Source organism: Ciconia boyciana, chromosome 4 (assembly GCF_034638445.1).
Source record: "Ciconia boyciana chromosome 4, ASM3463844v1, whole genome shotgun sequence".
Lineage (NCBI taxonomy): Eukaryota > Metazoa > Chordata > Aves > Ciconiiformes > Ciconiidae > Ciconia > Ciconia boyciana.
The window spans coordinates 80,849,092-80,993,270 of NC_132937.1; the positions used below are offsets into that span (position 1 = coordinate 80,849,092).

The 144,179-nt window shown below is 39.4% G+C and overlaps 1 protein-coding gene across 2 annotated transcripts; it reads left to right on the forward strand.

Annotated features, from left to right (window-relative positions):
* Positions 1-28,181: 28,181 nt before the first annotated feature.
* Positions 28,182-104,854, forward strand: KCNN2 (potassium calcium-activated channel subfamily N member 2). 2 transcript variants are annotated; one of them, XM_072859146.1, is made up of 9 exons: positions 28,182-28,401; positions 28,700-29,823; positions 30,103-30,198; positions 50,884-51,302; positions 80,407-80,548; positions 94,802-94,912; positions 97,502-97,629; positions 102,332-102,401; positions 104,307-104,854. In XM_072859146.1, exons 1-9 carry the CDS (start codon positions 28,380-28,382, stop codon positions 104,592-104,594), a joined length of 2,400 nt encoding a protein of 799 aa, XP_072715247.1. In that variant the 5' UTR covers positions 28,182-28,379; the 3' UTR covers positions 104,595-104,854. The 2 variants fall into 2 exon arrangements, with proteins under 2 accessions (XP_072715247.1, XP_072715248.1); XM_072859147.1 differs by lacking the exons at positions 28,182-28,401; positions 50,884-51,302 and having other exon boundaries at positions 29,690-29,823.
* Positions 104,855-144,179: the final 39,325 nt, after the last annotated feature.

The window sequence follows — 144,179 nt, forward strand, 5'->3', positions numbered from 1 at the left end:
TGGTTGCCCAGAGTGTTAATCTGCATTAGGAAATTTCTAAAAGAACTGTCACCTAGGCAATACTCTAGCAAACTGGATTTGCAGGTCAGGAATGTCTGATGGATTGCAAGGAGCTTTAGCCTTTTCTTCCTTGCTTGTACAGAAGAATCTACCTGAGGGAGACGGCATAGTGCATGTCTTTTTCTTTTCCCCTCCCATTGTTATGGTCAGGAGAACTTCTACAGGGAAAATTCTGCAATGTGGCAAGGGTCAACTGACCTCTTCCAGAAATTCTGTCCATGAGGGCCTCAAAGACAAGTGTTTTTCTCTCTGCTTTTCGCTTGCTTCACCTGTGGCCTTTGCCTTGCTTCAGAAGAATGCAGTGATCTTAGAGGACTCCTGGAGAGGGATGCACCTCTGGAGTAACCACGTCTTTGGAAATCTGCAGTGAAAACGAACTAGAGACTCACATGGACAAACTGAGACAGATTTGGCATGTGACATGATAACCAAACTATTTCTACATTTTTATTCATTCTTAGATCTGTATGCTTTTCACATATAAGGTTTACCACAGTCCTGGATGGAGAAGATATGTAGCAAGATTGCTGCAACCAGGTTCTCCTCTTTGAGGAGTAGCAGTTTTGCGTGAGGTAGAGATACAGAGGGGCACTTGTGCCATTAGTATCACCCCATCATCTTGATTTAGTGACCTGTTAAGTTTCATTCCTCTTTGGTAAATTAAGACAATTTGGGATGCGCATGTAAGATCACGTTCCAGTTAGCTTTTTGAGGTAATCTGTCCTCTGATATCTATTACTCCAGACTTGCCTGGCATCTCCATGCTGAAGCCTGATTTCAGATGTCTGAATTTTGTTTTTATTACTTTTTTAATGCTTTTCTGAAACAGTGAGGTTGAAGATTCAGCAGTAACTGGAGAAATTTCTGTATCTAGTAGTGCTATGAAAATCGGAGAGGATGACAAGCCTGAGATTTGAGAGAAGTTTGCCAGTAGTGGACACTGTCATTCCCTCAGCCAAAGTATAGATCATTCTTGTAAATTAGGACCAGAACTTGTCCTTAGCAATGTCATGCAATTTCCGGGGGGGGGGGGGGGAGTTTTATTGGAGATAATTCTGTGCTGATTTAAAAGACATAGCAGGGAGAGAGGAGAATTTAATTTTTTTTTCATCAGTTATATTACCTACACCATATTTAAAGTATTTGTACCTTAAATCTGTTTTTCTGCAGCAATAACAGAGAAGAAAGGGTGAACACCCAGCTTTGTTTTCTGTGGATATCAGTCCAACTCTATTACCAGAACTAACTATAGTTGAAATAAAGAAAAACCATTTGTTACTCTAAATTAGAAACAGCAAAAAAAGAAAGCTATTGTTGTTCTGATACATTGATGCATTTGGCTCAAGGGGTTATTGCCATCAGCAGACAAAAGCTGACACATGGCATTGTGCTGCACTGCATATGGTGCTCTAATAGGCATGCGAACACAATGTTGCTCACGTTTGCATCATATGGCATTGGCATAACACCAGAGTCCTGAAATGCTGAGTCAGGGGAACTATTTTTCTTTGTGTCCCAGTAAATGGAACTTTAAATTGTGTCACCGCCGCAGAGCTGCTGATGAAAAAAGCCACGGCTGGAGCATTACTGGAAGTTTTTAAAATAAATCCTAATGAAAAGCCAAACAGTTATGGGTTTGGAAAATGAATCTGTCCTCTGGTAATGTGTCAGGGAGACAAACACAAGGTAGGTCAGAAAACAGGCTTTCGGTGATGGTGCTGGACAGGTCAGTTAGAGACAGCAGTATTGACTGTGGTATGGCATACATTGTGTAGATGAGGTCCACAGCAGGAAATTAACGATCTAAACTGGTGAGCCATTCTATATGTTGGGCCAAGAATATGTCATGAGCTTTTCTAAAACTAGCTGAGAGCAGGAGCTGGATGCTCAGCTCTTATAGATAGAACAACAGAGAATATGGCTAGACGGGACCTTTTAAGATTAAGTTCATTCCCAACCTCCGGAACTCTGCCTGAAAGTTTCCTAACAAAAGTTCTTTTCTAGGAGATGTTGTGGTCTTTCCTAGATAATCCATTCTTGCCCTTAATGATCCACACAATCAAAAACATCTAATCTGTATGTAATTCAGGACTATTGCTTCTCCTCCTACATCCAGGAGACAGAGGGAAATATTTATGAATTTTCTCATTGCAGTGTAGTCCCTAGACTAAATAAATATCCCTGTCATATCCCACCACCACCATTCCCTGCCCCATGTGCTTCCCATTGTTGTTAATCTCCTCTGGAAGCTTTCCACTGATTCAATAGTTTCTAAACTGTGGTACTTGGAGCAGAGTATTCCCATTAGTAAGGTTTTTACTCATGTGGGTTCCTTAGTGAGTCTTGACCATTGGCAGTCCTATTAATACCTCTGATAATGCCTTATTGCAAAAGTATGAGTTGGTAAAGCCTCTTTGGTCTGTGAGTCATTCCATCCCCAGCTCCTTTCCTGAAAAGCTGAAGCATAGATGTTCTTCACATTGAACTTCTGTAGTTGATTATTCCCACAGAAACATAATATTGTGCACAGATTATTTCCTTGAGTTGTCAAGATCATTTTGAATGCTCTTTATCCGCCAAAGTGAGTGCAATCTTTTCCACTTCATACACACACAAACTTATTAAGGATTTGGATCATTAATGTGAAAACCCATTTGCTATATTTTTACAGTTTCATGGTGAACCGTTAAGAACTACTCTGACTATGATTTTTCTAATCACTTCTATATTTGGTTCATGGTAGCTCCCACCTGGGCTGTATTTCTTCAGTACGCTTATGGAAAGGTCATGAGAGACAGTCAACACCCTCCCTAAAGTAAGCGTTATTGCATTTACTGTCTTTTGCCTATCTAAAAAGCTTGCTAAGATTTCTTTCAGCCTTTGAGGAGATTTTCTTGGAGAGCAATGTATTTTCCCTTACTTGTGGTTTTTAGTTTAGACAAACTGGTGTCGGGAATGCCAGAAGGCAATTGGCTAATGGAACTGACTGGAAGACATCTTGAGGTCTATTTTATCCCTGTTTTCTGTGATAGAAAGCTAATGCTGGCTAGATCGCTCTTTGGCACTCTGCTAGCTTTATATAAGCCTGATGAATCCAGCCTACAGAGATTTATCACATAAAACTCAATTATATGTGCTCCAGGAAAGAGCTGAAACAAAGAGATATACTGGGTTATTAGTGCAAAAAGTCTTTTGGGAAATGGAAAGAGGTTATTCAGGAATACATCTCATCCTTGGGAAAGGACTGATCCCATAGTGGAGTCTCTGCTTTCATATCTTCTTGGTAGTTGTATATTTTATGCTCTGCCAATATAAATAACATCAGTTTGCACTGGACTCCCTTAGTTCCCTTCTGCTCTGCTGTCGTTTTTCTAGTTGTAAATCCACCAACAAGTTTCAAGGGCTTTGACACTGAAGTTTTGACACCAATACAGCTTAAAGTGGCCTCCATGGAGTTACAGGAGTCACTTGCACGTCCTTGGTTCAGGCCCAGGCTTGTGTCCACCTCTCTCTTTGCAGAGCTGAGGTGTGATGTATTTCTGTGTGCTGTTTCAGAATGAACAATGGTTTGAAACGGAAAGCCGTGAGCCATGTTTTAAAGACAAGTGCTTCGAGATGCATTGAAAATAGATGCAATAGATGTTTCTGTTCATGGCTGTCAGAGTAAAGAAATCCTGGAAAGGAGTATAGAGTGGATAAACAGCTTTTGTTTTCCATTTCACTTGCATATGATAACTTTCTGTTGATAGCAGAGTTGCCCCCAGCCTCAGCCATAGTTTGCACCCATCTAGCCCTACCGTGATTACTATCCTGGCAGTAGAAGAGCTTAGTAATACTTAATACATGCAGTTTAGAAGCTGGACTTTTGTCTCTACCAAAATTAGGTTTTTCATCAAGCAAGAGTTATTAACAATGCATTTTTTTAATCCGGCCCTTCCTTAATAACTTTTTTTATAATTGGTACTTAAAACAGAATAGTACAGGTAGTGATGCTTAACACTACCTGTACTATTCCATGTTTCCCATTGCACAAACACATTAAACAAGTGCATATGAAAACTACATGACAGTTATTTTAATATATCCATAAGGCTTAGACAGAAAGACTGGATGGCACAGAAGGTGAGCAGAGGCAAAAACTGATATTCTGGGTATGCCATTTCTGAAGCTGAGTATTCTCTTAACCATGTACTTGCCAACCCTGATTTCTTCTTCCAGTAAGAAACATAATTGGTATCACTCTTTTAGGGGGAAAATGGCAATAATTATGTTTCTGTAAATATAGATTGTAGAATTTGTTATGTTATTTCTTGTTGTAATCAACAAACAAAACAGTAAGCCACTTTGTTTTGACTTAGTGGATATTCTGGAATAATCTTAAGAAGCTGGCTTTTTTGTTGTTTCTAACGTTTCTTTGTTGCCCAAACAGTCGTTAAGTTTGTCTAGCTTCCTCAAAAATTTTGGTGTTGTCAAGAGAAAGGCATTCTGGATTCTATCTGGAGCATTAAAATAGGCTGAGATTTGATTTGTAAAACAATTTGGAAGCTCCCATCCCTTATTCTGTAGATTTGAACACACGTACTGAAAACATTGGGGCTACAGATATGAGCATTTGAATACTTGTGATTAACAATGCAAGTACTGGCAAATAAGTAAACCCATTGTGGATAACCTTATACTGATTTTTGATAAAAAGCTGCATATTTCTGCCCTTTTCTCCCTTTTCTTCTTCTTTTACCCACTCTTCCCAAATACAAAAATGTGTCAAATTCTTGTAGCACCTAAATGAAAATGGGTTTTTTTTATCATGTAAGGAATAACATGACCTTATTATTATTTTTTCAATAAATCTATTAGGGTCTTCACCACTCTTATGCAGACAGTCAGCTACCCTGGAGCTATGCAGCTGGCTTGTTTGACTGCTGGGAAGACATCAGGGCAGTTCACCCCAAGAGTGGGTTATGCCTTTCTTGCTACTATTGCCAGGTCTGGGCTATTATGCTTCTAGTCTGACCTGTGGCCACAAGGAATACAACTTGTGAGAACAGCATGAAATATTGTACTGATAAAAATATTTAGTGTTACACCTTGACCTGAATCTTTTTCTACCTATGGCCTTAGTCAAATCACAATATAATAAGAACTGCTTAAATCCAGGTGACTGAAACTCCTGCTCACTGAAATATTTTCACTGTGTTCCATACTTGAGATAAAGGCACAGTCTGTTTTCCAGTCTTTTGCTCAGTTTAGTTAATATAGTGCATCTCTTATAAGGGTACTAGAGAATGCCATGCACCTTTTTTTCATTGAGTTACAGGGGTCCTGGTAGCAGAAGCCCTTATGTGAAGGCTAGACTCTGCTCTGAGTTATCACATCTGGAATGATTGCATTACCTGCATAAAACAACCCCTTTAACAATGAACAGAACCTGTTCCAGGCTTTTACTTGGTTTCTAAAATATTTGGCAGCCACTGCAAAATTCTTAAAACTGAATAATCATCTTTAGGAATGTTGTGTGAGAACAACACTCCTAAATGTTGAATGTTGAAGTGAGAACCTTTATCTGTTCTTCAACTTGTATTAAGTGAGGTAATTTCACAGAAGATGCAGAAATATTTTTGAGTAAAAGCATCATAGTATTTTCTTTAGCTTACAGTTTTGTGAATGCAAAAACTCTCAAGGAATATATCAGAGCCATTCTAGAAAATAATGCAAGTCTAACAGTGTCAGAGTGAGCTTCAGGTGCCACATCCCTCTCAAATGTAGTGCCAGCTGGGGTTATCCTGTTTAAAAGGGGTGGAGGATAAAGGTGAGTGTGTGTGTGTGTGTGTGTGTGTGTGTGTGTGTGTGTGTACATAAATACTCAGTCTGGCCCAATATTAAATGCAAACCCCAATCCACTTCTATAGTCATGCAGCAGAAGATGTGACTATCCCCCAGGACCTTACAGGGGCAAGTGTGTAGTGGGCTGTCCTGTCTGCATGAGGGCTTCCAATACAATGTATTATGACAAGCTTGACTTTGATGTATAACAGTTATGGGGTTTCTTTTTAAATTTTTTTTTAAGTTAAAGAGTCAAGCTTAGTACCTACATGTTGTATCAGTGACTGTTTTAGTGTTTACCTACTTGAGAAATTTCTCAGAGTATCATTAAAGGGCAGTGCATGTGTAATGATTTGAATCTTCCTACTAGGATGACTACCAATTATTTTAATACTTCCATTCTATGTTAATACTTATGTCACTTATTTATCAACAGATAATATGAAGAATTCCCTAGCTTCATGTGTGCCTGCATTTAATGCTTTATATGGCTGAATACAAGGTGGCAGGGTGAGATAATAGAGTAATAAATAATGGAAGTCTGGGACCCATACAGGAGCCACAGACGTCTTGAATGCTGAGAAAACAGAACACTGCCTCTTAAAAATGAAGTCTTTAATTGTAAAAAATGCACCTCAGGCAGCTCAGGGATGTTCTGGAAGCTTGGTATGATGCTACCTGCTTTCAGAAGGGGGCTTGCTATGTGAAGAAGTTTTGACTTTTTGCTTCTGCAAAGGCACGGCCTGATTACGTTGAATGGCACAGGAATGACAGTTGTGGAGCCCTGTGTTTGTCTATTTGGAAATATTTATTCTTTTCACTATATTATCAAATATAATTCCAAAACATTTTAGTTTCCTTTTCAGTTTAGAAGGATGCCAAAAATTAACTGAGAGGCAAAAGTGTTTCATTTGTATCACTTCAGAATGGTTTAGAGGAACGGTAGACCACAATTACAAATGACATCTTTAAATATTTATCTATCCTGGGGACTACAGCTTGGATGATACTGAATTTAATCTGTTTACAATTGATTTTATTTTTAGAGGCAAATATTTAGGGTGAAAACCAGTCTTATTCACGAAAGGTACTGAACTCAATAGCTTAAATCAATGAGAACTATGAATACTTATTATATCAAGGTGTAATGAATTATGCTTTCAAGTGTTTAGCCATTCTCAAGGTTTAACTCATAATGTCATTAATCACATAGATATGACAGGCAGGATTTCAACCAGAACATTCTTGCTAATGTACCTAAGTATGTGCAAAAAGTGATGAAAAAAGAAACAGGATCTTTTCAGGCAGAAAAGTGGCTTCCTGACCCTCAATAATTTTGTTAGTCTAGTGAGTTTACTGTAGAGGGAGAGGAGGGAGTGGACCTCGTACTGGTGTAGCCACGCTCTGCTTTCTGATGTGCTAAGGCTGTATCTTGCACTAGGAACAAGTCACCCAAGTCTTGAGATGTGAGCAATGTAACTGCACTGCTTTTGCGGCTTACAGACTTACCATGTTGCTGGAAGGCAGGATAGGAACTGGTCCACGTACAGAAAGATGCCTGGCTATGCTAAGGTAGCTAAAGGGAAAATGGAAATTACAACACTTACAGCATGATGTAAAAACACTTCAGTTTTCATGAACCAAGGAGGAACACGGCTGAGAAGAAAGGAGTACTTCTGTGTGAATACCAGGTGAAGGTCCGTGGTGAAGACACACACAGCACACATCTCTCTTGTTCTGGCTGTGTGCTGGGGCCAAAGTTTCTCTAAGAGACTTGGCACAGAGAGGAGCACTGAGAAATCACAGGATAAGAAGCACAGGAGAGCATAAGTGAAGAACGACATTTGTTGTTCTTAATAAATGTGATTCTTCCCTTTGAGCTTGTCTAGGGCATGCCAGAAAATGCAGAAGATATAAACAGAAAGGTACAAAGTTTCCCTTGGTCAGTCAGACATATACAGAAGAGAAATTTCACCTCATCAGTGCCAGTTTTAATGTCTAGCAAAATTTCTTTTGCTGAATTGCTTCACTGACATGCAAGTCTCTGCTGTAACAACTGCTACACTAACAACTTCCATGCATTGTAAATGCCTGCATTTCTAGCCTTTGTTATGCAGCTGTATTAAGCTGCATCACTGTTGTTTCTTGCAAAGAACCACACAAATAAAATATCCAGGATGCTCCAACATTTTACATACTTCTATCTGTTCATAAAACTTTATTAAGTAAACATTTTCTTTGGCTTCCACATATTTATAGTTACACATATCTGCCTGTGGTAGTGGCACCCCTGTGACTACACAGCAGAAGTCACAAAAACTATCTAGAAAAGGAATCAGGAAACATACTTCATCAGTTTGGTGATTATGATAAGGAATTCTTTTATCAACAGGAAAACTACAGCTGATAATATATGGTATATGCATAGTCAATTTCAGTAATTGCTAATATGTATATTTGAGCTGGTATTCTTAATTTACTGAAAACTTAAAATGCATTTGCTGTAATTGCCTATGAAAGAAAAAACCAGCAAATTTTAACTCATTCTGGTCCAGTGAATTTTGCTTTCTTTACAAATTGTGGCCTGGCTTCACCCGAAAGCGTGAGGATGCCATCTGTCCCCAGGCCCAGCCTTGATCAGGGTGACCTGAGCTCTCCCACATAATTACCTTAAGCAAAAGTGGCATTGAATCCAAGTCCTGGAAACAAATGTTCTAAAGTGCATTTTATGTCTATTTTTGTCAGCTCTTTTTTTTTCAAAAGGAGAGAGGTTCCTACCTCAGAAAGGCAACTCCAGACCATGAATCACAAGTGACTGTAAGAGGATGCTTGATTAAGACAGAAGGCTTGGAGAGTAGTGAGACTTAAGCCATTTTTACACTAATGGGGTCAGACAGACTTGGGTTTGCTTCCTTCTGCTGCTCACCTTGAGACCACAAGTGCAGGGAACAAGGCTGTGGGACATACTTGAGCTGGCAGGACAAGCAATTTCTGCTTCCTAGCTTAAGGTAATGTTCCTTCAACAATTTTGCTTATTCAATTTATATCTATTGCACTAACAGATCTACAGCTCTCATGGGAAAAAAAAAAAAAGCAGTTAGAAGGATGAATATAGTCAAATACATATAATTACTTAAAATTCAACTCTGGGGATATTACACCAGCAGAGACAGAATCATTGTTGCTGTTAGCCATCTCGCTTGAGCTCGATAAACATATTTTTACAAAACCCTAAAGCTTTTGCTGCTGAATCACAAATAAGAGACCTCAAATGAACCATGGCTATTTTGTCTTTTCTTTATTAGGGACCAGTCACATGGGAAGTGTAGGAAGACTGAATCATTGGAGCAATGTAGGCATGCCAAGAAATGTCAACATGAGGGACCTCAAGACTGCAGCTGTGCTTTGCTGCTGTGTTGACATACAGATGCACAAGACAGGAGGGCTTTTTATACCCTTTCTTCTCCTTGTCCAACTGACAGCAACTAGCAAAATATAATAAGTATTCACAAAGACTAACTTTCACCTGGGAGCTCTTCAGGGGTCTGTTAAGAGCTAATCTGCATGACTTAATCCACAATCACCTTAGCTTCTGCCTCTAAATGTTTCCTACACCAGGAAGCATTGTCTTATCTTTGCTGAACAGTTAACATATGATCTCACTTGGATGCAGAAATTAGATGTTACTCCATCAGTCTCTTTGACGTAGTGGTCTGGTAGGCTTTCGTACAGCACACATTGTGCAAAATCTAGAAGACTGCACTTTCCATGAAATATAACCGCAGACATTGCTTTCTTCAAAACACAGCTGGAAAAGGAGATGGAGGTGATGCTCTGGACTGGGATAGGACAAATATCAGAGCCTTGGACATGAGGAATCCCTGCCTCACTGAATGCTGGAACCCATAGGCTGTACAGTCATGCTCCTTTTCTTTTTCTTCCTCAAAGACTTCATTTGATTCTTTGGCAGGGGAGAGATACAGACAGTAAAATATTAGTCTGTGAGGTTTTCCAAAAGGCAGGAGAGGAGCTTCTCATCCCAGGATGATGATGTCAGAGGGAAGATGCTGTTCCTGTTTCTGTCTGTCTTTTATACTGATGTGTGTTCAGGAGAGGTTTCAGGCTCTGAATTCAAAGTGGAGAGAGGTGCTCACCTCTGATGCTTACTAACCTGGGGAACAGGCCACAAATAAAGTACATTTTTACACTTGTGTTTACCTGTTAGCTAGCTCTTGTGAATCCTCTTTGGAAATATGTCTTCCTCCTGCACAGGGTGCCTAGGTGCTTACGGCTGGGTTCCACTACCTGAAAGTTAGGTTTTTGCAATGCTCAGCACTGTGACACCAGAGTGGCTTCAGGCCATAGTGTGCTAAATGTGACAGATACAGAGAGGGTAGAGTAGCTGATATTACTGTACAGAAAGGTTTGACCCAGCATCTATTGAAATTAATATCTTTTCACTTACTCTCGTAGGCATTTGATCCTACTGAATATTTGATTTTGAGGTGAGGAATTTGGCTTACATACTTCAGAAAACAGAGGACTAAAAGGTAGGCTCAAACACAATTCTGATAGGGATTTTATATAAGGATTGATATTTCTCCTTGCATCAGCTGCAGTTATATAGGACAGGTAGTAAGACCAAGACTTTCACAGGCCCGCAATGACTGTCTTCGGTGCTGAACCTCATGCATTTGCAAGGCCTGGTGCTTGACACTGGGTTCTCAGCACCTTCTGAAGCTCAGGCCTTTTTAAAGTGGCAAGTATATCTATCAAAAAATAAGACAGACAAATTTTAATGCCATTTCTGAAAAAAATTGGTTTAAAAGATACAGAAAGATTAGGTTCTTTAGCAAAGCCCTTATCAGGAAGCAGACCTTAATTAAGCAAAAGTTATGGTTATACATACTATGTGATAAAAAAACATCCTGTGTCATCCAGCTCTCAACTCAATTTATGGAGAAGAGATCTAGAAGGATTATCCACTTCTCTGATACCTCAGTAATTTTCCATTCCTCTCCCTCAAATTAAAGTCACAGCTTTTGTAAGTAATCTGCGAAGTACAAATATTATGGGAAGCAGTACTGAAGTAGAAAGCTGTCTTTTCCACAATACTGTGTGCTGCAAAAGCTGTAGCTAAATCTCAAATAGATCCTTTTTTGTCTTTGGCTTAGCCATGTGAGGGAGTACAATAAAACGAGGGGAGTACAAAACAATGTCCTATGTATTTATAGATTGGATATAAATAGTCCAGCTGCAAATGTTGAAGTTCAATTTCTTCATTTCTCCTTTATTTTTCTTACATTTACAAGGTTACAATATAAGCAAGATTATTTTTGTGTTGAGTGCTAATGCTACTCCCGTTAGATGAAAGAGAGAGAATTCAAAGGAGAAATTAATATACGAAGTGGATTTGGCTTATCTTTCATTAACTGAATATCTCCTCTACAGTCGTGCTTCTCTTTTGGTAAAATCAGCATTTCTCAACACCATTCCTCTTTTCCTCTTTCTCTTTCAATAATCCTTCTATGTCTTTCCTCTTTGTATAATTGAATTCAATATTGTCAGTTAAAACTGCTTACCAAATCCAGTTTACTGAAGGAGATACAGTGTAATGGAAAAGGAATAAAATCCTAAAATCTGAAACTTCTTTTTTTTGCCCATGACAAGCAAATGTTAGGCACAAGATTCCTTTTGGGAAGGTGAAGAAAAATGTTGCATGAAAAGTATTGACCAGCTGTCAGTCAAAAAGTGACTCAAGGACCCTATTCCTACCCCGCCTTTTTTTTTTTAATTAAATCAGCCTGCAGTTGCATATAGTTATGTATAAAACTCAAGCTACTGCTACTATATGCATATAAGGTGACAGGGAGAGGGAGAAAAAAATACACTGTACAAAAGAGGAGGAGAAACCTTTCTGTGTATCATCCTTGATGAAACTATCACTTTTGATAAAAGGCTATTTATTGTTCACTTTAAAATCTAATTGCTCTGATTATCCAGCTAACTCAGTCATGTGAATAGTCTTCCTCTAAAATCAGAGCAAAAAAGTTTTTTCAGGATTTAGTTCCCTGAATGGTTTGTGGGAGGAGTCTCTCTCTTTGTCCACTGACTAGTCACATAGCCATCTTAGCAGGGGTATTCCTGCCACGTGACTCACACCCCCACAACAGGCAGAATAAAGGTATGCTGTATTTTAATGCAAAGTTTGTTCATATTCAGCTGCTGGTTTCCTTTTTTACAGTAGGGCCTTGGTGGAAGAGCAGTAAGATTATCAGGGCTGCTATGCATCCTCTTAGTACTTACAAATATAATCTTAAAGTGTATATGCAGAGAGAAAGAAAAACAGTTAGAATTAATGAGTTTGAAATGTTTGGATGAAGTGACTTGCTATTCTGCCTCAGTAAACAAAATGATTTAGTAAATTTTAGTGTTGTGGTCTTGCCACATAACAGTCTAATTTAATGCTTAAGAAAAATTATACAAAAAATTATACAGGAAAAAAAAAGTAATGATTATTTACTGCAAAGACAACTTGATTTCAGGGTCCCACTAAACTGCCTTTTGAAAATCTAAGTGCATTAAATGGTTCTCCCTTGTTAACACAACTGTGTTTATTTCTTCAAGGATATCCAGTGGATTTTTAGATAAGGCCCCTCCGTAAGGGAAAGGAAAAAAAGTTTATTCTTTCCCAAAATCGTATCGATCTATGTGTGTATTACTTCTATCTCTTATTAAGGTTTTTACTCAGTTTTGAGTCCTGACATCAGGTTTACTGGTCTGTATATCACTTATTTTCCCAGGAGCCTTGGCATCATATTAGCCATTTGCCAGCTGTCTGGTACTGATGCAGTCTTCAGCAATAGGGTTTATATTCTGCAGTTAGTAATTCAGCTATTTCATCTCAAATCACCAAATGCAAGGGTAAATACTGGCTGATACTCCTTCCTTTATTTGTTTTTCCCATATCATCTTTTATTAAGAAATCAATATGGGATAGGTATTCAAAATGTCTTTCTGGATCCCTTCTTCATGGGGTACTTGTTGAAAGATGTAAGATCAGGTCTCAAGGCTTCAAGGCCTCCATCATATCTGCTACTTATTTATACAGATGATTTCCCTTCTAATAGTTAAATTCTCGAGTCACTTGGTTTTGAGGATGCTCAGGACTAAAATCTTGCATGTAATGATCAGCTAAGCTCCCAGCTCAGGTCTATGTCTGCCCAGAACAAACTGATCTTCAGTATTTCTTCTACCTCATCACCATGGCCAACTCCAGTAAGCAGTTTTGCAACTTGCTATATAGTTTCTCTCCTCCATTCACTGCCACTTGCAAAACAGAGGTGCTGCTACCTGCTCCCACAAATTCACTTCTTAAACACTCCTAGGGGCTAGGACTGTCCCCTAGCATGTGAGAGACCATGCTGTAGGTTTCTCCTGTGTGATAAAATCTTAAATCCCTCTAAGCTGAACTCTCTAATTGCCAGAATATAGGGTAAGGCTTTCTCAATTACTCTTACTGTTGAACAGAATAATTAAATAGCCACTGCAAAGCTCTACAGACTAATGGCTGAGGAAGTCATCTGGGACTTGGAAGCCTGGATTCCAGTCCCTGCACTAATGAGTGTTTAAAGTGTATTCTGTTAAGAGTCCCATTTCAGAAAACCCTCTGGGTTAGTGGCTAAAGCATTGAACTAAGACATGCACATTAAAGCTCATCAGGCAGAAGAAGATATTGACCCTATTTGTTGTGCAACTTGGGCATGTGCTGAGCAGGTGAAACATGGCACAGGCACTGCTGCATCCTCTTGTCTTTTCCACCAGTCCTCCATTCTGCAGGGAGTGGAGACAAATACTCTGCCTCAGGAAACAGTTTGGATCTGGGAGTCTATCCTGTGTACTGTATGATGGCATCTTATTTCATGCAGTGCCATCATCCCTCAGATCGCAGTTGTCTACTGGCTAGATCAGGTTCACGTGTTGCTTCTCAATTTCACAGTTAAATGACTAATTCTTCAAGTGTATTGTGTAAAGTTTCTAGTTGTAACCAGCAAGTAAAGGTTCTGGATTATATTAGTGGCTAGATACCCGCCAACTGTTACAGTCCTAAGAAATACAGCATTTATTTCTGTTGCTGATGTGGTGCAGTTTTTGAACCTCTAGTTCTTGTCACAGAGATTAAGTGCTCTGTGGAGCTGAGGGGGTGTATTCAGTAGTGAGGAGTTTCACTGGTTAAACGCTTAAGAGTTACATTGTTTATGTTCTAGTATAATAGAGTTCATCATTTTACACAAGTATTGTAAAGATGTACTCAGGTGAGAGATTATTAATGTAAATCATTATTAAGAAATCCAAATTACCTGGAACCCAGAATTTACAATATGCAAGCTACTGAGCAGCTATTCAAAACAGGCAAATCTTGAAATGAGAGAGGGTGTTCTAGGATACACAACATGTCTTTGTCTAACACCTTTCCAAATTAATTTCTAAAACTAAGTAAATACAGTTTCAAAAATAAGATTGTGAGCAATTGTTGAGCTCCTAATCTGGATTCTCTTCTAATATTTTCTTCTTTTGCCAATCATAGAATCATAGAACCACAGAATGGTTTGTCTTGGAAGGGACCTTAGATATCATCTAGTGCCAACCGTCATGCCATGGGCAGGGATGTCCTTCACTAAATCAGGTTGCTCAAAGCCCCATCCAACCTGGCCTTGAACACATCCAGGGATGGGGCATCCACAACTTCTCTGGACAACCTGTTCCAGTGTCTCACCACCCTCACAGTAAAAAATTTCTTCCTAATATCTAATCTAAATCTACCCTTTTTCAGTTTAAAACCATTACCCCTTGTCCTATCGCTACACTGCCTGATAAAGAATCCCTCCCCATCTTTCCCGTAGGCCTCCTTTAAGTACAGGAAGGCTGCTATAACGTTTCCTCGGAGCCTTCTCTTCTCCAGGCTGAACAACCCCAACTCTCTCAGCCTGTTCTCACAGGGGAGGTGTTCCAGCCCCAATCATCTTCGTGGCCTTCCTCTGGACCTGCTCAAACAGGTCCATGTCTTTCTTGCACCAGGGACCCCTGTGCACCAGGGACCCAGTACTGAGCTGGACGCAGTACTCCTGCTGGGGTCTCACCAGAGCAGAGTAGAGGGGAAGAATCACCTCCCTTGACCTGCTGGCCACGCTTCTTTTGATGTAGCCCAGGATGGTCTTCTGTTCTTCACTGATCCTTTATCATTTCTCAAGTATCAGGATTATGACACATCTTCATCCCAGTTTGGTCATGTACTTAGTGCTAAACTGGATCACTGAAAAAAGCTGATTGGAGATGGGCAATTTAGTGGCCAAAAATTACTCCTAAAAAGTTCACGCTGAGATACTCAGGGAATGCAGGTATTCAGAGAAAATTAGGCCAATGAAAAAGGATTTTTTAACAGAAGTTATAAAAATGCTGATATTCTCCTTTCCAAAGGAGAATAATTTTACTTAGTTTATTGTAAAAAGTGGATGTTTACATCCATGATGGACTGGAAACAGTATTGCAATAAATATTATTCCTATATGCAGGAGTTGCGGGGAAAAAATGCTAGCAGTCAATTCATGATTATTCATTACCATTAACTATTTATTCAGAGTTTAATGCCTATTGTTGTTAAACATCTTAAAATTCATCAGTGACCTTATCCTTTCATTTTTCTTCAGTTAGCCAAAATGAGAGGGATTGTCTTTAGTAAAATGCATGTAAAGGGATGACTCCTTAGCATAGGAAATTTCTAGAATTACACAAAATTGTGATCAGGTAATTTTATTTTAGGAGATTCCTAAGAGGCTATATTGTGCCAGACAACTATAGTAAATCTAAACTAAGGATTTGCTTTCTATAAGAAGTAGAGATAGTCTTCTGCTTTGAATCTCCTTGCCTGTTTCATTCATTCATATATAATCAAGAACATATACAGCATGTTCATGCAGTAAACATATTTATGCAATCTCTTTACACACAAATGGAAGAGCACTACAGCAGGTGGACAAACCAAATAATATTGTGCACAGTTCTTCAAATTTTAGATGCAAATTTCTCAGGCTTCTCCTTGAAAGTTCTTCTCACCTAGCATGTCTTATTTGTGTCCACTGTCATATGTTACTGAGAAAGTACTTTCCAGTTTTCCAGTGTGTCTGATTTCAGTATTTATCACCTCTGTTCATATATTTCCCTCCTCCCAGAATTAGCATAATTCCAGTAATCTATTTTTAATATGATGTCTATACCTATTTAATACCCTTACTTTAATGCTACAAGAGAATGAATGACACCATGAAAAATAGCCATCCTAAATCAAAACTACTGATTAACGTAATACTTTATTCTCAGATGGTTCACTAAGCACATATTCGGTATCCATTTTCTCCATAACCTTATGAGAGAAACTGTTTATATTATATATAAACTGTATATATTATAGATACCATATATATTATTTATATTATTTTAGAAAAAGACTTTATATCCAGGGAAATCACCTGTGTTTGCTTGCACTGCCACCGTGCCATTATTTTCTTTAGGCTTGGAATACTTGCACCCTTCTTCTGCCTACTACCAAAAAATAAACATTTGTACTAGAATTAAGAAAGAGTACTAAATCTGTCAGTATCATAATAATTGGCTTAATTTTCAGAATTGCTCAGCACCTGATCTAATTGTCAGTTTGGCAAAATACATCAGCTAAGAAGTTCCAAAAGATTTGGCACACTGCCTCCAAGACTTTGACATAATTTGCTGAGTGCCTGAGCCATATTCTTCACAGGTATAGAATGAAACAAATTTGCCCCTTTGACTGCACTGCTCTGTTACACATACATTTAGAAAAACCCAAACATTTGTAAGTGTCCTGAAAAGTAAACCGGGTTGATCTTTGCACATGCCTTCACAGGATAAATGATTTTGGGGTGGGCTGGTCTTTACTAATTGTGAGTTCTTTGCTTGAACATTGGAGATAAACTTGGCTTCAACAAATAATATAAAGTTGGAAACCTTAGGAAACTACTTTAATATAGCAATAAATTAACAATTTTTAAACTTCTTTTACAAAGCCACCTGAGGAAGGACTATTACCCATCACTGCAGGTAGGTCAGTGAACAGCTTCAGTATGCAGTCACAGCCAAAGATGCATAAGTAATAGGACAAAGAATAACAAGGAGAATAGCTTAATAACTTTGAAGGCAATGCAGTAGCCTTCTTCTCTGAAGTGCTGCACTGGGCATTTCCTTTCAAGAAGGGCACTTCAGTGCTAAAGGAGGCTGAGAAGGGGTAATTTCCATTGGCAAGGCATAGAAAACACTTGTGAAAAAATAATACTACATGCCCTCTTCACTTAGCTTTTTTGAGTGGTCTTCTAGATACCTGCACTCCACAGTGTTATATGAAAAAATGTTTTAAAATATGTTTTAAATAAAAGGGCCTAAAAATAAAATACATTTTACAGAAAACCAGAACAGGACCTATGTCTTCTCTCTCTTACCAGAAAAGTTAGTGGCAAGTAAATGAAATTTTAGAAATGGGAATATTCAAAATTTACAGTGGGATTCCTTTTTCATAAAATGTCTTTGCAAATTACTGTCTTGGTAAGTCTGAGCTTTTAGCTCAGGGAGACTAAAAGGCAGCTGGGGTATCAATGTAGATTTATACCTAGCATTGCAAATTAGAGACCTTGGAAGAGAGACCAACCTATTATCTCATAGCCATCGCTGCCAAAACTACTATGGGGCAGAGCTGAGATCAGACAGGCATGCCCTCCCCGACAGGGAGATGGGCTCCTACCAGCAGCAGAGCTCTGGTTGTCCCTCCCTCCACATGGACTGATCTTTCCGCACTGGTCACCAGACTTCTGCCACCCAAGTAATTTGAAGTCAGCCTGAATGCATCACCGTTCTCCTGCTCTTGTAAGCACTAGCAATAGGATAGATTATCCCTGTATCTACTGCCAAGTCCTTTGCACTCTCTGTCTACTGAATCTCTGATTAGCTCCCGTCAGGGACAGGGTACTTGTCTAAACTTGGAGCCTGGGCGCTGCCTTCTCCCCACAGATTACAAAGAGGGACAGTCCTGGTGCTTGTGGGCCTTATCTGCCTTCTAAAGCTGAGCACAAAAGGAGGGACATGTCAGCTATCTCCTCCATCTGCTGAGGACATAGATCAAGTTTGTAAAGATGACAAGACCTTCTCACTGGTAGAACTGTTCTTAAAAGAGCATGTATCTTACATCAGCAAGCCAACTTTTGTTGTTCAGGGCTTAGGTGAAAATGATATTTGTATACTACCTAGATAAAATCTGTTCCCAGAATTTATCATTGGCATTCAATTACTGACATTCTTGCACTTTAAGAAATTCAGTGCTGGTGGCACATCAAATTTAGACTATTTCTTTTGTATGTACATTGTATTTCTGGCCAAAATATCACCTCTCATTCTTGTAATTACACTTTTCGATTGCCATGTCTCAGATTTTTTTTTAAACATCTGCTGTCACATCTATTTTGGAATTGCAGCTTTTTTTATCCTTCATTACCATTCTTTCCATCTCACATAGTTCATCTCTATAGTTCCAGTATTCCTTCATAGTGACTGCTGTCTTATTTTCATTTCTAGCTCCGCTGTCATGAGTTACTTTTGTATTACAGATCACAGACCAATAAGCAAGACTGATCCCCTTGAATGGCTTTTAGCTGCTTACAAAGAAATTGTTTATGAGCAGACTAGGGGGCATTTTCATACAGGTTTGCCACATAATAGGCAGAAGTGCCACTCTTCCCTCCAGTGTGGGAACTGTGCATACATTTCCAGTGCTTTAGCACCTAACTTCCCGGTCTGCTTGCAGCCCTGAAGTTACAGGTGCATGTGTAGATGCAAATATATTGGCAGAGTTTGTGCCTACCATACAGCAGCCACCTTTCTGCAAATGTAAGCCATTACATTTCATTAGAAAGTGACACCTATAATTGTATGGCTTTTTATTAATGCTTCCTATATTTCACTTGCTGTAGATTTATCATCCTGACCTAGATTCTGCAATTACATCTGCCACTGTCTTCTAGGACAGTTTTCAAAAGCAAACATCAGACTATGTCTACAAAACGTATGTTTACATCTGCAAAGAGATACTTTTGTAGAAAGACATGAACAAACATTCTCTGGCACATACATTTGGTCTGTGTAAATACTTGCCTGTAGAAATGAAAGCGTTACACTTGAAACAGAGTTGAACAAAGTTGGAAGGAGTAAAACTGTGAATAATTTACTTTTCAGCAGGAAAATTAGGAAGTTTATGTTCACATCAAACCAGATTTAGGAGTTCTTTTTCATCCCTGACAAAACCAGAAACTCTCAACATGCAATATCATGTAATTGAAAAAAAAAAAAGTGGTTGCAATAAAAGGAAAATCGATGAATACATAATTTGATAGTAGGTGGTGTTATTCTCTCCCTTATTCAGTATTCCTATTGTTAGACTAAGTCACCCAGGGCATTGCAAACTTTCAGTCCCCTTCTGGCTTTGCCTGGGGGATCCAGCCTCACAGGACAGCACAAGGTGCTCTGAGCAGAGACATTCTTGTGCTACCCTTTTGGTATTTTTCTGTATTTGGATAGATAGCTATTCATTGGCGCAGGAGCAGAAATTATGGTGTTCACCTTCAAGTCTTAGCTGCCAGATTCAAAGGCATGACCACATTCTGGGACTTTTTTGTTTAACATTAAGTGCAACAGCCTCAGAAGGAGAAATACAGAAACTTCTGTTCTAATACCCTCATGCACAGAAAGCAGCATGAAAAGGGTGTGAACTGGGATCACTGAATAATAGCTGATTATTTGAGAAAGCAGAGCTGGGCTTTATTGATTTATTTTTACCAACACAATTTCAGATGATTTACTTCTGTCATGTAACAGCTTGAGAACAGACACAATTTTTTTTGTGGAAAATGTTGTATCTGTCAGGGGAAAAAAAATCCCAAACTATCATCCAGCTTTGGGGGAACTGCAGTTTCAACCAGGTATGTGAAAAGGTGACAGTTTATTCTAACTTGCATTGCAAACGTATTTAGCGCTATGTTATTTTTATTCCTCATCATAACTACTTCTAGCCTTATGGAATTGCCACAGCATGTAGTTCTGCAATCTTACCTAGTTTTGTTGATACTGCTTTTTTTTGCGTGGTAGCACTGACTAATCTAAGAGGCAAATACAACCTGGAGTGTACTTTCTGCAAAGGCATACCATTTAATAGTAAATTAGATATTCTGTTGACATTCATGGCAGTCAAAAAAATAAAACAAAGTAGAACCAAACCACTAACTTTTGTAAAACTGGCCACCAGGTCTAGAAGATAGGAAAATTTAAGATGGACAGTTGTGGTATTCCCTTTTAGCTACCATTGTATACTGATTTGGTAAGTTTTCTTCAGGAGTTTAAAGAGTAAATTTCTGATAGATCAGAGTAAAAATAGTGCAGGCAGTTTTTGTGAATAAATGCAGCCAAACCTTTTATAATGTGGCTTTTTTTTCATCAGTGCCACACTTCCCATGTTATAAATAATAATATTGATACTTTACATCAAAAATAAAGTCTTTTTTCATTTTTCTGTTATGCAAAACATGCTCATAAAGCATAAATCATAAAAAAGCTTGATGAAGTTGAAAAAGAAATTGCCAAAGCTGAAGTGGCTCTCCAGAGTTAGTAAAGAGCATATGCAGATACTTAAAATTGCTTTAAACTAGCAGTCATGTAGCAGCTTCACCTCTTGGAAAGACAGTCCTGTCACTTATATAGCATGTGCATGGGAAGGGCAGCAGGACAAAAACTTATCCAAACTGACAACTGAATGTTAAATGAATAACAACTGAATATGATGACATTAGCTTGCAGTGAAGCCGCCTTTTCCTAGATACTTAAGAGATGAAATGCTAAATTTTCACACACAATACTAAGAGTGACAACTGTTTGGGTATTGTAAAGTATAAGCGATTCTTGAAGGTCAAAATAAACACAGATTGGTAGAAATTTCTAGCAAAATGCCATTTGAGCCTCAAGACTTCAGGCCAATTCTGAAAGTAGCTCTAAGATCTAGGGTTCAAAGTGCTGCGTATGCCCCCGAGTGCTCAAACGCTGTTACCATGCCCAAACAGCTGTAGAAGCCTGAACATGAGAAAGTCTGGAGATGGACAACCAGCTCCTGTGGCTCCTCCAGAGGGGACGGCGGTAGATGCTGCAGGGGTTCAGTGGGTATTTGCACACTGCTCTTGGAGAGGGGTCTGTGCAAGGGTCTCTCTTCATTCCTAAAGGGGATTCCTGCTCCTACTCCGATGAGAGCGACTGTTTTTTGGCTACATCCATGTGTCTTGTGTACTTTCATTCTGTCTGACCCAATGAATCATCTCATATTTCATGGCTAGACAATTGTAAGGGGAGGCACTGGTTGTCCCTCCCCCCAGCTACAATACAGCTTGATTTTTAGGACCTGCTCTCTGAGATGGAGTGTGCGTGTGAGTCCATCCAGGCTGGCAGAAAGGAAAAAATCACATTTTCTTCCTTACCATGTTTATGTGGTGTAGAAATTAGCTTACCTTTAAGAGGAGAACACAATGACTAATGGTGTTTAAAAGAAAATGTTTAGGCTCCTACCATCAGAAGAGAGTTCTCCTGAACAGGAGAGTCATCGCTTAAGTGTTGGTTTTGAGGTTGCTTCCCTGTCCTCAGTTCATACCCCTGACTAGCTCAAGCTCTGCATGCTGGGTTGCTAACTCCTCTAATCCATGTGCTTGAGCTCTGCAGTGGGTGTCAGGTGCCTACAAACGAGGTGCATGGAGGTGCAGGTGGATGTTGCATCTCCACCCTCAGAGAACATGGCTGGTGAATACTGGAATTCTGTCCTTAAAAAGAAACTGCATTACCAAGTAGTATGTGGCAAATCAGTAATTTGATGACTTGTTGCTCTCAACACTGTCTGACATCTGCATTGCTGTTTCCTGAGATGGTACAGGAAGATCTCTCACCTATGTGCCTTTTTTGTTCTGCAGTAATGATCACAAAGGGGAAAATGGATTCCTACCATGCCTACTTTCTTCTCTAGAGGAGAAGCTTTCTTCTCCAGAGGATAGGCTTCTGTGAGACAGAAAAACTAGTTTTATTCGGACTAGCTTGAACACTGATACATTTTTAATATTAGGAAAATTAGTCTGAGAAAGAACTTCTAGGACATACTTTATAATAGTTACAGCAGAGATTTCATAATTAAAGCTAGAAGATCTTTTCCATTTCAAACTTGGGTTTGACCTTCCAAAAAGATAAAGAATCTGAAATCCTGGTCAGGAGTGAAAAAAATATACTGTCCATATATTTCCCATTTCTGCATCAGACTAATGTAGAATATATTTTGAATGTGTGAAGTTGTAGACAGAATGAAAAAAAAATGTAGTTTTTCCTTTGAGAAATGGTCTGGTTATCCTAACTTTTTAAAGCAGCCTACAGTGTTATACGTATTTTCAAATGTCACTCTGCTAATACAAGAGCTACTAATCTGATATATTGGGTTGCAGAGATGGCTTTTACCCAGCTGGAAGGAAGTTCAATTCTATAGAAATGTTTTCTGAATGGGATAAGATTTTATGGGCTATGTGAAAAGGCTTAAGCCCTTTCTCCTTAAACTCAGTTTTTATAATTAAAGCTGCCTAGTCCTTTCCTCAAAAACACAGTTAATTTTTGGTTGAGTAGTATGGAAATATAAGGGATAAAGGAGAGAAGTGAGAACAATTATATTTCAGGGAATGAAAATTTCATAAAACTTCCTGGCACTTTCTGGAATATCACTTGAAAGAGTTGCTCAGCCACTGACCTTATCAAGCCAGAGCCAGCTTGAAGCACAGATCACTTGAATAACTCCCTACTTTGACAAAAGCTGAGCTGCAGAACTCTTCCCTGTCTTCCACCACCTGACCCAGAGGTGCTGTCAAGTACCATAAGAGTAAGCATCCCATCTCCTCTGCAGTAGGGACAGGCGAGAAGGAGGGGTAATGTGAAGGGGAGGGGAGAGGAGAAAAGAAGGTGCTGCAGACAAACCTAGCTAGGAAGGAAGGAGTGAGATGCTCTTCCCTCCACGACTGCCCCATTCCTCTAACCCAAACTCGTTCCTCAAGTCAGCCATCTCCTAAATTAGAAAAACAACCACAAAAATACAATTAAGTGTATATCGAGTAGAAAGTAGGACTGTGGGTAACATAAAATTGGACATTGCCTTTCATCTTTTCCCTCCTTCCATTTCTTCTGCAAGTGTATAAATTTTCCAAACTTATTAGAGATGTGATTTCTGCAAACAGGACCACAACATACATTGACATTTGTGTATGTTATGAATGTGTCCAAAAGGCTTTAGGTATGACGATGACAACAATGAGCAAAGGGACTCTCATGGCATGGGATGTGAATGTGCTGTGGAAGTCGTAGAGTCCTTCAGGGAATCAGGACTGCAGAAACAAATAAAAAAGCCACCAGTAAACACAACCAAGGAAGCAACCTTACACTTTATACATGTTTTGAATTGGGAGGACTACTGACTGGAAGAACCTACAGTGCATTTAAGATTTGAAAGCTATCATACATACCACACATCTGTCACCTGATAAAAGCAAAGTCCATCTCTCACATTTTACAGCCTAATAAGGGATCATGTTATTAAGTAACCTAGAACGAATTTTCCAAATACAACACCAGTGCAAATCCATAGTAACTATGTTCTGATGATAAAATGGAAGCTGTGATGGTAAAGTACCAATGGAAAAAATATTTATTTTTCAAATATGGGCAAATAAAATGTAATTATTCAGAATCAATTGCTACATGAATCAGAAATTACTTATTTTATGGAGAGGAAAAGTGCTGCTAATATCTTCAATTTGCGCACTACCAACTTTGCAAGGTATGATCTTATATTTAAACATTGCCTCACTGGACTCAATGGGTCAAAATTCTTCAAATACTGGATTCTGCAAGGTTAAAAGTAAGCTCAAACACTTGATAACCCTGCCCACACTCAAAGTCACTCTGTGCTTTTGCATAGGCTGAAATAGAAATGCTGCATGATTTTATCATTTCAGTAATTGAACTGAGTTAAAGTTCTGTGAGAATAATAAAAGGTAGTCAGATTAAACATAATATAATAGTCACCTGCTGAGCACCTGTAATGGCTGTGCCAAATAGTATTAATGCTGATGCAATTAGCTAGCTAAGAAATTTCTTGTAGGTGGCAGTATCCCCTGATAATGAGAAAAAAGCAGGGGCAAGAAAAGAAGTAATTAGTTTTGTGTGATCTCCAAGTACTATAAAAATATCCAAAAAGGATAGAAAAGTGAATTACGGGAAGAAATACTTTTCCCAGCTGTTTTGTGGACCCCATCCAATATTTTCAACATGTAAAAAAATTATTAGCCAAAAAATTGAAAAAACTCCATCCCTTGAGGAAGGCCCCTTGACGGGAGGAAAGGTGTGCAGCAATTCTAGGTATTTCTTAAGCTGCACCCCCATGAATTAAGGCATCCCCATGTCTGAAAATGTTGGTTAGCATTTTAGAGCTGTCAATCCAGTGTCCTTATCTTTTGTATCCTATATGTCCCAGATAATAGATTAAGGTTTTGAACTGGAGTGAATCTGCATTTTCATTGGTGATATGCTGGAGAAGCAGAATAAAGTGTAGATTAGTGGAACGGTATAAAATCAAAAGTAGAAACAGTAAAGCATGCCTCCTTCTAATACATAGCTTTACTATCTGCATGGAGTCATTACTTGGTATTTCTTCTCCTTGCCCCACTACTGTGGAACATTATCAAAAGGTCTTTGAAATGAGCACAGGTCCAGCAGGGGTGGGATTCCAGTTAGGGCATGTAACTACCTGACAACAGAAGTTGCTGAGATGAATGTCAGAGACATCTGGTGAGTAAAAGCCCTGCCAGATGGTATGCAAAAGGTAATTTACACATGTGGCTCATATGGTTAGTTTCCACGCCATTGTCTTGGCAGCTGTACTGCAGTCCTTTTGGTGTTGTCTCACAAAGCATTTTTATTGCTGCATGGATACCCCTGAATGATGTAGTGATACCCTACTGCTGTCGGTGTTACCTCTGTTTTTATTAATGTGACTCTGCTTTCACTGAATGGCATCCTTCTGTGTATACACTAGTTATGTACCCGCTTGATTCTTCTGAAGTGGACAAAGCTGTTTCCTTTCTAGAAACTCCTAGGTCTTCTGCAGAATATGCTTTGAGTTCAAAACACTGTTACAGAATGGCATTTCCTAGGCTTTTTTTTTTCCCATTCCCGTTGTTTCCTTTTTGTTACTATCTTTCTATATTTTTTTGACATTTTTATGAGTGCAGATTCTCAGTGATTTTAACACGGGTCTAGCATGTGTAGGGGCAATAGGATAACAGCCAAAATAGCTTTCTAATACCTCTTATTGTAGCCTGTAGGTGTTGCATCTCCATTGGATGTTGTTATGTGAGCTTTTCAAATGACTAGCCATTAGCTCTCACTTCAAATATTTCATAATGTTTTTTTCCCCTCAGAAATCTAATTTTTCCTGTGTCTGTTGAGCTTCCTGTCCTGCTATTGATACAGTTTTGCTCAACAGTATTTATCTTGTTCTTGCAATTAGTGCGTTCAGAAAAAAATTATGTTTTCCAAACATCTCCAATAATCATCATTATCAAATGAGATCTGCTGTAATTGTCTCTCTCTTACTTTATACACAGGTGCACACGCATGCGTGTACACACACACAATGTGTGAAAAAACAGTCTCTTTGACAAAGCAGCAGCAGGACCTATGATAATCAGTAAGAGCAATTCCATCCAGTATATAATGAAAAGGTAGAAAAAACCCAAAGCCCCCAATCCCAAACAGATAATGTTTGTTTCATAGGGGTTCACTGTTACTAGTTTAGTATGATTTAGTAGTTCCGAGCTGCCCACACTAATTTATTTGTGATACAAAAGAACATAACAATTCAATTCATGTGAAGAATGTATTTTATTTCTGAAAAGAAACACACTCATTTTTAAAAGTAAACTTTAACATTATTTTACAAGGGGATATGTTAGATTAAATAGCATCTTTCTGTCCCAGCTCATTAATCAGTGTCATGGAGAGGAAGGTCTACCTCTTTAGCTATGAAAATGCAAACTCTCAACAATTCTTATTTTAGACCTTGAAACTGTGATGAGATATCCCAGGTTGCACAACGGAACTGAAATAAAACCTCGAGTTGATTAGTTTTATAAAATACTGTGTGATTAGTATGACCTCTTGTGTTAAACACGGGAATATTCATTTCTTTATTCGCATAATGAAACAATCAAGCAAGTAGATGAAATATCCAAAACTGAGTAACAACACTGTCCTTCCCATTTCCACAAATAAATAGGATAGCAGCAGTAGGTGTAGTAAAATTGGGACTTGTCACTTTTCTATATGGATTAGAAAAATAAATGCAATCACTTCCCCATATAGAACACAGCTATCATATATTTTAGTCTAGCAAGACTTTAAAAAGATCAATTTTTTCTTCACAATTCTAATAAAACCTTGCATGACCAGAGTAGATGAAATTACAGGACAGAGCCTTGGTGACTTCTAAATAAAACATGAAGATTTACCAATTTCTTAAAAAGCTTTTCATGGTAAACTAGGTCCTTTTTAATCTTTAACAGAAGAATACTTAAAAGAAAGTATCTTTAAGCAAACTTTAAGGACGTGGCATGCACAGAAAAGGAAAGATGAAACCTAGGCCTATCTAAATCTTTAACTGGTTCACAAAATATATATTCTTACAGCACATTTGTGCGGGACTTTTATTTACAGAGTGACAAAAGCCTGGGTTCCCTAAGATTTTCATTTTCTAAGATACATGTAATTCATCTGTGTGTTTGAGAACACAGGCAAAATAGGACCAGTGAGGCGGAATCACAGCACCATGTTTTTTCAAACAAACAATGAAGATCTGAAGCTGTGTTAAACAGACTGTTCATTCTTAAAAAAAAAAAGCATTTCTTTTTGTTTTGGTCTTTGGTGTTCAGGAGAACTGAGTGCAATGGAGAGCATCCAACTACACTTTAGTATAATTTAAAAACACACAGTGATGTATTTGGAAAGTGCTTTATCATTCATGCAAGAATGTGTGTGTGTATTTTTATTCAAAATTTGGATGTTAAACAAATTGTGAATTATCACAAGGCATTATGATGATCACACATACTCTTATTTATGGGTGCTTTTTCCAAAATAGCCTATGCTATGGAAACATACTCAGAGATTTTTAATTTTTGGTCACTCCTTGAGTAATCTACCTATATTGTACAACCATTATATTTAAAACATTAGTGAGGGTTGTTTGATTGTGTGTGTGCAATACGTGCTTGCTTTAAAATGTACATCTTGGTTAGGAATTAAGTAATTGAAATTTTATAGCAAAGCATATTTTAAAACTTTGTTATTGATGGTGCCTCACTCAAATTTCTAAAATGCAAGCCATTCAAGGGTGTAGAGTTTCAAAGGAAATTGAATGTCGTGTGAGATGCAGAAATCATATGGATGTAGGCTATTATCCTATAAATGCTTAGTGAATTTTGTCTTTGACATTAGAGAGAAGTTAAAGGTGTAAGGAAAGCTTCCACGCTATTAAATTTTGCAGCTCATTTTTCAAGCAGCACAGACAGTGCTGCCTGACTGGAAAAAAAAAAAAGAAACCCCTCTTCTAATCTCACCTAGGTGACAAGAATGGCACAGCTGTAACAAGGTAGATCACTTACCGTTTTCATGGTTCTTCCCTTAAAGAATCTTCCCTTACATAAATGCAGAAAAGAGACTTTACCTGGTGCAGACATTACTGTGCCTAAGGGAGCTGCGGGAATGAATTATTCAGTGAGAGTTTAGGAGGGAAAGGAAGGGGAAGAGGCAAAATGGTAGCAGGCGACCAACTTAAGGGACGCACTGGCACCGCATGCCAGGAAAACGGAGCCGAGGGGAACGCAGCTAGTCAGTGACACCCATCCCGTTTCACGGCAAAGCTCCCGCCGACCCACCGGCGCCGGTCTCCAGCCCCGAAACCACCCCCTGCGGTGTCCCGGGTGGCGTCCTCGCACGCCGGCGGCCGGCTCTCCCTCCTCCAGCTGAAGGAAGGAGCGGCCGAGAGAAATCCGCCCCCCGCCGCCCCTTCGTGGCAGGCCCGAGACGCGCCGGGGAGGGCTCCCCGCAACGCGGCCCGACGGGAGCCCGCGGGGGTCGCGGCCTCTCCCCGTTCCCTCCGGCGGCCCGCGGCGGGCAGGGCGGGCGGCCGCAGGAGGCGCGGGCCCGCCGGGGCGGCGGAGGGGAGCCAGCGCGACGCTGTGTTTTGCAGGGCGGCGGCGGCGGGCGGGAGGCGCCGCTGGACAGCTCCGAAGCGCGGCGCGGCGCCCATGTTCCGGAGACGGCGCAGATGTGAGCGGCGGCGGGGAGCCGGGGAGCCCCGCCGCGGAGGCCCCTTCCTAGCGGGGGCGATCCCGGCAGCGAGCGCGCTCCCCGCCCCCGGGAACCCCCGTGTTTCCGCGGCGCGGGGCTCCCCGCGGCGGGCGGGGCGGGGGCGGGGCGGGGAGGGGCGGGGGGCGAGGGCAGCCCTTACCTGCGGGCGGGAGGCGGGCGGCGGGCGGCGGGATCCCCGCGCGGGGCGGGGCGGGGCGGGGCGGCGGGGGACCCTGCGCCGCCCCCGCCGTCTCACGCCGCGGCCGGTCCCCCCCAGGTGACGTGATGCCCGTTGTTTTGGTCCGCCCGACCAATCGGACGCGGCGGCTGGATTCTACGGGAGCCGGGATGGGCCCTTCGTGGCGGCAGCAGGACTCTCCCCTGCCGACCATAACGCATTGCGCAGGGTGCACCACCGCCCGGTCCTCCTGCGGCTTTAACGGCCCCGGCATGGACGCGCCGCGGCAGTTCCCGGCGGGCTTCGGCCCCGAGCAGCAGCAACAGCAACAGCAGCAGCGCCCGCCGCCGCCGCACTGTCAGCAGCAGCACGGCCAGGACAAGCAGAGCCTCCTCCAGCAGCAGCAGCAGCAGCAGCAGAGCCCATGCCTCCAGTGCAACAACTGCGTCTACTACGGGGCTGCTGCGGCAGCCGCGGGGGATAACCTGCCCCTGCTGCTCCGCGCCTCCTCGCCCCTCTCGGGCGCCTTCCGGACTCACTCCTCGCCGCTGTCCTCCGCCGCCTCCTCCCGGCAGGGCAGCCAGCTGAACGTCAGCGAGCTCACCCCCTCCAGCCATGCCGGCGCGTCCAGGCAGCCTCACCAGTACCCCCAGTACCACCAGTGCCATAACCTGCAGCAGCAGCAGGCAGCCAGCCCCAGCAGCAGTGTCAGCAGCGGCAGCACCCACCACCACCACCACCACCATCACCACCAGCAGCAGCAGCAACAGCGCCGGGAGAGCAACCCCTTCACCGAAATAGCCATGAGCAGCTGCAGGTACAACGGCGGCGTCATGCGGCCGCTCAGCAACCTGAGCTCGTCCCGCAGGAACCTACACGAGCTGGACTCCGAGTCGCAGCCGCTCCAGCCGCCGCTTGCCAGCCCCGCCGCCCCCGGCACCCCCGCCGCCCCGGAGATCGTGGTCTCCAAGCCCGAGCACAACAACTCCAACAACCTGGCGCTCTACGGCCCCGCCGGCCCCGGCCCCGGCCCGGGCGGCGCCAACAACGGCGGGGGCAAGCCCAGCAAGAAGAAGAACCAGAACATCGGCTACAAGCTGGGGCACCGCCGGGCGCTCTTCGAGAAGCGGAAGCGCCTCAGCGACTACGCGCTCATCTTCGGCATGTTTGGCATCGTCGTCATGGTCATCGAGACCGAGCTCTCCTGGGGCGCCTACACCAAGGTACCCGCCGCCTCACGCCCGGCCCGGCTCGGCAGCCGGTCCCACCGCCCCGCGGCCCCGCGGAGGGGCGGCCCCGGCGCCTCAGGGAGCCCGGCGCGGCGGGACTGCTCGTCCCCGGCCCCGGCCCGTCCCCGTCCCGGGGCGCCCCCGCCGCCGGCGCCCGCTCCGTCCCCGGCACCGTGAGGCGGGGCGGCCCTCCCCGGGGCCGGGGGTGGCGGTGGGGCGGGAGCGGCCCCAGCGCCTGGGTCTCTGAGGGACGGCGGTGTCTTTCTCTTGCAGGAGTCGCTGTATTCCCTCGCTCTGAAATGCCTTATTAGCCTGTCCACGATTATCCTGCTCGGGCTCATCATCGTGTACCATGCACGGGAAATCCAGGTAACTTTTCCTTCTGTGGGTCCGTGAGCGTTGTGGCATAGCTGGGGTGGGAGGCCGTTTGTCCGAGCGCGCAGTGGTGGTAAGTACTTGGCACTTCCCGCGCGTTCAGAAAGCAAAAGTGGTCACCGCGCGCCTGCCGAAGTTCGGTGAATGGACCTCAGCCCTGGAGAGAAACACGGCGGCCGTGTACGTGCCAGGAGGCTCTGCCTCCTAGGGACTCTTGCCTGCGGTTATGCTATGGGATCGCTTAGCCTTGAGGTTATAACCCATTTTCTCGGTGACATGCCTGCGGTCATCTGTAGCAGATGTACAGCAACAGTCTCTTATTTCCCAATGACTAAATTTCATGCTGTGCATTTTCTTTTGACGGCAAGGTTAATTATCTTCGCTGTGTAAGGTATGTAATCTTCACTGCGCTGTCTTGGATACGAACATACTCTAGGAGAATGTTTAAGAGGAGGGGGAAGGCTTATATTCGACTTGTTTTATTTAATGCCATACAGCCACGAGGAATGTGACAGAGGAAAACTGTCAAGAAAGGTAGGGCTAAAGGTGGGAGGAATGTAATGATCAAAGCTGTAGAGTAAGACTTACAAATACTGCCACAGGTTCTGTCCGAGGGAGTTAGTTCTCATTTCAGTTGTAATTTTTTTGACCAAGAAATTAAAATTTGGCATTTCCACTCAACTGAAACATACAACAAATAGATTTCAAAGTTTTGAAGGGAAAAATACCTTACTGACAGGTACACCGGTGCTTTTGCTTTTTCAGATTAATTAGAGATACCTTGAGCTACAAGCTGAAATGACAACTTTCAAGGGCAGAGAAGACTTTTCCACTGGTACCAATCAGTAAAACAAAAATAATTAAGAATTGTATAGTACCTTGCTTCTGTGCAAATGAATGCTGTAGTTTCAATGTGAAATGGTACCGTAGTCTCCTACTTAAGGCAATGTTAGAGAAGTATTATGTTACTGAAGACTCTTTGCCGAATTGGATCCTGTTGTGCAGTCCTTGCACATGCAAAACTTCTATTCCTGGCTCAGAACCCTGTTTCTCTGCATTAGAATCAAAGATATTGAAAGCTGTTTAATGATAGTGTACTCAATAAACAAGTGTTCTGGTGAAAGAACATCCTTATAAACTACTGGAGTACTAATTAAGAGGTTTCTTTATCTGTATAAAAATAAGTAAGTGGCACTGCAGTAATGTGGGAGCCTTCTCTGGTGTATCTTCCCACAAGTGGTGCTTGAGGCATGAAGAGCAAAGCTGAAAAAAAGTCTCTGTAAACATTTGAATTACTCTATGCATTTTCCAGAAACTTTAAATAGAAAATTTTATGCAAGATAACCAAATAGTTGTAGGTCCCTCTATACGTTGGCTTATACTAAGTAGTTACTCCAAGACTGGTTTTTTTTCAGGTAAATAGTTACAGATTTTCATTCCATTAGGAGTGTGTTATGGATCAGAAAAAACAATCTTAAAAAAATAAAGTTGTCATTATCTTTTTTGGGTTTTTTTTTTTTGATAGTTTTAAAGAACTTCCTCATGTATACGACTACATGGAAGGAGTATAAAATCGTGTGACTTAATCAAGGTTAATGTAGTTTTCAGTGCTGCCTGACAGTACAGAACACAAGTATACCTGCCTGTAAAACAGCAATACCCTATGTTTTTGTCTGAGAGACACCGAAAATGCCAGTAGTCATGGCAGGGCCTGAAGTGAGCTGCAGCTTCAAGGGGCTCTGTCATTCATCTTGAAAATGAAAAGGAAGTTCTCTTTTTCAAGGACCCTCTTAGAAGGAAAGGGCATAGTACCACCCTTAGCTATTAGGTATCTGGTAGTTTTTTAATTTAGGCACAGTCTGTTTTTGTACACACGCTTGACTTCTAAAAAAATAAGGTGAAGAACACGCAGAGCAAAATTTACGTCCATCTACAGTTGTAAATTTATGTTACACTTGACATCTGAAAACAGGAAGTACCTTTAAAATACTTGGCTTAGGAATGTAAGGAATCTTCTCCAGGCAAAAGAAATTACTGTGTAACTGTGATAATGTAATGGTTTTTAAATAGTCTTTAAAGCTGACTGTTTTCCGAAGGCACACTTGCCTTTAATTCAAGCAAATATGCAGCTATGTGCAAAAGAATGAATCACGTCTGTAGAATCATGCCCACAGATTGTGAGTTGTGTCCTGGAGGACTGTTTCGCACCAGCTATTTGTCAAGCCTGTTCAAGTTTGAACATTCCTTTCTAATTCTTCTCTGAAGTGTAGATAGACTTTACCAGTGGGTATAGTGTAGATAAGCAGGAATTCATTGAGAGAATAAAAATTGTTCTATAGAACAGAAGAAGGACAATGTATTCTGCTTGCGGTGTGGTATGTTTCGTACTCTGGTGGAAGCAAACCAACCTAAACATAAGTAGATTTTATTTCAAAGCATGAGACAAAACATGTTGGGAAATAAAAAGATGACAGTTTAGTAATTATTACTGATGGCAGATTTAGTATTTAGAAATTCCTGGTGACCTAAAATGCCAACAAACAGAAAGCAGCTTTTTTGTTCTTTTCGGTAGTCTGTGACCTTGATTTATTGCTAGGAAGTCTGAACAACCGTGCTGCAAGCAAGGGTGTGGCTGTGCCTAGCAGCATAGCAGGTGACTCTAGTCTTTCCATTAGAATGACCTTGCCCGCATGTTTTGCTTCTAAAACAGTCAGCCAGTCAGTCAAACCAAACTCTAGAGCTTGCCTGTCCCAGACCTGCTGAACATTTTAAGGGAGTTGGAAGTTTATGAAGACTTGTAGGGATTCTTCCCGAGAGCCGAGAGTAATGTGTCGACGTGAGACACGTGAGTTTCCTTTTTCATCGTTTCCCGCGGTTAGACCGCGGTTGATGCGCGGTGGAGGAGCTGGAGCACCTTCAGCCTCTCGGGGGTGGGGGGGTAGGGGCGTTTTCTGCCGCCGCCTGTTCAGCACCGCAGACAGCTCCGCACGGTGCGCACGGTGCGGGGCGGCCCGGCCCGGCCCGGCCCGGCCCGGTGCACCCGCAGCGGCGGGGGAGGCCGCCCGCTGCCGCCCGCTGCCGGCCGCCCCGCCGCCAGGTGAGCTGCCCATTCATGCCGCTGGGCATGTGTCTAGCCTCGCGTTCAACACCTGTTAGCAAAACGGCTTTGTTTCTGAATTCCCTGGAACTTGCTCAGAGCTCTGCGTCTGACAGACCGAAGTCTCCAGAAGGGTGTAGCTGCAGTATTTAGACAAGAATAACTGTATGGGTGCTGTGTAGTCTTGTGAAATACTGGAAATGTTAAGATATTTTCATCAAATAGTTTTTCAGTGATTGCACTGTATCAGTTATTCTGTATAACTTTGAGAATAAAGCAGGAGCTGTTATTAAATTTAATGATGTGAGTTAGTGTTAAGAGTATAAGAAAAGTCAAATGAAACCAGGTGTATTTAAATGACAGTTCATAGCTTACATCATCATTTCCAGAAAGAGGATAGAAATTATAAGCAAGTTTCCTTCATATCCTTCCTCCTCCTCCTAGAAAATAACCCAAAATGAACAACAGTAATGACGTTGAGGATAGTGACAACCCCAAATCTGTGTGTTCTCCTTTCGGTCCATTGTTGTCATGCCTATAATGCTGTTAGAAAGGTCACACTTGGGAGATTATGAAACATGCATTGCTCTCTCTCCAAGCTTGTGTGGTTGTTGATTCAGTTCTTCAGAGCAAGTACCCTGTGCTTGGAAGATCAATGGGAAAAATGTAATTCATTGTTATCCCAGCCTAGAACAGGTATTTCTCTGACTATTACTCCACTTGAGAGTTTGAAGAGGTGGAGGAGGGAAAAGCTAAGAAGATAGCATGATACAGGTATCATAATAATTTTTGATGTATCGGTTATCCACTTCATGTATAAACACTTTGTTACTTAGTACTATTTTACATCATTAAAGCAGCAGCACAGAACATAGTTAAAATTCTAGTTCCTAGGCAACTTATTGTTCCATTCCACATTTCTCTAGCAGAATTTGCTGTTAGATCAATAAATAAAGTGGAATTTAAGAAAGTTTTGGGTGGCAGTTCACATGGTAAAGCTGCAGTTTCTCTACTTTTATTGAAAAATAGACCTCTCTGTCTCTCTCTAGTACTGCTGGAGATAGAAATGCTTTTTAAGTGTGCACTCCTGAAGTACTGCTGGCACTTTCTTATATTACTCAGAGCAAAGAATTAAAATCAAAATTCTCTGAGCTTGCCAGTAAGAGCTCTTTAATGTCTTTTTTTGGGCATTCCGCCATAGCCTGGTATTTCTTGAGAGATGATGGTCACTGGAGGAATATATCCACTGGAGCACTTTTCCTTTGATGCTGGACTGCTTAGTGTATCCCTTCTGTAAATAAACGTTGCCCTACTATTGCCTGTCCTGAATAATAGTAACTTGAGTAATGCTAACCTGTGCTCTACTGGACAGAATCAGAATCTCTTTTCCTTCTCCCTGATACAGATGCTCTCACTCATGCAGAAACATGCAAGTTGTTGGTATTTGGTAGAAGTGAATAGAAATATTCATTTTTTTGTATGTCAGTTGAGATTTTTAACCACTTCTAAAATGTATTGCTAGTTCATACTTAGGTAGAATGCCTGTGGAAAGTCTTGCAAACTCCAAGGTTAAGGTTAAGCCATTGCTTTCACAGCAGAACTTCCCAGGGCTCCAGGGAGAAAGCACCTTCAGTCCCTAGCTGGTTCTGAAGTGGTAGGAGAATAATGTGCTGCTGATGGATTTGGAATGAAACACTTTCAGTCTTCCTTAACTTCACAGAAAGCTATCACAGCTGAGAGCCCACATATCTTGCTGAAGTATCAAGAATCTTTTATTCTTTTCCCTGTTTCTGAAAGCTTGAAGAAATGGAACAGGCAGTATTAGGAAACATCAAAGGATGGTAATAAATACATATCTTGACCTGTTTATTGTGTAAATAAATTCCATAGTGCATGATAGTAATAAACACTGTTTACAGGAGTTTCATTATCTTACTGGCATCAGCGGAAAGTTCTGCAGTAAAAATTTTGCACTCATAAAAAAATGTGAAGTTAAACTCTCTTACAGTTTCCTGTCATAAGAAGTAATGGGTATTCTGCAGGCTAAATTATTTATTCGTTTTTATATATATTATTGTTTTGCCTTCACTGGGGTGGTACAAGTGCATCTCATTAGCTATCTTGTTGGCAATGTGTTGACTGTGTGCTGAGTCTAACTTGCCTTTGCTTAGGTATACTGAAACACCAGGAACTGCACACACAGGCTGTAAAACTTCTGCTGCAGACACAAATGAGTTAGATTAACAGCACAGAGAGCAAGTCTGTTTAATAACAGGTGCAAATCAAGAAATAACCTTTGAGTGATAATTTAAGTCTGATCTAAAGCCCATTGAGAATTAGTGATTATTTTTTTTATATTTATTTTAATAGGCCTTGGATTGAGCAACAACAAAACTCATTGTGTAGCAGTTTTGATCCAGGATACAGTAACTTCATGTGCAAACTCGAAAATTCCCTTCTACTAATCAGGTTTAATGCACATTCCATATGTGTATTAAACGGAAGAAAATAATGTAGGAATCTAAGGACACTGTATCTCTTAAATTAACACTTTAGAGTATTTTTGTGAAAATACTTAGTTTTCGTTCCATTCAGTACGTTTGATAGATTATATCTGTGGAATCTGTTGACCCAGGAGAAGTTACAGATGCCCAGTGTCTACAAAACGCAGCACTGTAATGCATATGGCACAGAAGGCAGCCTAGAAAATCCTTTGATGATGGTCAGCATCCAAAAGGATCTGAGGCCTTTTGCATTGGAGTTACACGTAGAAAATGCCTCTATTTCCAACTGACTCCATTAGAATGTAGGAGGAGGTTGTACCTGATGGTCAGAACACTGAATGGTTGGCCTGGCCATACCTAGGATTCTCTATTCATATGCACCAGTGTTCTGAGCATTTTTTAATGAGGCTGTTAGAAGTTTATCAAGACATAGGAGTGCATAATGAAGTGTGAGAAGGTATGTTATTGCCCCTGTTGGAGGAGAACACTTGTAACTGGAGGTCAGATTCTGAATTTGCATAAATTGTGTAGCTTAGCTGAAATCTACAGAGACGCTGTTGTCTACGATCTCAAAGGCATTCTGCCAGCACATCTTAATGTGAAAGTATTGTACATGTCAGATCCTTCGACTGTGGGGACTTCAGGTCAGAAAATTCTGTCAGGTACTTGACTGCAGCTCTGGTTTGCCTGAGTTTAAGTGAGTGTGCCAAGACTGACAAGTGTAGATGAATGCTCTTGTGGTTCTGGTTTGTATGTGATCTACTAAATGTAGTATTCTGGGCTTTGAGTTTGATTTGAGACATGTTTATGGTCCGTTTTGAGCAGAGATCAGAACAGGTATGGCTGCTGTGTAGGACTTGGGAGAATTAAAAAGCTGTATGGAAACTTGTATGCAACTTCAATCAGCTGTTTTCACCCTTGATTTTCACGATGAAAGTTGTTGTCACACTCCCTTACTAGTGGATGAATTATTGCTCTGAGCCTGTGAAGCTCCTTTTAAGACATAAATTACCCCTAAGAGAAGAGGCTGTAATTGATCTTGTAATTAGCTTTCAGGTAAGCTGGATATATTGGTCATTGTACAAAGTTTCTTTTATTAACTGAAAATAAACTGTAAAGTACGCAGAAAAACAAGTAATTTTGTGGGGAAGTTTCCACAGCTCTGTTCTGTGGAAAAGAAAAAAGTTACACATCATGACAACACAAAAAAAATTAGAACTTAATAACACTTTTTTCATGCCTTTTTTTTAATAACATAAACTATATTACATTGAAAAATGTGAATGGAAAAAGTTCCATTCAAAAAATGTGGTACATGAAATACCTATGTATCACAGTGTATTTTTAATGAGGTTGTGTAAATTGACTTTGTCCCATTATTTTAATGAAAGCTATGTTAAGTAATTTCTTTTCACAGCTGTCAGAATACCAGAAGAGATTGTCATGAGAACATGTTTTACAGCTTAGAAAGAATTCAAGTGTAAAGAGAGTGGTAAAACATGAACATTTTATACTTTAAACTGGTGTATCTGAACCCAGGCCTTTGCAACCAAAAATGTTCAGTTAATATCATACATAAATATTTTATATAATACTGTCTTAATGTAGTTGCTGGGAATCACACATTTGTAACTTACAGATTCATTCAGCTTTTCCCTCTTGAACAGTCCCTGCAATTGTGCTCCTTCATCTGTGTGAAAAGAGTCCTTAATAAACATAGTTTTATACTGACATTTTAAAAACAAAAGGGTGTGAATGTTAGATACTCCATGAAGGAGTGAAGAGGGATGAATTCTGAAGAGGGATGTGTGCATCTTGTAAAGTGCTTCCTTATCTCATTCATTTTGGTGGAGACTGACGAACCTTTCAGAATTAAAACCCTTTTGAGGAAATACTAAACCTTTTCATGACAGATGGAAATACCCCTGTGAATTCCATATAAAGTAAAACCAAAGGGTAGGCCTTAATTGCTACTCCTAGTCTTTTTAAGAGTAATTTGCTCTGGGTTGTTTTTTCTGTAAAGAAACATATTTCTTAAAAGAAAAACTTGCTCTGTTGAAGTGGCACCTTATAAACTTTTATGCCTATTAATACTGTAGAGCTATTCTGATGAATAGTTGTGTTGCTGTGAAAAGCCGAAATCAGAACTCAGTAGTCGGGATGACTATTAAGCAGGTAGTCTTTGTTGCAGCGCTGGGCAGCACTGGGGATCGCTCTGCCACAAGTGCTCCGCCAGGTTAGCACAACACATCAGTTCATATACAGAAAAATCATACATATTCATCAGATTTCCTGAAAAGGGCAGTTTTATGGTGATGAGTTCCCGGAATTCATTTACATAGTCCAAGCATGCGCAGTAAAATTAGGGTTAGGGTCTTTTCACCCTCCCGGTGGTCTTCCATAGTCTTCCTCACGTTGTCCACTAGTTGAACTTTGGGCTTCCTTTGTCCATATGTAGTCATTGAGTTAGCTCCTCAGTCCTTCGGCCTTGGAGTGTTACAAGGGGCTCGATTTAAGCTAGTTCTTCGGTGCTTATCTTTGGCACAATCGTTCTGAGTTCCCGTTATCAGTGATTTAATTAGGAAGCCTAACGAGCTTGCTCAAGGCCTGCTTAGTCCCATCAGGTAAGAAGTCACAGGAAATGTCCCACCATCAACTCTGCTCAGCAGGTAACCAAAACTATCTTTGCAGGGGAAGAGAACAAAAGAGAACAAGGATGCGAGTGAAACTAAAAAAATGCAAGTCTATGTCTTAGTCAGGGATTGTCAGGGATTTAACCCTTTCAGTTGTATGATTGACCAACAGAATTGTTTATTGAATTCTAATTGAATACATACCACGAAGTTACTGAAGACTGCAGGAGCCACGAGGGTCATAAATAGAGAGTTAAAAGGTTGTACAGGTGTAACTCTTAAGTATAGTTTGTCTTGCAAAAGCACTGCTTTCTGGTAAGGATGTGTCTGTGGGAAGGGACCTAGCTTGATAACTGAGTCTGGGTATTCAGAAGAAGGTATCAGGGGCAAAGGAAGAGTTTTTGCTTGTAAAAGAGCATATTTGAAATAAAAAATAATTGAGAAATAAATATGTATGGGCTCATGTCCATAGATTTTATTGTCACCTGTGGGTAAAGAGGTTCCTGAGCTTTCTTACCCGTAGTCTACAATAAATATTGTTGCTTGTAGGATTTTAGAGTGTAGCTGTGTGTCTTCCATAAACAGTTATACATCAGTTTTGTGGCTTGATGGGTAGGTGTAAGTTAGCCTGTAAAGAAGGAAACATATGTATAACAAGCATTTATATTGTAGTTTTCATTGTCAAAGCGGATTACTTGGATGAATCCTCACATTTTCTTCTGTCACTTAAATGATGTTTTTACAAAAGGGAATGCTGAGACCAAGAGTTCAAGTGCTGTGGAAGTAATCTGGGGAAGGCTTCGTAACTACATTTGAAGCTCAGGCTTGCCTATCTGGAAGTCTTATGCTCAGATCAGTCATTTGTCACGAAAATAAGACACTGTTGTTGCCACCCAGCTATGCCTATAATTTTCAAGAACAGCCTGCTTTAGCGGATGTCCCAAACACTGCAGTGTAAAATGAATGCAGTGCTCCACAGTATGTCCTTATGAGATACTGTTGGGAATCTTTATGAAGCATTTTATTCCTATTACAATTGTTTATTCCAACTTTTATAGCACTGCAACTTTTGTAGCATTACTGCAGGTGTATGCAGACATTCACACCTGCCCTGCCCCTGGCTTCTGACACTCATGTCTTTCACTAGAATAATGCATTATGAAGCAATGCTTCATCTTCAGTCTCTTAACAAAACAAAGATTCATCCCAGGTGGTGAATGGTATTTCTTGTTTTGTGATGGTTGTTATGCTTTTAAGAATAAGATCTGTTGCAGCCAGGGAATGAGGCATGTCTTTAACTAAAAGTAAAAATTGCACAGTAGCTTTGATTCAGTCTACCAATGCATCCATAAAATATGAATGCATAGGACTCTGATTTCAGTTTGGGAAACTGGAGGAAGACTGGATGTTTAGGTGTGGCTAGGCAGTACAAAATAAATTGTTTCCTACCTGAAACAAATAATAAATATGACTAGCAATAACGGTCACTCAGCATTCGCTGATAGCACCTAGGTTTAATGAAGTTTTCGTCAAAAGTATTCTCACTGCATTTCTGATACAACATTAGTTACCATTTTTACACCAGTCATGCACATTTAAGGTGTGTTTTGACTTGAGAGGAGAATCTGTATTTGTGAGTATCTAAATTAGTGGGATCTTTAGAGCCTTTCAATTTAGAGCATCCTCATTATATGCTAAGGATTTGATCCTTAACACCTTTGTCATTGTTAAAATATCTTTTCCAGAAGACTTGAAAACTCTTGAACAGACGTGGATTTATGAATAAGATAAGGATGCTCTTTACCCACTTCTTTGCCCATGGAGCTGCTCTCTGCTGTAGCTGTAAAATTCAGTTTTGACTGTGCAGCTACTACACCTGGATTGTAGTGGGTTCCTTTGATTGTAGATTCCTTTGTAGGATACTGCCCAAGAGTTGGTTTTGGGCTCTGCATAAGGAATGGGCTGATACAGGGGAAATTCTCGTCCATCCAAATTCCAGTATAGCTGAAAAGGTACCCCAGAACAGCTACTACTGAACACAGTCCTCATCTGAATGGTGTCATGGGTAACGTAGCTTCACACTAAGCCCACCCTCTCCTTTTGTTCTGATTCAGGTTTGGGCTTCATGGTAAAAGCCAATAAATTGCATTCTGTTGTGACTTCTGCAGTGTGACAGTTTAGAATAACTAAATCCTTATGTGGTGGGATAGACCAGTGCTGGACCTGATGTATTGCCAGTTCAGCTTCCATATAGTTTTAAGATAGTTTAATGGCAAAATGTGTGAAAAACAAAATTGGTAGAAGACCACCCATGGCCAGTCTGCTTTCCAGATTTGGTTGTCAGATAGGAAAATGTTTGGTTCTCCATCTTTATGTGCAGCCATATATGAATAGACATTTTTCTACCTCCCAACAACAGAATGGGATGCAGCAGAGCCAGATGAGAAATTTAGCAGTGTGGCTGTAAGCTGGCAGACCATTCTTTTCGCCTGCCATTTGGCACTTGGAATGAAAATAAAAAAGATGAACAGTTTTTTTATATCCAGCCTGTGATCAGAGATGTCAGCTCATCCAAAATTAATAATTCTTACATTTCGCCTGTGACTTTTGTATGTATGTTGTGGCTGGTGTCATCCTGTGTTAACTGCTGGACATGAGACCTTGCTGCCATGGACTGTCCTGTTGAGCATAATGGTTGTGAAAATAAACCTTTCTGAAACATTTTGAATAGCAGTTTTATGTTTAAACTGTGGAAGATAATGGGGTTGGCAGCATTCAGTGCAAACTTGTTTCATGTATTTGGTTTGCAGACTTCCTGAAAAAACAGTAGCTTTGAAGACAGAGCATCTTTTACCTGAGAGAGCTGCTGTAAACTAGACAAATTTGATGAAGCTGTAACATTCAAATAATTAATGGGGCAGTAACAAGAACTGTGTATGCTAAGAGGTGTTTGACAGAATATGCTGGGATTTGAGTTTTTTGGGAGTTTTTCTGGGGTTTTTTTGAGGAAGCAGCTGCAGTCGTAGTTAGTAGTGATCAAGTAAAACAGTATTTTACCGATAAAGAAATACAGGTAAATACCTGTAAAGAAACTTGTGTCTGTGTTTTGCCTGATGTTGAAAGTTGCCACCCTTAAAGATATTTTAACTTAATCTTTGAAGCAGTTTGAAGACTGCATCTGCTATATGATTTAGCCAGAAGCCCACTTTAGGCCTTCAGGAGTAACAGGTACTAACTAAATAGCTGCTCTATTGCTGCTCCCTCCCAGTTTTACTTGCCAGGGTGAACTACAGAGGCAGTTCTTCCAGGAATGCCTCTATACACATAGGATTAGTGCTTGACTATGTTTGTTAGGCTTTTTAAATACACAAGTACAGCTAACTCCATTCTGCTTTTCCTGATGCCCAATTCTTAGTTTCTCTTATTTAAGAGGTCATTCTTTTAGGTCATATGCTTAAATACTTAGATTTTGCATTTCTGTATTTGGAGTTATTTTAAATATATACTTAAATGAAGTTCCCAGTTTAACTGTGTTTCTGAGACAGTAGAACACTACAGGGACTTTATAATTCCTGTGGTGCTGATGTGTATTCACCCATTGTCAGTTAAATAAAAATTTACCCAGTTTAAAAACAAACATGCAAACTTTCCCAAATGCCTGAAGCATTTGTGTCATAAGTAAACGCTAAAGGAGGAACTGAGAAGACAGATTCTTGTGTATATGATGTGTTGGTACCAGTTATTCCTTAAAAACAAGTTCCTAAGTTTAGAGTCACTGGTGTACTCCTTTGGCAGAATGAATGAGTTAGCTCATTTTATCAAGCTTCAGATTCGGTGTTTCTTTCTTTAACTTCTGTCTCCCCTATTCACTGGCAAAAATACTGCCAATTTCTTCAGAAAATACATCCTTTTTTTAATTGGTTCCATTTCTCCTAGGAGTAATGAAGCTGATCATCCCTGAAGAGAGTGAGGCTTCTCTCGCATTGGGAACAGTGGCAGATGGCAGCTGTTTTGGGAGGTGGCATTTTTTCATGCAGTGATCTGTAGAACAAATTATTTTTAGTACTGAATGAAGAAAGAAAAATCGTAAATGAAGAATCGTAAAATAATAATTTTAAATTAACAACATAAAAATATTGAAATGTAGATGGTTCTCCCCAGTGAGTTTTGCTTCTGCAAGAAGATTGTAGAATCAGAGTTACTCTATTTCTGAGGTACTGGAAATGGGGAAAAGTATAACACAGACCACTAGGTTTCTTAAAAAATGCGTTCTAAAAATTAGTTACGTAAAATAGCACAGTTATTTTGTGGGGAGGTGTGCTGTGTTCTTCTTATATGAAGTTTTGGAATTACTCCTTCAGTGCAAAACTAAATTCATCCCTAACTTTGAAATCAGTATTTCCATCCCTGTACTGCCAAGATCAGTGTAGTAGTTGTAGCAGACCTAAAAGACCAGATGAAGTTTTTAAAGAGATTTGTTGTTGTTGTTGTTTTGGGATTATTTTATTAGCATGGTAGTTTGTTCAGTGTGGTCATTTGCTTATATTTGTGAAAGTGCAAAGGGAAACTAAGCAATTCATTCACTATTTCTCTGCAGCTTTCCCTTTTAGGTGTAGTAAAGCTGCCATAGCTCATGTCCTGCTGCACTCTCTTAGCAGGGAGAGTGAGCCGGAGCAGGCCAGCAAAAGCAGGGGGTAGTGTGGAGTGGTGGCTGATGGAAGCTGAGTTCTGAACAAGTTGTGGTGTGCTTAGGTTAGGTTAGGCTAGGCTAGGTTAGGTTAGGTGCTGAAATGTTTTCTAAGGGCTGTCTACATCTGAATAACCTTGCTGAGTCCTTAAGTTCTTGGGGAAGAAAGCTGTGGTTGAAAACTATGTATTCTCTTTCCAAACTTTTTCACTCCATCTGTCAATTGTAGGAAGCTGCTATTCCGGATTGCTCTGGGTCACCCAGTGTATTCTCTAGTTAATACATCTGTTATGTAGTAACATATATATTAATTTTATTGTCTTCGTTATTTCTTCCCTGCTTTTTAAATAACAGAATAATCAATAGTATAAAACAAGATTCATGCTGTTTTAGTGAACTGGTCCCATTTTCCCGTTTTGCACGTTTATGCAGGAGACCTATCTCAACTGTTCCTTCTGTGTTACTCTTCTTGTGCCTAAGCAATATTCGGAGCTTTAAGTCATGCTCCTTCTGTATCTGCTTGGAGAACATTTTTGACTGTCAGCCACAGTCACAAGAGCTTTTGGGAACTGCCAGTGCTGGATGGAAGCCTTCTACATGTGGTAACTTAAGGAGCTTATTCTCATTGTATTTTCAGCAGCTGGAGAGGGTGGGATCTGAAACTTTGGTGTAACAAAATAGCTGTTAAAATAAGAATATTGTTAAAATTAAGAAATACCTGTCATGGACATTGACTTTGTAGAAACTCCTCATTCAGTCAGTTTAAGTCAGTCACTTACTGGTGGGTCTACTGTGTATCTGAAATGAATATGGTAACCCTGAGTGGTGGACTTTTATTTCTGGACCTCTGATTTGGTTCAAAGGTTCATAAAAATTCATATAACTAAATATCTTCCTGTTGGCTGTAGATCGGAGGAAGCTGAACTGTGATTGTTCCAGCAAGAGTCCAAACTAAATTAAATTAGGAGATTGCTTTGTGAAATATCTTTTTAATAAAGAAAGTGAAAAAATATTTTGTTTTGATAATAATATTTTTTTTAAATCAGCCCTTTCTATTAATAAGAAGTTCATTATCTAATTCTTTTCATTTTCTTATATATTTATAAGCTTGTGATGATTTCTTAGTTCAGTGCATAATCATGCTTTTCTCACAGAGTTCTTCATAGCATTAGGAAAGAAATCTTGGTATCTTGGAATGTCCTTTTTTTCCCTTTGTAGTCCTTGGATTTCAATTCTTAACACTATTACCTGCATAGAAAGTTACTGGGTAGAAGAAATGTCATTTTTAGGAGCATCTCACCTTCTTTGGGTCCTTGGAGCACATACATGTATATGGAGAGACCTATATGAAAAGAAATTATGTATGTCCCAGCAATTGCTGAGTGGTATAATGGTGTTTTGGTAGGCAGACAGGGGGTTAAGCTATTTCACAGTTGTTTGAGATGAACGATAGAGCTGAAAGTCTGGCCAGTACCATTTAAAAATATTGAGCAATGCCTCTGAGTATCCTTGGAGAGAGAAAGCTGAAAAGAATACTGTCAGTATGTGATTTAAAACAGAAGAGAGATATAGGTAGGTGGAATTTAACTTTGTGTGCTTAGGCAGAATTTAACCCTGTGTTAGTTTATGTAATCATAAATGTCCTTTCTTTGTAAAAAATCTCATGGAGTATTTGGAGTAGGGTTTTTATAGTGATCTGAGGGACAGAGGTTAAACAATGCTCTTATGAGGTTTGTCTATGTCTTTTTTTAACACATCTGGTTTTGAAATGGCTGTGGTTATGTGTGGCCTGTCAGAGTAACTAAGTTGTATTATTCAGATGCATTTTAATGTGAAGTTTTTGATGCTGCACTTCTGAAAATATGGTTCACAAAGACTATAAACGGTCTGAGCCTCTTTTACGCATCCCTTCTTGAGATGGCAAGGTTAAGCACAGTTTTTGAGAGAAGTATTTGAGCCTGCTTAGCCACTGGCAGACGATAACATGAAGTTTTCTTTACATGCGTTGATGTACACAGTGTTTATAGCAAAATATCAATAACTATGAAAATCTTATTTTGCACAGAGATGCAAAATTTAAATAAATATACTATGCAAATAATAGTTTTTGTGCTGAAGCTAAGTACCAGACTTTTACAATCCTCTGTTTAAACTGACGTTTTTATAATTGGTGGGGTGGGGGTGTATGCATGTATACATGTATAAGTGATAGAGCAGTCCAGCTTCCCCATTTGAATGACTTAAGCATGTTTCATTCAGTAGATAGCTACACACAAGACCTTGTAGATCAATTTCTAATGACCTACTAGAAAGTTTGGTTTTAACTCTGGATGTGGGAAACATTCTGGAAAATAAAAGATGGTCAAGGCCTCATGTACTTTTGTGAAAAACATATTCTTTGCCTTCTGTGCTTTGCATGCAGAAGGTGTTTGATGCCTCATGACTTTATGTACAACTTGAACCCACTAATGTCTCTGCTCTGTGGCGTTGTATTTAGGATGAGGAATACAGCAGCCTTCAGGAACTCCTGCAGGCTCTCCAAGGTCAAGGACAGGCCTTTAGATAGCTTACAGACCATTTGATTATAAGTCTTCTATTGATGGAAGAAGGTCTTTTTCATCCCCTAGTTAGGGGGAACTGTGATAAAGGCTTGAGATGTCTATCTCCCAGCACCATATGGTTTTAAATAATTTGTACTTAATGGGGTGCTCTGGAGCAATAACTGGGCTGTTTGGAGTAGTGAGACAAAAGCAGTATCTTCTATTTCCTTCTTCTCGAAGTACCATAATGGTCTTTTTGGTTGTATAAATGATGTTTTGGGGACTACAAACTATAGAAAAATGTCTGATCAAAAACTTTGGTAAATCAGCAGCCCCAGAGGCTATATTTTGCTACTCTGAATCATAGTCCCATCATTTTTTCTTATAAGGTTTAAGTGACTCCAGTATTTAACCATTTTAAATTCGGATTTTTAAATTAAATAGTTGCAATAATGTGTTTGTGAGTACAGTTGATTCCCCTTCTGCAAGGAATACTTGCAGGCGTACAGCTGATGCTACTTTATCACTGTTTATTGCTTCCTTTTTACTCCTGTGTTAACATATCTCCACAGTATTACAGCAGGGTAATGATACAGTTTTCAGATTTGTTCTTATACCTGGATTGTAAAGGCATTTTTAGAAAATGGCTAGTTTCCTTGTTCTTTGCGTTCACCAACATCTTCTGATAGTCTGCTATGAATCTGTTTTGATATACTAATGATTTACAAAATTAACTTCTGTCCTTTTGTTTTAAGTAGCTTCAGGGAGTCTCTGATCTAAGTTGTCATTATGTGCAATCTGTCTACTTTGAATGTCTTTCTCTTTTTCTCATCTGGTGTTACATGAATTTAACAAAGTGTTATGTAAATATATACATACTTATATAAATATCTATCGTATGATATTTATTATGTTTTTACTGTGTGGCATTACAATTATCAAGTTTATTTGAAGTTAAAGATTGATTTATGTCTTACTTTTACATACAACATGCTGGAAATACATTACATAATTTCAGGTGAAAATAACTTTATAATTTTTCTTATAGAGTGCAGACTTAGTAAAGATATATGAGAGTTCTGCATTTGAAGAACCTTGCAGAACACTGATGAAGTACTTGCGTTAGATTTCAACACTGAATAATTAGAAGAAATCTGAAAGCTATAAACAGGCATAACATCTTTGACCTTGACTGGAGTTTGGCCTTCTCTGTGGAGTGCAGGACTGAATTCTATAGGAAGAGTTTGCTCACTCTTTTATTATGTTCTCTTTTTATTGCTAGCATCATTCTTCATTCAAATGGGGTGTAATATCTTGAAATTAATGCATGGTTATTATAACAAGATTGACTGAAAGCAGCTGAGAGGGTGTATATGTACCCTTTAAATTGTGCTGTTCAGCTGTTCTTTCTCTTCTTCATTCATTTACCTTCCTCGCTTTCTGGGTAGGAAATGTACCCAGCCAAGCACGCAGACACGCACAAATACCTCTGTATCTTCCAAATTAAAAGTGAAAGTTGCATTTAGTAGATTGCATAATTGCAAGTATATAAAGTGTACATGAAATCCTATACTGATTTCTGTGTCATTTCGGTATGTCCCAATTTAATTGTTATTCACAGCCTGTTTTAGAAGCCCATATTTGTTCCAGAGTGTTTGATATCCATCATAGTTAGAGACACAGAATTGTAAGGACATTTTCCTCATAAATATTATTTTGAAATATTAATATTTTTATGAAGTAGGAGTGTTTGTACTGGATCTGTGGTCCTTTGTGGCGTCTGGTGTGTTCTATGTTCCGTGTTTTCAGCTCCTAAATCTCATTATATGAGAGCTGAAGATATTATCATTGTAAAATATTATTTTCCTTAGAAGAAATAGGCACAGCTGAGGTCAAGGGAAGTTGATAGGGATCTTCTGTGTCTGCAAACATAACCTGTTCCACTGAGCACTATGGAGAAACTTTTTTTTCTTTGTAGCATGTTAAGATTTCTTCTGCTGAAGAAATAGGTGAATATGTTATCAGGTATGTATTCCATAACAGCATCTTAAAGTTTTTTAAAAACTCAGTGATTAAATAACATTTTCTTCTATGAAAATTGTAAGATCAAATTTTAATGCCTAAGTTTAACTCAACATTCTTCTAGTCTCACCTTTTAAATTGAAAATCAGCTCTTAAGGTATCATTTTTCTTGAATTGCCTTTCTGCATATAGAATTCTTTTTGAAATCTGTGAAGATGATAGGTAAAAAGGGAGAACAAAAGACCATTGCTTTTTTCAGCAGATTTTGCAACTTTAAAAGAAATTTTAAAACACTGCCAGTATGTATTTGATATGTATTTGGGAATTGAAATAACTCTGTTGTTAATTTATTCCTTTATTCGGAAACCCACACAGCATTTGAAAGATTTGATATTATCTATCTCTCTTTCAGTCAAGCTGGTTACTACTATTCATCTGTATTCTGGGTGTTCTAAATACCTGGACCTCTTCATAACTGATATACCTCTTCTGTGATCTGGCTGACAGCACTTACAGGCTAATCATAAGAATCAAATGCACTTGATCCTTACTGTACTTTGAAAGTTTGGCCCTTCATACCAAATAGGGCATTTGCAAAGTGCAGACCAGCACTCATTTGGTAATACATGCATGCATACATACATAAATTGGCCTTTGAGTATTAATTCGCATATCTAGTATGTGAAGCTTGCAGAATGACCACAGGTAAAAGAAAATGTATGTGCTCATGTTGCATAAATTGAATTCACTAGGTATGTTTCTTAATTCAACACTATTTGTGTTTCTTTGTCTTTAATAGTATTGCAGTGGAAGTAAGAACTATACGTAAGTGTAGTTGGCCAGCTTGACCTTGGCCAGCTGCCAGACGCCCACACAGCTGCTCTCTCACTCTCCTTCCTCAACAGGACAAGGAGAGAAAATGAGATGAAAAAGTTTGTGGGTTCAGATAAGATGGGGAGATCCCTTACCAGTTACTGGGGAAAAAATAATTTAATTTATTGCCAGTTAAAAGTTGAGTAGGATGGTGAGAAACAAAGACAAAACTAAGACACCTTGCCCTTCCCCCCTCTTTCCAGGCTCAACATCTCGCCTTCATTCCCAGCTCCTCTGTCTGTCTTCTCCCACATGAGTGGCGTAGAGGATATGGGGAATGGGAGTCTGTCCATGACAGTCCCTCTCTGCTGCTCCTTCCTCCTCACACTTTTCCACTGCTCCAGTGTGAGTCCTCTCCATGGTCTGCAGCCCTTTAGGCTACACCTGCTCCAGCGTGGGTCCTCCATGGGCATTAGTTCTTATAAGGAGAATCTGCTCCAGCGTGGGCTCTCTGCAGGTGGCAGTTCCTTCAGGAAATATCCACCTTGCTCTGGTACAGGGTCCTCTATGGGCTGCAGTGTAGGTATGTGCTCCAGCATGGTCCTCTCCGTGGGCTTCAGGGAAATACCTGCTTCACCATGGTCCTCTCCATGGGCTGCCAGGAAATCTCTGTTCCAGTGCCTGGAGCACCTCCTCCCCCTTCTTATTCTCTGACCTTAGCATTTCCAGGGTTGTTTCTCACACTTTTTTCCCTCACTCCTCACTGCCTGGGCAGCATTTTGCCCTTTCTTAAATACGCTTTCAAAGAAGCACCACCAGCTTCACTGATAAGTTCAGCTAGCTATGTCCTGCAGTGGGTCCATGGCAGAGCAGCTCTTGACCTACCTCTTCTTGCAGACACCACCACTGCAGCCCCCCCGGTACCAAAGCCTTGTCACTGACACCCAATACAATAAGATGGAGGGAAAGAACATAAAAGGATGAAAAACAGGTCCATGAATACAGAAATTTGTTCGTTTTGTTTCTTACTATGGTTAACTTCTTTGTTTCTTTTAGTATCAGTTCAACTACAATAAAGTTAATTTGTGGTTATCACTTTCCTAAACAAATGACTGGAGCAATTTTCTGAAAGACAAACTGAATGTATTGGGAGGAGGATATAGAGTGTGTTTTTGATCTCTAAAAACATATACAGAGAGATCAGGCTTGTGTTTCTGAACTCTTGAAAGATGGAAAGGGGCAAAGAGCAGTGCAGATGAGTAATTGTTTTTTTGGCTGTGTATGTGGTCTGTAGCGTGCTGAAAATACACTTCTTACATTAAGGAGGGCATTCTTTGTATACTTTTCCTTCTCACCTATTGAATTACTTACACAGTTTTGTATAATCTAATTTTTAAAATCCTGCAAAAGTATTTTTATTTCCTCTTACCTATTTACTGAACAGCCTTGTTTAGATTTGGACTATAGTTGAAGTGATAAGAAGATCTTCTCCTGTCACTGAGATTGTATCATCTTTGTCATGGGTTATGTTCCTTTTTGAAAAGTTGCCTATTTGCAACTACTTGCACACCGCTGCTCTCTACTAGTGACAAATGCTGTTTGATTAAGTATTTATTTAGTAAATCATCAGGAACAACATTTACTAAACAGTGTGAGATATTTCAGTATCTTTGTTCTTGGGTGGCAAATTAAAGGCCTTGATTGTGCAAGAACCAACATGTGCATTTAATTTTCAGCTACTAGTAGACATCACCTCACTGCTTGGGCTACTCTAATATTTTCTGGCTTTTTCTTTTCAGATTTCCACCATGAGATGTCTTATTGAGTCTTTGTGCAGTTTTTCATGTAGTTTTGCATCCTACATTGTCTGTATTGGGGCCTGAAGCTTGAAGAAAGCTTGGATAGTTCTACAGAAGCTATAATATCACCCTGCCTGAAGCATGGATCTGCTCTAGGGCAGGTTTAGAAAGTATTTTTAATATGTAATTTAGGTATCCATTCTGAAAACACTGTCTTAAATTTTTCTCAATTTTATGAAGTTAGAGTAAGCAATTGATTTTGAAGGGACAAGGCTTAATTGTCCCAGAGTTTTGTTTTATCAGAAATGACAATTAAAGAAAATATGAGGAATTCTTAGTAAATAATATGTGAAAATTCAGTTTCATGTACAGTTTTAAAAATAGCGCAGGAGAAAATTCTTTTTGTCTTAACCAGAGTTATGTTTCACTTCATAGTGATGTAATAATGTCACTTTCTGAAATGGCATATTTATTTTCTTTTTAGTGGTCATTGGCAGCTCTGAAAACTATGGTATTTTAAAATGGAATTATAACAAGGTTTGTTAATGATGTACTAAAGTTAACCTTATATTTTATTATTTCAGTTGTTCATGGTGGACAATGGAGCAGATGACTGGAGAATAGCCATGACTTATGAGCGTATTTTCTTTATCTGCTTGGAAATACTGGTGTGTGCTATACATCCCATACCTGGGAACTATACATTCACATGGACAGCCCGGCTCGCCTTTTCTTACGCTCCATCCACAACAACAGCTGATGTGGATATTATTTTATCTATACCAATGTTCTTAAGACTATATCTCATTGCCAGAGTTATGCTTTTGCATAGCAAACTTTTCACTGATGCCTCATCTAGAAGCATTGGAGCATTAAATAAGATAAACTTCAATACCCGTTTTGTTATGAAGACTCTAATGACAATATGTCCAGGAACTGTACTGTTGGTTTTTAGTATCTCATTATGGATAATTGCTGCATGGACTGTCCGAGCTTGTGAAAGGTAAGGTTGTTCTGTTTGTTTAGTTCTTTCTGTCTGTCTTTCTATTTTTCTCTCTTGTTTTGCCTCTTCAGTTTTGGATTCAGGGGACCTAAACATTTAATGGAACGAAGCTTCCAGGTCCTTGATATTTTGAGTGTTGATTGGGTTGTATTCTGTGTCACAGATTATCAGGAATGCTTTGCCCTTTAATCTGAAGGAATTCTGCAGAGGGGTTTGTGGCACGCTGTTTAGTGTAGCGTTGCCATTTGATTTCAATGTCTTGATATAACTTTAGGTATGTTTGCTAAAACACAGTGGACAGATACCGTAAAATGTCTTTAAGAGTAGTTGTTGATATTCTGCATTTATATCAGCTTTCATTTATTTTGTCTGTAAGTTAAATTTATTGAGGATAAGGTAGATAAAAAGGCCATGTAAAATTCCAGTGGAAAATGTTTGGGTTTTTTAATTTGAGTTTTGTTGTCCTGTAAAAAAAAAAGGAAGTGCAAAATACTGTTGGGGAGTTGGCAAGATCAAAAAAGGGGAACAGGCAGGACAATTACAGTAATAACTCTTTTTTCTTCCCCTAAAAATCAGAAAAACTGCATTTGAGAGGCAGACTTTCATTCATTTCAGCTAGTTTTCCAACCTCCCCATCCCACAGACTTCACTGTAAGTGCAGAATAAATGGCTATCAGTGCTGACAGCATGAAACAGAATTTCTCAAATATAGCTTTAACAAAAAAGAAATGAGCTTCTGATTGGATAGGATTGCTTAGGAATATAAGATAGGTTAACTCTAAGGAGACAATTAGGATGATTCTCTAGGAAAGATTTAATGCCTGGCACAGCTCTTAGATCCTGGAATGAATTTCTCCTTACTTAATTAAGCTGGAAGAGCTTCAAGATATTTAAGGCATTTCTGCTGCTGTTTGTTGACCATTTTGTTTTTCCTCTTCCTTTCCATGTCTGCCCATTTTAGAAGCAGTTTAGGGGAGTTATTTGTGACAGCTAGCTGATTTAAATCAGCAGTTAAATTGCACACCAACTGTTACGGTTATATTACTTTTGGAAGTTACTCCTTGCATTACTTCTGAATTCGTTACAAAGAAAAATAGCTGATCTTGTAAACTGAGTGTAGAGATCACGTTGACGTTGTAGTTTTTATTGTTAAAATTGCCAGAATTGTGGAATGTAGTTTGTAACAGTAGATGCTTGGTGTCAATGTTGTTTTCTCGTGTTATGGCAAGACTAATCATTTAAGAATGTTCTGAAAATGCCATGTTAACAGTGACATATTATAGTTTCAAAATATTCCCTATAGTGGGAGTAGATGGAGCACTCTAGATATCGACTGAATCTGTAATAGTTGTATTTTAGTAAGCGTGTTCTCGTTTCAGATGTAACTGACTTCTGCAAAACCTCCCCTCTTTGTCTCACATTCTTCACCTCTGTTCCCACCAGTTTTCTTTCAACAGAATTACTGCTCAGGAATTCCGAGTGTCTACTCAGGCATTTCCCAAATTGTCACATGTGAAGTGGCTCTGAATAACTTCAGCATCCATTGCTATCACTGTTTTACATATCAGTGGTTAATAATCTGTATTATTATTATTAAAAGGTAGCATTAAATAGTCATCGTGTTATTAACTTTTTAATAGGTGCGCATTCAACATAAGCTTATAAAACTTGTGCCTCTCACAGCGAAAATCACTGAAAAAGAACTGAGGCACTTCTGCATCACCGTGATCCTGGGAAGACGCTTATTTGTTTGGTCAGGTACACTGAACTCAGGGTTGTGAACAAGGCTGAATTTTCCTCAGCGCTCTGCTAAACTAGTGATGGATTTTCCACATCTTAATTTGCAGTTGCTGTCCTTGAAGTGACTGTAATGGTTTGGACAGTAAGCTGGATAGCCACTGACTCCTCTAAAACTGAATCAAAACACAACAAAAAGCAAGTTAAATGTAGAAGTGAGTATTAGATTAATATGTCTCTACCAGAATTACCTTCTGTCAGTGTAGTCCACTCCAAGATTATGTTCCTTCACATTTAACAAAATTGTTAATTTTGTGTTTCAAAAATGCTAAAAGGGATATATTTTGGCTTTGGGAATTAGATACTTTTGTCATTCATGCTAGTTGCACAGCCAGTTCTACGTGTTTTGCATCAGATTTTCCCTTGAGGGAATATGTAAGTATTTCACTGAATGAATGATACTGGCTCTGGATTCCAGTTACTAATTAGTCCACCAAAAACCTGTAGATCCATAGCCCATAGAGAAGTACATTTTTTAAACAAAGCTCTCAGAAGAAAGCCCCAAAACCCCACACATCAGAATGCCCTTAACACTCTGCCATCTGAAGCTAAACATCCGTTTTTGTGTACCTGGAGACAGATATAATAGCCATTTGTCATGGGAAAGGACAAATACGGCCACTGAATCAATTCTGTGCTGTGTAGAGGTCATAGTCCTCAGAAGATGTCTCCTGAGATCTTAATGGCTTTGATTTGCTCAGTAGTTAAAAGTTTAGTTTATACAAATAAAATACATTTCTTTCATCTGCTCTTAAGTCAATTTTTTTTTCTCAGTTTTAACTAGAGGGAATCTTTATTTGTTGGAATAGACTATTTTATGTACACAAAATGATCCTGAAAATAAATATTTTCATTACAAGGAGTATTTGCTATTCTGCTTGACACTATATATGAAACCCTATCATAAGGAATTTTGATACATTTAGCAGAAATTAGGAATTAGGCAGCAGTCCGGTGGCTTTTTCTTGATAAGAGGGGATTTACATGAATGAAATTTGATCGTGTTAAATGTTTCTCAGCATCAGTCTAGCACCAAGCTCTTTAATTTATGTTATATACTAGTTTTACATAAAGCTTTGCACTAGTGGTTTTAGTATTTCTTCAGTGTATTAAACCAGCTAGCTGGCCATCCAAATTGGAACAAGATGATGGTGATAAGATTTAATAGATTGAAATATTAAAATTTTGGAATGGAGATGAAACATTCTCATGTTATTCCATGTCTTCGGTGAGGGGGGAAGTCGCAGTAGGCAGTGTCCTTCCTGTGAAGTTGTGTGTGCTCAGCAAAAGCTGTTGCTGCTGAATGACAGCCTGATTGTGAGACTTGTTCTCTTCGAAGTCAGATTTTTCTCATTGCAGGTTGTCCTGGGAACAGGAATGGAGATTTGGAAGTACCGCATTTTATAGCGAGGAGGGTAACATGATAGAGCATCATTATCCACCTCTCTAAGGAAAACCCTGTAGACAAGTTGGGGTTGAGGCAGGCAAGTTGACCGTCTGAATAAAGACTTCACTGCTTTAATGGCCATCTGACTGATCACTTGATATACACTGAAACTAAGGCAGGACATGTGTCTTTCTCTAGTGCCTTAATGGCTGTATTGTTAGCTCCCAGAATGCTAATTATAGCAAGTGACACTTTGGGTTGGTGAGCAAGTTATTTTCCAGGATTGCAGTTTAAGGTCATCTGTGAGGGCAGAATGTAGTACAGATAACGATGGTGGACAGCCAGCTGAGTATAAATGGGTTGCTAGGGCTGCAGAGTAATCTGGCTGAGGGAGTCTGGGAGGAAAAGGTGGAGAAAGCACGGAAGTGTTGCTGTACACACAATGCCAGAAACTTGCTTTTTTATTGGTCAGGTTTTTATGTCTGTTTCGAGGGGAAGATTACTTTACATGGGTTTTAAGATCTGCCTTTTCATTGCCAGCGTCAGTATATTGCTGTCCATCATATGTGGGCTTCATAATGAAAATCTAAATTTTTTATTGGGTCTAACTCAATAGATGTTTGTGTTTATAACATCTCTGAGGCACATGATCTAGAACACTTATGAATATGTTACTTTCATATATGAATTATGAGCCTTGTAAGCAGATTACTTTTTTGCAGTCTCCCATACTGATCTTGTTACTGAAATAGCTCTGTGCATGGTCATCAGTTGTTTACAGCAGCTAAAATAGAAATATTTGGTTTCTCAAAAAAAAAAAAGTGAATATGCATAGCATTATGTCATTGAAAAGTCTGATAAATTTGCTTCGCTGTTCTGGAGAAGACCTGTCTCTGCTGTGAGAAGTGTGCTGCTTTTCTAGGTTATGTAAAAGGTAGTCACTCTTGTGGATGTTTTATTTTTTCTGTGTAAAGGAAAAAAGAACCTTGCCTTCTGAATGCACATATGGCTATAATGTGCCCATGTATCAGGGCAACATGAGCCGCATGTGCCCATGTTACACTGTTGTACATTCAGAACAGCTCATATCACATGCCTGGAGTTACTGTGGATTTACAGCAGCGGAACTGAGAACAGAAGTGGATTTTCTGCTTCCTCAGAGAGCACATTTTTGGCACCATTTTTGGTTCTGCTTGTCCCTCTTTCCAACTTCTGGCAATGAAGTCAGTTCAGATTGAGCAGTTTGTTTAGTCAGCATTTCTTCCTCCCATCAGCTTCTGCTCTGTATTCTTTGCTTGATTTAACAAAAAAGCAAACAAACAAACAAAAATAAACAAAAAAAATCTGGCTGTGTGTAGAGGTGAAATCCTTTTCTGCTCTCTGCTCATTCATGTTTTCTACACATAAATATCTGTCTTAATTCTTGGAAATATGATGCCATCACAAAGCTTTCAGTAAGCAGCTCGCGCATGGCAACTGCTAGGCAAATGTTAAGGATTCATTTGATACAAGCAGGTGGATGCACCGAGACTTTCAGTTGTAATTCATGCAGGAAAAAATCTTTCTTAGCTATCTAATTTCCTCACAGTATGTGTTTGGCTTCTTTGGTTGGCTCAAGGACCTTATCTGAAGTTGTACACTGCATGTACAATCCCGAGGCCATGCTCTACTGGAAATTGCCATTGGCAGTGTCTGCAGTGCCAGTGCGAAGATTCTTGCTAGTAGTTTAAAAAAAAAAAAAAGAAAAACCAAGCTTGGGTATTTAGTTTTAGACCCATTTTTATCACCAAAAGCTCAAAAGCAATGACGTATCATTTTTATTTTTTCTAGCTAATATATCTAATTACTGTCAACAGATCAAATAATGTTTGTGTATTGGCAGTGCTGGGTGTTTATCACAGTTCTTTACCTTCTCTTTGCTCACTGAAACTAAAATGTGCTACTTGCAGTCAGGTTTTATGATATTTAAATCTCAAAGCAAGTCATAACTAAAACCAGATGTAAGTGGTTCCATTTTCATTGCAAATGTTACCAATAGACATCAGATATCAAACAGTGAAGGCGACAAAGAAGTCTATCACAGAAGTACATCAGTGAATGTGTGATATACGTAACACAGATCTAAAAAAGAACAATTGATCCAAATAAAAAATTGGTTTACTAGGTGTATCCAGAGGGATTAATAGCTAAATTATGCGTTCTTCAGCTGCTTGAAGACAAAATATTTTATGTACATTTAACGGAGGAAGCAGAGGCACCTATTCTAATGCATGTAGAGTTTGAGCGCTATTCTTTTAAATTCATATTTTCCTTCCCTTGGGAACAATGCTGTTTGTGTATTCTCAGCAAAAGAATTTTGGGAATACAAGTAAGAACATATTCTTCAGTTTGTTTGGATTTATCGAATTAGCCTTATAGCTATGGAAAGTAACAATAACTGGTGCAGTAACTCAGTGGATATAGTCATCCCTTCACAAAAATTTATCAAGCCAAGATAGATTGGTGTTTCTTTAGTCCAAAAATAGCAGACCCAACGTGGGGGAAGGGAGTGCAAAAGTCAAAAAGTTAAAAAATAAGCACAAAAAAGTCTCCTTGCTTACTTAAAAAAGATCTTATATCTGTTTTTCAGGGTCATCTAACTAGAGCAGGAAAACTTTTTTTTAGGTTAAATTCCCTTTTATTTACAAAGGATTTATACATACAACTGTTGTATGAGAACAGAATGAAGTGGAAAAGCTCATGTATAGTTCCAAGGTCTCATAAGAATGGTGAGCAAAGTGAAAACTATTTCTCTAAATGCAAAAGTCTGAAGAGAATGAGAATACCTATAAAGGAGTACTTACCTGCTTTCAAGGACAAAATACCTTTTTTTTTTTTTTTCCCCCCATTAATCTTGAATCTGTAAAATATAATTCAGGGAACAATCTTTCTTCTGTTCAGCAAGAATAGTTGTACCCACTCCAAATTCTTTCAGATAAGAGAGCAATTTATGGACTTTTTAAAAATCATTATTTCATTACTGGATCCCAAGGTACATCCTACGGTTCTTGCATTTTTAAATGTTGTAGTTCATTTTTTTTCTCCCCATTTTAACGATCACCTTAAACTATTCAGACTATTTTGCTTCAAAAGGAGTCAAAACTGTTTGTCATCATACTTTAAAAGCAGGCCTTGGAAAATATGATCATACTGAAGCAGAAATAAATTTCTTACCCCTTGAAAATACCATTTATTGCTCCAGTAGCTTAATGTATTTGAAAAATGCACCCTGAAATGGGGATTTAGGCTTTACTACTGGTTTTCTTTTGCCTCTTGATCTGGATATCAGGCCACAGTGAGGAGTTTGTATCATGGTTGTCACTTCACTGCTAATAAATAGGCAATATGCTGACTGAACTCTGACCTTAGACATTAAAGAATTCCTTTTATTGGGAATTTACAATTCAGTCCTAAAAAGTCAACTCTATAAGGTCAATTACAGGAGATAGTTAGTGTGGGGGGAATTGCACAGTTTAAAGAAATTAATGGTTGTGTGGAGGGATACATCAGAAGGTGCTTTTTAAATATTTTATGTGTTCTTTATTTTCCTTTTCTGTGCTCCTCCCCCTTTTAATTTGTTGTCTCAATACATTCAGATTTTTTTTGCTTGGGTAGTTTTTTGCCTTGAAAAGTTCAAAATCAGCTATAGTTTTTGCTACAGCTGTTCTTGAGATCGTAAGTGATTTGCAGCAAATCAGTAATAAGTGTTGCAGAGACATCACACTAGGGGCCAGCCTATGCTTAAAACTGCTTAGGGATATAGCTGTCCTATATCCCCATATAGTTAACATATGTATGGGGAGCACAGCTCGCCAGACAAATCTTTACTACTGGTAGGTCCCACAGCTTTACATATTTACAGGTTACTTTAGTTTTTACCAGGTAATTTGGTACTGGTTTTTTTATGCAGAGCTGAAAAAGCCTTATATTAAAATTGCTTATTCAAAGGATCCCCAACAGTTTTTCCTTCAGTACTTCTCAGTTATGTACACAAGTTTATAATCCCTATGGAAACATTTTATATTTAAACCTGCAACAAAGTTTAACAGCAATTACAGAGAGCCCTAATTTTGTGTCATGCTGCAGACCTCTGCCCTGTGCGTGGAAAGGTCCCATCACCAGCCCTTCCGGAATATTATTGAGAGATTATGTCAGTGTCGAGTCTAGAAATGGCAGCTTTCCTTCTATTAGCAGAAGTGGAAGAGGGCACAGCTCTGCCTGTACGACTTGATCTGTATTGCTGACTGTAAGAAATTAATGCTGCAGGAAACAGGCACTACCAAACTGGAGTGATGTGTACAGCAGGGATTAGGGAGACTTACCTTGACATGACACTCCCTGGGTCAGTCTGTGAGATGGTCACACTTGTTGCATGCAGCTCTCCCTGAAGAGTCAGACCAAAGGTTGCATCTATTCATTGCCTTCTGTTCTGAGGAACTCACTTTTAGTATTTCTTTTTTAAATGGTTTTATTTATATTTAAGAAAAGATTTTTAGTCAAAGGAAGAGTGACAAAGTAGTAGAGGGAAGGACATTTTGTCTTGTCACTGCAAGCCCTTCCCCATTTTGGCCCAAAACACAGGAATTCTTATATCCTGATATGAGTATTTCTGTAAAGCTTCAACGGTATTTCTAGACTGAAATCCAGACACCTTTTTCACTTTTATTTATACTGATTTATTTTAAATATTTTTAAAAAAATATTCTACATTCTGAGAAGTGTAGTATGTTTTAGACATTTGTATTTGGGTAACAGAAACAATGCATTATGATTTGTTTTTTAAAAGAAGCTTGTTCTTTTTCCTCGGTCATTACCAGTGCGGTGTGTATGTGTTCCTGGGATCTCAGTGTTCTCAGATGCACAGTGCTCACTAACAATGAATTTGGAGTTAGGGCCATGATACATGACTTACTTTCTTAATCTTTTAACTGTGCAAGTGTTGGTGTGTGTTATCACCTACACTCATGCTTCCAAAAACAGTGATGTTATACTAGTTCAGAGCTTGTAGGCTGATCAATCAAGAACATTCCTGAATTAGAAAATAGAACGTGAATCTACTTGCAGTTATTTTTCTCTAAAACAGAGTGATATCCAATATTTCTTTTTAAGCCTTGTTCAGTGTCAAATGAAATCCATTGGCAAAATTCCTATGGGTTTCCACAAGAGTGATTCACTGAATTGAAATATGTTAATGAAAAACTGAAGCTATCAGTGCAATGTAAATTGGACAAGTGTCTTGGATTATTTAAATTGCAAGCTTCTGGGTCAAGGGCTGTCTTTTGTTCTGTGTTTTCACACTGCTTAGCACAGTGGTATCTGAGAATAACACATATGTATGATATTGCAGTACTAATAAATGTAATCATTTCTAGTGAGGAAAAAAGAGAGCTAAACACTTCTGAAAACTGGTGACGTTCAGATGAAGATTAATGCCTTCATGTGTTGATGTAGCAGTTAAAGACGAACTGTTCAGTTTTGATCTATGCCAAGCGTGCTGACAGCTTGCACTGAGAACACTGCCCAGGCAGGAGTAACTCCCTGCTAGCTGGCTTATTTTCCCCACAGAGACTCACTGCCCGAAGTGGAGAAGGCTGAGGTGAGAGGCTCTGTAGTCTCACTTGCAGAGGGCAGGCTATGTTCACATCATTCTGGCGGTGGGACCTTAAAAATCCACTATCTAGTAGGGTCAGTCAACTGTACTCCTATTTAGATGTGTGCAAGCACTGTGCACAGCACTATGCTGCAAACATACATCAGGTTGAGTCAGAATGGCCTGGCACTAAACTGGGGTCTCTGTGCTATACTTTTATTTATGGTGTCTGTGACACAGTGCTTAAGTGTATCTTCTGATGCCAGGCTTGACAGCAAAAGAGACCAGTCCCTGATCACTGGGGAGGTGCAATGAAGGTAAAAAATATTCCAAATGTCCCAGAGTAGCAGCTACCTGAATAGGATAAGAGCAGAAACAGTAATAGATGGTGTCACCGCCATGGGGCTACAGCCTGGTTTGGAACCTGATACAAAATCTGTAGAAGCCAGTGGACTTGCATTGACTTCAAGGACTTTGATGATGGAGCTAAAATATTTGCATCCTGACTGTGTAATCATGCAAATCATGCCAAGTTGTTGGGATGAGCCTTGGGTACAACCTTAAGTATCAGTTGTAAGGAATTGTGTACAGGTCTGAAAATAGGTTTTGCAATGCTAGGAAATAGGGATGCATGGCAGAAGAAAATCTGCAACCACTGTTACTGGCATCAGTGCGCATGAAAAGCAATGTTACCATCACCTCGGAATATCTATCTCAGTGTGCATTTGTGTGAGAGATAAAGAGAAAGGGAGGAGGATGTCTGGCAATAACTACGAATAAAACAGCTGTTTTGGGGTTTTTTTGTTGTTTTTAAAAGATTTATTTATTCAATTAATTCACTATATATTTACAAATAACTTTGACTTGCAAAAGACTACTTACAAGGTGCAAATAGCAGTAAAAAAACTGTGTGCTGTCTTTGCAACAATAAAACATATTGTAATAGACAAGAAATGACAGAATGATTAAAGATGTAAGTGTAGGACAGAAGATTTTTATTAATGTTAATGTAGTCTTCTGTGATAATCGTGATCACCTAGAAGTGTAAACAAAATATTCGCTTAATATAAAGTGAATGGGATTCATATTTTGAGTATGCCAGGACTACAAGGTTGTGTCCCAGTCTTAGGAGTGCAATGGTATATTGTTCACCAGTGCTTATTTTGTTACGTTAACATAATAAAGCAGGCTGTGATCATGTTAAAGAGTATTCTTAATAATTGTGAACTTGAGTAGATACAAATGTAGTTACATAGCATTTGTTATGTCTCATTGGACAGGCTGCATTAAAAATATTTTGAGTTGTAGGCAACTTCGGACTAGCAAGCAGAAAGGTTTTAAAAACCTAGGAACTGAGAGTTGTGTGGGCTGAACAGATGAACATATTCTTTCAAAGGTCAGTATTTTTTATAAGAAGGTTAGGATACTAAAACCTAGCTTTTCCAGAGCCAACTCTGCATTCCAGGGGTTTTAACTTACTACAGCTATGCTTTAATTTCCTTGCCTGTAATGCTGTGACCCCTCTTTTGGGGCAGATTATTTGGGCATCTTCAGCAGGTACAAAGAGACTCTGCAAGCAGGGTATGCACAGCTTGAAGGTGCAAAACAATTATTACTAGTGCACCCAAAAGCTAGCTGGAATTTAGTAAACTACTAGACTAAATGTTAGGACACTCACCACCCCAGTAAGACACCAAAAGAGCCTTTGCTGGCCAGGCAGGCGTGAGCTAGGCAGTGACGGTCTGGCCTTCACGGCTCCCAGGGACAGTCCTCTGTGCTGCTGCATTGCCACCTCCTGCCGTGCTGCTGGCATTGATGGATGGATGATCCTCCCTGGCCCTAGCCAGACCAACCAGCCTAACTGGCCTTCTGGTTTTTTCCTTTAGGACTTTATACCTTTCCACATTGGGGTTTTACCTCTTGAATCCCTGAGCTACTAACTGTCCCTCTCAAGCAGAGGCGCTGTAGTTCCTTCTAGTTAGAGTAAAATTTAGTGATTATGACCCAAGCACTGCTAGCTTATGCATATTCATTTTGGAACATGTTCTTCATTAGTAGAAAACGGAATATTTGCATCTTGCTGCTTGAGCTGAGTAGCTGGACTTCCATTTTATTTCATCCTTGTATCTTTGGTTGGGTGGTTCTTAGGATCAATAGCAGACCAACAAAGATACAAAGGATACAGTTTCAAAGTAATATGCTTTCTGGTCATTGCACAGTAGAGCAAACAGTGAAGTAGAGATGTGACTAAAAATCTTTAAAAATTTGGGGCTCAGCTGTCAAAACCTGTGCAGGTTCAAGCTGTGACCTGGTGATCTCATGCTCTCATAAGATAAGGCAGCTTGAGCCATGAAAATCTATGTTCAGGAATGGGTACTGATTGAATAACTCGTGCTAAACCATCTAGGAGTTAACAGTTCTGTGATATGGAAGTGTAATTTTTATAAGACTTAAACCAGTGCCTAATTATTATCTTTAAAGTCTATGATCTTTTTCATGAATGCAAGAGATAATAATATAAAAAACCCCAGCTGACGTACCTTGTCTTTTTTTGCAAAAAGGACTACGAGCCAGTAATGCTTTTCTGCCCTTAGTTTGCTGTGTATTCGCTGTCTCATACTGCCTGGATGTTTTTGAAATGAAACAACAAGGAGTCAAAAGACATTGTTGGCCTAGCTGACTGTCTAAGTGTTAAACAGAAGAATTTGAAGTAAAAGAAAGAAAAAATATTTTAGTCCCATTGCAGCTTGATGCTGATTGAGGGGGGAGGAGGATTTTGGCTGAGTGCATTTTCCTTTTTTGACTTGTTTTCTACTGCTGACACCTCTCTAGTAGGTATGGTGTGGATGTAGGACATGAGATCTAAAGGGGAGAAGCTTCTCCCTTGGTCCAGCTCTGGAGAAGAGTGTGGAAGAGCATGGAAGGTATTTTGGTCAGTAATCAGTCATGTCAGAACGGTCAATGGCTTTGTTTTGAATTCAGTATTTGGCTATGGTACATCTGAGGGGGAAACTTAAACATGGGTTTGTAAGACATTGCACACCAGCTGCTGGGTTTGCAGTGGCGTGGTAGTGGGAGAACGTGGAGTTTACTCTGCTGCAGGTGCTGTTTGGCAAGTGCACCATCAATTAGCTGCTTCAGGCTTGCTTTTGGTGGTTACTGAGAGATGAGGTTAATCTTTGTCCCATCTCCTTCGGCTACTGCATTCTTTGTTGTTACTGAATAACCTAAATGTATCAGTTGTGTAGACACTTAGTTAATTGGCTTGACCTGAGAATTGTCCAGAATGTTTTCCTTTGTGATCTTAGCATCAGTCTGGGGGCTGGACTGCCTGTTTCTGGGCATGCAATAGTTTATGTGGGAAAGACCTTGCAAATCATTTACATTAAGTAATAGTATTCTAATAAAAACAATTTATCTCTTCACTGAGTTTCAGAAAGAAGATACTTGATGTTTTAATTCCTTGAGTTAAAGGTGATCTCTTATGTTATTTTATACTTTAAAGAACGTAACCTGCAAAGCTTCCCACAATCTGAAATCATAGCGATGCAGCACTGCCTGAAATTGAACAGTGAGATTTCAGGTCAAGTATTCATGCCCAAATGTCTTTTCCTTTTGACTTTGTTTTTAATCATTCATCTTTTCAGAAAATCATCATACACCTTCAGACCAATGAGCTTCTAAAATTGTAACCTCGACTGTTTAAACTTTGGTGTTAAATTGCAGTCTTTCACAGTAGATTCTTTCCAAGGTATTCAAAAGCAAATTATATGTTACATTTAGTTAATTGAACACCAAAGACACGTGTCAGCTCTCAGTAATACTTGCAGCATTAATTTTCTTCCTTTTCCAAGCCTACCAGTGTTTAACAAAAGTTGTGCATGATAATTCTTGGTAATACTGGTTTTAGAGTGGTATTTGCTCAAACAGTTGAATCTCCTTGCAAGCAGATCACATCGGTTGCCTTCCTTGTTCTTTGTATGCTGGGAGGCAGAAGACCTGCTGACGCAATCCGTGTACTGCAGCAGGACATTGTTGTCCTTCAGTGATTGTATTTCTGATGGCAAGGAGTATGATTTCTCTTGATTTTTGGAAAATGAGATCTAGCACAGATAATCGGCCAAGAAGCAGGTGCCGTGGCCTGATGTTCTCATGTCTGCTGGAGACGCAACAATCTGCACCAGGAAGTACACATTCTAGCAGTTCATTTTCACTTTCTTTGAAAGGAAAATAAACATTTAGACTAAACGTTAGCATGGTTTTAATAGGATCCATCCTAATGCTTTGCTGTTATTCAGGTAACTGGCAGTAGTGTTGTTGGTAGTATAGAACATTGAAGGTTTTAGTATACCAACAAAAGTATGCTAAATGTATACAAATAATTTATAAATTCACAAAAATATTAAAAAGTGGAAAAATTTAGTGGAAAATGCTGTTATTTAATGATATAGAAGATGTTCTGTTTGTTAAAGTATAAAATAGAGAATCCATCCTACAGTTCTGTTGTGACCTTGAACAAAGTCACTTAAGCTCTCTGTATCTATTCCATTCAGAGAATTATGTTTACTGTTACTGTTTGGTGTGGTGTCCTTATACTGAATAACAAAATGGTTTGAACTTACCCAGCAAAAAGTCCTGTTTAAGTATGATTGCAGTGCTAATGCTTTTGTACTGTTTAAAACTGTTGTACAGGTAGACATGCAATCTAGCTATACCCATTCTGAGGAGCAAGGGGAGGGGGGTGAAAACGCAGGTTAATTCTGTATTATTACATTTTTTATAATTTAACAATTCTATAATACAGAATTGTTAATTCTGTATGCTTACATTTTGCTTTCTCATGCTTTGGTGAAAGATATTCAGAAAATATAGGCCATCCCCTGCAGAAGGCTGTGTGGCTGTACTGCAGCTCTGCACCTACTTCTTTTCAGTCACAACTCCTGAACCTAAAGAGAAATTGACTGAAGCTGAGTGACATGGAAAAGTAAGACTGTAGATCTGCTGTATTTTCCAGAGGGTTTTAATCTATATAGTTGGAAGTCTTTGTCCTCTTCCCCTTTGGGGGACTCATGACTAAATTTCTTGAACTTAAAAGTTGCAATCTAGAGAAACCCAAGATTTTTTTCTTTTAAAGATGAAAGACAATTTTACTTGTAGTCACATCTTTTATTGATTTCTATGAAAGGTAACACTCAAATGTAGTTGAACTCCTACAGGAAAAATTTTCAGGCTACATTAAATATGCCTTGTTTATAAATTTTTATAGTGAATATTTTGTAGCTGCAGAAATACAGCTTAGGTATAAAGTGGTCTCAACTCTAGTAGAATGAGACACATATCTTCAGTTCAGTGTCTAGTCCTTTTCTTCCTCTCCCAAACCAAACATCTTCTGCTGAGTATCTCTGACTTGTGTGTTCTTTAATGTCATGGACTTTTGCTAATGGAATAAGGTGTCTTTGACCTGTAGGCTGGTGGTCATTACTTATTTAAAATGAGGGGCAAAAACCAACCAACCAAACAAAAAGTATCTTTTTGTTATCCTTTGTGATGCTTTCAAATTATAATCTCAGATAGATACTTTTTATGAAGGAGAACAGCTGAAACAGTTAAGATACCAGAAAAGTTGTAGCTCTGCAGTCGCATTTGGAGCTCTACAAATGCCTGTGATTTTTTAAGTTTCGATTGGATTCAGTTTCTGTTGTATATGTAAAGTCCTGCAGAAGGCCAGTTCTGCCAAGCAAGTGAAAGGAGGAGGATTAACAGCTCCCTAAGGGCAGCATTCTTCTCACTAGAACTAGACCTGCTCGTGCATATACACTTCCCCATGTTTGTCCCTTCAGTGAACTCATCTTGTTTCTAGGGCCAAAAGGGCACTGTAAATTAGATTTCAAGTTTGTTTAACATTTCATCTTCCTGCTCGTACTCTTTGTTGCACTTTAATACTAATTATGTTGACAGCTTTATGAACCATTCCAGAGTCTGAAAAAGGAATAATGCATAGCAGTTGAAATTAAATCTAGTTTTCATATCAAGCCATTATAGTTACAGACAGCATGCCCAAATTCACATGTTCCCATCCTGTACCTCCTTAGTTAAGAATGACCACTGATTATGTGCTTGCCTGCCTGAATCATGACCAAAGAGTTGAGTTTAAGTATGAAAGTCACGTAGATCCCTCACACATCTACTGTATGATTTGCATAGAAACTACTGATAGGGCAACCAATAGGCATTAGGTAATTTCTGTTTTATTAAAGGATTTTTCCAACATGTTCAACATGTGGACTGCAAGACACATGCTGTAAGTGTAGGTAGTGCAAAAGGTAAGTCCACTTGCCACTCCATCCAGACTTCTCCCCTCCAGCACAACACAGAGTGACAATATGTAACTGTTCTTTCTTGCTAAAAATGTCAACTGCTCGAGTTCCTTCAGAGCACAGAATTTCATTCCTTTCTTCAGTGCTTCACCAAAATCAATAGAAATGAAGAGTCAGAAAGTCTTGAATGAAGGCCAAGATATCAGGCAACAAAATAGTCTTGGTAAAAAGAATTTGGCAGTAGAAAGAACTCTCTCATGCATGGTCTTTAGAGAAAATACTGCAAGATCTTTTTTTCTTTCTTCTTCTTTTCTTTTTTGGTAAATGTTTGTCATCAAAATGAGGATGATCCCTACAGGGTAAGTGAACTTAAAAGTTATTCTGTCCTGAAAGCAAACAACAAACAAACTTGAAAACGCAAAATTAGCAAAACCAAAAAGCCTGATTTTAATCTCCTTTTTAATAAGAAAGTAGGGAAGAAAGTAGAAGAGTCAGACTTCATATAATTTCACACTCCCAGTATTACAGAATTTGACAGCAACATGCCAAGGCCTAAAACAGGGCAAAGAAAACCATAACTGCGTGTGGCATTTTTAACATACTATGGAGAAGGTCTCTTAAGCATTTTCTTTTTGGGCCCATTTAGACTGGAGAGGTCTGTATAAGCAAATGAGGATGATATTACTTTATTATCATCACCAGAGTTAAGCACTATGTACAGCTGTATTACATTTCTGATTGATAGCCTGACTGAAACTATGGTATTCTGTCAACTTGCATTTGACTTGAGAGAGTTGTGGCAGAAGTCTGTCCCATAGTTGATCCATGTACGCACTCGCTCCACTGTAAGGCATATGGCACCAAAAATTTGTTTTCTCTGTAGATAACCTTTCTTGATCCCTAGTAAATGAAAGTCTCTAGATTAATTACAAAATTCACCCTGAACTATTTTCCTACTCTTCTGATTGATTTGATGAAAAGAACAAAATTGAAAAAGGGAGAACATTTTTTTTTTTTAAATATTGACAGCCTCATGCTGAAGTTTCATACATAAAAACGTATGTGGAAAATATTTATGTTACAAGTGCTTTTATTGTTTCATTTTCTATATGGCAATATATAGTTATGTTTTTATATTTATTTATGTTTCATAGCATTAAATGTACTAACTGTCCCCAGTACATCAGTAATGAACGGTTAGTGAAATCTGGCACAACTTTCAGATTAGTCTAAAAATACAGACTTTGGGTTTGGAATTGTCTTTATAAATATACAGTAAAATCCATCTAGTTTCAAGCAGTGTGACTTATAGAAGCTAAACTCAATACAGCCTTTCCTTTTCATAAAGGAAATGAAAATATATTCAAGGAATAAGTACACGTTAGCTTGATTTAAGCTAAGCATATGGCTCCAGCAGTGTCCATGATACAGGGTGTGAGCCTAGTCCCAAATCTGAGGCAGTCAGTGAAACTTTTTCCATTGACTGCAGTTACTTGTAAGGTGCTGTGCTATATGACAGTTTCATTCTCCAGTTTATCCAGAACATATATTTTGATCAATCTGCACGTTATTTTGTTTTTATTTCTAAGGAAAATGAAATTGGCTTAGGCTTTTTTTTTTTTGCCTTTTTTTTTTTTTTTGCCATCTCTTTCCAATGTTCATTTCATTAGTATGTTGGTAAAATTGTTGATATTCTCTTGAAGCTTGGACCAAAAAACCCCCAGGCTTTATGGCTGTGAGTTTGTACTTCATTCCTTTTTACGGAGGGCAATACATCAGCTTCTGCTGCAGAAAGCCAAGGTACTAAAAAATAGTAATTTGCATGATAATAAATGAAATTAGTTCCATGAGAGAAAAATACCTTCAGAGTGCTCAGTTTGTCAGAAAGCTTTTTGTGAGAATTCAGCATCATCTTTGCTGTATAATTTCCCCTCCTCCTCTTTTCTCCCCCCTTTTCCCACATACAGCAGAAAAGAAAGGCTAACTTTTACCTAGTTATGCCATTTTATGTCAGAAAAAAAGGGTGGGCTTAATTTTAAGTGCATAATGATAATTCTATTTCTAATTTCTAAAACTTCTATTTCTGAACTTTTTCTTCAGCAAATTACTTCAGATTCTTTAGACATCAATTGATTCTGATGATCTCAAAAAAAAAAAACCAAAATACAAACCTTTCCTGCTTCTGATGGGGGCTTGTGTGTATGAAATAGTAACAGAGTATCTCCAGAGGAAATGCAAAATGCAAGATAGAGGAAAATTTTAGAAGGGAATTAGCTGCTAGTGAATATAATGAATCATTCACAGTAGAGCTCATTAAGAAACTCTTTGATTTTGAATGATTCATATTTCTATCATAACACAGCTTTAACCAATGCTGTTACAGGCTTTGAAAAATTAAAGCAAACCTTAAAAATAAGATTCATGCTTACTGTATTGACAATTTCAAAGGTTATACTGTGTAAAAAAATTTTGGCTGCAGAAAGGAAATGTACATGCATATATATATCTTTTTAAATAAGATTACAAAGTGCAGTGCTGAAAAATAAAAGTTTTCCCTCAACGTTGCTTACATCAGTTTACTTGTTTTATATTAATCCATTATAATATTCTTTTAACTGTGTATAGTAGCTTCTTTTAGTGAACTTCATTTGATAAAGATGATATACAGAACTACAGAAAGAGCAGCTCTTGGATATTTTGGGGTTTATTTCTATTAGTCAATGTGTTTGCAGTCTCAGTACTTTCTGGATTACTTGTTCAATTTTGCTTTGAAAGCCGAGAGCTATTGTTTACTCAAAAGAGTGGTTTGTCAGGGATTGGAATGGACGTGTTCCCTTCTCCAGCTCCTGTCCTAAACCTTTTAGGCAATCTCTCTCTCCACTAGATTAGAGAGTCATGCTCTCTCTATTTTGAATTCAATTTAAATAGCTTCAAAAAGATATGCTGAGATATTTTGACAATCTGTATCCTAACAGGTAGGGCAGTGAGATGAAGATGTTGATGTCAATCAGCTTTGTGCTTGGAAAGAGACTTAAAGCAAGTTTGCTCCCCATGGTGAATGCTCTTGTCATTAAGCTGCTAAAGTAAAAAAAGCGTATCAACAGCTCTTTTTCCTGTGCATTGTGGGAAGCCTGATCGGTTACTTGTTCCCTAAGAATTTTTTCATCCATGTTGCTTCACGTATGGATACTGAGGCATTTAAAGGGCTATTTTGCTGCTTCGGGACATGCTGCTATTTTTGGCAAAGTGAAGAATTTTGGTCTTATGCAACTTTTGGATGTCTAATTTAAGAGATTTATTTTTAAACAGGTGTTATTATAGAGGACTTTGATTTCATTGGTTTTTAGTCAGAGCTTTGAGCATCCAGGCTAATCAAACTGTGAAGTGCGAAGCTGAAAGCTCAGAAGGCGAAGACCACCAAAATAATGATAAGCTGTAACAAAGGTGGTTAACTTCATGCAGGGAGTCTGTCAGAGAGCTATGAAAAATTAAAACGTGATTTTTCATTTCCAAAAAATGAGGCAGAAAATTGTATGACAGTAAGGTATTTTGTGCTACGGTTGTCTATCCCTGGAGCAGAGCTGTACTTTGCATTGAGAAAGGTACTAGTGTATTTTTGTGAAGACTAAAAAGTAGCATATGATTATGGAATTACAGAGCACATTGTAATATGTATGCCAAAGTCCATGAATAAAGATTGTTCCAGACCTTACTGTTTTGGCGCCGATTGCTACTCTTGATCAAACAGCTAACAACAACCATTAAAGCCTGAGTTTGCCTCTTATCACTTGAGTGACATGAAGCATCCTTAGTTTTTCTGCACAGTCTGGACATATATATAGGAGTTGGGAAAGTTTTTAAAATCCGAAGGCAACCCTGTGAAACATGCAACCTTTTCTTATTGGAGACAGAATAACATCAAATGTAAATAAATTTCAGTAGAGTTGGGAAAAGCTGAATCCCTGAGCCTGCTCCATAGCATGAGGAAGGTAGAGCTATCCAGAAGAAGATTATCTGAATATAATAAAATGTATTAATCCAAATACTTAATATTGGGCAAAATTTTGCACAAAGGATAATTAATACAAGTTTTCTGAAATGGGAAGATTCAGTCATGTAACCTCCATGACAGCTGCTACCGTTAGTCCCAGCTTTCATCTCTGAGAGACACAAAGGTATTCCTACTGGCCTTACTTTCTTTCCTGTTTCTCTTGTGCATATTTTGTTTAAGTAAGCCATGTTTAGACACAGTGAAACTGATTGTTTTTCAAAGCAGTCAGGATATACGTTTAAAAACCCCTGCTGCAGGCAGAGCTCATTCAAGTCTCTAAGAGTTAAGGGTTGGTTAAGACTTTGGGTGCAGCTTTCCAAGATCTTTAGTGTTATTCATTATTCTGCTGAGTCACAACAAGCATGCTGGAAGTAAATATATGTTATAGCTAAGTTTAAATCCCCAAACAAGAATTTAATTTCATTATTATGCTTCTAAATGTTGAAAAGAAGAAGCATAAATTTTTACATTTTTTTAGTTTGATTAGCTTAGGAACTTCATTAGGATGTTTCTTGATGTAATTAATGATACTCATAACAGCAAAGCTTTATTGGCATCCAAAATGTGAGATGAAGACAAAGGCAAAGTAAGAATTCTGAAAAGGATAAGCATGGAAACACTAAATGGAAACATTTTAAAGGACGATCAGTGGAAACTCTGGGAAAAAAAACAGAATGGAAATCCTGGTCCCACTGAAGTCAGTGGGGACTTTGCTGCTGACCTTAGTGGAGATAAGATTTTACTTCAGTTATGCCACTGCAGGAAGAAAATAGCTTGAAATTGCTAAAAAGAGCACAGTGGGAGTAAGAATATGATTATATTGGGGGATAAACCCCAAAGGTGGGGTTTGGGGGGTGGTGGGTGTGTTTCTTAATCAAGGCAAGAAAAAACTCTCCTTGAGCAAACTCTCTAAAAACTTTCATAAGACCTATTAGCGTTTTCATACAGTCTAAGACCTTCTGAAGCAGTAGTTATCACTTTATTCACGGCAGTACTTTTTTGTACACTGATACTGAGCACTCCTTCCTCTTAGTGGATTGCTGTCTGTCACAAATTTAAAGGTTTCCCAGTTTCCCAGTGCTTGTAGAATTGATGCCACAGATTCTTCTTAGCACTCTTACACATTTATTGAATGCAGGTTAAAAAAAAAAAAGGCAGGTAATACTTTCAAGGAGCTTCAGCAACTTTGATATCTTCAAATTATGCTTGTAGCTGAATGACTTCTCTTGGAAAGATGGAAAATCTTTCCATCTACCGCAGCTGCAGACTGGTATACTCATTTAGCAGAACATCAGCTCTTTACAGCACCAGGAAAACAAGGCAAGACTTTCACCAGTGGAGGTCAAATAAAAGTTTGATACCCTTTGAAGAAATGGCAATTAGTCCTTATTTCTCTGCTGGCAGGTTACCCATTGCCCAGGCATTGAGAGGTAGATATCTGACAGCAGCTAGGGGTTTAAATAATTCTATGTCTTCACACTTATGCTTAAACTGCAATTTATATTCAAGAATAATGATAAAATTTCTTAAAATATGCCATCTCACCCTTCTATTTTTGTGTTGATTTCTCTCTCTCCTCTGTCCTCTTGTTTTTGTTTAGATATTTTTTCCATCCATCTTAGGTAACATAGTAACATATGCTACTTATGTAATTATATTTAACGTTTCTCTGTTGGATTTATTAGTTTTCCATAAATAGTCCACAAATACTCTTAGTAAAAAAATCATGAACATTTTGACCCCTGTAGAAGCAATCCAAACAGCTTACTTTCAAACAGCTGGTTAGGTTCGGAACTGCTACTGATGTGAGTCTGTCTGTGTGAAATCCAGACATTTGCCATGGTGTTTTGCACTTTCATGAAGCGATTTTTGTGACAAGAACATTTTTGCTGCTGTTCATAAATATTTGGAGGATGTCAACAGACATGTTAGCAAAAAGACAAGGAGTGACATGCACTTTTCAAGCTGCCTTTCTGATCCTAAACCCGTCAAGGCAGGCAAAATTTCTTCCATTGACTTGAGTCAGCCCCACTGTTCCTTCCAAGTGCCGTTGTGGTTTTCTTTTTTTTTATTTCTTTTAAACAGGAGGAAGTGAATAAAAAGACCTGTCTGTTATCATCACTGTATTAACAGATAAAAAGCTGCCAGTACCTACCATCTAACTAAGATTAAAAAGGCACTTAGTAACAGAATGGCCTGATACTGTGGGAGAGCTGTAATAGCTGGTTAGATCAATCAGTGCCTCAGCAGAGTCTTGACAAGTTTCTGATTTAATGGGCTGAGCCTGTTTCCAGCTGTTATTAGTCTAAAAGTTTTTAAGGTTTGACAAGACTAAACTCAACCTGGATTGTCATTGTAGTGCAGGCCAGGAGTTTCTTCATGATTATGGTGAAAGCAAGCGATTTTTTTCCCTACAAAAAGGGTCATCTTTTCAACTGTTTTTTTAGCTCTTTCCTTGACTTGCTCAAGAAAGCAAAACCAAAGATGACAAAGTTATCAGAGGCTGTCCATGGAGGCAAGATAAACTGAAATGAAGCTGCTAAGTGTGAATTGATGCGCCAGTGGTCAAGCTTAATGTTATACTTGATTTCTTCTTATTCATCACTTCTTAAGATGAATGTGTCTTAGATGTCAAGATGTCAATGTGTGATAACTGTGCAGCTAAAAAGCAGATGTTTTACTGGTTAAATGAAACATCATCGAATATGAACATAGTTCTGAAGGAAAGCAGTACTGCAAATTACGATACTGATAGTGAAACCAAAGAAAAGAACTGCTGTTTGATAAAGAATCTGGAATATTGCTTTGACAACCCAAGCCAGTGTGGTATTGTCAGCTGAGGAATATATTTATGTCTTCCTGAGATGAATGGTAAAACTCCCACTCAGTTTGGCTTGGGAAGAAATACAGCCATGCTATTTTTTCACAAATCTAATAATTCAGTTATTTTTGGTTTAAATTAGTCTCAGGACTTACGTATGCTGGTTGGTGAGAACTGGATAGTGGTGTTTCACAGGATGAGGATTGCCTCGTGAGTAGCATGTTCCAGCTGCAGCACTGCCTGCCTGCTAGCACATTCCTTATTAGAGAAGGAGAGAAAAAGTGATAAATAATACTTATGCCTGTGTGACTTCAGCCAAGGATTTTCCTACCTCAGGGAAATACACAGCTTTTCTAAATGACGCTTTATTCTGCTGCCATGTGAGGCTGGATGTGATCCAGAAAATCGACCTGTTTATTGCTGCAGTTTTAACACAGTTAAATACTAGCTCTTATCTTGAAGTGGCTCACTATGTTTCCACTGCAAGTTTTTATTGGCTAAGAATAGTGGTCTTTAAATATTTAAATAAATATTTTTGTAGTGATTTGAATTTAAAAAATAAAAATCTTTATAAAAAATAAAAACCTTTATCAAACTAAAGATTAATGACAAAAAGCTTATGTTTTGGAATTTAGTTGGTAATGACTGGCTTTTGCTTTGTGTGGAACTTGTTGCTGAAAGGAAGTCTTTGTTTCTTTCTCTTTACTTCCTGAGCTGTTGGGTTTCCAAGCTGTTCACGGTACAGTATTTTCCTGTCAGATTTCAGAGCTCTCAGATACGGAGTGAATGGATAGTTTAGGAAAACTGTAGTTGAATTCTGGAGTGTGTTACATCCAAGCTGTCTTTCACAGTCCAGCTGGAATGAGGAGATGTTTGTAGTGGCTGATGATGACTGACAGTGAGCGAGACAGCTCTGCTCCAGCTGTTCATGTCAATGGCGTTTCACGTCACTGTAATGTCCATTGCAATTGGCTCTGCTGGGGATAGTCTCAATTGTGAGGTGAAAAATACGGTGACAGGAATGACTTTTCTCAGGCCTTCTAGTGACTTGGGTGCAACACACCCAAGGTTGTCATGGTTTAACCCCATCCAGCAACTAAGCCGCTCCCTCACTCCCCCCAATGGGATGGGGGAGAGAATTGTAAGAGTGAAAGTGAGAAAACTCATGGGTTGAAATAAAGACACTTTAATAGGGAAAGCAAAAGCCATGCATGCAAGCAAAGCAAAACAAGGAATTCATTCACTCCTTCCCATGGGCGGGCAGGTGTTCAGCCATCTCCAGGAAAGCAGGGCTCCATCATGCATAACAGTTACTTGGGAGGACAAACGCCATCACTCCGAACGTCCCCCCATTCCTCCTTCTTCCCCAGCTTTATATGCTGAGCATGACGTCATATGGTATGGAACAGCCCTTTGGTCAGTTGGGGTCAGCTGTCCCAGCTGTGTCCCCTCCCAGCTCCCTGTGCACCCCCAGCCTACTTGCTGGTGAGGTGGGGTGAGAAACAGGAAAGGCCTTGACTCTGTGTAAGCACTGCTCAGCAATAACTGAAACATCCCTGTGTTATCAACACTGTTTTCAGCACAAATCCAAAACTTAGCCCCATACTAGCTTCTATGAAGAAAGTTAACTCTATCCCAGCCAAAACCAGCACGTTCTCCCCCACTTCCCCGAGCAAAGGCAAACCCATCTGTGGGATTGCTTTTGCTCAAGGGCCTGGGTACACTTAATGCGTGATGCAAAAGGATGGGGAAGTCTGATATGAACCTCAGGGGGATTTGATTTTGGGTGCGAATAGCCAATGATTTCAATTTTATGATGTTAATTGCTATATAATACTGTCTGTCATCACTACTGTGATTGCTATATGCCATATCAATGGTATTACAGTAAGAGTCACCCAGATTAATGAAGAATGAACTTTGATAGAACCGGACAAATGCAGCGGTGATGGAACCAGAACTAGCTTCAGCATGCAGCAATCCAAAACCACACACCATCTCTCCTGCCCTGAAGGACTGTTATGACAGATGGAGCCCAAAGTCATGAACTAAATGAACTCAACAGACATTTTAGAGGGATAGCCCATAGACTAAGGGAATGATATCTCTATGTATATATCAAAAGACAGGAAAAGTGGTGGTTATTAATTGGAATGTATTAGAAAGGGTAGAACCTGGGCATGACATAGATGCTATAGAATAAGCAGTAGATACTGTCCTGGTTTTGGCTGGGATGGAGTTAACTTTCTTCCTAGTAGCTGCTATAGTGCTGTGCTTTGGATTTAGGATGAGAATAATGTTGGTAACACACTGATGTTTTAGTTGTTGCTAAGCAGTTACAGACTTTTCAGCTTCTCATACTGGCCTGCCAACGAGAAGGCTGGAGGTGCACAAGAAACCTGGAAGTGGGCACAGCGAGGACAGCTGACCCAAGCTGGCCAAAGGGCTATTCCATACCATATGACGTCATGCTCAGCATATAAACTGGGGGCAGTTGGCTGGGGCACGGCTGCTGCTCAGGGTCAGGCTAGGCATTGGTCAGTTGGTGGTGAGCAATTGTTTTTCATTTGCATCACTTGTCTTTCTTGGGTTTTATTTCTCTCTCTTTTTGTTATTTTCCTTTTCATTACTTATTATTATTATTATTATTATTATTATTATTATTATTATTATTATTTTATTGCAATTGTTAGACTGTTCTTATCTCAACCCACAAGTGTTCTCACTTTTACTTTTCTGATTGTCTTTCCGATTTAAATGCCTCCAATGCTCATTTTCAGCCATTCCCATGGCTGTACAAATAAGATGTTGCAATTCCTACTTTTTTAAGAAATTGCTTTTCCTGTTTTGATAGAGATGTAATAATTTGCTACCTGATGGTGGATGCAGGGTAGCCAAAGACTCCTGTAGCTTTGCTCATTCAGGTTTGAATCCCAAGTGATGGTGATGCCTAATGACATAGCAGAGCACTTGAAAGTGTATGCTGGCACAACTCTAATCTTATGAAAATCAGAAGGATGTAGGCATCTACCAGAATTACTAATTACAGAGATTCAAAAATCATGAGTGAGGTTGCAAAAAAACAAGACAAAAACAATCCACCTTCCTATAAATCTGGCATAGAAATGATGGGATTATCAGGACAGTGACACACCCACACCCCACACCCCCTTTTAGATTGTCTCTATTTTACTTACAGATTTTTAACTTGAGAATTCACTCCTTCAACCTTCCCTGTACAGTTGTGAGAGAAAAAGAGTTTTTTGGTTTTGTTGAAAGATGAAATTAGGTTGTAATTTGCATGCTTTGCCATGCTTCAGCAGTTGAGCCCTTAGAGAGGGTACAAAGTATCCTTTGTTTCTTAGTCACAGTAACGTCATAAGTATTGATGATGATTTTTAAATTAAGTGTGCACCATTTGGTTGCTGAACTATAACCTTAAAATCACAACCAGGTGAAATATTCACAGCACTGAGAGAGATCCAAGAGCACTGAGCTAACAAGATAAAAACATTTGAACAGGTCCTTGAAGTGTGCTACTAAATATGGATGCAGATGGCTTTAATGAATATTTCATCTAGGGGACCTTACTAATTAAGATCCATGTCTCTAATGAAACTTGAAAAACTACTGTTGTTCTTTTTAAAATTTAACCCTATGTCACCTTTGTTAAATGATCTATGTGTAGATTGGCTTCTGTGTTTTATGGCATAGGTGAAGGAGGATAAACTCCATTATCTTTTCCCTGTATTGTTCAAGGCTTAAGAGAGAGGTTTTGGCATTCTTTATGTGAAACTGGTGTTTATTTCAGGAACTTACGGAGTTGGAATTGAATCTTCTTTTTTCAGTCATATCAAGATTTCTATAATTATCACCATGTAGGGCTGAAATTTTGTAAGGATGTAACTATTTGGACAAAACATAGAAAAAATCAAAGAAAAAAATAAAAAAAAAAAATTTTAAAAATCATTGCATTTTCATCTTCACAGGAAAACTGTTTTCTGTCGGAAGTACAGAAATGGCCAGGTTAAAAACCCAAAGAGGGGCATTAAAGAAATGTATTATAAATATTTAGGTAAGCATTTATTGGTATTTAACTGACCTGCTAGCCTTAGAATATGTGTTGTGGCTGTAGCACCCTTCTGTGAGGCTCTTCCAAAGCCTATGGGTCATACCACTTGCATGATAATCTGTAGGGACTTGCATGATACATAGGCTTTCTTCTTGCCTCCTTGATGGGATGAATATGTCTCTCTCCCTGCATCCATATATTTCACAGCCATTATTTGCTAAGTCTGTTAAGTGGAGACTAAGATCCATAACATTTAGTGCAGACTGGAAAAAACCCAATGTCAGATCTCTTTTTTATTGTGCAGAGCTCTGTGGTCATGAGTTAAATTAAGTTTGCTGTTGTTTTTCTTACTACTCTTGTTGCTGTTGTGGTTATCATTATTTATGTCACTGTCACCCTTAGGGGCTCCAAATGTGGGCTGTTACTGCATTGTTCTAGGTGCAGAACAAAAAACCTTTGAAAGCTTGTGTAAAGGATGGGAGAAAGACAATACTGACACCAGGAGAGAGAAGAGTACAGGCGAAATGTGGAAGAGACTTGTTTGGAATGATTGCTGTAGTCTCTGGCAGTCAAAGAGTTTTTAGGTTGTTGTAACCATCAGGGCATAGGTGGGACTTTGAAGAAGGCATTTTGCAGATATTTATAGTGAGTATCTTGCAAGTGAGAGAATAGGGAATTTGCTGAGTGTGTCTTTGTGCTCACTCTGCATTCCTGCTCTGTCACGGAGACTGCGGTCCAGAAAGGAAGAAAACTGAAGCAATTATTTCAGTTGTGGAAAGCAGGTTGCTTACATATTTGTGAACTAATTTCCTAATGGCCCTCTGTGACCCACTGTGAGACATGGATTTAGGAAATGGTTAAAATAATACCCTTGAGGATCCAACAGCATAGATAGCTAACCTGAGGCTTCACAGCAGCTGCAGGGGTTATTGCAGCCTTGAGGCTGCAGTGGCTGCCACAGCCAGTCTCTGTTGCAGAGCTACTCTGTCCAGGGAGCAAAATTCCACCTACGTTAGGCTATTTATCCCCCGTAGAGTGGGTGGTGACAACAGGTTTTAGCCATAAAACGTGTCCTTGTGGCTTCCCAGTTGATGAGGTGTATATGTCATGTGAGGACTAGATTATTCATCTGAACTTGTTTTCTTTGAAAGAGAAAATGAACATATTCCACTGGAATATTAAAACTAAGACAACAAATGGCACATCAGGAAATTACACTTAATGGCTGACAACACAAAAGGGAGGTTTTGCTATATTTAAGGTAAAGATTTCCCACCTAGTGGATGAAGGGAAGGCAGTGGATGTATTTTTTCTGGATTTTAGTAAGGCTTTTGGTACTGTCCCTCACAGCATCCTTTTGGACATGCTGTCCAGCTGTGGGATGAGCGAGTTCATGGTGTGCTTGGTGAAGAACTGGCTGAAGGGCAGAGCTCAAAGGGCTGTAGTGAGTGGAGCTACATCTGGCTGGTGACCAGTCACCAGCGGTGTTCCTCAGGGCTCAATTCTGGGGCCAGTTCTGTTCCATATATTAATCAATGAGACAGATGCAAGAGTTGAACACACCATTAGCAAGTTTGCTGATGACACCAAACTGGGAGGTGCTGTTGACTCTCTCATGGGACAAGAGGCCTTGCAGAGGGGTCTAGATAGATTGGAGCATTGGGCAATCATTAATGACATGAAATTTAACAAGTCAAAATGCTGGATTCTGCACCTGGGATTGAGCAATGCCGGGTACAAGTATAAATAGGGAGAGGAGTGGCTGGAGAGCAGCCCTGCAGAAAGGGATGTGGGGGTGCTGGCTGACAGCAGGCTCCACATGAGTCAGCAGTGTGCCCTGGCAGCCAAGAGGGCAAACCGCATCCTGGGGTGCATCCAACACAGCATAGCCAGCCGGTCAAAAGGGGGGATTATCCCGCTGTATTTAGCGTTGGTGCGGCCTCGCCTTGAGTACTGTGTGCAGTCCTGGGCCCCACAATTTAAGAAGGATGTGAAGGCCCTTGAATGTATGCAGAAGAGGGCAACAAAGCTGGTGGAAGGGCTGGAAGGCATGTCCTGTGAGGAGTGGCTGAGGACTCTGGGTTTATCTAGTTTGGAGAAGAGGAGGCTGAGGGGCGACCCCATTGCTCTCTACAGCTTCCTGAGGAGGGGAAGTGGAGAGGGAGGTGCTGATCTCTTCTTCCTGGGATCCAGTGACAGGACATGCGGGAATGGTTCAAAGCTGCATCAGGGGCGGTTTAGACCGGACATTAGGAAGCATTTCTTTAATCAAGAGGGTGGTCAAACACTGGAAGAACCTTCCTAGAGAGGTGGTCAATGCCCCAAGCCTGTCAGTGTTTAAGAGGCATTTGGACAATGCCCTTCATAACGTGCTTTAACTTTTGGTCAACCCTGAATTGGTCAGGCAGTTGGACTAGATGATCATTGTAGGCCCGTTCCAACTGAAATAGTCTATTCTATTCCATCTTTTGATGAGAAGAAATAAAATGGCATACTTTTCTATTTATCTTGAACATGTTGAAGGAGGGGGAAGTGTTGTCTAAGTCAGCATTTACGTGATAGTTCATGATTAGATTTCTGATCACAGATTTAGATTTAGGCCAAGGAGATGGAGAAGTGCTCTGCTGTCTGCTTGCCCTTTACTGACTTTCTGACTTTCATGTTTGCCTCAGACTGCAGCAACTATAGTAAACTGGTGTCTTACACTGCTGCAGACGATTAGCAGGACTTGTACCCCTGATTAAGAGATTCTATTAAAAAATGAGGTTTCTGCGATTTTAATAATAATAACAGAATACTGTATTATAAAGCATCCTGAGTATCTCTACTACTGGTGCTATTGTTGTACTTTCTGTTTCTTTACTGCTGATGTCATTGTATTTGAGATTTATTTAATTCCTGCTTTTAAAAAGGAAATAACTATAGAATGCAAGAATGGTTGTATGGCCAGTTAATGAGATTTCTTTCTGACAGCACAAAAGTTTAGCAGAAGTTTTCATTATAAGGAAGCTGTTTTCTTTTTCTTTGCAGGTACCATGATCAACAGGATGTTACTAGCAACTTCCTTGGAGCAATGTGGTTGATTTCAATAACTTTTCTATCCATTGGATATGGTGACATGGTACCTAATACATACTGTGGGAAAGGAGTCTGTTTACTCACTGGAATAATGGTGAGTGTTTCTGAATTTATTAGTTGGATATGAGATTAAGTTTGCTGCAATTAATCCCAAAATTTGTGGTAGCCATAAAGAAACATTTATTTCCGAGCTTGTAGAGTATATATACTTACTCACAGCATTCCCATGGTCTTTCATTCCTGGTAATGGAATGGAGGGTTTTCTTCTTCTTTAGGCAAAATTTAGCAGAGAATACAGAGAAACAAATTCTAATGAAATAGAGAAACACATTCCACTCTGACATAATTCACAGCTTCAAAATCTCAATAGAGTCTTTCATTAAATGTTAAGGTATCATAACGTCTCAATTATATTTGGACATGTGTATCTTTGGACCAGTATTAATAATGAATCTACAGTTCTAACTTTTGTTTCTTAAAATTAAGGTACTCACAAACAAAGAAACATGACGGTGGCTAATCTCCTAAAGCATTTGCTTGAGCATAGTTTTTTAGATTGTTTCTTATAAGTATAATAACATACTATCCATAGAGTTCCATTGCTTTAAGTGGATTTATGTAGTGCAATTTTCACTGTAAGAGTTTTTGTTATCATTGATACAATGCAGCAATTGTTAGTGTACGCATATTCAGTATATATTTATTAACTGTACTTAATGTCTGGTTTTAATTTTTCTGTATTGCACCATTTGGTCAAAGTTAGGCAGGGAGTAAGGCAATATATTATAACACCTGGGAAATTTACACATATCTACAGTAAATTAGAAGTAAAAAAGCTCTGGAGTCTGCCGCTTTTATTTGTATCAACTCCTGTGTAAATGTCCCTGTGAATGAGAAGGGTAGAATAAGCATCATATATACTGTATATAACAGTAAGATACATACTTGTTTCTGAATTTTTGCCATTTATCATAAGTAATGCAGCTCCAATATTTACCTTCTGTTAAAACAGTTATATTGGGATTATGGCTGAAAACAAATGTTATCAAATAGTTGCCCCTTTTGAACAGGTGTTTTGGTAAAATTTCCGTTTATAACAGTGTATTTCGTGTCCAAAGAGTAAAAGAGATGAATGCGTTTTTGTAATGTTTATCAATCTTTTCCACATGCTTTTTTAAACATCTGACAGGTTTCAGGTCATTGACCTTTATTGAGAAAGACTTCCAGTACATTTTGCTGATGGTGGCAAATGCATATGTCCTTAAATACAGAGTTTGCAATGTAGTTGGAAGGTACACGCTGAAAGCAGAGGAATGACTGTTAAAGGCTGTTGGCTAAGCTCAAATCTGCCATCTTCTGGGGTATTTGCCTTTGCTTCTCTTTCTGAGCTGGATTTTGATGCCAGAGAGAATAAAATGTGGTCATAAGTTCATTAGGAAAAAAGGAGGACAAGCAGTATATATTGCCACGGGGATGTGCAGAATGGGAACAGAACTCTGTTATAAAGTTTTCCTTCTTCCCGGGCACTGTTTAGAAATACGAAGCAAATTCTTGAAGATGCAAATATTGGATCTTTTTTTTCACTCAAATTGTTCAGCACTTTTTGGCATTTCGTTATGAAAAAAACTTACAGTAACAGAAATCTAGGACCTTCAAAGCCCTGCAGAAGTGCAATGAGAATAGTAGTATTAATACTAATCATCTATGGGTTTCACATTGTTATTGCATTTATACTAGTGCAAATGATAGCAGCATCTGAACTGTTATTTTGAATAGCTGTGGGTAGGCTTATGATTTTATTATAACAAAACCAAGGTAAAAATAAAATCAGAAAAACAGACTCCAGATTATTGCAAATGTTATTCTATACACCTGTGAATGAACCACACAGAAGCTGAAATTATAAGATATATTTGTCATTTTGCTTGTGACAGCACCATTTGGATTCAGATGTAAAATTATTTGTGGCAATTGCTTCCATTGCTTTGGTGAAAAACTAAAGTACTGATTAATAGATACCGTTTGCACACACGGCATTTCTTTTTCATAACTGAAACAAGATTCCATTGAAAATTAGACTTCTAAAATATATGGATGATACTCACCTTTGTGTCTTTGATTTTTTTTTTATGATTAAAAATTCTGCAGCTGCTTTGGAAGCACAAAGGCTCCAATCAGAATCTCATGGTAATGAGTTTGGGATAAATACCTCCAGAGACAGAAAGCATTCTTAACCAAAAAACGAGCCAGGTAGCTAGTGTGTGATGATAGGTAAAACAATACTGAAAGCCTGACCCCTAATTACATTTTTAAGGACACCTGCAATATGACTTTGGCAAACGTCATCTTTGAAAAAAGGTGGAAAGAAAAAAATTATGGAGCAATGGGAGAAAGTCAGATGTTGAAATTACTCTTTTATTTGTTTTTTTTTTAATAAAGGATCTGAAAGATATGAAGTATGAAACAGTGAACATCATAATGAACTATCTTCCAACCTAACCTGCAATACCAAAAAGCTTATAGGTCTTGAATATAACTCTTTAAAACCAGCTACTCTTCTCAAACTTGTACAGTAACTAATTAATGTTTGTTGCGGAAAAGATAAATCCTAAAAGAACAGACTTACTGATTTTTATTTCAATAGGAGTGGTTGATGGTCTAATTAAAAGATACACCAGGATAATTGTTAATTGTACATAACAAATAAAATCAAACCATGTATGTGATTTTAAGAGGGAAAATGTAATTCCCTAGCATCTGAAGTAGCAAATGTGTTGTTGGATTAGTGTGATCAATACCAAATACCACCGAGTTTTTGCTTTTGGATAAGGTCCCTGTTAAAAAGGGTGGAAGGAAGAATAAATAGAAATACTTATGAATACAATAGTAGTTACACAGACCAATGAAGAGTTAGTATTGGCTTTGCAAAACTGGTGGCCCATGGAGGGCTCCTTCAGTGTCTTGACCTCAATGAAGGAAGAGCCCAGATGTCCTGGCTGTCCTCCCACTTCTGCCTCAGGAATTGCTTTCTGTGCGATGGAAATTGGACTGCTCAGGCTGAACCCTGTGTTGTGCTCCAGCCTGGGAAGTAAACTTTATGCATTCTGCTGATGGCACCAAGTTGTACTGGCCATTGAAACTGCAGCTACTGCTATCTTGAGGCACTGGTTCAAGTGACATCTTTTAAATTCTGCAGATGCACACTGCTGGAAAATAGGAAAATCTTTACACATATTCAGATCATACCAAAAGGACAAAAAGCCTTGAGAATCGTTATAAGTAAGCCAGCAAAGAAGTCTGATTGATGTGTTAGAAAAATTAAAAAATAAAAAAAAGAAGCTTGTGAACAAATAAGGCAAACACTGAAAAAATATGTAGTCATATTGAACAATTTAGTTTTTGATCTTGCAAAGCACTTAAATATGTGAAACTTTAATGAAAATACTGACACAGCACGATACAGAGTTGGTGGCATGGGTTAACGCAGAGACGCTTTACAGACAGGCAAGTGAAACTGAACTGGGTAGCTCAATTCGATTACCTATCAGCGTTTTTCCAGTGAGATTTCACTAGGCAGCAGTAGTAGACTATGGGCCAGGTGGACTATAAATTGGATAGCAAATGTGTCCTCTTCCCTCTCTATACATTAGGTAGGTCTCGAAGAGCATGATGGATGGATAGAAATCTGAGTGCTGTCACTGTTATCAGAACAGGATATAGAGGAGATGGGGAGACCTGTGGCATCTTCACCATGCCATGCAGCTTGGCAGAGTTTTGTCTGCCCACTGAAGATGCCATCCATGGTTGTCAGTGCACACCCAAGCAGATCTCTCCGATCGTGGTGGGCAGGCTGAGCTCAGCTACAGGTGGAGCACTTACTTTGTGCTGGTGCTAAGTGGAACTGCTTATATAGGCAGCCCTTCCACCTCCTTAATGGCTTTTTGGAGTTAGGGCCTTGGAGTGGTTTGCCAAATTTTCCTTGCTTTATGAGGAGTATAATGGTGTTAGCAAAAATTTAAAGAAGGGAAGTAGAAATTGGTAGAAGTAAAAGGAGGGGGCAAGTGTGAGAAGATATGGGAAGATGCATAATTAATGACACTGAGATGGATCATTTTTACAGGTCTTTGTAAGCTTTTGTACCTACGCAAGATAAAATAATGGCAATCCATTCTTCTGACTCCAAATACAAGGCTCTGTTGCAAGGTTTGAGAAGGACTCTTTTCCTTTTACATCCGGCATTATGTGGTGAGCTAGTGCATTTATTGTGTATGCAAAGCTAAGGATGCAGAACCTTCCTGCAGAGCCAACAGTTAGAAGCAGACACGCAGAACTAGTAGGTCAAACCTAAGTTGCTGCAATAAAATGGATGAGTTGCAACTGTCCTGTCACAGGATGCACAGGGTGGTTGGCTATAGCTTGGATGAAGATTGCTTTAAATAAAATAGCTCTTATTTCAGAGTGTCTGCCTCCCTGATGCTGAAAGTGCAGCTTAAATGCTTCTGTTATTGAAATGAACTCCAAAGAGATCTTTAAGCCTATGAAGGAACCAAATAAACTAGGAAAGTTTTCTTAAATTTATATCATAGAGGTCGACAAGATCAGATGTTTCTTTTGGAAAATTTTTAAGTAGCATCTTTTAACTACAGGATTTGAACACCACTCATGTAGATGAAGAATTCTTTTTAGAGTAGTTGCAAAGCGGTCAATGTGTACAATCTGGCTTTAGGGATACTAGTTTTTATTAGTTTTAAATCATGAATCAAAAATGAATAAGATCTGATTTTAAAGCTTCTCATGCTGCAGCTTTTAATGTCCTTGTGGAAGTCTGCATTTAGTTCAAAAGAATCACAATTCCTTTCCTATGCATCATGAAAGAAGTGACGAGGATGAGGTGTTTCTGCGAATAGGGGGCTCTTCATTTAAAGTTAAATTGTGGTGTTTCTGCACACAGTTTTATCTCAGATTTAAACTGGTCTTACCAACAAACACAGAGAAAGATCTACAAGAGGAACATGGCACCAAGAGTAGTATAGTGTTTAACCATATGATTTTTTTTGGTAGCAAAATCTGAACTGTAACACCTTTGAAATTTAATAGTTAATAGATTGTAAGAAAAAGAGAAAAAAAGTAGATTCTAACTGCATAGTTAACATTAGCTGCAGATCTTCTGGGATAATTCCTGAAAAAGAGGAAAAGAAGGTAAACGCCACATTTGAGCAATGAAATACAAAAATTATTTTATAGAACTTTCTGTTGATAATGTGCAAAAAGGTCATAAATTATTTTGCATAATAATGCCTAAAACTTTGTGGGATTTTTTATGAAAACTTTTGTTTGCCTTGTTTAATTCTTTAATGAGTTGCAGAAACACATAATTGTTTACAAAACACAGAAATGTATTTTGAATTACACTCAAAGAGCTGAAAAGGTATCATTAAGACTAATAGGCTGCTTTGTGGGTAGATAGGTATGATTGAACTTACAGAAGCAACTTAATTTTCTGTAGTAACAGTAAAAGAATAATAGATTGTATTGCTATTTAAAGGTTTACCTAGAACATATTGCACATTGATCAAGAACCTATAATATTTTTATCGTTTCTAGTATCTGGTAGTAAAAGGTCAGAGCAATGCAGTGAATAGTTTTGTAGATGAGAAGCCTACTGGAGCCTACAAATATCTAGAACAGAGCTCAGTTTTTACTTCCCTGAGAGTACAGGAAAATATGAAAAGTTTTTCATGCAAATTGGTCGCATCTCGGGTCCATGTCTCAGATATATGGTAGAATTTAATTCAGCTGGTTCTGAGAATTCAATAACAAATATGTGATATTAGGATTCAGAACAGATTGTATTTATTCCTTCTAACATCATACAACCTAACTGGACAGTGTGTCAAGCAGAAATGTCATATGGAGCAGACAGTTAATGATGCTTGAATTATTAGGGTTGAAGCTATTAAAAGCTGGGCTGCTGAGAAATTCCTCAGCTCCTCTACTATTGTTGTTCCAGCACACCAGATTGTCAAAATGGAAACTTTTGTAAGGAACAAACATAGTTTGGGATTATTTTATGGATATAGCTTGTTGGGATGAAATTTCTAACTGAAGTAAAGAAAAATAAATGATCAAAATCGAATTGAGAAGCTCCAGAGGGTGCTCCCTGAAGCAGTGGTGGTTAGGCCAGTAATCTGAAATGAGAGGATGGCAGAGGCTCTACCACCATTTGAGTAAACAAAATCTCCTGGAAGGTGTAACCCTCTTTTAGAATTAGAAAAATTAAGGAAAAAACCTCCCTTGGAAGGTCTTCAGTTTGTACCAGTAGAGCAGGGAAGTTTTTGAAGTGTCAGAGGATGGGGCACCCACTTAGGGCCTAGCTAGGAGTTACAGATGCATTTCAGCAAGTTCAAAGGCAGTCAGTTACTGGCTGGAATGAACATCAGTTGTCCCATGATATCTTTGTTTACATAGATATTACTGGACCTGATGACTGTTACAGCAAAACATCTGCTCTGTTTTGAAAAAATGTAATTTGGTTTGCTTTCATCTGCAATAACTTCGGATATAATACAGCAATTTTAATATATTTTTACAGGTATTCTCATGAAACTTTTGTATTTACAACACAGGTGTTGGCAAGAACATCATCAGTAGCTGTCATCCTGAATTACTAAAGTAATGTTTCCCATCAGCACTGTAGGCTGTTGAGCCTGCTCCTTTAGTGAAATCAGATTTTGCCTCCTTGCTCAGCAAAAAGGTTTTTTGCACGTCGGCAGAAACTGTCTTGATCTCCATGGGGCTTTTAGCTGTTATGACCATTGAAGGTTTCCCAGGAGCCCAGCCACCAGGATGCATTCAATTCTTGGGCTTCTCTGAGATAACACTACTACCATTTGTAGGTTCCACTATAGAAGAGAGATTGTGTTCATTTTATAAATCATCGTGTTCTGTGCTGTCTCAGAAGCCTCTCCCAGTACCCAGCTTGCATTACTCAAGAAAAGGAGTTTATTTCACACCCACTACCACTATCCATTACTGTGTCTGAGAGTATTTAATCAATTTCATATTTGTATATGACATCTAATGCTCTTCATAATTTTTATTTTTGCAACCTTGCTAAAAACCTTACGGACTAATAAGAAGTAAAGGAATCTGCTCATCTGCTGTTGTATAGATTATAAGTTTAAATGTTGCAATAAAATTCTACCTGTGGTGCAAACTCCACTGAAGACAATAGTAGCCAGGCAAATATTAAATATATGAAAGTATAAATAATGCAAAACTATTTTAGGTCACCTTTTTGGCTGAGATGGCATAGCTGTTGTCCTATTATTCATCCTATTTTGTTTCAGTGTTGCAAGCTTATACATCTCTCCCAGTAAACAATGACAAATGCAAAACCACTTTTATACAACACCATTTCCCTAGCCTCTGTCTGTCGTGTGGATGGATTCCTCCCTCAGCTTTTGCATTGCTTGTTTTGGAGAGTTATTTTTTTCTTCAAGCAAGATTTTGCCCTCCCCCCCTTCCCTGGTGGTCCTGTAAGTCCAACTTCTAGAGAGCCAAATGCACAGAGTACCTGTTTAAATTCTTACAGGATTTTCATTTTATGCAGAGCAGCAGGAGGAATGTTGTGCCTTTTCTGGTGCAGAGCTAAATTTCCCACCAGAACCATATGTCTGCAAAGCGGACCTTCTCTCTCCCTCAGTGGATCCCAAGATCCCAAGAAATGAGCAAGAAATGTGGCAACTGCCTTCTTTCAGCTACAGGCAAGTATAGCAGGACATTTTTGTGACAACTACAGCACTAAAGACTGCACTTCACTTCCAGTCCAGTAACCAAAGATGCCAGGAGACTTTCAGCTGAGACATTGATACACAGTGTTGCTTTCTTTCTCACCAGTAGCACCCTCCAGGCATATGTATGACCTCCAGGCAGTTGCAGAAATGGCTCAATTCATTGTTGTCTTGTAAAGGTATTTTGGAACCTTACCAAAGAAAGAACCAAGTGGAAATGCCAGAGGGGTTTGCTTAGAGGAGTACAGGGTTTCTCTGCTGACCAAATGCTGTTTTCAGTGCAGCTTATCAGCCAGTGCTAACCATTCTTTGCCTTAGATAACCCTTTAGTTGAAGAGTTGCAAGCACCTCTCTTTGGTTATCACTAAAACTCAGCCCTTACCGGAATGTCTAACATTGTAAATGCTAGACTTTACTGAAGCCTGAACCCTGCAGTTTTGCAGTCACTGTGTATTGCACCAGTGTGAACCCTCAATCTTAGCACTTGCGAGCGGTAGGAAAGGCATGGTCTTGATCCAAACTTCATAGCCTCAACCTCATCGAATACTTTGGGCAACACCAGCTTTTTCCCTCCGGCTGCCATGGCTGTGTCTGCTGTGGTTTACCATAATGTAAAATTCTCTGTGGTAACTTTAAGTTAGCTTTGGTCTGGTGTTCTGATGACAACAGCAGAAAGCTTAGGGTGGGCTGTGTCAGTGGAGGGAAGGACAGAGGATTGTGATTAGACTGCTAAAGGCATCTCAGCTGGTATAGTGTATGCTAAGTATATTGATACATAATGTCGGTAAACCACAGCAGGATCTGAAGGAGAAAAAAGGCAAAGTCAGGTCTAGTATTATGATGTGTACACTATAATTGGTTAATACAGACCTAGCATCTTTATTTATTGTTACTTATATTCCTGTTGCACTTCAAGACTCTAACACCTGATCCTATTGATACCAATATTGTATAAAGACAGTAGAAATATATTCTCCAAATTCCTGAACAGTTTACCATCTCCATATAGCAAAGAGAGTGGGGAACAATGAGGCATTATGTAGGATCAAAACAAGTGATCTTGGCACACCAGAATCTTAAGTACCTTCCCTGGTTTTGCTAGGTTTTGTAGTAAGTAATATCCTAAAAAGGAAGGGGAGGAATTTGAAAGAAAACTATATATTAGATTTGTATGTGTTTCCAGGGAGCTTTTCCTAAGTCAAGAGACGATGCAAAGGATTTTGTCTGAAAGGGCTTATTAGAGCTCAAATCTATTGCTTCCATACTGATGAGATGGAAGAGCTTGGAGTCATAAAATATTGCAACTGAGGGCAAATGTTCTATATGTGATGCCGTAGAGAAGGGATTAGACGGACACAGAGCAGAGTAACATGGTAAAAATGACAGGCAAAGAAAATAACCGTTGCAGCAATTCCTGATACAGCTAAGAAAGAAATAATTTGCTTTGTTAAAGCAGATGAAGCTTGCAGTAATTCAGAACTAAGTGCCAAGAGAAGAGGCTGTGCAGACAGATAAGGAAAGTTGCAGTTTATGATGCCTAAGGGTGAAGTGAAAGTTAACACCAAGTAATAGTTATTTTGTTCTGAAAGGTGTGTTTAAGCATTTTGTTCAGTGGTTAATTTTAAAGTATAACTTAAAATACAATTAATTTCACCTTTCTTCTCCTGCTGTTTTGAGATAACATGGGCTTGATGTTAAAAAGCCAATGCCTGTTGACATTTTATTTTTTCCCTCAACTTAGTCCATTCTTCCATTCATTTTTCCAGGGAACATCAGTCATCATTTAGGCTTGTGTAACTGAGAAAATAATTAGCCTACTAGCGTTTAACAAGTACCTAAGTATATATGTGAGTCAAATACCCACATACACTTATTTCTATCAGGGCAACTTACTTTGGATTGTAGGCATCAAAGAGGGTACCAAAGGAGGGCTTTCATGGACTGTTGCTTACCTGCATGAGCATTTGAACTTAAGGCATCGTTCTTTGTCCTGAACAGGAGCAGCATGTTTAGAATTAAAGAGATGAAGAATGTCCTAAACTTGTTTGCAGATACATCAAAATGTTTTCATACAGGACAGCAGCTAAACAGCTTGACAGTCAAGGCAAGTTCTGTCCAGTGTAAATGGCTGTGAACCTTATGCTTCAAGATTGTACTGCTCACAAATGCAAGTTTTACATCACCATCAGAGATTTGTTGTCACTGTGCAGTCTAGTGTTTGTTCCTTTGCCCAGCTGAAAGACTGAGGATGTGTCATATGTTTGTTTTCAGACTTCTTGCTTTTACTGAAGACTAATACGCACCATTTCATATCAAGCAAGAAATACTGTACATTCAGGATGAGGTTCACGTGCTTCATCTCCAGATCCTTGCAAATAGAAAATAGGCATTGCTCAGCTCATCGGCGGAGTCGTGGTCTTGTTGTTTTAGTGAAGCCCGTTTTTAAATCTGTGATCTTTAAGGGCTTCTCCTGGTTTAGTAGATAAGTTTGTTCAGCCTGTACATGTTTTCTGGAAAATAGAAAAATTCAGGTAGATCAGATTTTAAAACTGGTGGTTGCTGGCAAACCCTTGATCATAGAGTACTTGAAAGAAATCAAATTAATGCATGGTTAATTCTGTTGTTACCTGTTTCCATTAAATGGAGCAAATGAGCAATATAGTCAAATTTTAACTTTGGCTTGCCCATGTTGCTTACACTGTATGTGGGGTAATAATTTGTGTCCAGGTTTTTTAACAGTTGTGTCTAAATTGTCAACACAGCTTCTAACTGTTTAATGCTTAATTTCATGTGAGCACATACAAAACTTTTCTGCATACAAAAAGAATTCTGCAATTTTGAGAAACAGTGAAAGCTGAATTGTCTGTTTTTCAAATTTGCCTGAAATCACTGAAAATCTGAATAGTCAGCATGGCATGAATTGATTAAATTTTTTGGGCATTTTTTCCCTTTCTTGTGAAATAGTCTTAAGTAAGTCAGACCTTTTAGTTCTGTTGTACATAGTTATGAACATTTAGTAGCTAGCACAAACTGATGCTTTTTAATTCTTTGGAATCTGACACTTGCTTTTTCATCTTTTACTTTAGCCATGCCTTGAATGGACTGTTCAATGGGGTAGAAGTTGGTGGCTTTCAGATATATATAACACTAGCTAAAGTTGCAGTGGACTGATGAGGGAACATTATGAATATTCATTCTTTCATTCTCTTTCTCCTCAAATTTTGACATACTGGAAGTCCTAAGTGCCCTTAAAATCAGGCTGCTTACCAAGCCAAAATACACTACAATAACTCTGTAAAGCAAGAGGCGGACAGGGGACTGACTGAGGAGTGCAAATTCCAAATAGAATTAATTACCTTGTAATCCAAGGTAATTTGTAATTACCTTGTAATTACCTTGTATTTACCAAGTATCAAGCCTTGATACTTGAAAATATATACATTCCTGCCTTTTTCATTTCCTTTGTATGATATATAATTCCCCTGAAAGTTAAGCAAAAGCTTGAAGCAGTGATTTAGTTTATTATTTACTTCAAAACAGTATAAAAAGAATTATGTTGGAAATTATAAAATGCAGTAATCAAATATAAGACTTTTTAGAATCTTATTCTCAAAAGAGCCCTTCTTGCAGTTGAAATAATTATCATGGTGCTTTTATTTAGCCTAAGTCATTTTAATAGAAAAGTGGCTGCTGCATTATATAGTATTGATATAAGAAAAAAACCTGAACATATGAGCATGAATTCATGGAATTCATATTACTGATTTTCAAGTGAATCAGGATATTAAAAAACATGGCAAGTATGATGCTTACAATGCTACCATTTTAAAGTAACTGTATTACCTCTATTTAATTTCTGCAGTTTGGAATAATTTTCACTTTATTCGTGTATTTAAGGATGCTGACATCTTTAGGGGAGCCACATAATAGTGCAGAGCACTGTAACATAAAATATTAATTAGCATCATGTACTTTAAGTGGAATTTCAGTCTTATTTCTGTAAGCTGTTAGTTGTTTAAAGAATTAGTGTAATTTGTTTTCTTTCAAGGTACTGCAAAACATAAACATGCAGATAATATAATACTTCCTTCTTTTGCAGAAATGCTAAAAGAGCTCATTTTGATATCCTGAGATCCCATCATATCCCACAAAGCCAAGAGGGGTAACCTGAATCTAGAATACCTTGCCGTTGCAGTAAGCTGTTCTGGAGATAAGGAAGATAGCAGTGCATGTACACCATAGAGGAGGTTGTCATAGCTTGCTGGTGACTATATTCTGCTGCTGCAGGCAGTGTCTTTCATGTGAGATATAACGCTACTTTTTTAACAGCGTTTGGCCCTTATAACTGCTATGCCACTCTGAAAAAGCATGAGAGGTAATTGCAAACGCTGGAGTAATTTCAACTCAAACCAAATTCCTTTTGTCTGTCACCATTCGTCTAGCTGGTTTTTGGGGGGCTGGGAAGGGGGATTAATATTTCTCTCCCCTGGTAGCTTGGCATAAACAGCTGTTTTGTGCCACTTTGCCAGTGGTGTCTGTATTAATAATCTCATTCCGTTTTAGAATTCTTGTTGTAAGCAGGCAGAACTCTAGTTCTGTCGTTACATCAACATCTGGCCCCAGTTATCCTGACACACTGGGCCAAAAGATGTCTGCTTTTCTCTTCATGTTCTTGCTATTGTATGGGGTAATTTATTTATTTATTTGCCCATAGAGAAGTCTTCTGTATATTAGCACTTCCCTTCTGCCCTCCTTCGCGGGAAGGAGACCAAAGGAGAGCTGTCTATTTTCTGGGGAGGTAGATCATATGGTAGAGCATCTCCTGCCTAGTCCTCTTCTCAGAAGGCTCGGTGCATTTCCGAAGTGCTCAGCCTTAAGCTGCATTGGCTGTCTTCTTCCTTTTTAACTCTTAGTGAGATCTGGAGAAGCAAGGAACTTACAGCCCCATTTTGACTCATCTCATGGAGAGAGCAAGACTTCAAGTAAATTACCATGAACTTCTATTGACACGGTTGGAAAACAGAGGGAGAGGGAACAGCAAAGCTAGAAAGCTTAGTACTGAGGACAGGAGAGAAGCAGGAAATGCAGCAAAATTATAAGGGACTCATTCAAGGGAATGTCGAGAGCTGTTGGGCATAGAAGCTTTGATAGGTGAGAACTAATTGCAGAGAATTAGGTGTTTGTGAGGGAGCAGATGGATTTCTTGGGACAATCTACCAGGGGAATGGAGAATTAATTAATTGGAGACTTACACAAAATTCATTGGGTGCCTCAGTAAATAAGCAGAGAAAGCACATTCATTTTTTTGAGGACACTATGTGAATAAGGGTTTCCAATTAGTTCATTTATGTTGCAGTCTCTATGTGTTTATTAATGGAATTTGTATTTTGGAAGCTAGATTCAGAGATTTCTTCTGGATTTTCTGGAGAGAGTAAGGCAGTTATAGAGGTCGGGAATGGAGAGAGAGTAAATTAATGTGAGGAATACAGAGAGAGTGGAAGAAAGCTCTGCGAATGAAAATGTGGTAAGCTTCAATGTGCAACAAGAGATTGCTTTATACTGGCGAGTAACCGACACAGGTGCAGTAACTACTAGATTGGGGTGAACCTGCAAGTTAAACACAGCCTTGTATATTTAATGTGATTTTTTGTACCTTTTTAAAAAGAACCTGTAAGGATCTGTTTTAAAAAAAAAGACTAAGGCAGCAGAATTTATTAATAGTGTAAAGTCAATAATACCTCTAGATGTGTCTCATTACCTGGCTCATTTTAGCCTCCTTTCCTTTCCCCCCCAAAAAAAACCCCATGTAAATGTGATGCTGATAAAGGCACTGTCATTTCAAAGGGACAGGCACCTACTGGCTTTGGCCTGTTGTGAACGTGCGTGTCCGTGTATATACATACACACAGCACAAATTAGAAAATTCATATTTTCTCCATCCACGTTTTGAAGAAATAGTCTTGTGTATGTGTGCTATTTTAAATGGTAATAAGATAAGCAGAAATACTATAGGAAAAGATAATTGAAGGACTCAGAGAACAACAAGGAAGTATACTAAAGTGATTAAATACTAAATTTGTGATTATTTTTAGGCCCTACAGAAAATTCTAAGAAACTTTAGGGTTTTTGTATGCTAAATACTAATCTTATCTTACTTCCTCTTTAGCGATTGCTGTAACCTTGAGACAATTGTTAAGAACAGGGTATTCTGCATTTGTTTACTAATATTCTGGGTTTTAAAAGTTGTTTTGATCACCCCCTTTGTTTATGCACTAGAAATGGGATGTGTTGAAATTTTCAACCCCTGCAGGAAAAAAAGCAGAACTTTTAAGTGATGCTGCTCACTAATTATTTTGATGCCTTGACAATTTACCAGCCTGTAATTACTGACTTTTCCTATTACTCTGTACTGAAATAGCTGTAGCATGTTCACTGTATTTACCAGGGATGAATCACCTGATGCCTGCCATACTTCTACAGCAAAGGAGAAGCTTCCACTAAAACTCTGCAAAACGCAGTAGTAACATCTTGGGGGTTTGTTTTATTGTTTTCAGGGTGCTGGGTGCACTGCACTGGTGGTAGCTGTGGTGGCAAGGAAGTTAGAACTTACCAAAGCTGAAAAACATGTGCATAATTTCATGATGGACACCCAGCTAACTAAAAGAGTAAGTCATACTTTATATTCACAACTGAAAAGGAAATGTGCGTTAATTTATTTCTGCATTTGTTTTAAGTGGTCTCCTGCTCTGTTCTCCTACTGAACTTTTTCACGGGTATGATTTTGCAAGGAGGAGGAATTGAATGCCTTGAGCCTTTCTCTGAATTGAGGGCAACTGTGAGTTCTCATCAGATTTTGAGGATTTTAATATTTTTCTATAGAGAGTCCTTGCAGCTGGGAGATAATTGCTATAACCAACAGTTAAATGCTGTGAAACTAAAGACTATTATATTAAACTAAAAAACTTTAATGCAGCATATGAGAAAAATATACAAATTTTTTGTAGCTAAAATAGGTAAAATGACTGATGTATACAAGAATTTCAAGCTATGAAGGACGTTCTTAAGAAAAAGACATATTCATAGTTTGTGAGTGAGACAGGCTTTCCAATTGCTTCATGTACTCAACACAGGGTTCACTTAGCAGCACACGGAACTGAAGTGCCTTGAAAGATGTTTGTCGATAATATTTTTAGAAGAGATTATTTTAAAACCACCTCCAGAAATCATTAGCATTCATTAAAAAAAAAAAAATTCCTTATGAAATATAATTTCATTTACAGTATCATCTTGAAAAATGAAAGAATGCAGCAAACCAGGCAATAGAAGTCTTTTATTGAAATAAAACAGGTCAGTGTTGAGGGAACAAGAAAATGAGTAGGAGCTACATAGTCCTCTCAACTTGTTTAATCTTTGTTATTGAGAAGAGCCAATACAGAGAGGAAGGTCCTTACACTCCCAACAGGAACTCAGGAGTTCAACAACAGGAACTCCTGAGTTGATCAACAACAGGAACACAACAGGAGCTTGTCCTTACTGATGGGTGGACAGGGGTGTCGATGCCTGAGCTGGAAACCACGGCTCTGCTCCGGGTGGGAAGGAGGTTGGCTGCCTCAGCGCAGCTCCATGCAGCGGTGCCGTGCTGCGCTGCCACAGGTCCTCTGCTGCAGAGCGCCATGTCATGTCTCTACACGCTGTGCTGCCAGGACACGTCGGGACACCGCTCTGGTTGTGCTGGCTCCCTCGTTTCTGTGCTGGTGACCACTAACAGCCTGTCTCTCCCCTAAGCAGTCACTGTGGGGAAGGACTAAGGATGAGTGGGAAGGCAGTTCTTAGATAGGTATAAAGGTTGTCTGACTTGAGGTGCCTGTCTGAGCTTGTTGATTTACACTCCTATTATAGTCAGTTACGGTCGTCTTGATACTAGACCACAGACAACAATGTGTCCCTTCCTAGCACAGTCACTTCTCTAGTGTAATCTGACAGCTGAGCTCAAAATGTCTTTCAGGAGGGAAAAAGATTTTGTAAAGATTAGCCAGATTTTGAGTCTGGTGTTCATTTGTGCCTTTTAAAGCTCATTTTATTCAGCGATCCTTCATATAAGTCTAAATATCAGCCTAATCTGTATCCAAGTGGTGCTTTGGTAGCTTCAAACTCATGAAACTCAAAAGCACATGAAAAGCAACCAACCAAACAAATCTGAGAAGCACATCAGGTCACAAATCGGTTACACAGATACTAGAGAGGTTTCCTCACAGCCTGAAGATAGCCATACCTTGTTGAAATGGAAGGACTAGGTAGAGATTGTGAGGAAGTCTCTAAAATGTCATTGTACTTCCACTGAAGTCAGGACCAAGGTTCTCCAACGCTTCTACAGGTACAAGGTGAGGACCGCTTGCTGGAAAGAGCTACTGCCTGGCATTCCTGCAATGCCTTTACCTAGACATTGACTTAGCTCTGACGCTGCCGTGACTGACATCATATAAAGTTAGAGGGAGAGAAAATAAAGATGAATAATGAGGACAGTTTTCCTTTGCAAGTACAGTAGTCATTCTGTCATTAATCAACATTGCATTAAAATTCTTTGTCTGTTGTTTTCAAGCATTCTTGAAAATTTTGGAGGGCCTAAGAAGGAACTGTAGGTACTCTTACCTTTAACATTTTATGGAAAGCCTCATTTAAAAAAAAATTTCAAAGCACTTACAAAATAGAATACTGGCCACATTAATTAACAAGATATTTTTTCGTCTTCTCAGAGAATGGTAAAAAGAAACAAGAATAAAAATGTAAAGAAAAGAAGAAAAAAAGTATGTTCAAACAGCTCTGGAAATTTAAAAGACTGTGAAATTGCTAAGAGAATTAAGAGGTACTAACCATAGAACAAGAAAGAGAGAAATGTTATGATCCTATTAAATACATTTAGTTAATTACCATACAGATAATGCATTAGTATTTCCTCACTGTAATTTATATTGCCATAAACACCAAATGGTGCTAACTCTTTAAAGAGGGACAAATTATTCCCCAATGCAAAGAGAGCTGGTCCCAATATCACGTTTATAAGTAACACAGAAATTGCTCAGCAGTCCAGTTGGTCCAGTTATTGCTTTCTGCTCTCAGTGCTGCAGCTTCTTGGTGTACCCACTTCCCACAGTTAGGCAGAGTCTTAAGTGCTTTAGAAAGAGTTTATACCAGAAAAGAGAAAACATGACGTAATGCTACTTTTGTCAGCCTGGTGTTTTTCTTTTATTAAACAGGTGAAAAATGCAGCGGCCAATGTACTCAGGGAAACATGGTTAATTTATAAAAACACAAAGCTGGTTAAAAAGATAGACCATGCAAAAGTAAGGAAACATCAACGCAAGTTCTTGCAAGCTATTCATCAGTAAGTACTATTTTGCTTTGATTTTCCTCTCCAGGTGTTTTCTCTCTTGGTTTCCCTTTCCCTCATAATCACTCTTAGTCCCCCTGTCCCATCCTGCCCTCTCCCTTCTCTCCCCTGCCACTCTCTCTCTCCCCTTCATAGAACATTGCTCTTGAGGCTGATTTTTCTCTAAGAGTAACACAAAGATAAGGTTTTACTGTATTACCTGTTTGCCTGTATTTTTTTACTGTATTTTACTGTATTACCTGTTTACAAAAAACTTAAAAAGTATGCTGGTTGCATATGTCCAATATAGGGTAAATCAAACTTGTTTATATTTTTTTTAGAAGTTTCCCACACTTCTTGAATTGTCTAAGACTTTTTGTCTTTTGCCACTGAGACTATCCTTTGTTGTTACATATTTGCTTACAGGTAGTAAGATACAAGCTACAATAGACTGAAGAAAATGAAAAAAGTTCCATTTGTAGTAGATGTTTTAATAATTTGAAATCAGAATGATGCGATAGAAGAGAGCCTATGACTATGTATGTAGTGTTTAATGAAAAGAATATGCATCAAGCATCATTGTACAGCCCAACAGCAATTAGTTGCCTCTCTCCACCATATATGCTCAGTGCATAAAATCAAATGTTGGTGTGTCAGCTATGACCCCTGACATCCATTCTAGAAAACGGGAGTATATGCCAACAGTCATTGTGTGACCTTTCAGCACCTCTGGCATGATTCAGATGAGTTCTTCCCCTCTACTGAAATCTTAAGGGGTAGAAAACAAGCCTGAGAACTGTAACCAGTGGTAGGATTAAGCTGAATTATGATATTGCCAGACTATAAGTAATTATGTAAAATTCGTAATACTTATTTGTCATAAAGCACATCAAAACCAGCAGAACTGCACAAAGATTTAGTTCTTCCTTGGACTACATGGGAGAAAAAAAGAGACTTTTGTGCCTGGGAACCACAGATTCTTCTTGAGGAATGGTCAGGACCCATGCCACCATTTGTCTTGCTGTATTCAATAGCAAGACAAATCCAGCTTGAGGCAGCCATTTGTACAGACTATGCAATTAGTTTCCATGAGATACTGGGGAGATGTAGATAAATTAAGTAAGTTTAATTTCAAACTGATGTTTTGATAACTTTTGAGTGTGGGTCTGTGTCTGAGCCAACCTGTGACGAGATGTGACGGAAGCATCCATCATGAAAAGAACACCTATGTGTCATCATGCAGGAAAGACAGGAAGGAAAGGCCAGGTTATTATATTTCCTATTAGTAAATTTAGGCTAACAGTCATTGTTTCTCTGTTTCATAGTAATGTTTTAAAGCAATGGGTAGCTAAGATTAAAGTGTGAAGTATTCTATAAACCTTGATTACTATATTATATTTAGCAAACTTTCAGTATTAAATGTTACTGTGCTATTGAAGAAATCCTTGAAGGAATAAAAAGACTAAAAAAGTCGAGGCATTTTTATGTGGATATAAAAAGTATATTTTCCCAGTTTGATCATCCTGGTTAGCTTAAAGGATTGGGAGGCAGAGGGGAGTAGCAGGGGTTCTGGGATAGAGGATGGCATGTCCTGTGCGTCCTTTGCTGGACTTGAATCCTCAATTACAAAGGTTATTCCCTAACATTTTAACTTTGCTATTTATTTTGTCTGTGTGTGTGTGTGTGTCTGTGTGTGTGTGCACACTTTAGAGAAGAATCTAAAAAGCACAGCAGGCTTGATCTGCAGCTTTATATATCATTCAAGCCCAGAAGAGCTTCACAGGATGTAAAGTGTTGTTCTGCATCTGCCTTAAAAATTCATTAATCAGGTGGGGTAAAGAAGGTAGAAGGTGGCAGCAGTAATTTTTTCCTAGCTGTGCCAGCCAAACTTTGAACACCTGTGTTAATAATGCATTTCCCTCTGTCCTTTAGTGCTTTGCATCCCATTCCCAAAATTGTTGTATTTAAGCAAAAAAAAAAAAAAAAGGATCATTTTCTCAATATGCTGAAGAATGTGCCATGGCTGAAAACATTGCTCTAGCAGTTTGCTTTCTTCCAGCTGTAGCAGAGTAGATGGGTGCAAATTATTTTTTCTCCCTTTGCGTCTTTGAACTTTTCTTAAGTGACTCATGGTAGTATATGGCTCTTTTCCATCTTTCTGGATTCTTAGGTTTTTATTGGTCCCCCTCCTTCACCTTTCCAACCATTTCACCGGAGACAGAAATAAAAGGAGTGAAGTTTCAGGGCCAGTTTTATACAAGAAACAGAGCAGATCATGATAAGAGTCTGTCTGAAACTCACGGTCACAGCTCTAAAACTGCCTACAGCTGGTCTGGGTCTTTTTTGCTTCTCGTGCAACTAAATAACATGAAGGTGAAATCATCACTCTAAATGATACTATTAAAAGGCATTTTATGTATTGTATGAATAAGAAAACCTACAGATGATAGTTAATGGGAAGGTTTGAAGCTATTGCAGGTTCCTTCATGATGAATGCGAGTGAGTTAGACTCCACCTCAGGCAGTTACTGATTGAAAGAAGTAGCAACTCCCCAGGACTTCCCACCTGCTGAATTGAGCCCATTGTGCTCATTTGGTTGTTTCAGTATATTTTACAGTTTGTTTTCTTTTGTTTTGTCTTTTTATTTCAACAAAATGAAAATAGAGCTCGGAAGTAAGTTGTATAAGCTGTTCCTTTCTAAATTTGCAGAATTTACCACTGTCTGCATGCAAAAAATAGAGTCTTTATTTGTGAACTTCAGTGGTCTGATTGCTGCCATGGAAACGCGATCCAGAATCATGATCTTTTGCTGTGATAAGTGAAGTTCATAAAATCAAGATGTTTCATTTTTTCTCGTAATGAATTTAGGAACAAAAGTCTGACAGTTTTCTTTAAATCCGGCTGCTGCAGCTAAAGACTTGCCATTACCTAGAGATACATTGTTACAGTCTGTGATAGGTATTGGGTTGGTTACCCTGAGGAATTATCATGCTGGTTTCAGTTGGTACTTGTACTGCTACAATAACAATGGATGTCTTGGAATTTTAAAATTAAAATACTAACTGGCAAACAGATGAGTCAATGAATCTTAAAAAAAGCAGAAAACACATATTCTGCAAATTATTTGAGAGATGCTCACCAAAACTCTAAGGTTATCATTCTCCAGTCAAATCATTACATGCTTACCTTTGAGTAATTATTCTGTTCTGAGACGGTAATGATATAACTCCATACCTTGGAGACTCCTCCATGTTTTTTGCTTTAGAATAGCTCCAGCTCATAGCCTCTGAAAGCACCATTCCTACAGTGTGCATTTATGTTGTGCTCTGAAGGAAGCCTCCAGGGGCAGAAGAGTGTATGACATTTCAGTAACAAGCTGCTGGAATGTCAATTTTATGGGAACAATTGATTTCTACCTTAACAGAGTTATTTCCATGTGTTTTATATTTCACTCCTCACAACTTATTTTCTCATGGCGGTTAGCCTAGATATGAAAAGAAATGCTTGGTAACTAAAGATATGAACAGAAACTTCCTGATTTTGGAATATCTCCGAGAAGGCTTTCTTTAAACTAGCTTTCTAAGTAACACCATCACCGAGAAATAGGCAGAGTATGCATTAGCAACCCACTTGCCACAAAATGCTGCCAAATTTATTTTCATTTGACAGCTAACCAAATGGTTAGCTTGGTTGGCCCTTGGCATACTAGTTGGCTGCATGGTATCTTATCACACATTGTTCATAAATTGATATGTTGTTTTTGAAAAATGCTATTTCCTGCTTAGAACAGCCACTAGAAAAGTCATTGAAAGTCCAAGTATTTTTCATTTGGGAAATGTTGAACAAATGACTCTTACTTAAGGGAGAAATTGCTTATTTGTGAAAAGCACATCTACAAACCACTCCTCTAGTAGTTAATCTGAAAAACATGGACTTTGTTTCAGGGAACACATAAGGAAGGTCATGTATATATCTTTCAAAGAATGTGCATAACTACTAATAATGCAGATAGGTAGACATCAAAGAGAAAAATATACTTCTGCTGCTTCTTTCATAGTTTTTCAATGCTGTAATTTAAATAGCTCATTGAAAAGGAATGTCTAATGTAAGTTTAAAATAATCATATTTAGATTCACAAATTATGTAAGAAAATAAAATGTATTGGCAAGTATGTTGGTTATTTAGCTGCTGGTCAGATGGAAGTTCTGTTTAAAGTAATGAGAAACTCACTTATCACTGTATTTCCATCAGGTTCAAACACCTGCTAACCCAATCCATTTCCGACAGAACAGGGCTAATACCTGTATCTAGTCATGTAGGCATGGGAAGATTCTTATTGCTACAACATTAATGACAAAAAACAGTTGTTCTATGTTTCTTCCTATATCTACTTGTCACGATACTGAGGCTTTGAGGAATGTTTTGGCTTTCTTTCATATAGTCTGGATAAATTGTTATCTCCCTTTTTGAACTCAACTTTGACCATGGCAAATGGTATTCTCAAGGACATCACATTTCCTTGCTGTTTCCTTTTTTGCGGTGTTGAAGAAGCATGCTTCTCATTGTAGCAGGCACATGACCAGTTCTGACTTTACACAAAGTACTCAAGGCATTGTCCATGCAGTTATTTGCTCTTGTAAGTTTTGTGCATGCTTTTTAGAAATCCTACTACAACCACATGCACAAAAAAATCTGACTTAAAATTTCCACTTTTTAGATTAAGAAGTGTAAAAATGGAACAAAGGAAACTGAATGATCAAGCCAACACTTTGGTGGACCTGGCAAAGGTTAGTAGGCAATTACTGTTGTTTTAACATTCGTCCTTTGAAAATGAAGAGTTTGGAAGTGAAAATGTTATGCATTATACATGCAAATATTGTTAACAAGTTTGTTATTTGTAGAAAATGAAAATATGTGTGTGTTTTGTGGTAACACCTACTGAATGAACCATCTTGTTTATGGCTCTGACCAAAGTTTGAATGCACCGTATTTTTTTTCTTTTGTACATTTGAAAAAGATTTCATAATTGAGAGGCTGATCCTGAGAGCTCCTGAAGTGACTGCAGTGGTCATGGTAAATGCTGAACTGTGAGTGGGCTGTAGTAGTGTAGTGCTGCATAGTAAAAAGATTTCCTGTCCGGTGATAGTGACTGTGCCATGAGGGACTATAGTACACAGGCTCTCACACAGACTGGAATAAGAGGTTCTGGTTTTCTATTCCTGTTGTCTTACGCAGCAGTGACTTTGGACAAGTAAATTTAGGTCTGCATTTGTTTAAGTTTTTATAATGAGTAATAGCTGCCTACTTTGCCAATATGTCATAAGGTTTTATTAATCTTTTTTAAGCCATTTGAGATGAGGTAGAAGCTATTCAGTTGCAAACTGCTTGTCTATTGTTGCTGGGATTTTTCATTAATATAAAATAATAACTAGAGACTTAGAGGGCTGAGCTGATAGCATGCTAGGTTTCACATTAGACCTCAGTATTTAATAGTTACTTTGATCTTAATTTGAGGATAAGTTAGAGGCATTAATGGGCTTTTCCTAAGGGTTTCTTGTACACCTCTTCAAGTACCTCAAAACCCTCCTCAATTTAAAGTGCATCAAAGCAAAGATTAAATTATTCAGTGCTCATTCCCCTTTTGCTTTAGAGAACCATCTGACAACTTTGGTTGTTGAAAATACATTTCAGTCTAATGCTTCTGGCAACTGATAAGGACTTTTCAGATACTATTTAATGTAGACTACTTTGCTTTCAAGGGTTATGCTAGCATCTTGAAATAGGGGGCAGAAAAATGGGTTCTCGACACTCATCTGATACTGAAGTGCTTTACACTTCAGGCAGTCAGTCATTCAATTAATTTTCATTCCCTTTGGATAGTTTATAAACTTCAACCAATTTGTCCACTGAATTCCATCCAGTGTTGACTCTAGGTTAAGTCTAATCTGAAGTCTCAGTCTATCAGAGGGAGAAATTCAGTCATTATTTTTAACCAGTTCCAAGTCTCTATGAAATAACAGATTTCAGATTACATTTTTACTGACCACTACGGCATTTTAAAGTACACCCTATAAGCTTGCTGTAACCAAACACTGTTTTGTAGAGGGTAGATAGATTGGGGAACGCAAAAGTAGAGAACCATGCAATTGAGTTTTTACTCCTTGCACTACATTTCAAAAACAATCCACCCGACTACTCTTACTACAGCCAGCTCAAGAAAACCTGGTCAGTTTAAGGAGAATGCGAATGAAAAACAACATTTGTGTTTTGCTTAGAAGAATGAGAATGCTTAAAACCAGAGGAAATACAGAAGAGTCAAGGATGGATCATGGCTTTGGAGCCTTCGGTCTCCTGGTGGCTTACACAACTGACTGTTCACAAAGCTTAGCATGGTGCATTTCTAAGCACCTCAACTTCCAAAAAAGGTCTGGTCTTTTGTCTAATTCATTTAGACCTTGACATCTAAAGTGCTACTCAAAATACATTAAATTTATGCTCAACAAATTTAGTAGAAAGTTTATTCTGAATCTACAAGTAAAATTATTTCACCAGACTAGATATTGTTATAATATTCATATCCTTCTTTTTTTTGTGACGTGCAAAAGAATTTACAAACCCTTGTAGAGTTGTGCTGCTTGTTACAATATTCGTAAGGTCTCTCTAAACCTTTGTTTACATCCTTCTACTTTCAGACTCAAAACATCATGTATGACATGATTTCTGACTTAAATGAAAGAAGCGAAGATTTTGAGAAGAGAATTGTTACTCTGGAATCTAAACTGGAAACTTTAATTGGCAGCATTCAAGCTCTCCCTGGACTGATTAGCCAGACAATCAGCCAGCAACAGAGGGATTTCCTCGAGGCTCAGATACAAAATTATGATAAACATGTGGCCTACAGTGCTGAACGATCACGATCTTTGTCAAGAAGAAGGAGATCATCCTCCACAGCACCACCAACCTCATCAGAGAGTAGCTAGAAGAGAATAAGTTAACCACAAAATAAAGACTTTTTGCCATCATATGGTCAATATTTTAGCTTTTATTGTAAAGCCCTATGGTTCTAACCAGTGTTATCTGGGTTCTGATGTCAGAATCCTGGAAACCTGAACAGGTTTTAGGCCAAAACAAGTGAAAAACTCTTCTTTTTTTCCCCCCTCCTCCTCTCAGATGCACAGTGAATGCACCTATTATTGCTATATTAGATTGTTCCTCCTGTAATTTCACTAACTTTTTATTCATGCACTTCAAACAAACTTTACTACTACAGTATATAATATAATAAAAAGGTTAATTTCTGCACATAGTTGCTTGGTTACTTGGACTTAACAACTAAAAAAAAAAGCGCACAATCAAAAGGCCTAATTATAAACTGTTAAGAAACAAAATTGAAGCTTAATAATTATCTCTTAGTATGAAAACTAATTCTCTAAACTTTGCTTGCAGTGGAGGGGGAAAAAAATCAATATTTATCTAACAGTGTGCTGTATATGTATAGTCATTTTAAAAGGTCACTGACAGCTTCGATTTCTGAAGTGATTAATTAAAAATATAGTTTATCTTAGAAAATAAGTTATGAAGTATGCTATGGGTTTTTTAAATCTTCTTAGGGCTTTTGTTTAACATGCATTTGTACACACACACATAGATAATATATATACATATATACTTATGTATATAAAATTATTTATGCAATGCCCATGGCAAAGATCTTTTAAACTGACTATTTGTAAAGCTACTGGCATGCAAAAAGCACAGGTAAAGTCCTGTTCATTTATTCAGAGTCTCGTAATTATGCCAGGTAAGTATGTCCAGACAGAAGCATCACTTTCAAGCTGGAAGTCTCCCATTAATGCTATCTGGGTTTTGAAAGTGTTAGGTTGCTACTTTCTACACTCCCATTTTGTGTTTAATGTTTCTGGAGTGAATGACTGACACACAGCTTTATAGTATACACAATTGCGTGATGGCAGCACAGTGTTCTGTATACGTTACGTTTGGGTAATCCCCACGGTTTCTGCTATGCAGTCAAGCTTAGCAAGACACTTTTAGCAGTATTTCCAAAAAGCGTTGTAAAAAAACCCTGCTGTAGACTGGAGTTACAGCAGTGGGGTATCTGTGGTACTTTACTTTCATGCACAAATAATAAGGTCTCCTGCTTTCTTAAAAAAACCCACAAAGCATAGTATACACTTCTATGAAAAAGTTCTGGCTGACTTTTCTCCTGGTTTATATTGCAGAGTAGCTGAACTAGGCAAGCTTAAATGCTCAGCACATGTAACCTGCATTCACGATTCCTAATTATAAACAGGAAATTATTTTACTTTATGAAATATTTTATAGTACTTGCTACTTATGAAATATACCTGTCCTGTGTCATCCCCCCCAATTTACAGACAAGGGTGACACTAGAGCTAAATATAACAAGTAGGGATGGCTGGCTGTTTCTGAGGAATACTACGTCTGCCTAGAAGTAACTTAACATGCACACTGAAGGAAATGCCGATTGCTCCATGAGACATTGTGAGTTCTGGTCAGTAGCAGGGCAGATAGTAATGCAGAAAGTCATGAGCCGTGTGGGACAAGGCAGAAGAACTATTCACCCCAGCACCTGAAACTCCCCAAACCAAATGTATAATCTGAAAAACAGCAGGCGCTTTAGGCCTATTTAAAATAAAGGGTCTGCCTTTTTTGGGGATACAAAATATATAGCTGATGAATATAAGTTACATCCAGAGGCATTGCTTGTTTATGAAAAGGTCAAGAGTTTCTCCAACACTTTTTATGTCCTTGAGAAAGATGATGACTTTGCAGTATTTTTCCCCCTAGATGAGCAGCACAGTTGCATGCCTTTGGAGTGCCTTGTTTACAGACCATGGTATTTTGTGACTGGAGACAATAAGCAGTATGCACAGTATTGGCAGTTCTGCTTTTCTTTTTATGAAGTTCATTTCCAAAGGAAAAGATGGATATTATATAGTGCTAATACTGTGCTAGCCCAGTCCTAAACTAGATGAGATTTTGAGTGGTCATGAGGCCACCCACTTTACACTGTTGTGAGGACTAGAAGTAGTGATTAATAATATTGGAATTTAATAGTCAAGTTTCAGAATTCTTTTTTTGAATATTTTTGTTTGTCCATTGTCCCATTTTTTGTGTTTAATTTAGAATATTTTTCCTGTCATTGAATGTGAAATACATTTGCTGTAGCTTGAATACATTCCTTTTTGTCCTGTCAGTTTGAACTAGCTCTTTCATTGTTTACAACATCTTTTTTATATTTGTAAGACCCGTTTTTTTCCTCCTCTGGATTTACAGCTGGGTTTTTAAAGAACTGTAGCTCCACATTGAAAATTCTTGCCTATCTGTCAGAGTTAAGTTTGAATTAAGATCTAGCTATAAGTATTGGGCTGGTTTATTTTGATGTGAAAGAGCAACTGTCATCTTTGACTTCTCAATTTCTTTTATACAGTAGGACTCAGGAGCCTGAACCTACTAAATTCTTGCAGCAGCTTTATGCAAGCAGGGCTGTGAGATGTACCAGGACTATCCCTATCAGTAGGTTTCTGTAACAACCTGCCAAATTCTTTTGGATTCCTTTCTTTGTTTTTAAAGCAAACAACAAATGATGACACCATGGAATACTCCAGTTCAATTTCTTCATTCACTCTAAAGCTCACTACAAATATTTTATCTGCATTTTTGGTACTGATGATTCTTTTCTTCTAATATCTGGTTTCGAAAAGCACTTAAGCACAACATGTGAATCCATTCTAAGAAAAGACAGATCTAAACTTACATTCAGGAGAGCACAAAAGCAGTATGGGTTTGATTTTCTTACTCCTGATACAAAACTCCTTTTAATCATTCCTTGTTTGAGTTTTGTAGTACCATGAATTCCATTACTGATTTTTTGTTTCCAAAACTTAAGCTCCTTCACCCTGTTCAGCGTATGAGCTCACCAAAAGGAAAAAGTAGCATTATGACAGATCTCTGAAATTGCTTGTGTAGTTGAATGTAGATTTTTGTTTGAAAGATTGTTTACAAACGACAAGGAATCTTTCTCAAAGCATATGGCATATTTACCATGTTACAGTTGAACAGCTTCAGGCACCTCTTGCTTTAGTCCCACCGATAGGAAAATTCAGCTTTCAGTTGCTATTGAACTTCTCCTTTTCACTGCATTCGAGACACTGATTCCATTTATCTCAGTTACTCATTGCTAATCCTTGCATTCTTAATGACACTTAGCAAAGATATCTTGCCTGTAAAGACTGAAATGTAAGATCACAAATAGGCCTATTCACCATGCTTAAAAGTAAGTACATTGATTTAAATAGTATTGTTTAGTTACATTTCAGTTTTTGCAGGATCAGAATAATATATGCACAGATATTATACTTGCAAATTCTCTGCAGTTCTTAATTCTGCAAATCATTGTCTAATGTAAGCCTGTAGATCTTCCCAGACAGACTTGTGCGACCCAGTCTTTCTTTACCTCCTGCTGCTCGATAAAGGCAGATCTGATATGGAAAGAGCTTCGCTATCTAAAAGTTAAGCATCCAGCTTAGGAGCTCTGAATGCCTTCTGGAAGTCCATACCTTTCCTTGTGAGCTATTTAAAAACTGTGGCTCCCCAGACTGGGTCTGAATCACTGTTACCGTTAGAGGTCAAAGATAGGTGATAGGCATACTGTTTTCCTGCTGCTCAGTTTGTAAGTCTCTTTCCATGTCAGATCATATGTGGACATTCAAATTGATGCATCGCACACTAAAAGCATATCTAAGCATAAAAGAATAAATGATTTAAATATGAGTGTCTAATATTCAGAATAAAACCTATTACCCATATCAGTACTACAAATGGAAATTGTCTGAAAGCTCTTTTTCCCTAACTAAAAGTTATGAAAAATTCTTAGTAAGTTTTATCTACGGAAGGAAGATTTTCTGATTAGTAAGTATGTTCTCTCTACCTGCCAAATTTTTTATTGCTCATATTGTTTCTTTCTTTAAAAGAAAGTCCTTAAAGTCCTTTTGCCTTTTTAGTCCACCCCTCTCAAAATAATTATTAAGTGGTGAAAAGCAGCCAAATAGAGAGAGGAAGGGACGAAAGAGCTAACACTGCTGTATCTCACTTTCAGAAACCTACCCCCGCATCAGCATATCTGTGTGCTCAGGTAGAAACAGTCACAAATTTCCTCCACCAGCACTCCTGGCTACCTAGATACAAGCCAGCTATAGCCCAGTAAGAGCACTGCCATATCAGAACAGTCGTGAGGCGGAGCTTACACACATTCAGAGCCAACCATTTATGTACGTGGAACTTCATCTATGTGTAATAACATTAACCTACATCCGTCAATCAGGGCTTATAAACCTGATCCTATACCTGATGGCACAAGTGCAGAGAAGACTGAGCTGTAATGTCTGTTAGCCTTTTTTCTCCAAACCCTGTAAGAAGTATCTGTAAGGATCTTTGCCCTCTCCATGACTGAGAGAATAAAGAAAAAGAGACCCTTAGGAGACGTTTTGCAGTCAGGTATGCACAGGTATGGCTCTGACCCGCCCGAGCGCCTCACCATCTGCATATCAACTCTAGTCCAGAAACCACAGGTTTCACTCACTATAGGGTGAGTTAGCACAGCACTGGGCAAGTAAGCCCCATCTCTCAAGAACAGCCTGATGCGCAAGATGATCGCAATAAACAGGAGAGGAGAGTTGTGTTAGTTTATGCAACTCTGCTCAAGACTTATGGCTTAGCATAGCACCAAGCCTAATGCAGACACTTGACTCCCTGACAAGAATTGCTTGCAGCTGGGCAGTGCAGCACATGGATGGAGCAGGTGCAGCATAGTCTGGACTGGGGTGCGTAGACATGCTCTGAGAAAGCTAAAATGGAGGCAGTTGCCAGAATCAGCATGACCATACTGTTGTATGTTAGACTTTATTATAGTGATAGAGTTGAAGCTCCATTAGGTCAATAATTTTTGGGCTTTTATATGAAGAAGATTCTCCTGCAGAGGACTGCAAAGCCTTTGTGCATAATGGAGGATATGCAACTCAGCTGCAGTGCAGGAAACACTGTAAGCCACAAACATGAACCTGTTGCAATCTAATGTGGCAAGTAACCAAACCAAATGGAGAAGTGAAGCATAAAATGCTTTATGCTGACTTCCCTTGCATTCAGATTCATGTAAACCCATTAGTATCTTCAAATATTTAGGAGAATCTAGACTGTTTTCAATTACACATGAAGCAAGCAACAAGCTTTTAGTTAGAGTAAAAGGTTCTACTTTAAAATGATGCCTATTCTGACCTCTTGTTGCCTTCCAAACCTGCATTTCCAAATATCTTGAGTCTAAAAAGGAGACGCACATTCTGCTATGTGGTTACAAAAAAGCAGGTCTCTGAGTGGAAGAGCATCTCCACTCCAGATAAATGATCAAACATCATGTGGCACCAGGAATAATAACGAAGTTAAAAAAAACATTCAAGTAGGTGAATTGACCAGCTACAGGCTTCAGAGCTTAGAAGAGCTTTAAGTGAAGCCTCACTCCAGGTCTGAAAGTCATGGGTATCACTGAAAAGTAAGAGACTGTGCAATTATATTTCCTGACAATGAACAATAGGGACAGACTGTTTGTGTTCAATACTATCCATCACCCGATGTGGAGAAGTTGTCAAATTATTACAGAAGTATGAGGGCTGCTCATCACACAGAAATAAAGCAAGATGTTTTTAACAAAGAACTCCAAACTCTGTAATAGAAATGAGGAGAAAACCTGAAAGAGCTTGTGCTAGATTATCGTCTCAAAAGAGAGGCACCTAGCCTCCAGAAAAATTGCAACAGATGAGGTTTCAAGTGGTCTAAAGCAAAAATCAAACAAAAAAAACCTCCTCAGGAGCGGTTTTGCACACTCAGAATTGCCCTTAAAAAAAACCAAAAACAACAAACTATACAATGTGCTGAGTAGCACAAATCTGTGCAAAATGAAGTGTGGCAGTGCTGTGCCTCTCCAAAGTGACTGAGTCCAGATTCCTGCTGGAGAAGTTAGAAATGTCCAATGGTCAGCACATGAACCTGACATGCCTGTAGGAGAACAAGAAATCTATCTTAAGAATCACTCCTAAACTTAACCTGCAGTTTCAAGTAGTTGTGGCACACTGGGTAACATTGCAGTAATGATCAGAGCTCCAAGCTTTTATTTTTGCAAACATCACTTACCATGCACACGCTTTGGTTAAAAGGTCTCTCAACAGTGCATGCCACCCACACTCCCTCCATTCCTCCTGCCCACCCTCAACACTTTGCTCTATGCGTTTTCCTCCAGCAGATGCTGGGCACTCGGAACCGTGGCTGCCTCTGTCAGCATCCAGGGTACAGAGCCACCAGCACTGATCTGAAAGGCGAGGTGGCCCTAGGGCACTTGAGAGGCCACTGGCCCAGTGCATGTGACTGGGGAGAGCAGACAGCAAGACCCAACCAGAAGGCGGTCATGGCCCCGTCGGCAGGGCAGCGGCATGTAACCTGTGGCTTACAATTACTCCATCCGTTTTTTCTCCCGCATCACTGTATTACTATGTTCTTATATTTCTCAAATGGTCTTATGGACTGAAAAACGCTTTTCCTATCACATCTCAAGCGTGGTAAGACCTCACTCGTCTTGACAGGCTGTGCCACTGCTGTGAGGAAAGCATGAAGCCTGCTGCTCTGCTGTGAGCAGGTCAGCACTCAGCAGGTCCCTTTCAGACAACTACCCGCTTTCAAGATCGAAACTGACAGCACTCCACCAGCACCAGTTATCAACATTCAAGGGGAATAAACCTTAGTAAAGTGTTCTGGCTGGCCGATGAGATTTAGGAGCTTAGCTTCTAAGTGGTTAAACGTTAAAGTCTACTTTCCAAAAAATGAGAGAGGGGGGAAAATGGTGCAAAGAGAGACATCAGTTAGCCCTTCATATCTGCGTTGGCTAGACTTCAGAGTCTCACTGTTGCTGTGTGACGGTGAGACAAAAGACCTGCAGATTCACTCCTGAGCACACGAGTTCAGAAGACAGTCCCAAGGCTGAAATGTGCTAGCAAGCCACCTAGCTTCATTAACTTCCTTTGAAACAGAGCTTTCAGTCAGTTTGGCTAATAACGGTGAATCAAAAGCATTGCATTGTTTATGGTTTCAACACGCTTTGAAAGCACCTCCCGCTGCTGGGCTCAGGACCCTCTGAGGAGTGTATTGACTTCAGGCAGCTCAGCTGGCACCACTGCCAGGCCATTTCCACAGACATGCCAGAAAATGTCTATTGAATTCACCTGGTCAGCAGGTGCTGTAACACCTTTTACTAGCTGCTCAGCACATCATCCCGGATCAGGTCTGGAGAGAAGCTTTCCCATGATTTCCCAAGATACTTTGGAAGATAATGCAGGAATAGCTGGAAGGATTTCTGTTCTTTCAGACTTTTTAGTTACAATCTACACACAGAGGAAGCTAATCAGGTATCGGAAGTGTAGTGGTAGGACATTAGGCCATACTTATTTCAGTTATCAAGTGCATGAAAAGAAACACAGAAATTGTACATAAGAAATAGACTGCTTTTCCAGAAGTCCCATATTCAGGGTTATATCTCCTGCCTTGCTACCCTGTTTTCTCCAGCCTGTAAAATGTATTTAGTGATTCAGCTATATTTATTTTCAATTTGAAGCAATTGCTGTAATACAGCAGCATGAAATATGTGCATTTCCAGAACTGCAGATATTCTTTTCAGCAGAAGGGAAACAGAAGAGAGATGTGCAAGTAGCGGGTAGGCTTTCCAAGTAAGTTTTGCAACAAATTTCGGAGAGGTAGAAATAGAACAGAGAGAGGGTTTGATCGTCAGCTGGCACAGACTGTGGCCTCTGTATTAGTGGTCAAACTAATGCATAGGTCTGAATTGTCCTTTGGAGGCCGTGTCCACATCTGCCATGGAGAAGACATGGACGATCTCTACAGACAACGTAGACATGGTCTGGCGTCTGGTGGCAGCATGAGGGCATCTATCTGTAGCCCACGCTTCACCCATGTGAACACCGACTTCCTCTGCCAGCTTTCTGCTCAAAGATCTCCAGCTGTAGCATACAATATCCAGAGGACTAGACAAAAAAAAATAGACAGCTAGACTGCTACCATAGAAAATATTTGCTTTTACCTGTTTAACATTTGCCTTCTTTTTCCTTTGCATTAAGAAGATTAAGAAGGAAGAAATATGAAGAACAGTATTGGTTTTATTCAGTAGGAACAGCTTGTTTCCATGACATTTATACATTAAGCTTTTTCTAAATGACAAGCAGATTGGCAAAGTCTCTCTCTTTTTTTAAAGCTGTCTTCACCCTCCCCCCCTTTGATCTTTGCTTAGTGGATGTAAAAAAGATATTGTCAGATGCAGAGGCCTTTTGTAACCTTCTAAGTTGGTGGAGAAAGCGCCTCTTATATATGTATGAAATGGCCAGATACTAGCCGGTGGCATCTGAATGATTGACTCAGGATATGAAGTTCCACCTGCCTTGACTCACACTCTTTACCCTGCAAGGAGCTATAGAATAGCACGCCTCGCACTGCTTCACAAGTTGTTTCACGGTTGTTTGAACAGTTCTGGCTCAGTTCAGCTGAGTGCATGATAAACAGGCTGAGCATCAAGGCTAGGTACAAGGCAACTGCACAAAGGAGCCTAGCAAAGGATGTGCTGATTTCGGTCTTCTGAATGAAGAAGCACTATCCCACTACTCTGTTTAATTCACTTGAGCAGAGACAGAAGCTTCCCTGAAACTGCATGTGTATTATTGCTCCAAGTAATTTGCAAGATGACTGTCAGAAAATCTTGATGGCAAATAAATTCATTTCTTTTGCAAGCCCTGGCATTTCTGCTAGATAACTTTCCCATGGAAGGGAAGTCACTGAGAACAATAAAGTTATCTATCCAAAGTAATCTATAGGAAGTACCACTCTTTTCCCTGATATTTGATTTCTAGCTCCTCAGGGATGGATGTACATCATCCACACCTGTAAATATACTTGGAGTTCAGTGCTTCTGCCAAAAAAAGAAGACTTTTATTTTTCTTTTTTTTTTTTTTTGAGGAAAAACATTTAAATTAACCCAAAAGCAGGGCAGCAATGACACTTGTAGGAAAAAAAGATTTTTCATTTATGCAAGGTGGTTTAGTTCAGCTGTCTAATTTTCTGTATGCACTCAGATGACTCAAATATAAAGATACTTACTAGAGAAAGAACTGGCATGCAGATTTCTTCTTCTGCTCCTTTCCAGGTGCATGCTGTAATGACTACCCATCCATTAGCTTCATTCTCCCTGTGACAGGATGCTCTCCCATAGAAAGCAGGAAGACTGGGCTCAGATCCCCATAGAAAGTACTAAGTACATATTTCCTTACAGCCTCTTTCTTGTCTTATTGGCTGGGAGGAAGCCCTGATGACTTGGTGCTTTGCTCCTTCCTCTTTGGAGTCAGAGACAGTCTGAACTTTTGCGTCAGGCAACCCCATGCAAGTGTAACATTAAAAAAAATGAAGCTGTTTCTGGTGGGATTTGGAAGCAAACAAGAGAGAGAGCAGCTGAATGATGCAAGTGCCAGAAACACTTTGAGAACTAATGCCATTGTTAAATGCCTCTTGTGAAGTTAGTCCTAGGCTTTTTCTATCACCCCTTGGTTTGCAGGAAAGAAAGGGGAAAAACCAAAAAAGGCCTATAGCACTTTTAAAAGAGGAAGCAAAAAGATAATTGCTTTAAAAGTTCTTCTATAACAGAAAGAATGAACAAATAATACCTTTTTTTCCAGAAATAATGGAGTAATTCTGCACTTTGGAGACTAATCCCATAGGGAGCCAGCAGTGAAGACAGGTTGCCCTACCAAGTTCAGTGCTTTTGCTTTCTGATAGCTGCATTGCCCTGTTGGCATTCAGAAACACTTATAGTGTCTCCAGCACAACGGGTTACCAATGATTTTGGCTTTATGAGGAAAATAAACACTGATCTGTGCCAACACCCAGTTAGATTGCTGTTTACCTGTCCAAGCACTATATATGAGCACAGTAATATCTCACAAATGAACACTATCAAAATGTATCCCATCAGCCAGCAGATCATCGGAGGAGAAACTTCTGCCTGGCAGGTGTTTGTACGGTGCCTGGACACACAATGCTGCTCCCTGACTGTAGCTGGCAGTACCTGGCCAGCCTGCTGGCCTGCCTGCTTATGCCTCTCATAGCATTGCTGCAGCCCTGAGAGGCACTAGGCATGCTCCATCTTATAGTCAGGCCCATCAGATTATTTTGGCCACTTCTCCGTTACAGTCTTAGATACTGAGTGAAGATTATGTTAATCTGATATCAGCTTAACATTAATCTAATGTTAGGCTGATGCCTAAACTCCAGGTTTCAGTACTGTAATTAGAAACTTTTATATTAAACACTCCCACAGTAAAGAAATACAGGTATTTACATGAATCAGCAAAGAGAGTGTGCCATACTGTACATTTTGTTGCTTTAGGAAAAGAGATTGGCTTAAAAGGTCACAGAGATGACTGCTTAAAATTCTACTAAAGATTGCTGACTTTAATAATAAAGGATGTGTTTATATTTTTATTGAATGTTATGTTCCATATATTGCAATAAGCAAACAGGAAGACAATGTTATAGTTGGTTTTTACTATGGTATTGATGCCACATGGGCCAAACCTAGCAAACTGGTTAAAGTTAGACCATATGCTATTTGAGTGATGGTGATAGGAAAGCTGAGTCTGATCGAGGTTAAAATTGCTTAGACATGAAAATGCACAGAACAGTTACAATTTAGTTGTTAAACTCAGAGATTAAAGGCATTAAACTACCATTTTAGTGCTGACGTCTCATAGAAGGATTTGAGTACCTGTTGTCCTATTAGTGATGAACTAGGAGATAAGGAGTCTCCTCTTCAGCTGTGATTTAAGAGCCAGTCAAACGTAACAAGAAAAAGCTTAACTCCAAGAGGAGTGGAGTGATGCACCCAATTAGGGAGAAGTGCTTCTTGTTAAATGCCTAAATCCTTGCCCCCCACCCCAATTTACCTACTCATCTTTGTGTATCTGGGCATTTTTCTTCTAACCATCCTTTCTGGCTGGCCCCCAAAACAAGCTGGCCCACTACATCATCTTTGTACGATGAGTTAGTTCTCCCTGTTATTTTCTGAGATGCTTTGGATGCCAAATCCGGGTCCGAGTATTCCACTACACAGCTTGACTACCTTGGGATGAGGTACATAAAATACAAGCTGAGTGGCACCCAAACTCTTTTGAGAGCCCTGGTTCTAAAAGATCATTAAAATTAATTTTTAAACTTCCTTTCCTCTCAGTTAAATGGGGTCTCTCTAAACTCCCAGAGCATAACATAGGGGCATAATATAGGAATTTTTGTAGTAGACACACATGCAAAAATGCTAGAAGAATACTTGCTTATGCATTAAATGAAGGGAAAAAGCTAAACCCAGCAGTGTTTTTGCTGTTTACTTTTCACTTAAAACATTGCAAGAATTAAATGATATGTAAAATGCTGTAAGTGATTTCTTTTACAAGAGGTTCAACAATTTCAGAGGTAATTTCTAACATGCAACCATTTGGGCATTAACCAGTCACTTAAAGAGAATCACATGGGGATTTGCTGCTGAAATATTTATTTCTCTAAAAGACTCTGAAAGAAGTACATGGGATAAGTTGACATGTTACGCTTCTCTCTTCTTTCAGATTTGCATTATTTCAATATTCCTTGAATTATGGGCAAGAGATGAGCGCTGTGGTTTGAAGAAAAAAGTCCATGCAGAGCTTTAAGATTTATTTTAAAATATGGATGCTCCTTTCAAACCTTATGCAAAAAATGGCTCCTGCTTCACTGTTGATGACCTGCTTTCTTTTGGACTTCCACACACTTGTCATTTGTATTTTCTTTGAGTAGTGACAAACACATAGAAGTCTAGCATGGGTACCAGTGGCACATCAACTCATCTGGAGTCATGTTTTTGTTACTCAACACCTCACTCTTCCTCCCAGCCAAGGAAGTTCAAAATTCATTGGACTACAGAAAATTAACATTCATCTAACTTCAGCCAGTTCCTATCAGTTCTGGTTGACAGACCTGACAACCAGCGGAAAATATCCACCAACCAACCAAAGACAACCAGCGGAAAAATATCCAGTATGCCAACAACAGGGAATGGATAGAGGATAGAATTACAGAAAGATTTAAAAGGTTATTAATTAAAACTAAAACCACAAAAAAACCCACAGAAGTATTTTGGAAACAAAGTCAGTCTAGATTAATGATAGCCTTTTAAACAGATTTCAACAGGCTTTAGACAAAGCCCTCAGTGGTTTAACAGGATCAGAAAGAGTAAATACTACATCTCACCTCTTGGTCAGATGCTGAGACCCAGTGCTGTTTTACCTGTAGCACTACAGCCTTTCAGCTCTGAATATATTTACTGGTTTCTGTGAAATAGTCCGTTCAGTTCTTAATGAACAACAGCATCCACTCTCAGCTCTGCTGGGAGTTTAGTTAACACAACTACTGTCAGCGCCCTACACCTGAACTCTTCCTTCACTCCTCTCTCGAAGGGACTCTCTTGTTTCCACAAGTTGTAAAGGATTAACTTTAGCAGCAGCTGCCCGCTTGCTAACTAGAAATCCTCTCAGTGGATTTTCAACCAGTTGTTACTAACTTCTGAGAAAGTCAGGTAATGCCAGGACGAGAATACTAGAACATCAAATAGCTGGCACCCTGTGTAAGTGTGGTTAATTGTGGGCCTTACCATATTATAAGCAAAGAGAATGCAGCTGTTCCCTGACACCAGTGGAGAGAAAATAAGTAAAAACTAATGGAGAATGGTACACCCAAACGTCAATTGATATATATATATATGCATACACACACACACACATATATATACACACATATATAAATCAGTCAAGAATTAATACTTAAAGGAATAAATAATTTTAATTTAAGATTTAACTGTCTAAAGCACCTGTTGTTGTAAGATTAACACACCTCTGTTACTATATAAATTCATCTTCTCGGCTAGCATTAACAGTTTCTTAAGTCCTGTAAAAATTTTACGTATTTGCACACTAGATCTTCATGACCTGTTACGTCTTCCAAAGGAACTAAGGTATTTTGCTGCGTGTTTGTTTTCCAGGAGGACAGAAGGGAAGTCTGCTACTATTGCAGCTTCTAGCAAATAACAGCCATCAAGGAAAAGCAAATCAAAGCAGTGGCTGTTGCGTGGCTCCCCAGTACTAGGGGACGGCGCAGAGGCCCTGCCACCTTGCTGCTGCAGTCCCTGGGAGCTGCGAAGCTGTCTAACTGCAGAGGTCTTGAAGACAGGGGGGAAATAGTCCAGCACCACATCAGCTTTTAACACTTGATTTTGTTCTGTATGGGAACAAAGACAAAACAAAAAATAAATGAAGCCTTTCAAATATATTCATGGTAAATAAAGTGGTTCTACAGTATACTGGTAAGGACACAGGACTGGGGTATTCCTGGAGATGCTGGCTCAATCCCTGCTTTGCAGCACACATAAGACTACCATTTTCCTACAAATCAAATAATGGTAGTTTATGCTTGCATTGGACACATTTCAGCCACATACTCATTTGCCGTTCAGCAGAAGTCTCCCTCACTTTTTCTAAGTCATGAAGGAGAACAACAGTTCTTCATCAAATAATCTGTCCTCAATGAAAAAACTAATCTCCCTGAAAACACATTTGGCCAACAACTCTACAGAGTGTGTGCCCCTTCCCACATCACAGTTTGGTCGACAGATCCAGTGTGGAGCAGTATTTACATCTAGGTAGACTAAGTTAGAAAGGCAGGGCACTATAGACTCCTAGCATCTGTAGATAAAGTCAGACCCATAATACAAACTTGCAAGTATAATTTACTCTTAGCTATAGATCAGTTGTGACACCCGTTAAACTTATTTTTTGAGAAGGGAAGCAAATGGCAGTACTACTCATACCAGCAGATTTTGTTAGTGAGGAGATGGGAACATAGCTCACAGGGCACAAAGATGCTCAGCATTATTTTCCTCACCCCCTAGAACAGTTACCACCTTACTCTGTCAGTTATGTCATCATTTAAAAGCCGAGAGCCTTTCAGTTGTATAATACATCTTTTTACAGTTAAGTACAGCTTAGAGTATTTTTTCCCTTAAGGTAATTTTTTTTTTTTTCACTTAATGGAAGTGCTTATACATTATTCATTTGTTTTCTTTCACTTCAGTAACAGCAGAGTTACTGGCTTTTATTTGAGATGCACAAAATCACATTTGTTTACACAAATCTGTTCATCTTTGCAGTTACCGTATTCATTCTGCTTCAAGCTATCTACCAGAGCACTAAACAGAAAGCAGCATACCAAAGCAACAGGCTCCTGAAATGAATAGGTGCGATCATCAGATACAATCCATCCTCACATCATTGAAAGTATGCTCTACCTTTTCTGTTTTATTTTCTTTATTACTAGGATTTTGGATGATCTATATTGACAATAGGGCAAAATAAGTTCATTCTGGTTAGCAAAGATTGGGGTTATCTTGTGTTTTGGGTATCACTGCACACACTGAGGCTATCCCAACCCTCTCTCAAAGACATCTAAGTCTATACAAGTGTAAAAGTATGGGGGAAACTCATCCACCAAGTTAGCCACATGAAACTACAGCAGAATTTGGAGGTCTCAATCAAGACCAGACCCCTAAGCTCACAGTGAACCTGCTGCTCTACCAGCATTTCTACCAGCAAGCTCTTGGCAGCTCTCTGCTAAGCACATGGAATTTGCCTATCATATTTCAAAAAGACATAACCTTTCAGATACATTGCCTGCAAATCCTTGACACCCAACTCTGGGAGTCAGGGTCACACAGGATAAACAAGAAAATGTGCAACTCTCACATGACCGAAGCTTTTGTCATGCCAGATTCTGCCCTTTCCCCCCTCCCCCCCTTTTTTTTTTTAAAGGTCCAGTATGTCAGTGTATTAGTACCACTTTTACCCTATATTGAGGCAGAGCCTTTGGCGCAATATATCCTTTGTCCAAAGTAACCTCTTTGACCCTAGCAAGTGATAGTGCAAAAAATCTAAACCCTTTTACTAAGGCTTTGGATTTTTGTGCTGCTGTTAATGGATTTTCCCTTTCACTTTTCATTTTATGTTGGTTTCAGGGTTTGAGGTCTGCCTACACATCCATTGCAACTTCCTTGGCCATGGCAACTAACTTGGAAGGGTACCAAATACCATAAGCATTTGAAGACTGCTGTCTATCTAAAATTAAGAAAGCTAAATAAAAAGCTAAGATTGTAGACAACCCGTTTGCAAGAATTAAGATGAAAAAAATTTATTTCTAAAACTAATTTACCTGCATATTTCATCTTTGGTATTTTCTTTCTCTTCCTTAATTCCTGTCAATTTTTGCAATTTCTCTCTCTGCTTTGAAACTCTTGCCCAAGAACTTCAGTCCTTACAGTCTTGCACAGTTGCTTCCCCCTGAGGGAAGGCAGCCAGATACCAAACAAGATACAAGCTTCCCCAGGGAATTCTACAGAGCCCAAACCAAAAATGCTTATAGCAACAGATGAAGCTGGAAAAGGAAAGAGGGGAGTCCATGCTAATTAAAAGCGGTGTTGCCAGTTAGACAAGAAGAATACTGGGAAACCTTTTCATGATGTCTGGATTTTCCTTACAAATACTTGCAAGCTTTAACACAGCTGTTGGAGAAGAAAGAAGGTCCCTGAGCATGAGTTTTTCAGATGAACAGGCACAATCGTATGACAGGAGAGAGCGGACTGCTAAATGTCAACTTAATCGAACTGGGGAGCTGTCATGGATGCTTGTAAACCTCAGCACCCTTTCTGCTCACGTGTAGCTGGATCTGCGCAGTTATTAACTTTGTTACCAAACTTCAGAGAGGTGGTTTTATGTTGGTTGTCACAAACTGGTCTAGAAGAGATGACTGAAATGTGTCTGCTTTTACAAGAAGGATGGTGTAGGATTCCAGAGCAGTCAGGCTCACATCATCGTTTGCTTTAAAAAAAAAAAACAAACCAACAACAACAAAAAAACCCCTCCACCTTTCTCCAAACACATCACTCAACACCCTCTACGTGATTCACAAAGACTCATAGATAAGCAGTTCTATGAGTGGAGCGACCACAAAACTGGTTTCCCAACAGACCCTGGCTGAGGATCCAGCTTTTGCATCCTCTCTTCTGCCAGCTGCTAAGGTCCTAGAAGTTTTGTAAAAATGTTTGGTTTTACTATTCTACTCCACTGTTAAATTTTTCTGAAATTAGCCAACTCTTTCGAGAGAAAAGAAGGGACAATCCTGCATGCCTCGCTGCTTTAGGAAGCCAAGTCAAAGCACTTATATCCTCCCACAGAGGTATTAATCTCTACCAAAACTAGCTAGCTAGCTATTGCACAGTTATTGGTAACACAGAACTAACTGGGAATCACTGCCTGCGTCACAAAATCTGTTTCCCCTACAGCTGCAGAGAATCCTAAAATGGATGTCTAGCTCAGATATCTCCACAAGGCTCCTTTCATAAACAGGTATTTATTAATTAAATCTCCTGGCTGACCTGTGACAACGATGTGCATGCCACCTTTCAGAGGCAGCTAGGGGTGGAGGTGTAGAAGAAAAGGAGGAATTTTTGCCTATATACTCCTATCATACACTTCATGCATGAACTACAGGACTACTCAGAAAGCATTGGCCATTCCTTAGGAGTTGGAGTCCGCAGCATCTGGAATACCTCAGACTCTCACTAGCTTATAACACAGCTTTTCAAGCCAGAGCAATCTAGCCACACAAATATTAAAGCACACTAACATTTGCTCATGTACATGTAAAGAAGTCTACCTTCTGCTCTCAGCCCATGTTTACCACTGATGTTTTTATTTATACACCTCAACATAATGTGATATTAACTATCAATTCTATTTTCCAATGTTAGTATGTTCACTGTTATGGTAGGACACCTGAAACACCCCCCCCACTCCCTCCCCCCCAAAGATCCTAAGATGTGAAGGCTAGGTAGTAAAAGGGAAAGAAGTTGTGCAGTTTTCTTTAGCCTGACAACAAAGATTAAGATTTTTATTCCCTCCCCTCTCATCTCCACTCTACCAGATACCCCAAACTTGTGCTTGCATGGGAGAAGAAAGCCCACCACCACAGTAGTGTCCTCCTAAACAGTTAAACATTTCTTCTTTGGGATGCATTCCACTGCATATGCAAAACTGGGAAAAATTTATGGGTATTCCTCCTAATTCCCAGCTTTTTGTGCACATCTTGGCAGTCATGTCCAAGACTGACTCCTTTGCAGTGTAAGCCTACAGTTCTGAAGACATTAATCATGTGTTACTCCAGTGCACAGGATGTACCTTGCCTTCGTACACGCAAGAACTAAAACAAACCAAAATTCTTCTCCCAAAAACCAGTTAACATTAGCTCTTCACTGGCAATAAAAATCTTGCAAATATTACTTTGGCACATCAGTTATCAAGTTTCCTTTTTAGGACAATTTTTCCTCAAGAGTTTTTACTAAAGGGCCCAGTTCATTAAATCTGAACATCTGTCTAGTTTCTATTTGCCACATACAGAAAAAAAAATAAATTGACAGGATGATGTTACGTGAAAAAAAATTGCAGAGAAAACAGATGTCAATAAATAAACCAAATGCTTGGTGCAGTACAAGGTACACCTTGATTTTCTTAAACACAGTAAATAAACTTCAAAGTTTTAATGCTGTTAGCAGGACTTAATATTAGCCTTTGTACACAGTTACGTGGTCACACATTTCTGGGTGAGCAAGTTTGTGGAGAATTATTGATTTCTTCATGTTGGCCTTAAAAGTGTCCACACATAGGTCCTAAATCCATATGCCAGGACATAAAGTAACCAGCTTAATTTTAGAGCTTGGAGAATGCATTAGCTTCTATCAAATTTCCTGATGCTTCACATATTGTAATACTTGGATAGTAGTTTGCATACCTAAACAACAGCATACCCTCCTAAATTTTGAAAATCCTGTCTGTTTAAACTAGTTATTTTATGTGTTCTATGAATAAGTGAAACTGCTGCCTGTAATGTAAACAAAAACGTATTGTCTAATTTGATCAGCCAGCTACAACCTCTTTGGCTGCACCCTCCAAACAACTGAATTTGAACTGTATTTGAATGTTCTGCTGCTGTCGTTGCAGATATTAAGTCCCCATTCTCTTAAACAGGTTGAATTTTAGTTGAGACCCTGTATCCATCTCAAAGAGTTTTTCTGAATTTTGAAATTTCAGTAGAGATTTAGTAAAGAAAACAGGAACGGCTAGGGAGGATAGTGCATATTTTTCTTCTCCGGAGCAAATCCAGGACAACCAGCAATGCAAGAGGAAGGGTTGCTTAGCACTAGAGCACATAAAGAAGACAGATGTCTGCCTGCACGATCTCTTGAAATGGAAGGTTTCCATTGCCAGCTAACAAAATTAGTTACAGAAAGAACAAAGATCAGCTGTCCTTCCAGTCACTTCAATGATTCCTGGAGGTAAATGGCTGACAGGACAATAACAGAAAACAAAAAGAAAAAACAAGCCCTTAGCAATAAGGTGAAATTAGACATGAAAATAAATAGTTCTGCCTTAATGACTGTATTCTCTGACAGAGAAATGGGGTGTCTCTCAAACACGTGCTTGAAAGCCAAGATGGTATAATCAAATCTACTTGAGTTGCTGCAGAACTGTTTTTCTTGAAATAACTTAATGCTAAAAGGAAAATATGAAGTTCTTATTAAGTACATATTAAGTAAGAATGTTAAGTATCATATTGCAAAATAAGTTTAAGTATCATATTGCAAAATTAATCTTAACTGCAGTCTCCCTTGTAGACAGCAGCCTTCTACCTCTTCTCATGTGAAGCATTACCTTGGCAGCTGGAGAGAAAGATACAATGCTGACTACAACCAAGAATTAACGTGAAGATCCAGTGATGGCAAACGCAACAGGGAGCAACTGCACTTGTGGCCTCTTGTCCCCTAATACATTAATGTCAAAGGCAGCCTCAGCCAGCATCATATATATCCAAAGACACTCAGCCTGTGCCCTTTAATGTCTGACACCAATACCGAATACGGTAACCCAGACATCTTTCTTTCAAAATTTTATGAATTCAAAAGCTTCTTTTACATTTAGGGAAATCCCATTTAGGATGGAAAGCAGTGTATTTTGAGTTCCTGAACAGTCTGCTTCAGAAGAGACATGGATCAAAAGCTTTATGCAGGTCTTCCTTTTCCTTTGTGCTTCCTATATGAGATAATGAAGGAAAAGGTAACCAAGTGCTTTCAGATGCATGACCTTTGGGGGGCGGGGAGGGGAGGGAAGAGGAAGAGGGCAAAACCAAAGCAGGTTCATCATAGCACTGCACTTCTGAAATTGCACCTCAAGAAGCACAGGTCAGAGATACTACATTTCTTAAGAAGGTGCTAAAATCACGGTTTTAAAAGATATAATTATTACGGAATGCTGTTGTGTCTTCCTAAACAGATAACTACCTAAGTCTAAACTTGTCTAGGCAATGATACTTCTGGCCATGATTACACTGGAATAATAATTCATTTCTGGCTACACTAGCAGTAAGTTCCTTTGTGGACTGTCTTCTAGCATAAACTAGGCTTTTTTTTTTTTTCCCCAGAACCACTAAGTAGGGGAGGGTCCCTGTGCAGAGGTAAGACTTACATACCTTCAGAGCGTGCAGCTAGAGTAAGAAACACACACTGGGTCTGTCCGTCTAGGCTTATTGCATTCACAAAAAAAGACAAGGTTCAGGACTCTGCAGGAATACTGTGTGTGCCACTGACAGCCGTGTCTGCCCAACAACAGCTGGAAGTGTGGTACGGATAAATGAAGTACATAACTGGATTTGGGTAGTCTGGATGATAGCAGTGTTTCTGGCCTGAACTGCATCTTCACAGGAGGACACAGCAGCTCTCCACAGGTGCGGGACTTCAGTGGCTGCCGCTGCCAAGCACCGCAGCTGCTGACGCTGAAGTTACCTGACAAACACTGCTTCCACACGGGTAAGCCGCCTTGCACTGATGTAAGCTGTAGTCTCCTCATGAGCAACAAGGAGAGCATCTAAACAACAGAGCTCATGAGTGAGTAATAAATCTTGACCCTTTACCTCTGCTCACGGTATGAATCCTAGCCAAAACCCATAAGTTTTGTTTTGGCTGCAGCACTTAGCATCATTTCTCTCAAAAGACACAGAACCAGAATTAAGGACCACTTGCTGGATAGTTAGAGGAAAATTTCTAAAGAGTATTAAGAGTTTGGTAACTCCCATTAAACTATTGACGATGGCCATTTCACTCTCCTTTGTGAATGTGGAAGCACTCAAGAAAATGGAATAAAACAGCATGACTACTGCTTTAGGACAGATAACACTGAAGAGTTGCAAAGATATTTTTTTTAATGAAAATCTGTCTCTTTGCACCCAAAATACTGAACAATCTGGAATTATTTTGTTTTCCCACCTCAAAAATTCTTTTATAAGTTTGTGAAGAGTCTGTGAAAATCTCCTCTTTTATGATTGAGATCATCAAATGTCAACAGGACTTACTTTTCTGAAACTACGGTCGCAGCTGGAAGGTAACTAGTTGATGAAAAGGCAAGGTGTGATGTAAGGGAGATAAAAAGAGTCCTTAACAAAATGCAGATGATGATACTATGACCAGCTTCTGAACTGTCTTCAGTCTGTGACAGGGAATCCTGTTGACCAAGTATTACTTTAGCTTTTCTTTTACCTACGGGCAAGTGTTGGGTAGGAAAAACATGAGAACACAAACATGGTATCTCCAATCAGCACCTATATCAAAGCAGCTTAGCTCATTTTTAAAGAGGTTTGGGGAGGGGGGAGGGGGAAATGGGTAATGAGCTTATAATCATGAGGTGCAAAAACTTTCCCGGCTACTCACAGCACACCCAAGAGAATAAACCTGTCATTTAAATAATACAGCACCTAAAAATTGTTTTTTAACTTCACAAATCCATAGCCCTATAGCACACATTCATTTCTACCAATAGACTGACATTCCAGAGCAGTTTAACATGAGCAAATTGATTAAGAAAGGAGAAAGGCACACACTACTGCTAGTTCACCAACTGAACTGTTGAGAGCACAAGGCTGTCTTCCAGCAGCTGGCTAAATACCACCTACAATAGCCTTCTAGACCAGAAAACCAAACCTGCTGGAAGATCCAAGTACTTCTTTAAACTTACTATTAGCAGCATAGCCAGTTGGGGAACCTACAACCCAAATTAGGTTGCTATAAATACTGTCAATCCCAGTGTCATAAGAGGGAAATTCAGTTAGGTCAGACTGGTCCCAAAAATCATATTCTGAAAAAGAGATAATGATGAAACACCACATTTTTGTTTTTAAATTAGCCATCCTGTCAGTAGCTCAGAGGGAAAGCTCGACAGTGTCAGAAACCAGGAGTCTTTTCTGTTAAAATGCAGCAGCTGTTTGTAAGGGCTTGTTGAAATCACCATGAAATTTGAACCGCACTTCAGGGAAGACTGTGAAAAAAATAGCCTGTAAAGAGCAGCTGTGTCTGAGGAGTTCAGCTTCAGTGCCTTGAAAGAGCGAGCTCCTCGCAGAGAGCTTTTTCCAGCCTCAGGAAAGAATTCTCTCAATACCAGGGTCAGAGGAATTTTTAAAAGCTCCCTGGGTCAGAAAGCTCATTTATCTGTTTTGATTTCTTGCTAAGACTAACCCACCAGACTTTCAAGAACTGAAAGTGGTCCTCTCACTGGTAAGTGACTGAAGCAGCCAGCTCACTAACTACCAGGGAGACAACACTTGACCTTGTATATTAAAAAATAAAAAAATCTAGGATTACTTACAATGCAAGTTAAACCACCTTATATTCCATCTCATCTGTTATAGAGGACAGAGTGTAGAAGTCTCCTAAATGTTGCTTTTCCCTAATGAGGTCAAAAATAGACAACTACAAGCATTGTAAAAGGATTGCCAAATTTTGAGCCATTTTTCTGAGTGTTGCCACTACATATTTACACAGAATCGCAGCACACATTACAGAAGTTTCCAGATATGCAATTAATACAAATGGAAGGCTTAGTTATGCATAGACCATAATATTGGCTTTGTAGTACTGGCAAGCAATTCACTTCTATAAAATCTTGTGCAAAATCTAAACCAGGAGGCATGAGGAGAGGAGGTGAGAACTCCTCGATGAGATATCTGCAGAGACACAATGCACCCAGATCCCAGGAAGAGCCACCCGAGACCAGCAGTTGCACTCTGCACAGTATCTAGCTCATCTACCACAGCTGCTCCCTTCTGTAACTGCTGGCACATATAGGAGGTGCATACCCAGTTAAAAAAAACCACCCAGAGCATATAAAGCCATTTACAGTCCAAACAACAATTCTTTGCACAGGTATCAGAAACCACGTGGGTATACAAGGGCTGCACAAATTTTGCAGTATTTGCAATAAGTGAGGTTAGCTATGCGTGGGTAGGGCAAATTGGCAGCCTGGGGCCCAGCCCTGATTCGGGGTGTTCAAGAAGCATAGCACTTAGAAGGTATTTGAACAAACCACAACAGTTCTGCACAGCGACAGCCTCCAGGACTCAGCATTAGTCCTCCCTCTACCCTTTTCCAGCTCTGAACTCGAAACGGTACCTTGTGGATGGAGTAAGGAAGCAAAGAAACACAGTGAGGGTGCTTAGCTCTCTCCCTGCATTAGTCCCAAGCTCCCCAGCCCTCTCGTCCCATCAGCCAGAAAGGGGGCACTCAACTGGATCTGCAGGGCTCCTCAGAGAAGAGGTTGGCTGGCTGGCTGCAAGCCTGTTTGCAGTCTCACGCCTGTCATTTGCCACAAGACGAGACAGGACAAGGGTTGGCTCACCAACATGAGGGCTGCATCTGCTCCTGGGTGGATTTATAGGAAGATGGCATTGAGACAGGTCTGTCAGAACCCAGCCTTGGTTCATCACAGCACCCAAAGCTAAAAAAAAAATCAACATCAAATAATAATAGGTAGCACATTTACAAAGGAAAAGAGGAGGGATATTTTTTCCTGACCAATTCAAATCAAATCTGATTTCACCCTCACAAATACAAAGCTGTCAGTGTAGCATGCTTCCAAAATCTGACCTTTCTACTTTCTTCATCATTTTGGTACTACATCAGGTCAAAAGGGGAGAGGAGGAGAGAGGAGACTGAAAGATGGGAGTTCATCCTTGGGAACTGTCAAGCTCATTTGAGTATAAGTAGACCTTGCCCCCATAACTTAAGTGGTATTTTCCCCATTTATAACATGTTCCATCTGAACACTTCACAGCATTTCACACTCAGCTCTCACAACACTGCACATATCTGCCAATGTGGGCATCTCAAGCTCACATGGTAACAAACAGTTAACACGATAGCACAGCATTAGGGTCAAGACTGAGAAAGCCTTGCCTCTTTCACAAGCCCACACAAAGCCTCCACCTCCATTACTGCAGCTGCTCTGTCGCATCCCTTTCTGCTGCTTGGTTTGCTACAAGAAGTAGTGCCAGAAGGAGGTTTGGAAGGGAAGGGTTCAGAGGAGGACTGTGTGGCTGCCACTTTCATTTTTGGAACTGAAGAGCAGACTCAGCAGGAAGGGGAGCAGGGAATCAGATCTCCCTTGGCAGCAAGTTGTACTGGAGACAAGGCTAAGAGTTTTCCATTTCTAATACTTTCTGCAGTTGCAATGCCCTGTTGAGAGGAGCAAGTCAGAATATAATGGCATAATACATGTTTATTCTGCTTACTAGCAACTGCTCAGTTGAGGGACATCAGTCTTATTAGCATGCCTGATAAGTTACTATTTGCAGTATGTTTTCCAGGTCCATAATCTGTAGTGCAATGGATTGAAAGATTAGTATAACAGAGAACCCATGAAATATCATATTACCATGAGGCTGGAGCTGTTTAAATTTAAAAATTAAGTGAGAAGAAGGTCTTTAAAATGCTGTGGGATGTCAGGGCCCTGTGCGAGGAGGGGAGACTGCAATGTTTCCACCCTGCTCCTCAGGGATTAGCTGCCTGTGTTCAAGGTTGGCTCTGTCACGGTGAAACCATGCAGCCTTGGATGAAACTCCTCTGAAAACAGCTATGTTGTGAGAAAGAGCTGTGAGATGCCTCATGGAGCACTTCTTTCTCCTTGGCTCAGGAGTTGCATTTAAGCTCAGGCTTTTGCTCCTTGGTCCTTGCCTGAGCCATCTTGCAGATATGTGCTTCCTGGCCTTGCACCTTGCTGACCCTGGTCCACTGACTTGGGTCCCTGGCTTGACCTCCAACTAGCCTCATTGGTAGGGCTGATGCAGCGGCCACAGGTCCCCCAGCTGCCCCCCCTCACTGCCCCAGCCCTGTGCAGCTCTCCTTGTTGGGGTGCTGTGGTCCTGTGTCCTTGTCAGCGACGCCTTGGCTCTGCCTGCCTCCCTGTCACCCTGGCTCCCAGCACTTGTGGAACAGCTGGTCCCTGGCAAAGGGTGTCTTAAAAACAAAACAACTTTTGAACCAGAGAGAGAGACATGTATCATGTATCAGCATCATAAACTGGTCTGCAGGATGCACCAGGCTACCACTTCCGCAGCTGCTTTTGCGCTTTCTTTCAGGGATGCCCTCCCTTACATGTTCTGAGCAGCTGCTATCCTGCCCTCCCCTGCCTACTTTCTTTTGCAAGGCAAACAAGCAGCCAGCCTGCCGGGGGTGGGAAGCAGGGTGGCCTGGTGGATTCCTTCAGAATTTGTTATGTTTAAGTGGGGGCGGCAGGTGGAGAAATCCATGAAGAGCAGATCTTTCTTCTCACCCTCCCCATAAAATTGCATGCCAATCAGCCTGTGCAGCCTGTGTGGGATCCCAGGAGTTCTCAAAAACAGAAATCAGGATGAATTCTCAAATTATATCTGCTTCAGGGAAGGGATATTCCCTCTCACATATTTGTTCAGCTCTGCTGCACTTCAGCCCCTAGGCATCAAATCAACTACTAATTTCGGTTCTGTTTTCAGAACGTGTCAGAAATCTCTGAAGACATTTGCTGAGAACCAGTTGCAATCATTCCAGTGAATTAAGTGCCCATTAGGGGACTTTCAGTTCTTTAACTTGTGAGGATTGTCTATGCAGTAGAGTTAGTCTAATATACAGCACTTTCAAAAGTGCTGTTGATTTTTATCAACTCCGGTAGATCAGGCACTTGCTACTTTGCTATTCACTTTCATACAGCTCAACAGAAAAATCAAATGCTATCTGGGTCACCGAATCTTTGCATTTTTTGTGATCCTAAGAGATAATTCTTTGCAGAACAGGAAGAATAGAAAGTGATCTTATTCCTCTTCTCTCACCCAACAGCTGTATTTAGATGCTGGGAATCGTTTCTTTGAACAATCTCCACAAAATCTTTACAAATACATAATGTCACATTGCCAAGGCATGTGTGGGAGTTTCTTGAGCAAGTTGCCATGTATCTTTTTAGCATGTGAACTATGTAGCAAAAAGGTTGCTATGGTAAGCATGCAGTTTCTTGCTTTTTAAAAATGCAGCACCATATTCCATAATAACACAAACTTCTGCAAGTTGCTGGCATATAAATGCTGCTACTCCGAGCTAGCTCATCTTTCAAATTCAACATTTTTTTTTTTTTACTCTAACGTCCTTCAGGGACAGAAATTTTTACCATGCAACACTAAATTATTTGAAAATACAGCTGTTTATGTATAACCATTCAGTTGCCCACACACCACTCACACTTGCTTTCCAAAAGAAAACAGTTTAAGATGTTTCATCCATGGCATTGGTAGGATTATACTAGTTTAATAGCACACAAATTACAGTCTTGTTCTGTCATATATATCAACTTTTTCACATGTTTTGGGCAAGATTCTGTTTCCAACAACTGCTGTATATTGACAGGAGTCCAGCTGGCAGCAGCACAGGACCCTAAGGCCTGTCACTACTGCTCCTTATCCAGAAGTCACTCAGTGTTATTAAAAGGAGTTCTTAGTTTGATAGTCTCTCTATTCTTCCCCACCCCATCACATCCATTTTCATTTAACAAAATCATCTCATCTGGTACTTTACTCTGTCCCAGCTGACCTTCATTGTCAGCAAATTACTTTAGAAAGCACTCACCACACTGTGCAGAAGGGAGGGGAGTATATTTCCAGAGCTTTTCAACATGTCCCAAATATTCTTTTCTACGCGTGAGAACTGCTGTGCTTCCATAGAAGCCTCTGCATTTTTGCAGTTACTCCATTGCATCCTTATGGCATCAACTACACTGCAAAGAAGCCATTGCTCTATACTTATTAACATCTCGCCACACATACCAAATACTGTGGCCTATAAGTGGGAGAGGAATACTCTCTATGTTTGTAAAGGATCACAGTAAACCACGGAAGCACAGAAGCATGTCCTTTTTTTTTTTCCTGTTTTAAGAAAGACTTCCCAGCTTTCCTTTTTTTTCTTCTAGTAGAATGCAAGATTTCTATTATCAGGACTTGTTTATGCTCATTTGGTGAAAGTCTGCTACATTTGACACAGTACAACACAAGCTCTAGATATTACTGTAAGGCATCAAGGACTTCAGAAGGTAATGCAACACTTGTGCGAAGTACACTGAAGTGGCTTGTGCTTCATATGTCTGGACATACCTGACCAGACATTGCTCCCCTTACACTTGGCTTGCTTCCTAGGTGAAAGACTAGTCCCTTGCTGCTTTTAGAAGAGCAGACAGAGGACAACCCTTCTCAAGTTCATTTATGTACTTCATATTTATTCCTTAGCTGGTTCTATTTTGTGTTATCTCTCTCATATCAAGAGAGTTTCTGATAATGTTTGCGATTTGCTGATCTGGAGAGCTCAAATCTATCTTTCTCCTAGAACAGAGATGCAACCTATGAATATATATGAATAATTACAGCTTTGAGCATGCCTGAGATAAATTAACCCTGGAAAAGCTGCAAAAAAATACGCAAAAGCACCTTTCTTCACTACTGCCATCAAATCTTCCACATGCTGTATTGACCACAGACTGGATACTAGTCATACTTTTTCTTTGTCAGATTACCTAGCAGGATAAGCAAGAGTTATTCTGCAGGTGTTTTGAAATCACCGCAGTGACTATACAGCAGGTGGACTTCGACATTTGTCCTGCCCCAAATTTTTGCAGATAAAAAATTATCTTCCTGAATCAGTCTCCAAGTCATCATGAGGACTTTGCAAGACTGCACATTTCAGCCTCATGCAAATTCACAGGGACAAGATCAGGTCTACCAAACCACCCCTCCCGCCCAGAAGTCCAAGACAGCAATGGCAGCAAATTCTTATGTTTGTCAATATTGCTGAGCACAGTTATTACATAGTCTTCTCAAACCCATTCTGAAAATCTTTGTTGCAATCTAAGGTCAACTGAGTGGCTGCAGAACTAAATCCAATGTTATCCCTTTATTACATTGAAGTGTTGCCTCTTCTCACTTTAATTAGCCCAAAAGCTTTCATAGTAAGGTAAGATAAAGAACATAAGTAGAATTAAAACTGCTGACAAAGTTTATTCAACATGCAAATAAAGCAGAGTTGAATATAGCATGAAAGGTCTGAAGGAAGCAAGCATTTAAGAAAGGCTCTTCTCTCCCATTACTCACCCTATGCTTAAAAAAAAAAATAAAAATCAAAGCCAAGGATTTTTTTGCTCAAATGCTGCATGCAGAATGTGGTTGCAGAGAGCAAACTACTGCTTGGGGCAACAGTGGGGAATTTTTTTCAGAAGTTTCTCCAGTTTTCCTGGATTATGCACAGCCTCAGACCAACTGAGAGTCTGCTTTCCTGGTCAGACTCCCTGTGGGATACATGTCAAAGAAAGGCAGCTGGAAGCTTAGAGTTGGGAATGGATTTCTACCTGCAATTTAGGAGGACATCTATTCTTTAGCAAAACTGTTTCTTGAAATTATAGCCTTTAACTTTGAGATATGCCACCATCAAACTTTTCCCCAGCAGAAAAACAAACAAAACAAAAAACTTAGAAGCACTTTTCTCCACAGCTATATAGTTTCTGCTAATTGTTTGGGATACTCACTACTCTTCTCCTCTGTAATCGTACTGTACTACCAGAAATTTCCACCAGAAGCTACTATTGCCTTTTGAGAACAGAATTCCCAAGGAGACAGGGAATGAGAAAAGGGAAGAGCAATTATCTGATATGGTCGCAAACTTCAGTACTAAGAACAGAAGGCTGGTTTTATTTTTCAGGAGATGAAAATACCTGCAACAGCGACTTACTCAGGCACTGCTTGTCTCCATTATCTCTCTAATTCCAACAGATACTAAATACATTTTTCCTGCCCTTAACATTTATTGTTGGAGAAGGGAACATTTGATTATAAAAGCTGTGGGTTGAAATGAATAAAGATAACGCAATTCTGAAGGTGCCAGAAGTCTGAGGTACATCAGCAGGACTCCACATTAATTTTCTGATTTGGTTATGCTACTAGGGTGTTTCATCTCCTTTCAGCATTACCAAAATGAAAAGAGAGACGGATATGAGAAGGAAGACTGGGAGAGGCTCAGCCAATAAGGGAGGCAAAATAACAATTAGCTGATTATTTTCACCTGACATTTTTTGTGATCCGTATGTCTGCAGTCCTCCACTGAAGTTACAAGCAAGGCATCCAGTGGAGTGGGAAGGTATAGGTAACACCCTTTATCACATTATGCAAGGAAAGCATGCCATATTTTGATATTGTTTGAGCAACTTCATTACTCTACCAATGAGAAATTTCAATCAAGGCAATTTCCTTCATAACTTTGATAGTACGGACCTTTCTTCCTACTCACTAGCACATAAGGCTGGTTTAATTTCTGTTTGTGTTTACCTCAAATTACCTTGCTGTGCAACAACAAATCTGCCTCTGTACTTCAACACCTGACACCAGTAAAAGATAGAAGTAACATGTGTACATTGAATTTGATACAACAGCAAACCAGTGATGGAAAGCCAGTGCAGAAGCACAAAGACCTAAGTCTGTGCATGCACGTGGAGTTCCTTTCAGTTTTCTGCTTTTTGCAGAGGTGTGCAGGCTTATGCCTCAAGGAGGCAAGTCTTCCTTAACACTTGGTAATAGCAACCCTCATGCTGAGTTTCATCGACTCAGCAGGAAACAACCCCAGGTCTTGGGGCCTTATCATACACCTCTATACAAACAGCTTCTTGGTATGCACTGTCTGGTACGGATTCACCCTTTGCAGAGATTAGCACTGATCTTTTCCCAGTTCAGTTTCTAGTCTGCACTAAAAAATTATTTAGAATTGTTTATAGCCCTCCCAAGAGTTTTAACTCAGGTGCCTTGATCTTGAAACCTTTATCTTTTCCCATACTAGCCTGCATAACTCCAGAATTAGGGTTTGAAATATAAATGCCAATACAGAAGAACTCAGCATTTCAGGATATTTCCTGCTCCACACCTTCAGAGCTATGAATATTAACAGGTCTTTTCTGGGCCTGGGTTTCTGCTGTGCTTGAAGGCTACTTAGTTTATGAGCACAGCTTTCCACCTCACTCTGAATGGTGTCTTTAGTGCTGCATACTACATTGCTTGCAGCCTACATAAAATGTACGAATAGCTCAAATAGAAGGTATTCTTTACACTGGGAAGCAGTCATCCTTGTGGAGACCACATATGATATGCATCATCCTTTTAGATTAAGGGCTCACAAAAGGTTTGAAATCTTACACTTAATTCAGAGAAGATTTAAAAAAAAAAAAAAAGAATGAAAGGAATGCACTCTTTAAAAAACAAATTCACACTAACGAACTAGAGGCAGTTTACTTTCTAACCCCAGAAAGAACAAAATTCCACCTCTGTTCTAAATACATGTCGCATTTCCACAAGAGTAACTGCATTATCTCTTTCAAGGCAGGGTAAAGTACATGTGTAAACATTAGGCTTGGGTAAGATCTAGATGTGATTCTAGTGGCACCAAATCCATCGTTAACAAAGGAGTTAATGCTGCACTGCTAGGAACACGGTGCCTTTAGCTCTTGGACTCCCAGTGCCAGACCAGAAGATGCTGCAGCCATGTAGTGCACAGCTCTGCTGTGGTATAAACCAACTTGGGTAGATCACAGTCTCACAGAAAGATCAGTTTTGTAGAAGTAGGCTTCAGGCTAGTTTTATGCTGGCTAATAAAAGAAAGACAAGATTTTGTCTTATCTATTTTCTTTACCACATCCTTTTGCAAGTTCTACAGAAGTGCGATGCCCGATTCAGGTCAGATTTTTATCACTGAGTGACTTGGTACTGTGCTGATCCAGTTTTATGATTGTGGAAGCAGCAGCCGAAAACAGTCAAGAGGTTTATAAGACAACAAACCTTACACTTCTGAATAAATTCTGTTCTATGTGTGGCACATTAAAAGCTACTGGGACATAAACAATTCCATCATCTTCATTAAATATCTCTCTACAGGTTTTTGGTTTTGTAACTCTACCAGTTCCTGTCTCTTGGGTCTTCTGCATTAACGTTAGTTAACACAAGACTGTATTATTTATACTTACAGGGAACGGACAACAGCTCCATGTCCTGACATTTTTAAAGTCAGTATCTGTCAGGCAGTCAGTGCACCAACAGGCTCAAATGCTTTCCCCCTGCGCCACAAGTGCGTAGCTGCCTGCATTCGAGGTCAGCTCTGCCGAGATGCAGCCTTGGACGAAACTGCTGGGACTACAGCTGTGTTGTGAGAAAGAGCTGTGAGATGACTCACCGAGCACCTCTCCCTCCCCGGCTTGGGAGCTGCACGTCAGCTCAGGCCCTTGCCCCTCTGACCTGCTGACTTGGCTTCCTGGCTGACCCTGGACCTGCCTCGTCAGTGGGGCTGGTGCGGTGGCCGCAGATCCTTTGGCCACCCCTGGTCACTGTCCCAGCCCTGCACCGCTCTCCTTGTTGGGGTGCAGTGGGTCTGAACCCCGGCTGATGCGGGCATAGTCCTGCTGGCCTCCCGACCACCCTCAGCTCTCGCTCCTGGCTCTTGCAGAGTGTTTGCTCCCTGACGATATCCTCAACTCGTCAGTCTCCTTTTCTACCCCAGAGTTAACCAGTGCTTCTGGTTTTATTTCAGCTATTTTCAGCTTTTAGATTGTGTCCTTCTGTTGCCCTTTTTAATCTATGTTCCAGGAGTCTTAGGGGAGGTTGTCTTTTTTATTAGAAGTTCTCAGTAAATTAGCATTTTGCACTACTTACAACAGTAGTAGTAGACTTTGTCAAGTTACTTTTTCCTAGTTAGGGGCATAAAGTAACAAAACATATTTGCATGAAAACTTTTGCCCCTCTAATTGGACACTGACATTCATCTAGAGACAAGAAAAAACACATGCTTCCCAGTTAATTTTGTTCATAGTGGACACTGGATTCCTGGATTTCTCCTGTAGCACACTGAATTATTTATGACAGTTTTTAACCTCACTGATGACAATTTGCCTTTGGATGTTATGACTTTTAGCATATCTTAAATTCAGATATCATGAAGGCAAATATTAGCCTCAGGAATCTGAAATGTCTCTGTTTTTCCAATGCTGCGGCCTGTGAATGAGCACCATTCAAATCCCACAACATATTTCAGTGTGAAGTAGTTCTCTTCAGTTATAAGTGTTTATTTAGTGCTTCTAGTAATTTTCTCACAATGCTTAAATATTTTTCCATTGTTTTCTAATGTTTCATCATCGTCTGTTAGAGGGTTACTACTCATTCCGTGGCAACCAAGTCACCACTACCATTGATCTTGTCCTTTATGGTATTCAGTAACCTCAGGACTAGTCAGTACAAGAAGAAAGAGCTAAGGGCTACAGAAAGTGATACTAACCAGCTTTTCCAAAAGAATTCAGCACCAAATTGATTACAGTTCTATGATTTCTATGCTGCTTTACATCACAGTGAACAACTCCATTATGTAAATTCTTCTCTTCAACACTTCTATGAGCCAGCTTTTCTTCTTTGTTTATTCACTAAGTTTTTAAAATTTTTGTATATCTGTACAGAGCATTATTTTGTGACAAATGGCTATGATACAGTAGCATTTTGATACTGCAGTGAACACGGAGTGAAGAGCATTACCTTTCCTATCACTCCCTTTGGGAAGGAGCAAGGCTAGATGGATGACGCAGGAGAACTCTCCAGAGCAAAAGATATTCTTCTTTTTTCTTTTATTTGGCTTGTACCACAATACTATTTTAATCCACATAGGAGTTGAAGTCCTTTTAAGATCACCATAAAGACACAGATTAAGAAACAGTAGCACTGAAATTTAGGACCCAGCACTTAAGTGCTGCAATTGCATAGTTCATCCTCACTTATGGCTCAACAGTCATATACGGATTGTAGGAAGATCTGAGAAACGTCATCCTGACGTTTGCCAGTAACAATAAAACAAACATATCAGAAATATGCCAGCACCCAAGACGAAAATGTAATCCTTTTTCCATTTACATCTTCAAAGGTGCAAGGAAAGTACAAAAGGAGCTAGATGGTCCCATAGGCCAGGTCACTTATTTGATAGGTTTACTGGTGCCTTCTCAACACCTACTCTTGTAAGCTTCAGGGTCTTTAACTCTTATTCAGATCTTCCCTTGTGCAAGCTGGCTCTCCATCCATGAGTTAAGGTCTTGAAAACTGCTCTGGTGTGCTCCTTCTGGGCCTTGGCCATCCCTTTGCATTGGGCACTTGCCTGATGGGACTCATATTGGCCATAAGCTGCAGGCAGCTGGACATGACAGTTCCTCAAGCTGCAGCTGATTCCAAGTCATTTTCCTCTTTGCTGACCTTCTCTTCTGCCCCATACACCAACAAACTCCTATCCCTGACATTGTCTAGCTGAATAACAGACTGACTTAAATTTTACTTCGCTTTAAATTTGCTGTTTCGGAAGGGCATGTGGGATGAAAAACGTTTTTTCCCTACCCTGCTACGTCATCTGGTTGAACTGATTACTTAAAGGCCATACTTCTGTATCTGCACCTACTTTTATTCATACATGATTCTTCCCACCCCATCCATGCCACTGCTCTGCGTCATGGATTTCACAAATCACAGGGAAAAGTTGTCTTGCAATTCAAAATGCTCACCTAGATTCTAGCAGGATTGCAGGATATCACAGCTCTTATAGTCCTTTTCCTCAGGTGTAAAGATTTCAACCCTTTCTCAATGAGATGATTCAAAATTTTACTTTGAGGGCTGTGGATAGGACAAACTGGTGACCTCAGTCATTGTGCATAGTTCCCCTAGTAAGCCTATATCTCATTCATCTCATTCATCTATCATCATTCATCAAGCCTATTGCTCATTCATCTAGCTTTAAGCATGATTCCAGCCCCCAAAACCATCACAAGGTCCCACTGCAGAACTCTTTAACACCTTGTCCCCTAAGACATCAGCTTAAATCCTGATCTTATTCCTAATTATATCTCATAGTTTTGCTATAAAGAACTTGTATTGGTTTGTTCCTACCTGGAACTCCAGAGCTGGATTCATAAAGACTCTGTGTGTTTTCTTAAGCGATGTGTAGGACAACACTGTAGAGAAACAGATCACCAATGCAACAAAAAATTTGTTGGTATTACTGTAGGAGGAGATTTCTTTAAGGCTTTGCTTAAATCCATAAGCAACAGGAAATGCTCATGAGTATCCCTGAAGATCTGCAGGACACTCACCTTTGATTACATGAACACAAGATGAAAGTCTAAGAACATACAAACATCTAAGAAAAGGGAAATGCACAAAAATTACTGAGCTAAGAGATCTTCACCATAGATAAACCATGAGTACAAAGGAGGATGGGACATCACAAAGCTTTTTTTTTTTTTTTTTTTTTAACAATAGGGTGTTCATCCTCGCATAAAGGCTACTGGAAATTCTAGAGACAGGCGGTCAATGAAGAAAATGTTCAGGTATTTATCTTAATTTTTTTAAAATGTATTAGTCAAATCACATACCTGTAAAAGCTGGGAAGGCAGAAAATTCTGAATTTCAAAATAGCTAGTTCTGGAAGACTTGACAAGCTGAAGCCAAAGTAAGAAGGGAAGAAGAAGAAATGCTGTAAATTGAAAAGACTACAGGCATGAAATTGTTTTTCTTGCTACCCATAATAAGAACGCTTTTCTCAATAAGGCATAAGGAAGAAGATGTTGAAAAAGTCAGGAGAACCTGGGCAGTAAAGCAGCTAAAAGATTTATTGTGGCAGCAATGCTAAATTGCAAATGCATGCACATGCAAGGCCACAGGGTATTATAAAAGGAGTAACACATTTTCAGTTTCCATACAGAGGAAAAGGAAGTCACAAATTCTGTCTAAGCAGCTTTACTGTGGTCATATGTTAAATAAAGCATTTATCTCTAGAATGCTCCCTTAAAGGAAAATAGGGGCAAACTGGAGCAATTAAGAAAGAAAACAGTACTGCCTACACAGAAACAAAATCAGTAACCTAAAAGCACAGGTTTAACAAGAACTTTAAGGAAAAGTTGATCTAACAGAATAATAAGAAAGAATTGCTAGTCCAGAAATATGTATGTCTGATAATATAGACATAAAGGGGTGGGGTGGGGTGGGAGGAGGGTGAAGATCAGCCATCCTGCTAAAAAAAGCACATTCCTCTACCACTTGCATTCCACTCTCCTCTAAGGAGTCTTATTGTAACAAAACTGAGAAGCACCCCAGGTTTCAGTTCTGCACTGTCATTTCCATGGCAGCTGCTACGGTGAAGAGCGCAGGACTGGGCACTCAGACAGGGAGGCAGAAAGGAGGAAACACAAACTTTGTCTCTGCTGTCCCACATGTCCAGGCCTGAATCATCTGTTCCTCTGCTCTCTCCTCCTCCATATCCTCTCTTATTTGTGCAGACTGCTCCTTCTCTTAAATCTAGCTGCTATCAGCATCTTCCCCAGCATTTCAATTTTCTTCCCACTTCTTCTCACATTGCAGGTAGAGTCCTATGTATCAAACATCCATACCTGGCTAACACCTTGCATCTCCTTCTCATGCTCCCCTTGTTTGCTAGAAATGCTCAAGCTGTCCACAGAATAGCTTGCTTCTCCCTGTCCCTTCATGCCAGACGTGTGCAATGTGAGCACAGCTAACAGACTGGGCCCCTCCTGTGGCAGCAGCCAGGCAGAGCTCAGGTCTGGGATGAACTGGAATGGAGCTGAGGAGCATCCAGCTGCTTGGAGCAGGAAACCTGTGGAAATGCACATATGGATACCCCAAGGGAGGTCTGAGAGCTGCAGAGAGGCTCTGAGATTCAGGATAGAGCAGGATCCTGTGCTCCTCCAACACTCCAGCATCTCTGAAAGGCTGGCCCAAACCACAGCCCACATCACTCACTACTGTGGCTCTTCCTCAGGACACTTACTATTGTTACTCTTGTTACTCTTACTATTTTTGAGAAGTTGATTAGACTGTAGCTGACTTCTAGCGTAAGGTGTTCTATGTAAAAATTAGCATGCTGCCACGTATCTTTGGGGGGAAAAACGTTTCCTTTGTTTATTATTATTCTTCATACAATGAAACATTGGACGACAGGAGTGACAAGAGATGGAGTGCATATCACAAGTCATACAGCAGTAAAACAGGAATGTGGGATCCTGTGCTTGAGGATTTTAAATTAGGTTCTACAGAGCACTACTTATACACTATGGAAAAAACCTTTGTACTGCCAGGGTAATAAATTAAATTACCTCTAAAGTCTTTCTCCTCAGGTTGCTGGGATCTTTTGATCTTTTTTCAAGGACCTATTCCTTGGTGTGCTCAACAGGGTATAAAACAAACTGGAAAAAATTGGACAGGCTCAGCAAACCTATTACTACACAACCAGTATCCTGTTGCTGTTTTGATGTGCTTCATGTCATCAGGGAATTCAAAGAAATCCTTAATATAGGAGGAAGTCATTAGAGAAAAATCCGAAGGTCATTATCTTTTATGTTCTAAGTTTCCTGACAAAATAGCCAGAGGACCAATAATTTTATTAGAACCTAACATCCTGAAGCAAATAAGTGAATTTGAAGCTTTAGTTTTGTATGATGGAAGGGGAATAAATAGTTTATGAAACATTAAGCCCCAGCTAAAGCCGAGAGTCATACCCTCAACAGTTTTAAAGGAAAGACAGAGGGAGATTGTTGTCCTAAGAGTCAATGGGTGAGCTGACACCAGCCTCAGCAAGACCAAATTTTCGCCCTCCTGCATACCCAGCAAGACTTTCCTAGCAAGCCTGGCACTAAAAAAAATATTTTCCACAGCAGACTAGCTGCCATTAAGAACCTCTCAGCATTATGTTTCTGAGGTATTTTCTACTGGGAAAATAACTATGCCACTTCCTTACTGGAAACCTCTGTGCCGGTTAGGAGCATTTTAGCAATCTGCCATTAATGCTTATCTTTGTACTGAATAGAAGTTCACAGCATAGCTTCTTCATTTTCTCTTCCTTCAAGACTATATCACATTTATAACTATTTTTGGAAAGAAAAACCCAAAATGTTGTTTTTACTACATTTAAGAACAGTTTCCAGTACACAGCCATAGCTACTGGCATATTACTTGTTACTTAAAGGAAAGCATGAACTCCACCACCCGCCAGCCATGCTCCGTCTCCTGTGGTGAGCTTCGTTATCTCAGCAGGCTGCGGTGCACGGGCTGGCACGAGAACTCACTGCTGCACTGCACAGCGATACACGCCATTTGCACTGCAGGGCCCACGCCTGCAATCACAATGCCTCAAGATTTTCGGATGACTGTCTACAGAGGGACTGATGCAGTATTCTCTGCGTGTGAACAAGAAACCCACAGATCTCCAACTCATACATAGGTTATACAAGATAACTGTTGTAAAGAGCGAGTGATAGACTTCTAAATACTAGAAAGAATATCACAAGCTTTCTGTACTTAAAAGATACCAGTTTGACTTAATTCGTTAGAATGTCAAATGGACACCCACATAAGAAATAATAGTTTAAATATGTGCTGAACAGAGGAAGGAGTAGAGAAGGAAGAGCAGGCTTTTGAATTTTTATTGAAAACACTAAGCAGTCATGCACTTCACTGAGTAGTTGTATTGCTCCTTCTAAATCAAGTTCAACACTCTTGATACAAACCCACTATATTTAAATTGATCATTTAGTTAATTTGTATTTTTAATTCTCCCTTAAAGATCCACTAAAATGTAGCCAATGTGAATGACTTTAAAAGGATGTCAACTGCCAGGATTTAGATCCTCTGAAAAAGAATTCAAACAGTCCTTGACAAGCAAGACCTGACCCCCTAGCAGAGCAAGTAAGATTTGAGAGACACCTCGACAGGCTGGAGAAATGGGCTGACAGGAGCCTCATGCAGTTTAACAAGGGGAAGTGCCAAGTCCTGCACCTGGGGAGGAACAAGCCCCCAGGCACCAGTACAGCTGGGGGCCGCCCAGCTGGAAAGCAGCTCTGTGGAAAAGGACCTGGGGGTCCTGGTGAACATGGGCCAGCAATGTGCCCTTGCAGCAAAGAAGGTGAACGGTATCCTGGGCTGCATTAGGAAGAAGGTTGCCAGCAGATCAAGGGAGGTGATCCTTCCCCTCTACTCAGCACTGGTGAGGCCACACCTGGAGTGCTGGGTCCAGTGCTGGGATCACCAGTACAAGACAGACATGGACATACTGGAGAGAGTCCAGCAAAGGGCCACCAAGATGACGAAGGGACTGGAGCATCTCTCCTAGGAGGAAAGGCTGAGAGCTGGGACTGTTCAGCCTGGAGCAGAGAAGGCTCAGGGGGATCTCATCAGTGTATATAAATACCTGCAGGGAGGGTGCAAAGAGAACAGAGCCAGGGTCTTTTTAGTGGTGCCCAGTGACAGGACCAGAGGCGATGGGCACAGACTGAAACACAAGAGGTTCCCTCTGAACATCAGGAAACACTTTTTTACTCTGAGGGTGACCGAGCGCTGGCACAAGGTACCCAGAGAGGCTGAGAATTCTCCATCCTTGGAGATGTTCAAAAGCCATCTGAGAATGGTCCTAGGCACCTGGCTCTAGGTGGCCCTGCTTCAGCAGAGGTTTGGACCAGATGACCTCCAGAGGTCCCTGCCAACCTCAACCATTCTTTGATTCCTAACCAATTTGTATTGCTAGCCTCTGCACAGAATTAGGATCGAAATTAATCTTTCTTTTGTCCTGAGGTTTTTGCCAGAAGTCTAGATACATTTGAAAGTACTTAAAGATCTTAGTGCTCAAATAGCTATAATTAACTGGACAAACATTAAATAAACAGTTGAAGAATCAAATCCATTAAGTTCAAAAAAATTTATCTCCAAAATGGTAAATTTTTTTTAATGAGTACTGAACAGCAGGGAAGGAATAGTTTCATGTTTATAACATCTTGTGTTTACTAATTCTTACTTTTTGTATTACAAATTGGAAGGGAGCAAGGACCCGTAAATAGGCAATCTAAACATAAGTTTCAGGAAGGTCTAGAGTGAAATAAGTGAAAGGAAGAGGAGAATTTTTTAAAAAGATTTCTTACTGAAGAGAAACAAAGTCACCTTAAAACCAGGGTTTCTCCACTTAAGAAGTGACGCACACTTCTCGTAGCAAAGGTTCAGGAAGTGATATGGGAATCTCAAGAAGCCTCAATTATCAAACATTCTTTTAATATAATCTTTTCTGCAGGCAGACATTAAGCCTCTCCTGTCCTTACAACACAAAATATTTTGATTCTCTATAAATAAGGGTTAGTAGCTAGGACAAAGCAAGAAGTCTTTATTCTGTTCTCTATTAGGTCAGAGAAATATGTTTTTCAAAAATCATCACTTACACTTGTATTTATGGAGTAAACCATAACCTTCTACTCAGACAACGGATTAATAAATTAGGTATTTTCCATCTCCTAAATTCAAAGTAACAGGAAAATAAAAGGCATCTGTTTCTCTACTGCTTTGTTCTCAGGAATTATGACTGTAAATCAAGTTCCCATCTGTCAGAATTTTGCTGTTTAGTATACAAACAATAATTCGATATATCAAGAGGACAGTATTATAAAGCTACTTTAGACTCAGAATAAATTTCTTTCACCCACCTGAGAAAAAGAACAAAATCTTCCTGAGTGCTTCAGAAGTATCTGACTCAGACACTGACAACCTGAAAGCTGTGGAGGTTAATCATGTTTAACCAGGTGGCTGTAGTATTGAGGAGACCCATTAACCACAGCTGCTAGAAGTTAAGAATTATTTTAAATAGACATAACCCAGGTAAGCTTCTGGAGCTCAAATTTGCATCCTTTCAATGAGAAAGGAAAAATGTCTCCTTTTTTGCACAGCATCATAATAGGGGCTCAGAAGTAAAACAACAGAAGTGTATGAGGTCAGTTCTTCATTCAGAAGACTTTACTGTGACACAGCTGTACTGAACAATTTTATATCTCTAGCTGTAAAAATATGCTTTGCAGTTATAGTGGTAA

What these genes read in the sequence shown, in the direction of transcription:
- KCNN2 (XM_072859146.1), top strand. Translation starts at nt 28,380, where the DNA reads ATGTTCCGGAGACGGCGCAGAT. An exon ending in CCTGGGGCGCCTACACCAAG is followed by an intron (nt 29,824 to 30,102) that starts GTACCCGCCGCC and finishes TTTCTCTTGCAG; the next exon opens with GAGTCGCTGTATTCCCTCGC. An exon ending in CTTTGGTGGACCTGGCAAAG is followed by an intron (nt 102,402 to 104,306) that starts GTTAGTAGGCAA and finishes TTCTACTTTCAG; the next exon opens with ACTCAAAACATCATGTATGA.